This window comes from Eschrichtius robustus, chromosome 13, assembly GCF_028021215.1.
Source record: "Eschrichtius robustus isolate mEscRob2 chromosome 13, mEscRob2.pri, whole genome shotgun sequence".
Lineage (NCBI taxonomy): Eukaryota > Metazoa > Chordata > Mammalia > Artiodactyla > Eschrichtiidae > Eschrichtius > Eschrichtius robustus.
The window spans coordinates 60,283,664-60,404,955 of NC_090836.1; the positions used below are offsets into that span (position 1 = coordinate 60,283,664).

Consider the following 121,292-nt stretch of genomic DNA (forward strand, 5'->3'; position numbering starts at 1 on the left):
GCATTTAAAATTTTTACATAAATTGTGTCTTACTATGCATATGTTTTGCAACTTGCTTTTTTTCTTACCAATATGTCTAGGAGCTCTTATGTGAATATATACACTTTCATTTCTCCCAAATCTCTTTGGGTGTATTTTGCCTTTTTATGTAACTTCTGATTCTCCATAAAACCTTCCCCAGGGACTTCCCTGGCTGTCCAGTGGTTAGGACTCCATGCTCCCAAGGCAGGGGGCATGGGTTCGATCCTTGGTGGGGGAACTGGGGTCCCACATGCCACGTGGCCTAAAAGGAAAAAAAAAAAAAAAAAAAAGCTTCCCCAAAGGAATCTGGTCAATTAGGTGGAGTTCACTGGAATCATAGAATTTAAATGCCAGCCGGTGCTTACCTTAGACAGAGCCAGGGTCTCTTTTAAGCATGTGAATCAGGAAATAAGAAAGGCATCTGCCTACAATTCATTTGAAGTATTTTACTTTTGGCCCCCTGTTGACTGATTAATATATAAAATTCAGGAATTTAGCATATTTTTCTTAATTCAGAATAGGTTTTTACTTGAGGGAAGAAGGAAAAAGAGGGAAGGTATAGTTGATAGGAAAAGAGGACAGGGCAAACTAAAACGAGTCTTTATACAACTTGGAGCAGTTACATAACACAAGATTTCATGCTACCAAAAATTAAGACTTGTTTGATCTGTGCCTTTAACATATAATAAAAAGTGGAAGTCCCTCTTCAGATGTCTCCCCACCATCTCACATCCCTCTTTAGAGGGATTATTAACAATTTGGTATGTGTCTGTATCTCATATATAAATGTTTTAATTTATATTTGGCCTTTATAAAATTTCAATTCCCTGAAAGCAATTTCTACCCTATGTCAAATTCTGTCCTCAGTCAACTGACCAACTTGCCAAGAACAAACCTGAATCATACCTTTTCAAAAATTTAATTAATTTAATTAATTTATTTATTTTTGGCTGTGTTGGGTCTTCGTTGCTGCACGCGGGCTTTCTCTAGTTGTGGCGAGCGGGAGCTACTCTTCATTGAGGTGCGCAGGCTTCTCGTTGTGGTGGCTCTCTTGTTGTGGAGCATGGGCTCTAGGCGCATGGGCTTCAGTAGTTGTGGCTCGTGGGCCCTAGGGCGCAGGCTCAGTAGTTATGGCGCACGGGCTTAGTTGCTCCGGGGCATGTGGGATCTTCCCGGACCAGGGCCAGAACCCGTGTCCCCTGCATTGGCAGGCAGATTCTTAACCACTGCACCACCAGGGAAGCCCAGAATCATACCTTTTTAAAGAAAGTTAAATCAGTGGTGACATTTCTTGAACTAGAAGTTAACTATCTGACTCTTAAGATGTTTTATGTTTATCGTAAATTAAGCTTAAGGAGTAACTGTAGCATTCTGGGGAAGTCAAATCAAAATTGCGGTTTCTGCCCCCTGTGGAAATGGTGCTGGGAAAAAGGGGTGAGCAAGTCCAAAGTCCTTGATACCCATGTAATTCTGGGTTGGCTCATTTTCTTGGCATATTTTCCTGCTTGGGGAGCATTGCAGTGTCCTCAGCAATTACTTTGTGAGTACTTCTCTGCACTGTCAAGGCTATAGCTTAGCATGTGAGTGCTGTGACACAAAGTTAAATGTATGTGCTCCAGAACAACAAATTTATTCATATTTGACTTTTAATGAAAATAATTCAGAAAGCAAGTTAAGCACAGGTTTACATGATTTTGTTAATTGCTTCCATATGGTATTTTTTAAAATTTAAAAGATGTTCTGCTAATCATGACTGTTCTATCAATTTCATTCATTAATTGAGTGCCCAGAGCATACACGGGGGAACCAGACTTCCTTTACAGTGAGAGCTTGGAGATGGGGAACTGATTACCATTGCCCACAGTCTAGGATGTAGATGGTTTATCTGTGGATATGAGGTCAGCCAAACACACATGTTCACATTCTACCATTGCGCATAGTCTAGGATGTAGATAGTTTATCTGTGGGTATGAGGTCAGCCAAACACACATGTTCACATTCTGTATTTGATCACATAGATATGTACCAGTCAAACTTTTCAGGTGCAGTAATTAGAATGACAGTAGTTGAAGTTGATAGTGAATTTGACGTAAGGCTGACCAGACTGATTTTGAGTATTGCAAAATAATACATTTTCAAGCCAGATTAAAATAGAATAACTTGTTTTCTAGCCTCAAGTGGCAATTAAATGATCCTCAAGTCCAAATTGCTTTTCCAAATTTTGTTGTAGCACTGAAGAAACAGATGCCTTTTGCTTGTTTACGTGGCTGCTTTTTTTTTTAATCTAGAAAAAAATGCATTTAAAAAAGCAACTGTATTTTTTTCTTTGCCTTTGACAGATGTTGCCTTGTTGCCAGATGGTAACCCAGGACACAATCCATTTCTGAGTCATAGTAGGCTCATTTGGGGAGTGTAACATGATAAAACATGTATTTCTAAAGGCACTTTCCAATTTGAGAGTATGGGTCGCCTTTTTCCTACCTGAAATTGAAGATATAGGCCAGAAAGATAGCTTAATGAATATCAGGATTTCCTAATAATCTTTCCAGTGCCTTTTAAGAATATTTTTGATATTACAGTGTATTTTTAAAGTTAAATTATCCAGGTCCCTTCTTGGTCCCTTTGGGAAGAAAATAGAGGGAAATCATTGTTTTTTTTAAAAAAACTATTCCATGAACCAGTTATCAAGAAGTAACTTCTATTCATCTGCATTAATTCATCTGCACTAATTCACAAAAGGTGAATACTTTTAATGATCTAGTGACAGCTCTTCAAAATGTAAAAAGCCTGTAAAGGAAAAACTATATAGTAAGAACAAGATGCTTTGAGGACTTTTGGCTGTCTCCTGGGTGACAAAGTTATTCCTCTTGTCCAAAAACTATACAATGTAAGCTCCCCCCTCCCCATATTGAATCCCATATTGCTGTTTTTAAACCTGGAAATGTTCTTTAGCTGAAGAAGTGGCATTTAGTAGTTCCTCCCTGTCAAAGATCTTAAGGCCAACAGTAGTGGCACAAGAAATTTATTTATTAAGGACATAATCCTGGATGAACTTTATTGAAGATTGTCAGGTATGGCATTGTTAATTTAGTGAGAACCTATCTTTCGTATGTTGCCTTGAGGTTGACATTTGACAGTCCTAATTCCTCAACATTTGGTTCACTGCTTTGCCACAACTACAGCTGTGCTGCTGCCTCTTCCAATCAAAAATTAAAAAAATTAACTGGATGTAGAATTATTTACAAAATAATCACCATATATAAGCAGTTCTCATCTATGGAATGTTTAACAAGGTTATAATTCTAAAATAAGGGGGTGGGGGAGGGGGAATTTCCTTAAATGCAGAACTAAGAGCTAAAGTTCAAGATTTGTGGTGTTGATTGAGAGCTTCATTCAATCTGGTAAGTGATTTTTATTTGTCTTTTTCTATAAACAGTGAATGCCAGGAATATGGGTGAGTTTAATTAGAGAAATAAAATTTGGCAAGGTTTGTGATTCAGAATATTAAAAACCAAGAATGCAAAAATAGCCATTTAAAAACATACTATCAAAGAATCACAGTATTTGTAGCAGTGCTTAAAAAAGGGGGGGTAGAAAAAGCAGCTCTAAGCCAAGTTCTTTTTTTTTTTTTTTAAAGCTTGTATTTAATAATAATACCGACATGTGGGGATGTTCTTAGCCTAATAATGACTTATGCTGACAATATTTAAAGTCAGTTTTAACATTATTAGGGAAGACTGAGATTGGTTCTACGTCCTTTAGTTACCAAGACTAACTAATATCTTTTTTCAGAGTCAGGTCTTCCCTGCACCCCAATTACAGTCTTTCTCTGTGATCATTAAATTACACAGAAGCTTCCAGCTGCTTGGCATTTCTGTGATGAATTCTCAATTCTTCATATGCCACAAGTTTTGCTAATGCTGTCCTTGAATTTTCTTACCATCTTTGCCCTCCTTTTTTGTTGTTGTTGGTGTTTGTGGTGGTGGTGGGTTTTTTTTTGAAGCTGATCATGGCACTGCCTGTTATCTTTCGGAAACACTTGAACTAGAGAACTTTAGCTGTGTACTACCATTTTTGCCCTAATGTTGAAAACTGGGTAGAAGTTAGTGTCCCCAAATTCTTAATTTCTGTTAGAAAATTTTTTAATGTTTTCAGCTTCTTCAGTATTTCAAGGTAATTTAGCTGTTTTTGTTTTCTGGTTACTTTGCAATTAAAACTTGCACATGCCAGTTATTTATAATTAATTCAGTACATTTAATGGGATATTTAAAGCAAACCACTACACTTACTATATTAAGTCAAGTGAATTTTTATGCTATTTTAATGTACATACCAAGAAATGCTAAAAGGAAACTTTGCATGTGCCTGATGGGGCACCCCAACTCAGAATTAAACAGCGAATGGACAGGAAAAGAGGCAAAAGGTAAAATAAACTTGAGTCATAATCTCAGGTTGTCACTTACACTGATTAGCTTTGTAGATGGACATTTATGTACAGGCATACCTTGTTTCAGTGAGTTTTTGCTTTATTGCACTTCGAAGATTTTTTTTTTTTTTTTACAAATTGGAGTTTGTGGCAACCCTGTGATAAGCAAGTCTATCAGCGCCATTTTTCCAACAGCATTTGCTCACTTTGTGTCTGTGTGTCACATTTTGGTGATTCTCATGATATTTCAAGCTTTTTTATTATTGTATTTGTTATGGTGATCTAGGATCAGTGATCTTTGATTTTACTATTGACATTTTTTGGTGTCTTTTATTTTTGAATTTTATTTTATTTTTATACAGCAGGTTCTTATTAGTTATCCATTTAATACATATTCGTGAATATATGTCAATCCCAATCTCCCAATTCATTCCACCACCACCACCCCACGCCACTTCCCCGATTAGTGTCCACACGTTTGTTCTCTACATCTGTGTCTCTATTTCTGCCTTGCAAACCGGTTCATCTGTACCATTTTTCTAGATTCCACATGTATGTGTTTGGTGTATTTTAAAATTAAGGTGTGTACTTTTTTTTTTTTTAGACATAATGCTATTGCTCACTTCATAGACTAGAGTATGGCATAAAACATAACTTTTATATACACTGGGAAACCAAAAAATTTGTGCGACTTGCTTTATTGCCATATTTGCTTTATTTTGGTGGTCTGGAATGGAACCTGCAATATCTCCAAGGTATGCCTGTATTTAGGCAAATAAGAAATAATTAAAACTAATTGCACTTATTTTGAGTGATGTGGTCAGAATTCATATCCTGGTCTTATGAACTCACTGGTTAGACCTCCAGATCTCAGTTACCTGTCTTTAATGGTCTTTGATGGTAATCTTAAAATACTAGCATGTTTGAAAACATATGCCTTTTTTTTTTTTTACATTTTGAAAAATTAATTTATTTTTTGGTTGCACTGGGTCTTCGTTGCTGTGCGTGGGCTTTCTCTAGTTGTGTTGAGTGGGGGCTACTCTTCGTTGTGGTGCACGGGCTTCTCATTGCGGTGGCTTCTCTTGTTGCGGAGCACGGGCTTCTAGGCACGCGGGCTCAGTAGTTGTGGCTCGTGGGCTCTAGAGCGCAGGCTCAGTAGTTGTGGCGCACGGGCTTAGCTGCTCCGAAGCATGTGGGATCTTCCCAGACCAGGGATCGAACCCGTCTACCCTGCATTGGCAGGCGGATTCTCAACCACTGCGCCACCAGGGAGGTCCTTTTTAACATCTTTATTGGAGTATAATTGCTTTACAATGTTGTGTTAGTTTCTGCTGTATAACAAAGTGGATCAGCTATACATATACATATATCCCCATATCCCCTCCCTCTTGCGTCTCCCTCCCACTGTCCCTATCCCACCCCTCTAGGTGGTCACAGAGCACCAAGCTGATCTCCCTGTGCTATGTGGCTGCTTCCCACTAGCTATCTATTTTACATTTGGTAGTGTATATATGTCCATGCCACTCTCTCACTTCGCCCCAGCTTACCCTTTCCCCTTCCCGTGTCCTCAAGTCCATCCTCTACGTCTGCGTCTTTATTCTTGTCCTGCCCCTAGGTTCGTCAGAACCATTTTTTTTTTAGATTCCTTGTATATGTGTTAGCATACGGTATTTGTTTTTCTCTTTCTGACTTCACTCTGTATGACAGACTCTAGGTCCATCCACCTCACTACAGATAACTCAATTTCGTTTCTTTTTATTTATTTATTTATTTATTATTATTATTTTTTTGAATTTTATTTATTTTTTTATACATCAGGTTCTTATTAGTCATCAGTTTTATCCACATCAGTGTATACATGTCAATCCCAATCACCCAATTCATCACAGTACCACCTCCCCCGCCACTTTCCCCCCTTGGTGTCCATACATTTGTTATCTACATCTGTGTCTCAATTTCTGCCCTGCAGACCGGTTCATCTGTACCATTTTTCTAGGTTCCACATATATGCGTTAATATACGATATTTGTTTTTCTCTTTCTGACTTACTTCACTCTGTATGACTGTCTCTAGATCCATCCACGTCTCAACAAATGACCCAATTTTGTTCCTCTTTATGGCTGAATAATATTCCATTGTATATATGTACCACATCTTCTTTATCCATTCATCTGTTGATGGGCATTTAGGTTGCTTCCAGGACCTGGCTATTGTAAATAGTGCTGCAATGAGCATTGGGATGCATGTGTCTTTTTGAATTATGGTTTTCTCTGGGCATATGCCCAGTAGTGGGATTGCTGGATCATATGGTAATTCTATTTTTAGTTTTTTAAGGAACTTCCGTACTGTTCTCCATAGTGGCTGTATCAGTTTACATTCCCATCAACAGTGCAAGAGGGTTCCCTTTTCTCCACACCCTCTCCAGCATTTGTTGTTTGTAGATTTTCTGATGATGCCCATTCTAAGTGGTGTGAGGTGATACCTCATTGTAGTTTTGATTTGCATTTCTCTAATAACTAGTGATGTTGAGCAGCTTTTCATGTGCTTCTTGGCCATCTGTATGTCTTCTTTGGAGAAATGTCTGTTTAGGTCTTCTGCCCATTTTTGGATTGGGTTGTTTGTTTTTTTTAATATTGAGCTGCATGAGCTGTTTATATATTTTGGAGATTAATCCTTTGTCAGTTGATTCGTTTGCAAATATTTTCTCCCATTCTGAGGGTTGTCTTTTCGTCTTGTTTGTAGTTTCCTTTGCTGTGCAAAAGAGTTTAAGTTTCATTAAGTCCCATTTGTTTATTTTTGTTTTTTATTCCATTACTGTAGGAGGTGGATCATAAAAGATCTTGCTGTGATTTATGTCAAAGAGTATTCTTCCTATGTTTTCCTCTAAGAGTTTTATAGTGTCCGGCCTTACATTTAGGTCTCTAATCCATTTTGAGTTTATTTTTGTGTATGGTGTGAGGGAGTGTTCTAATTTCATTCTTTTACATGTAGCTGTCCAGTTTTCCCAGCACCACTTATTGAAGAGACTGTCTTTTCTCCATTGTTTATCCTTGCCTCCTTTGTCATGGATTACTTGACCATAGGTGTGTAGGTTTATCTCTGGGCTTTCTTTTTTTTTTTTTTTTACATCTTTATTGGAGTATAATTGCTTTACAATGGTGTGTTAGTTTCTGCTTTATAACAAAGTGAATCAGCTATACGTATACATATATCCCCATATCCCCTCCCTCTTGCATCTCCCTCCCTCCCACCCTCCCTGTCCCACCCCTCTAGGTGGTCACAAAGCACCGAGCTGATCTCCCTTTGCTACGTGGCTGCTTCCCACTAGCTATCGATTTTACATTTGGTAGTGTATATATGTCCATGCCACTCTCTCACTTTGTCCCAGCTTACCTTCCCCATCCCCGTGTCCTCAAGTTCTTTCTCTACATCTGTGTCTTTAATCCTGTCCTGCCCCTAGGTTCTTCATAAACTTTTTTTTTTTTTTGGATGCCGTATATGTGTGTTAGCATATGGTATTTGTTTTTCTCTTTCTGACTTACTTTACTCTGTATGACAGACTCTAGGTCCATCCACCTCACTACAAATAACTCAGTTTTGTTTCTTTCTATAGCTGAGTAATGTTCCATTGTATATATGTGCCACATCTTCTTTATCCATTCACCTGTTGATGTATGCCTTATTTTTTAGGAGTTGGGAGTGTGGTATATACACAGTCAATACAAGTTCCAAGGGATATAGGTCCAATATAAGATGCAAGGAAGAATTAGTTATTGAAGAAGTGAAAGAACCTCACCATGAGGTTTGAAGAGAACATTAGAATTAGTCTGAGGGATAGTGTCTTATGGCCCTGGGAGGAAAATCTACAAATATTTATTCATTTTGGCTGGGCAGTTTTAAAAGCTGCTTTTTGGGGGAATTCTCTGGTTAGGATTCTGGGCTTTCACTGCCGTGGCCCAAGTTCTATCCCTGGTCGGGGAACTGACATCCCGCAAGTCTCACGGCATGGCTGAAAAAACAAAACAAAAAAACCCCACTGCTTTTTGTCTGTACCTTCCTGAATTTTCAACTTATTTCGCTGTATCACACAATTGTTGCTAGCTTTACTTCACCTTATGAAAATTTAATTTGTGGAAGTTAGAATTTTTAACCACATTTGAAAACGGTCTGGGGAAGAAACATTTGCTTTATCAAGTGGAATTTCTGATTTGATGTAGTATTTTTAAGATGGACACATGACTGATTTATCCTTCCGATATCTAGGTAACTGGTGTAGTTTAGAAATATTTTAACAAGATCTCTAACTATAAGAAGACTGATTTTCTTGTGTATAGAATTTAATCTGTTTCAGGCATGTAAACATCTTTGGTTTAGATCTGATTTTAAGCTTTAATGGCCATTTCCCCCTTCACATTATACGTAATGTGTATAGTTTTTTTTTTGCTTTTTTTTTTTTAAGTGTATAGTTTTTACATGAAATCATACATAGCTTTAGGAAAACTGTTATGGACAATGAATGAATACTATCAAGAATGTTTAAGCAGACCCGAGACTAAAATTTTTATTTTTTGCCTGCAATTTCATATGTAAATCCGAGAAAAAAAACGTATAAGCTGAAAGGCTTACTTTGTTGCAAAATACGTATGTGACACTTAAAAAAAATTTATTGTGGTAGGAGAAAGGAATTATATGCTATGAATGAACAGAATTGATAAATTTCTTTTTAGAAGAAAATCAGTTTTGGTTTCATTTGTGAGTGAAACCTGAAAAAAGTGGTATGAATGAATGAATGAATCAGACAGATTCAGAATATAGCAGGCACTTCATGTTTTTATTTTCATAATAAGGGTCAGCCATAAACCATTCTATGCAGAGCATTTTACTGGTGTTCTGAAAGGTGTACAAAATGCACTACTATAATTCATGTCCTCAAGGAACTTAAAAATGTAGGGGAAAATTATGTAACAGATGTGAGGGAATTTAGAGACATTAAAAATGGAGGAGGAGGTAAAATTGTAGAAGATAGTACAAGGCTTAAGAGAGTCAACTGAAAGTAGTATCCTGAAACTAATAAAATCACTGGGTATAAAATTAGCCACAGAAATTAAAAGCTTTCATTCATACAATAGTCAGTTCAAAGATGTAATTGAAGAAAAGGCCCCTTTTAAAGAACAAAGGAGAGAAAATACCTAGAAATAAACAATATGCAAGACCACAAAAAGAAAACTTTATTTTTTTTTTTCTGAAAAGAAAGTTGAAGCACATGAAAAGGCCTATCATTCTTGGATAGGAAGACTTAACCTCATACATGCCAGTTCTTTGTAAATTATTCTATAAACTTAATGCAACCCCAAGAAAACTATCAGGATTTTCTAAAGCTAGAAAGCTGATTCCAAATTTCCTGTGAAAAAGAAGCAAGACTAACCAAGAAAACTCTGAAAAAGCAATAAGGGCAGACTAGTCTTACAAAATATTGTATTAGAGAATGCCAATAATTGAAAGAAATTGGTACTGGCATATGACTAGTCAGATCATTAGAACAGAATAGAAAGGTCAAAAATAGACCCAGATGTGGTAATTCAGCACAGAGCAAAGATGACATTTCATTTCAGAGGGGGAGAATATGGTTTAACTCATTAAAGGCAGTAAGACACCTGGTGGCTATTTGGAAGAAAAAAAGTTGGATTCATACCTCATATTATACCGGAATGAAATCCAGTTTTAAATGTGAAACTGAAATGTTTAAAGTACTTGAAGAAATCATGGGGGAATCTTTAAAGATTTTAGTGTGGTGAAGGCCTTTCTGAAGGCCTTTCTAAATTTGATATAAAATCCAGAAACAATAAAAAGGATAGATTTTCACCATAAATTTATAATAACGATAAATTATACACTGTATAAAATAAATTCTTCATGGCAAAAACCACTATAAGCAAAGTAAAGAAAAATGACAAATATAGAAAAAGTATTTGCAAATCATGTCATGCATTGCTTAAAGAACTAGAGTTCAATAAGAAAAAGTTCAACAGTCCAAAAGGAAAAAGGTAAACTAAACTGAATTTTCACAGAAAAGGATACAAATGACTTAAACTGAAAAAAAAAAAGTTCAGCTTCACTATTAAGAGAAATACAAAATAAAACTATACTGAGAAACTAGTTTTTTAACCTATTTGAACAAGATTTTTTTAATGTTTATGAAACACTGTTATATCCTAGATATCATTGGTCAGAAGTGAGGAACAAGTATTTCTGCTGGTAGAGATGTAAATTGGAACAACCACTGAGGACGGTATTCTGGATTTACTCACTCAACCACCAATTTACCTTCCTAGTCAGAGAAGCTGGGAAATAAATACATTTCCCAGATTTTTTTGTGCGCAGCTAGCATTCTGGAAGCTAATTAGGTTTGCTCAGTTAAATGTTATCTGCATGATTTGAAAAGAGAAATGAGGCAAAGGCCATCTTCTTGAGGTTTTTGTATGTTGCAGGGTTGTGGGAAACATGTTTCCATGCAGCAGTAATTAAGTGTCCATCCTCCAACTTCCTGGATATGGAGGAGTAGTGGTGGTGGCAGCAGCTTCTTAGTCTGACACTTTAGTTCCTGGATTGTGCTATTAGATCTTTTTTCTCCAGTTTCCCAGGAATGAGAGGTTGTGGGGTGACCTCTGGCTTCCGTTATGGCTCCATGTATGGCCCCAGAGACAGTAGCTCCCTTAGTGAATTGGTTCTGTATCATGGTGGGATTCATTCTGGGAGACTCAGCCTAGATTCCTAGACCTTGCTCATTCAGCCCTTCCATTGACTTTGTAAGCACCAAATTCCCTATAACAAGTGCCTTCCTGTTTAAAATATCTAGAATGGTTTCTGTTTGCTGCATTGAAAACTGACTGATCAATTTGATAGCAGCAATCAGAATTGTAAGTATACTTCCTTTTGACCTAGTCTAGGAATATATCCTATAGGTATGCTTGTATATGAAGGAAATGAGTTTGTACAAGGTTTTTCAATGCATTGTTTGTAAACTGTCATCAGTAGAGGAATTGTAAAATCAATTATATTGCATGCATATAATAGAATTTTACAGGTAGCTCTAAAAAAGAATGAGAAAGCTTTGTGTATTTGAAGGAAACAATCAACAGGGCATATTACTTGGAAAAAAAAAAAGCCAGGGGGCAGAACTGTGTATACTGTTTTAAAAAAATTAATTAGCTTTGTTGAAGTATAATAGACATAAAGTACATATTTAAAGTGTGCAATCTGATACATTTGACCCACGAAACCATCATCACAAAGATAATGAACATATCCATCACCGCCCACCCAAAGTTCACTTATGCATCTTTGTAATCCTTTTCCCCAAATCTCTGCTTTCCTTTACAACACATTAGTTTGAATTTTCTAGAATTTTATATAAATTAAATCATACAGTGTGTATACTTTTGAGTCTGGCTTCTTTCACTCTGCATAATTATGTTAAGGCTCATCCATGTTGCTGTGTTTATTCCTCTTTTTTTTTTTTGCTAAGTAATATCCTTTTGTATGCACATGCTACTTTTTGTTTATTCCTTCATTTGTGGATGGACATTCGCATTGTTTTCCGTTTGTAGCTATTAAAATAAAGCTTCTGTAAACATTAGTGTACAAGTCTTTGTAAACACAGATGCTTTTATTTCTCCTGGGAAACTACCTACGGATAAAATGGCTGGATTATTTGGTAGGTGTATATTTAACTTTTCAAGAAACTGCCAAAGTGTTTTCCAAAGTAATTGTACCATCTTACATTCCTACCAGCAGTATGAGAGTTTCAGTTCCTCCACACCTTGCCAACACTTAATATGGTCAGTCTCTTTATTATAACTTTTCTAATAGGTATGTATATCATTGTGGTTTTTTTTTATACCATCTTTATCGGAGTATAATTGCTTTACAATGGTGTGTTAGTTTCTGCTTTATAACAAAGTGAATCAGTTATACATATACATATGTCCCCATATCTCTTCCCTCTTGCATCTCCCTCCCTCCCACCCTCCCTATCCCACCCCTCTAGGTGGTCACAAAGTACTGAGCTGATCTCCCTGTGCTATGCAGCTGCTTCCCACTAGCTATCTATTTTACGTTTGGTAGTGTATATATGTCCATGCCACTCTCTCACTTTGTCCCAGCTTACCCTTCCCCCTCCCCATATCCTCAAGTCCATTCTCTGGTAGGTCTGCATCTTTATTCTCGTCTTCCCCTAGATTCTTCATGACCTTTTTTTTTTTTTTTTTAGATTCCATATACATGTGTTAGCATACGGTATTTGTTTTTCTCTTTCTGACTTACTTCACTCTGTATGACAGACTCTAGGTCCATCCACCTCACTACAAATAACTCAGTTTCGTTTCTTTTTATGGCTGAGTAATATTCCATTGTATATACGTGCCACATCTTCTTTATCCATTCATCTGTCGATGGACACTTAGGTTGCTTCCATGTCCTGGCTATTGTAAATAGAGCTGCAATGAACATTTTGGTATATGACTCTTTTTGAATTATGGTTTTCTCAGGGTATACACCCAGTAGTGGGATCGCTGGGTCGTATGGTAGTTCTATTTTTAGTTTTTTAAGGAACCTCCATACTGTTCTCCATAGTGGCTGTATCAATTTACATTCCCACCAACAGTGCAAGAGGGTTCCCTTTTCTCCACACCCTCTCCAGCATTTATTGTTTGTAGATTTTTTGATGATGGCCATTCTGCCCAGTGTGAGATGATATCTCATTGTACTTTTGATTTGCGTTTCTCTAATGATTAATGATGTTGAGCATGCTTTCATGTGTTTGTTGGCAATCTGTATATCTTCTTTGGAGAAATGTCTATTTAGGTCTTCTGCCCATTTTTGGATTGGGTTGTTTTTTTGATATTGAGCTGCATGAGCTGCTTGTAAATTTTGCAGATTAATTCTTTGTCATTTGGAGATATTTTCTCCCATTCTGAGGGCTGTCTTTTCATCTTGTTTATGGTTTCCTTTGCTGTGCAAAAGCTTTTAAGTTTCATTAGGTCCTGTTTGTTTATTTTTGTTTTTATTTCCCTTTCTCTAGGAGGTGGGTCAAAAAGGATCTTGCTGTGATTTATGTCATAGAGTGTTCTGCCTATGTTTTCCTCTAAGAGTTTGATAGTGTCTGGCCTTACATTTAGGTCTTTAATCCATTTTGAGTTTATTTTTGTGTATGGCATTAGGAAGTGTTCTAATTTCATTCTTTTACATGTAGCTGTCCAGTTTTCCCAGCATCACTTATTGAAGAGGCTGTCTTTTCTCCACTGTATATTCTTGCCTCCTTTATCAAAGATAAGGTGACCATACGTGCATGGGTTTTTCTCTGGGCTTTCTATCCTGTTCCATTGATCTATATTTCTGTTTTTCTGCCAGCACCATACTGTCTTCATTACTGTAGCTTTGTAGTATAGTCTGAAGTCAGGGAGCCAGATTCCTCCAGCTCCGTTTTTCTTTCTCAAGATTGCTTTGGCTATTCGGGGTCTTTTGTGTTTCCATACAAATTGTGAAATTTTTTGTTCTAGTTCTGTGAAAAATGCCAGTGGTAGTTTGATAGGGATTGCATTGAATCTGTAGATTGCTTTGGGTAGTAGAGTCATTTTCACAATGTTGATTCTTCCAATCCAAGAACATGGTATATCTCTCCATCTATTTGTATCATCTTTAATTTCTTTCATCAGTGTCTTATAATTTTCTGCATACAGGTCTTTTGTCTCCTTAGGTAGGTTTATTCCTAGATATTTTATTCTTTTTGTTGCAGTGGTAAATGGGAGTGTTTTCTTAATTTCACTTTCAGATGTTTCATCATTAGTGTATAGGAATGCTAGAGATTTCTGTGCATTAGTTTTGTATCCTGCTACTTTACCAAATTCATTGATTAGCTCTAGTAGTTTTCTGGTAGCATCTTTAGATTTTCTATGTATAGTATCATGTCATCTGCAAGCAGTGACAGCTTTACTTCTTTTCCTATTTGGATTCCTTTTATTGCTTTTTCTTCTCTGATTGCTGTGGCTAAAACTTCCAAAACTATGTTGAATAATAGTGGTGAGAGTGGGCAACCTTGTCTTCTTCCTGCTCTTAGTGGGAATGGTTTCAGTTTTTCACCATTGAGAACGATGTTGGCTCTGGTTTGTCATATATGACCTTTATTATGTTGAGGAAAGTTCCCTCTATGCCTACTTTCTGGAGGGTTTTTATCATAAATGGGTGTTGAATTTTGTCAAAAGCTTTCTCTGCATCTATTGAGATGATCATATGGTTTCTCTTCTTCAATTTGTTAATATGGTGTATGTATCACATTGATTGATTTGTGTATATTGAAGAATCCTTGCATTCCTGGGATAAACCCCACTTGATCATGGTGTATGATCCTTTTAATGTGCTGTTGGATTCTGTTTGCTAGTATTTTGTTGAGGATTTTTGCGTCTATGTTCATCAGTGATATTGGCCTGTAGTTTTCTTTCTTTGTGACATCTTTGTCTGGTTTTGGTATAAGGGTGATGGTGGCCTCGTAGAATGAGTTTGGGAGTGTTCCTCCCTCTGCTACATTTTGGAAGAGTTTGAGAAGGATAGGTGTTAGCTCTTCTCTAAATGTTTGATAGAATTCGCCTGTGAAGCCATCTGGTCCTGGGCTTTTGTTTGTTGGAAGATTTTTAATCACAGTTTCAATTTCAGTGCTTGTGATTGGTCTGTTCATATTTTCTATTTCTTCCTGGTTCAGTCTCGGAAGGTTGTGCATTTCTAAGAATTTGTCCATTTCTTCCAGGTTGTCCATTTTATTGGCATATAGTTGCCTGTAGTAATCTCTCGTGATCCTTTGTATTTCTGCAGTGTCAGTTGTTACTTCTTTTTCATTTCTAATTCTATTGATTTGAGTGTTCTCCCTTTTTTTCTTGATGAGTCTGGCTAATGGTTTATCAATTTTGTTTATCTTGTCAAAGAACCAGCTTTTAGTTTTATTGATCTTTGCTATCATTTCCTTCATTTCTTTTTCATTTATTTCTGATCTGATCTTTATGATTTCTTTCCTTCTGCTAACTTTGCGGTTTTTTGTTCTTCTTTCTCTAATTGCTTTAGGTGTAAGGTTAGGTTGTTTATTTGAGATGTTTCTTGTTTCTAAAGGTAGGATTGTATTGCTATAAACTTCCCTCTCAGAACTGCTTTCACTGCATCCCATAGGTTTTGGGTCGTCGTGTTTTCATTGTCACGTGTTTCTAGGTATTTTTTGATTTCCTCTTTGATTTCTTCAGTGATCTCTTGGTTATTAAGTAGTGTGTTGTTTAGCCTCCATGTGTTTGTATTTTTTACAGATTTTTTCCTGTAATTGATATCTAGTCTCATAGTGTTGTGGTTGGAAAAGATACTTGATACGATTTCAGTTTTCTTAAATTTACCCAGGCTCGATCTGTGACCCCAGATATGATCTATCCTGGAGAATGTTCCATGAGCAGTTGAGAAGAATGTGTATTTTGTTGTTTTTGGATGGAATGTCCTATACATATCAATTAAGTCCATCTTGTTTAATGTATCATGTAAAGCTTGTGTTTCCTTATTTATTTTCATTTTGGATGATCTGTCCATTGGTGAAAGTGGGGTGTTAAAGTCCCCTACTATGATTGTGTTCCTGTCGATTTCCCCTTTTATGGCTTGTTAGTATTTGCCTTATGTATTGAGGTGCTCCTATGTTGGGTGCATAAATATTTACAATTGTTATATCTTCTTCTTGGATTGATCCCTTGATCATTATGTAGTGTCCGTCTTTGTCTCTTGTAATAGTCTTTATTTTAAAGTCTATTTTGTCTGATATGAGAATTGCTACTCCAGCTTTCTTTTGATTTCCATTTGCATAGAATATCTTTTTCCATCCCCTCACTTTCAGTCTGTATGTGTCCCTAGGTCTGAAGTGGGTCTCTTGTAGACAGCATACATCCTGGTCTTGTTTTTGTATCCATTCAGCCAGTGTATGTCTTTTGGTTGGAGCATTTAATCCATTTACATTGAAGGTAATTATCGATATGTATGTTCCTATTACCATTTTCTCAATTGTTTTGGGTTTGTTATTGTAGGTTTTTTCCTTCTCTTGTGTTTCCTGCCTAGAGAAGTTCCTTTAGCATTTGTTTTAAAGCTGGTTTGGTGGTGCTGAATTCTCTTAGCTTTTGCTTGTCTGTAAAGGTTTTAATTTCTCCATCAAATCTGAATGAGACCCTTGCTGGGTAGAGTAATCTTCGTTGTAGGTTTTTCTCCTTCATCACTTTAAATATGTCCTGCCACTCCCTTCTGGCTTGCAGAGTTTCTGCTGAAAGATCAGCTGTTAACCTTTTGGGGATTCCCTTGTGTGTTATTTGTTGTTTTTCCCTTGCTGCTTTTAATATTTTTTCTTTGTATTTAATTTTTGATAGTTTGATTAATATGTGTCTTGGCGTGTTTCTCCTTGGATTTATCCTGTATGGGACTCTCTGTGCTTCCTGGACTTGATTAACTATTTCCTTTCCCATATTAGGGACATTTTCAACTATAATCTCTTCCAGTATTTTCTCAGTCCCTTTCTTTTTCTCTTCTTCTTCTGGAACCCCTATAATTCGAATGTTGGTGCGTTTAATGTTGTCCCAGAGGCCTCTGAGACTGTCCTCAATTCTTTTCATTCTTTTTTCTTTATTCTGCTCTGCAGTAGTTATTTCCACTATTTTGTCTTCCAGGTCACTTACCCGTTCTTCTGCCTCAGTTATTCTGCTATTGATCCCTTCTAGAGAATTTTTAATTTCATTTATTGTGTTGTTCATCACTGTTTGCTTGCTCTTTCGTTATTCTAGGTCCTTGTTAAACGTTTCTTGTATTTTCTCCATTCTATTTCCAAGATTTTGGATCATCTTTACTATCATTATTCTGAATTCTTTTTCAGGTAGACTGCCTATTTCCTCTTCATTTGTTAGGTCTGGTGGATTTTTGCCTTGCTCCTTCATCCGCTGTGTGTGTCTCTGTCTTCTCATTTTGCTTAACTTACTGTGCTTGGGGTCTCCTTTTCGCAGGCTGCAGGTTCTTAGTTCCCGTTGTTTTTGGCATCCGTCCCCAGTGGATAAGGTTGTTTCAGTGGGTTGTGTAGGCTTCCTGGTGGAGGGGACTAGTGCCTGTGTTCTGGTGGATGAGGCTGGATCTTGTCTTTCTGGTGGGCAGGTCCACCTCTGGTGGTGTGTTTTGGGGTGTCTGTGGCCTTATTATGATTTTAGGCAGCCTCTCTGCTAATGGATGGGGTAGTGTTCCTGTCCTGCTAGTTGTTTGGCATAGGGTGTCCAGCACTGTAGCTTGCTGGTCGTTGAGTGGAGCTGGGTCCTGGCGTTGAGATGGAGATCTCTGGGCGATTTTTGCCGTTTGATATTATGTGGAGCTGGGAGGTCTCTTGTGGACCAGTGTCCTGAACTTGGCTCTCTCACCTCAGAGGCACAGCCCTGATGCCTGGCTGGAGCACCAAGAGCCTGTCATCCACACGGCCAGGTACGTTGGGAGTTTCTTGCCTTTTGGGAGGTTTGAGGTCTTCTGCCAGGGTTCAGTAGGTGTTCTGTAGGAGTTGTTCCACATGTAGATGTATTTCTGATGTATTTGTGGGGAGGAAGGTGACCTCCATGTCTTACTCTTCCGTCATCTTGAAGCTCCTCCCTCTATCCTTCTTTACATAGAAAGTTTTTCTGTCATTGAAATGTATTTTCATAAAGAGAATACTAACAAAAACAAGGTACCTGTGACCAAAATTATATAACCTTTGATTAACCATACTTACCTGCTCATAAGTCAAATGTGGTGAATTTGTTAGCATGCCTCAGGTAGTACCTGTAGCATATATTTATCCTGAGTCCACACTGAATCACAGAATTATGGAAAGTTCCCTTGGGAATAATACTACACCAAGAAACTCATATACTCCCTTTTCAAGATACTAAGTTTCACTTTACGAATTTGACATTGCATTCCAAGAATGAATTTTCTTTTGTACTGAACTGTGCCTTTTATAAAGGTTATTATTCTACATGCAATTATCCAGAATTACTCAATATGCAAGCTTGAAACAAGGCTTAAGTTAGGTGCTTTGTGGTGAAAAATGAACAACAAGGTACCATTTAATAAGAAGAATTAATCTACAATAAGTACCATGACCCCCTAATAGAATTCATGCTCCTCTTTCTAATTTGCCATCTGAAAATAACATAAAGGTTGAAAGAACTGGTTGATAATTAACCTTTTAGAAAGCTGCAAGGAAGAAGGATTTTTTTTTTTTTAAGTTGCTATTAGTGTCCCATAAAGTAACCATTGAGTACTTGGTCTTGCTCTTATGTACCTCAGGTGTCTGGATCCAATTACTAGTCATAACCGCACACACACACACACACACACACACGCGCGCGCGCGCGCACACACACACACACACAAAACAGTGACAGGGACTGTCTATGGCTCAGTATTACTAAAGAGGACATTAAGCAACCATTGGGGACATTTTGCTTCTCTCAATAGACGTTCTTTTTCCCTGGTAGCCTTGCCCCATTTCTCAAGGATTACCTATTTCAGTGGTTCTCAACCCTGACTGTACATTAGAATCATCTGAAGAATTCAAAAATATGTCTATGCTTGGTCCCTAGCCCTGATCAACATTTCTGGGAGTGGGGTCCAGGTATCAATATAGAAACTCCCCAAGTGATCTGAATGTGGATTTAGGCTTGAGAACTATGTCCCCTGTCCTTTCTTTGTACTTCTTTCCTTCCTCTATCTTTGGTTTAAACCTACCATTTTCAAACTTCCTTTAGCAGCAGAACTACTTTCAAGGAATCTTAATAAATAATACAAATTAGGGACTTCCCTGGTGGTCTAGTGTGTAAGACTCCACTCTCCCAGTGCAGGGGGCCCAGGTTTTATCCCTGGTCGGGGAACGAGATCCTGCATGCCGCAACTAAGAGTTCATATGCTGCAACTAAGAAGCCCACGTGCTGCAACGAAGATCCTGCGTGCCACAACTAAGACCCAGTGCAGCCAAAATAAATAAATAAATAAATATTTAAAAAATAAATAATACAAATTAAAGGGATAAACAGCATGACGGTTAATTTTATTCATCAGTTACCTGGATAAAACATTGTTTCTGAGCGTGTCTGTGAGGGTGTTTCTGGATGAGATTAGCATTTGCTTTGATGGACTCAGTAAAGTAGATGGCCCTCCCCCACTGAAGCTGGGCATCATCCAAGCCATTAATTGTCTGAATGGAACAAATGGTGGAGGAAGGAAGACTTCCTCTCTTTTCTCCTGTCTTACTGCTTGAACTGGGACTTCTCATCTCATCTTCTGCCCTGGAACTGGAATTTATATAATCAGCTCCCCTGGTTGTCAGGCCTTCAGACTCAAATTGAATTACACCACTGGCTTTCCTGCGTCTCCAGGTTGCAGATGGCAGATTGTGGACCTTCTCAGCCTCCATAATCGCATGAGCCAATTCCTCACAATAAATAGATAGATAGATAGACAGATAGATAGATGATCTCCAATTGGTTCTATTTCTCTGGAGACTGCTGACTAACATAGTTTCTTTAAGCAACTTAAATTTCCATTTCCAACTTAAATTTCCATTTCCATTTACAAAATCCTAGTATCAGCTCATTGGAGGTCTAGGGTTGCAGAATTTAGAAACCACTTTCTTAGGCCATGGAATATCATCCACAGGCACTTACCAAAAATATTGGTACCACAGTGACTCCCGTACCCTCATTATACTCGCTTTTACCTATGGGTCAGTCTCTGAGCTAATAGGGCTAATAAAGAGACAAAAACAACAGTTCCAATATTCATAGTAGCTCCTGGTCTAATGTAGAAGACAGGAAAATAGATATCACAATTCAGTGTTCATTCATTCAACACATGTTTAGTGAATACCTATGATGTTCTGGCATTATTCTGGATGCTGGGTATGTAGCAGTAAACAAAGCAGACAAAATTCCTGTCCTTCCTGATTTTACAACCTAACCAAGGAAAACAGATAAAAACAAAATAAGTAAGTAAAAATTATACTATGTTAGACAGAATAAGAGGTGTTAAAGAAGTCATAATTTTCAGGTGGATGGGAAGTCATGGGGTACGATGGGAAAACGCACAAGAAGCATCTTGAAAATAACTGTACTTGATCTTGGTAAAAGTAATTTCGTGGAGTGATGGGGTCAGGTGCAAGACTGCAGTAGGTTAAGGAAAGAAGGGAGAATAGGAGAACATGGAGGCACCAGTGTGGACTTTCAGTTAATTTGATTATAAAACAGGAGAGAAGAGATGCTCACAATTATGGGTGGATTTTAGGTGGGCGGCTCTTGATCATGTTTATAATTCTAGGAAAAGGGCCAGAATGTTCAATATGCTGTGGGAAAAATGAAATCATCTATAAAAAGATCACCAGGTGGGAGGGGGTGGGATACAGTTGGTGAGAAGTATTAGCCTTGGGTGAAATGACACAAGCAAGGTATTCTGCTTGTGCTTAATAGTACATAATTGCTAATATTTATTAAAAACTTAAATGTGTCAGGAGGTTCTAGGCACTTTATAGGTAATAACTCATTTAATAGTCTCAGCAACCTTATGAGGTACATACTATTATTATCATTATTTTATGAATGAGGAAGCTGGGGCACAGAAAGTTAACGGCCCAAATCACAAAGGGAAATGCAAAGTGAATTTCAAACCCAGGCACCTGGCCTCAGAGTCTTTGGTCTCAATCCCTATCCTATACTGATAAATGTGAAAGGAGAGGAAGACTGGAGGGCAAGGGGTTTGAGTACAGTAAGTCCCCTACATACGAAACTTCAAGTTGTGAACTTTCAAAGTTGCAAACATGCATTCACATGTCCAGCCACGTAAATTAGTTCATGTGTCTGGCGTACATTGTAACATGCGTGCATCCTCTACAAGTGATTGTGCTTTTGTGTACTTTACTGTGCAGAACTGTATCGAGTACAGTAGTACGGTGTCTTTATTTCAAGCCCAGGATGTCCGGAACAAGCATAAAAGCAGCAGTGATGTAGCTGGTACTGCTAAGAAGTGCCAAGCGATAACGATGGAAACAAAAGTGAAAATAATTGTGATAGTGGAGCAAGGCGAAAAGATGGTAGACGTCACTCATTCTTATAATATGAATCTTTCAGCCATCAGCATGATTCTGAAGAACAAGGACAAGATCATGGAACATGTGACATCTGCTGTGCGGATATGTTAACAATAATATCAAAGAAGCATGGAAAAGTGATGGAGGAGATGGAGAAACTTCTCATTGTGTGGATGCAGGATCAGCATCAGGGTCTAGTTCCACTCAGCTTCATGCTGATTCAAGAGAGAGCTAAAGGCCTTTATGAAGACTTGAAGAAGAAACACAGCAAAGAATCAGAGGGCGCATCTTTTAATGCCAACCATGGCTGGTTTCATCGGTTCAAGGCTAGAGCCAACCTTCACAACGTAAAAGTGGCGAGGCAGTGAGTGCAGATACGGTAGCTGCCAAGGAATTTCCTGAAACACTTTGAGAAGTTATTGATGAAGGCACATATTTACCCAAGCAGGTTTTTAATGTGAATGAGGCAGACTGTACTGGAAGAGGATGCCAAACCGAAGTTACATCAGTAAGGAGGAAAATCTGATGCCAGGCTATAAAGCAGCAAAGGATAGGCTAACTCTGTTGTTTGGTGGCAATGCTCCCAGCAATATGAAGCCGAAACCTCTCAGTTTATCATTCAGAGAACCCAAGAGCCCTTAGAAACATAACCAAAGTTCTCTTTCTGTTGTTTGGAAGAGTAACCCCAAAGCTTGGGTTACACAGGCCATTTTCCAAGACTGGTTTTTCCATCACTTTATCCCGGAGGTAGAGAAATATTGCTTGGAGAAGAATGTCTCATTCAACATTCTTTTGCTGCTCAACAGTGCTCCGGGCCGCCCCCCATTCATGGACGACTTTCATCCCAACGTCAAAGTAAAGCATCTGCCACTGAAAACTACTTCGCTCATCCAACCTATGGACCAGGGAGTTATAGCGACTTTCCAGAAATATTATTTACGTCACACTTTTTGTCAGGCAGTAAATGTGAGTGACGAATCTGGAAAAACCTTGCAACAATCTTGGAAGGACTGTAACATCTACAAGGCCATAAAAAACATTGACTTTGCTTGGTGTGAGGTTATGGCCATCACCATGAATGGGGTTTGGAAGAAGCTTTGCCCGCAGTTTGTTCACGATTTTCGTGGATTTGGATGAGGAGTCCAAAGAGGTCTTCAGCAACTTAGTGACCCTCAGCGAGAACCTGGAGCTAGATCTGCAAGAGGACGATTTCACTGAACTCCTTGCTGTGCAACACGAGGAGCTTACTAATGAAGACTTGATGGAATTGGAGGCCCAGAGGAAGGACAAAGAGAGACAAGAAGAAGAAGTAACTAAAGAACCAAAGAAGAATTCCCTGGTGGTGTAGTGGTTAAGAATCTGCCTGCCAGTGCAGGGGACACAGGTTCGAGCTCTAGTCCAGGAAGATCCCACATGCCACAGAGCAACTAAGCCCATGTGCCACAACTACTGAGCCCTCGTGCCACAACTACTGAAGCCCGTGCGCCTAGAGCCTGTGCTCCGCAACAAGAGAAGCTACTGCAATGAGAAGCCCACGCGCACTGCAACAAATAATAGACCCCGCTCTCCGCAACTAGAGAAAGCCCGCGCGCAGCAACGAAGACCCAATGCAGCCAAAAATAAATAAATTTTAAAAAAATTTAAAAAAAAGAACTGAAGAGATTCATGACACAGGAAATGCAAGGGGATTTTCTTTATTTGAGGAGGCACTGTTAGTTTTTGAGGCACAGGACCTGAACATAGAACGGTACACGATGGTTGCAGCAGCCATTCAGAATGCAATCCAGTGTTACTGTGTCATCTATAATGAGAAAAAAAAGAGCTACTACCCAGACATCACTGGATCATTTTTTCAAGAGGGTAGATAGAATTGAATCCAGCAAGGAACCAGAACCTGTGCCATCAACGTCAGGTATGAGTGAAATTGCAGCTTGCCCTCCATCTTCTATTGCTGATGATCCTTCAGCTCTCCCATCTCCCACCTCCTCTCCCTCCTCCAGTCAGTAACTCTTCTTGCCTGTTCACTCAATGCCAGACCCTGTATGCCAGCTGTTGTACTGTACTACTGTACTTTTCAAGGTACTGTACTGTAAGATTGAAAATGTTTTATTTTTTGTGTTTGTTTTTTATGTATTATTTGTCTGAAAAGTATTATAAACCTATTACAGTAGAGTACTATATAGCCGATTGTGTTAGTTGGGTGCCTAGGCTAACTTTGCAGGACTTACGAACAAGTTGGACTTATGAACGCACTCTCAGAACAGAACTTGTTTGTATGTAGGGGACTTACTGTAATGATTTGAATTTTTAGAGACGGTGTATCTAAGGGTGGGCAAAGGGTTAGGGGTTTTCAGAGTGTCAGACTGAATCTGTAGCCAGAATTTTGAAACAAAAGGGAAAGTGGAGGTTGCTCATTTCCTTGAAGCCCAGAAGTGCCCACTAGATTAAAAGCTCTACCAGAACAGTGATCTCGTACATTTGGTTTACTGCTAGGTACACATGAAACACCTAGCACCGCACCTGGTGAAGAGCAGGCACTCACTAAAAATATCTGTCAACCGAGTTAAGATAACTGAAGGTAAATATGTGCCTTGGATTGGGTGGGTATTGGGTTGAACCATATGAAATTGCAGTTATGTTAGTCTGAATTCTTCTGCAAAGCCCTCCCTCATCTTACTTTTCCTTCTAATAAATGAGTTCAGCAAAGTTGTAGGATGCAAGTTCAATATAAAAAATCATGTGTTTCTATATGTTAGCAGTGAATAATTAGAATTAAAATTATAAATATTATTTACATCAAAGCCATGAAATACTTAGAAATACATCTGGCAAAAGACCTGTACACTAAAAATTACAAAAGGTTCCTGAAAGAAATTAAAGAACACATAAATAAATGCAGAGCTATACTATCTTTATGGGTTGAAAGACTCAAAAATTGTTGGATGTCAACTGTTCCCAAATTGATCTGTAGATTCAATGCAATCCCAATCAGAATTCTAGCAGGGTTTAAAAAATATTTTCATAGAAATTAACAAGCTAATTCTAAAATTCATATGGAAATGAACCTAGAAGAGCCAAAAACAGTTTTGTAAAAGAAGAAAGTTGGAGAACTAACACTACTTCATGTCAAGACCAACTATAAAACTACAGTAATCAGTACAGTGCGGTGCTGGCATCAAGACAGACAAATCAGTGTTCAGAAATAGAACCACCCATTTGTGGACAACTGATTTTCAACAAAGGTGTAAAGGCAATGCAGTGGAACAATGATAGTCTTTTCAACAAATGGTGCTGCAACAAACAAACAAACAAAAAACTTCAATGTTTACCTTGTACCATACACAAAAAATAACTCCAAATGAATCATAGACTAAATTAAAACCTAAACCACTAAAACTTTTGGAAGAATACAAAGGAGAACATCTTTGTGACCATAAGCTAAGAAAGAGTTCTTAGAAACACCAAAGCACAATCCAGAAAAGAGTTTAAAACTTCTGCTCTTTGAAAGACACTAAAAGAATGAAAAGGTAAGCCAAACCAGGAGGTAAAGTTTGCAAATCATATATCTGATAAACGGCTTATGTCCAAAATATGTAAAGAACTCTCAAAACTAACTAACTAAATAAAATATGGGCAAAAGATTTGAAGAGACATGTCACCCAGAAGATACACAGAACTCAAATAAGCATACGAAAGAATGCTCAACATCATTTGTCATCAGGAAAATGCAAATTAAAACCGCAATGATAGGAGCTTCAAGATGGCCGAAGAGTAAGACGTGGAGATCACCGTCCTCTCCACAAATACATCAGAAATACATCTACATGTGGAACAGCTCCTACAGAACAACTACTGAACGGTGGCAGAAGACCTCAGACCTCCCAAAAAGCAAGAAACTCCCCACGTACCTGGGTAGGGCAAAAGAAAAAAGAAAATACACAGACAAAAGAATAGGGACGGACCCGCACCAGTGGGAGGGAGCTGTGAAGGAGGAAAGGTTTCCACACACTAGGAAGCCCCTTTGCGGGCGGAGACTGCGGGTGGCGGAGGGGGGAAGCTTCGGAGCCACGGAGGAGAGCGCAGCCACAGGGGTGCGGAGGGCAAAGCGGAGAGATTCCCGCACAGAGGCTCGGCGCCGAGCAGCCCTCACCAGCCCGAGAGGCTTGTCTGCTCACCCGCCGGGGCGGGCGGGGCTGGGAGCTGAGGCTGGGGCTTTGGTCGGATGGCAGGGAGAGGACTGGGGTTGGCGGCGTGAACACAGCCTGAAGAGGGCTAGTGCACCACAGCTAGCCGGGAGGGAGTCCGGGAAAAAGTCTGCAGCTGCCGAAGAGGCAAGAAACCATGGTTTCAGGGTGCACGAGGAGAGGGGATTCAGAGCACCGCCTAAACGAGCTTCAGGGATGGGCGTGAGCCTCGGCTATCAGCGTGGACCCCAGAGATGGGCATGAGACGCTAAGGCTGCTGCTGCCGCCACCAAGAAGCCTGTGTGCAATCGCAGGTCACTATCCACACCTCCCCTCCCAGGAGCCTGTGCAGCCCGCCACTGCCAGGGTCCCATGATCCAGGGACAACTTCCCTGGGATAAGGCATGGCGCCCTCAGGCTGGTGAAATGTCATGCTGGTCTCTGCCGCCGCAGGCTCTCCCCGCCTCCTCCGTACCGCTCCCTCCCCCCCGGCCTGAGTGAGCCAGAGCCCCCGAATCAGCTGCTCCTTTAACGCCGTGCTGTCTGAGCGAAGAACAGACACCCTCAGGCGACCTACACGCAGAGGCAGGGCCAAGTCCAAAGCTGAACCCCAGGAGCTGTGTGAACAAGGAAGAAAAAGGGACATCTCTCCCAGCAGCCTCAGGAGCAACGGATTAAATCTCCACAATCAACTTGATGTACCTGCATCTGTGGAATACCTGAATAGACAACAAATCATCCCAAGTTGAGGAGGTGGACTTTGGGAGCAACGATATATATATTTTTTCCACTTTTCCTCTTTTTGTGAGTGTGTATGTGTATGCTTCTGTGTGGGATTTTGTCTGTATAGCTTTGCTTTTACCATTTGTCCTAGGGTTCTGTCTGTACGTTATTTTTTTTTTATTACTTAAAAAATTTTTTTTCTTAATAATTATTTTTTATATTAATAACTTTATTTTATTTTATTTTATCTTTTCTTTCTTTCTTTCTTTTCTTTCTCCCTTTTATTCTGAGACGTGTGGATGACAGGCTCTTGGTGCTCCAGGCAGGCATCAGGGCTGTGCCTCTGAGGTGGGAGAGCCATGTTCAGGACACTGGTCCACAAGAGACCTCCCAGCTCCACATAATATCAAACGGCAAAAATCGCCCAGAGATCTCCATCTCAACGCCAGGACCCAGCTCCACTCAACGACCAGCAAGCTACAGTGCTGGACACCCTATGCCAAACAACTAGCAGGACAGGAACACTACCCCATCCATTAGCAGAGAGGCTGCCTAAAATCATAATAAGGCCACAGACACCCCAAAACACACCACCAGACGTGGACCGGCCCACCAGAAAGACAAGATCCAGCCTCATCCACCAGAACACAGGCACTAGTCCCCTCCACCAGGAAGCCTACACAACCCACTGAAATAACCTTAGCCACTGGGGACAGACACCAAAAACAACGGGAATTAAGAACCTGCAGCCTGGGCTTCCCTCGTGGCGCAGTGGTTGAGAGTCTGCCTGCCAGTGCAGGGGACACGGGTTCGAGCCCTGGTCTGGGAGGATCCCACATGCCGCGGAGCAACTAGGCCCGTGAGCCACAACTACTGAGCCTGCGCGTCTGGAGCCTGTGCTCCGCAACAAGAGAGGCCGCGAAAGTGAGAGGCCTGTGCACCACGATGAAGAGTAGCCCCCACTTGCCGCAACTAGAGAAAGCCCTCACACAGAAACGAAGACCCAACACAGCCATAAATAAAATAAAGAAGAAAAAAAAAAGAACCTGCAGCCTGCGAAAGGAGACCCCAAACACAGTAAGTTAAGCAAAATGAGAAGACAGAGACACACAAAGTGGATGAAGGAGCAAGGCAAAAACCCACCAGATCTAACAAATGAAGAGGAAATAGGCAGTCTACCTGAAAAAGAATTCAGAATAATGATAGTAAAGATGATCCAAAATCTTGGAAATAGAATGGAGAAAATACAAGAAACGTTTAACAAGGACCTAGAATAACGAAAGAGCAAGCAAACAGTGATGAACAACACAATAAATGAAATTAAAAATTCTCTAGAAGGGATCAATAGCAGAATAACTGAGGCAGAAGAACGGATAAGTGACCTGGAAGACAAAATAGTGGAAATAACTACTGCAGAGCAGAATAAAGAAAAAAGAATGAAAAGAATTGAGGACAGTCTCAGAGGCCTCTGGGACAACATTAAACGCACCAACATTCGAATTATAGGGGTTCCAGAAGAAGAAGAGGAAAAGAAAGGGACTGAGAAAATACTGGAAGAGATTATAGTTAAAAATGTCCCTAATATGGGAAAAGAAATAGTTAATCAAGTCCAGGAAGCACAGAGAGTCCCATACAGGATAAATCCAAGGAGAAACACGCCAAGACACATATTAATCAAACTATCAAAAATTAAATACAAAGAAAAAATATTAAAAGCAGCAAGGGAAAAACAACAAATAACACACAAGGGAATCCCCAAAAGGTTAACAGCTGATCTTTCAGCAGAACCTCTGCAAGCCAGAAGGGAGTGGCAGGACATATTTAAAGTGATGAAGGAGAAAAACCTACAACGAAGATTACTCTACCCAGCAAGGGTCTCATTCAGATTTGACGGAGAAATTAAAACCTTTACAGACAAGCAAAAGCTAAGAGCATTCAGCACCACCAAACCAGCTTTAAAACAAATGCTAAAGGAACTTCTCTAGGCAGGAAACACAAGAGAAGGAAAAGACCTACAATAACAAACCCAAAACAATTGAGAAAATGGTAATAGGAACATACATATCGATAATTACCTTCAATGTAAATGGATTAAATGCTCCAACCAAAAGACATACACTGGCTGAATGGATACAGAAACCAGACCCGTATATATGCTGTCTACAAGAGACCCACTTCAGACCTAGGGACACATACAGGCTGAAAGTGAGGGGATGGAAAAAGATATTCTATGCAAATGGAAATCAAAAGAAAGCTGGAGTAGCAATTCTCATATCAGACAAAATAGACTTTAAAATAAAGACTATTACAAGAGACAAAGACGGACACTACATAATGATCAAGGGATCAATCCAAGAAGAAGATATAACAATTGTAAATATTTATGCACCCAACATAGGAGCACCTCAATACATAAGGCAAATACTAACAAGCCATAAAAGGGGAAATCGACAGGAACACAATCATAGTAGGGGACTTTAACACCCCACTTTCACCAATGGACAGATCATCCAAAATGAAAATAAATAAGGAAACACAAGCTTTACATGATACATTAAACAAGATGGACTTAATTGATATGTATAGGACATTCCATCCAAAAACAACAAAATACACATTCTTCTCAACTGCTCATGGAACATTCTCCAGGATAGATCATATCTGGGGTCACAGATCAAGCCTGGGTGAATTTAAGAAAATTGAAATCGTATCAAGTATCTTTTCCAACCACAACACTATGAGACTAGATATCAATTACAGGAAAAAATCTGTAAAAAATACAAACACATGGAGGCTAAACAACACACTACTTAATAACCAAGAGATCACTGAAGAAATCAAAGAGGAAATCAAAAAATACCTAGAAACACGTGACAATGAAAACACGACGACCCAAAACCTATGGGATGCAGTGAAAGCAGTTCTGAGAGGGAAGTTTATAGCAATACAATCCTACCTTTAGAAACAAGAAACATCTCAAATAAACAACCTAACCTTACACCTAAAGCAATTAGAGAAAGAAGAGCAAAAAACCGCAAAGTTAGCAGAAGGAAAGAAATCATAAAGATCAGATCAGAAATAAATGAAAAAGAAATGAAGGAAATGATAGCAAAGATCAATAAAACTAAAAGCTGGTTCTCTGACAAGATAAACAAAATTGATAAACCATTAGCCAGACTCATCAAGAGAAAAAGGGAGAAGACTCAAATCAATACAATTAGAAATGAAAAAGGCGAAGTAACAACTGACACTGCAGAAATACAAAGGATCACGAGAGATTACTACAAGCAACTATATGCCAATAAAATGGACAACCTGGAAGAAATGGACAAATTCTTAGAAATGCACAACCTTCCGAGACTGAACCAGGAAGAAATAGAAAATATGAACAGACCAATCACAAGCACTGAAATTGAAACTGTGATTAAAAATCTTCCAACAAACAAAAGCCCAGGACCAGATGGCTTCACAGGCGAATTCTATCAAACATTTAGAGAAGAGCTAACACCTATCCTTCTCAAACTCTTCCAAAATGTAGCAGAGGGAGGAACACTCCCAAACTCATTCTACGAGGCCACCATCACCCTGATACCAAAACCAGACAAAGATGTCACAAAGAAAGAAAACTACAGGCCAATATCACTGATGAACATAGACGCAAAAATCTTCAACAAAATACTAGCAAACAGAATCCAACAGCACATTAAAAGGATCATACACCATGATCAAGTGGGGTTTATCCAGGGATGCAAGGATTCTTCAATATACACAAATCAATCAATGTGATACATACACCATATTAACAAATTGAAGAAGAGAAACCATATGATCATCTCAATAGATGCAGAGAAAGCTTTTGACAAAATTCAACACCCATTTATGATAAAAACCCTCCAGAAAGTAGGCATAGAGGGAACTTTCCTCAACATAATAAAGGTCATATATGACAAACCCAGAGCCAACATCGTCCTCAATGGTGAAAAACTGAAACCATTTCCACTAAGATCAGGAACAAGACAAGGTTGCCCACTCTCACCACTATTATTCAACATAGTTTTGGAAGTTTTAGCCACAGCAATCAGAGAGGAAAAAGAAATAAAAGGAATCCAAATCGGAAAAGAAGAAGTAAAGCTGTCACTGTTTGCAGATGACGTGATACTATACATAGAGAATCTAAAGATGCTACCAGAAAACTATTAGAGCTAATCAATGAATTTGGTAAAGTAGCAGGATACAAAACTAATGCACAGAAATCTCTAGCATTCCTATACACTAATGATGAAACATCTGAAAGTGAAATTAAGAAAACACTCCCATTTACCACTGCAACAAAAAGAATAAAATATCTAGGAATAAACCTACCTAAGGAGACAAAAGACCTGTATGCAGAAAAATTATAAGATACTGATGAAAGAAATTAAAGATGATACAAATAGATGGAGAGATATACCATGTTCTTGGATTGGAAGAATCAACATTGTGAAAATGACTCTACTACCCAAAGCAATCTACAGATTCAATGCAATCCCTATCAAACTACCACTGGCATTTTTCACAGAACTAGAATAAAAAATTTCACAATTTGTATGGAAACACAAAAGACCCCAAATAGCCAAAGCAATCTTGAGAAAGAAAAACGGAGCTGGAGGAATCAGGCTCCCTGACTTCAGGCTATACTACAAAGCTACAGTAATCAACACAGTATGGTACTGGCAGAAAAACAGAAATATAGATCAATGGAACAGGATAGAAAGCCCAGAGATAAACCCACGCACATATGGTCACCTTATCTTTGATAAAGGAGGCAAGAATATACAGTGGAGAAAAGGTAGCCTCTTCAATAAGTGGTGCTGGGAAAACTGGACAGCTACATGTAAAAGAATGAAATTAGAACACTCCCTAACGCCATACACAAAAATAAACTCAAAATGGATTAAAGACCTAAATGTAAGGCCAGACACTATCAAACTCTTAGAGGAAAACATAGGCAGAACCCTCTATGACATAAATCACAGCAAGATCCTTTTTGACCCACCTCCTAGAGAAAGGGAAATAAAAACAAAAATAAACAAATGGGACCTAATGAAACTTAAAAGCTTTTGCACAGGGCTTCCCTGGTGGCGCAGTGGTTGAGAATCTGCCTGCTAATGCAGGGGACACGGGTTCACGCCCTGGTCTGGGAAGATCCCACATGCCGCAGAGCAACTAGGCCCGTAAGCCACAACTACTGAGCCTGCGCATCTGGAGCCTGTGCTCTGAAACAAGAGAGGCCACGATAGTGAGAGGCCCGTGCACCGCGATGAAGAGTGGCCCCCGCTTGCCGCAACTAGAGAAAGCCCTAGCACAGAAACGAAGACCCAACATAGCAATCAATCAATCAATAAATCTAAAAAAAAAAAAAAAAAAGCTTTTGCACAACAAAGAAAACCATAAACAAGACGAAATACAGCCCTCAGAATGGGAGAAAATATTTGCAAATGAAACAACTGACAAAGAATTAATCTGCAAAATTTACAAGCAGCTCATGCAGCTCAATATCAAAAAAACAACCCAATCCAAAAATGGGCAGAAGACCTAAATAGACATTTCTCCAAAGAAGATATACAGATTGCCAACAAACACATGAAAGCATGCTCAACATCATTAATCATTAGAGAAACGCAAATCAAAAGTACAATGAGATATCATCTCACACTGGGCAGAATGGCCATCATCAAAAAATCTACAAACAATAAATGCTGGAGAGGGTGTGGAGAAAAGGGAACCCTCTTGCACTGTTGGTGGGAATGTAAATTGATACAGCCACTATGGAGAACAGTATGGAGGTTCCTTAAAAAACTAAAAATAGAACTACCATACGACCCAGCGATCCCACTACTGGGTGTATACCCTGAGAAAACCATAATTCAAAAAGAGTCATATACCAAAATGTTCATTGCAGCTCTATTTACAATAGCCAGGACATGGAAGCAACCTAAGTGTCCATCGACAGATGAATGGATAAAGAAGATGTGGCACGTATATACAATGGAATATTACTCAGCCATAAAAAGAAACGAAATTGAGTTATTTGTAGTGAGGTGGATGGACCTAGAGTCTGTCATACAGAGTGAAGTAAGTCAGAAAGAGAAAAACAAATACCGTATGCTAACACATATATATGGAATCTAAAACAAAAAACAAAAAACAACAAAAAAAGTTCTGAAGAACGTAGGGGCAAGACGGGAATAAAGACACAGACCTACTAGAGAATGGACTTGAGGATACGGGGATGGGGAAGGGTAAGCTGGGAAAAAGTGAGAGAGTGGCATGGACATATATACACTACCAAACATAAAATAGATAGCTAGTGGGAAGCAGCTGCATAGCACAGGGAGATCAGCTTGGTACTTTCTGTCCACCTAGAGGGGTGGGATAGGGGGGGTGGGAGGGAGGGAGATGCAAGAGGGAAGAGATATGGGGACATATGTATATGTATAACTGATTCACTTTGTTATAAAGTGAAACTGATTCACTTTGTTATAAAGCAGTAGCCAAGCCTACTGTCCGTGTCTTGGCTTTACACAATTGTAAAGCAATTATACTCCAATAAAGATGTTAAAAAAAATAAAGAAGGATAAGTTATATCTAGTCCTTTCTAAAGAGTAAGCTATTTTCATAAAATATATTAGAAGTTTTTTTCTTTCAGATTAACTGGTTCTTGTGAGTAAATTTGATGAAATGGTTTATCACAAGAATTGCCTTTTACATTCCAAAACAAAAGCATTAAATGAAAGTTGACTTTAACAGAAATGGATATTGCATTATTTCTTTCTCAAGTGCCTGTACTTTTTATTTTGTAATGATTCGTGTTCCCTGGTATGCTTTATCTCATGCTTGACTGATTACAAGTGTGAAGGGAGGTTAAATGTATTCACTGTTGGCAATTTACCATTAATTGTAATACACTGTAATCCAAATTACAATCTGTCATTTGCAGGCGAATTGTGAAGCACTGTAATTGTATTTTAGAGTTCCACTGCCATTGATTATAGCTACCTCATTTGTGTTTTAATATACCATGACAAATTTGTGAAAGGAAATACAATCGTGTAACAAGGCAGGAAACAAGTATTGTTCTTCCTATTATAACAGCAATAAAATTATGTCTTAACAAATGAAAAGAGAAGGACATTGTAAGAAGTAAAGAGGATTCATTTAAAGATGAAAAAGAGAAAAATGACTAATTTTCAAGCAGTGCATAAAAATAAATGAGCCATGGATTTTTGGAAAACATTTTTAAACAAAACATTACAAAAATATTCTTTAAATTAACATTATTTTAAAAATAATACTAATACTCATACTAATACAAATGCTCTAGTTTATTCATTTGAATTGCCATATAGCATTCCACAGACATTCTCTCCCTGGTGATCATTCAGGTTGTTTACAGGTTTTTACTACTACAAATTATGCTGCAGTGAACATTCTTGCACATGACTCTTCATACACGTGGAGGATTCACTAGGGAATATATTTAGAAGTGGAACTGCTGGGTTGTAGAGTATGCATATCCTCTATTTTACTTTGTGTATGTGTGTGTGTGTGTGTGTGTGTGTGTGTGTGTGTGGTAACAACATTTGACATGAGATCTACCCTCCTGACAAATTTTGAAGTATACATTTTTGTTGACTATAAGTACAGTGTTGTATAGTCACATCTCTAGAGCTTATTTCTCTTGCTTGACTGAAACTTTTTGCCCATTGATTAATAACTCCCTGTTTACTCCCCACCCCACCAGTCCCTGGCAACCACTATTTTACTGTTTGATTCTATGAATTTGAGTATTTTAGATACTCATATGAGTAGAATTGTGCAGTATTTGTTTTTCTGTGAGTGGCTTACTTCACTTAGAATAATGTTCTCAAAGCTCATCCATGTTGTCACATATTTCAGATTTCCTTCTTTTTTAAGGATGACTAGTATTCATTGTATGTATATGCCACATTTTCTGTATCAACTTATCTATTGTTGGACATTTAGTTTGTGTCCGTGTCTTGGCTACTGTGAACAGCACTGCAATGAACACTGGAGTGCCAATATCTATTCAAGATGCTGACTGAACTTCTTTGGATAAATACCCAGTAGTGGGATTTCTGGATCATATGATAATTCTGTTTTGAATTTTTTGAGTACTCACCATACTGTTTCCCATAGCAGCTGCACCATTTTGCATTCCCAAAAACAGTGTGCAAGAGTTCCAATTTCTCCACCAACATTTGTTGTCTTTTGGTTTTTATTGATAATAGACATTGTGCCAGGTGTGAGGTGATACCTTATTGTGGTTTTAATTTGCATTTCCCTGATGAATAATAACAATGAGCATTTTCTCATATACCTGTTGGACTTTTGTATGCCTTCTTTGGAGGACTGTCTATTCGAGTCCATTAAAAATTTGTTGTCATTAAAAAAATAAAATTAAGTTCTAGTACGTATATATTTTGGAGATTAACCTCTTTTCAGATATATGATTCACAAATATTTTCTCCCATCCCATTGGTTGCCTTTTCACTCTGTTGTTTGCATTGCCGTTCAGAAGCTTTTTAGTTTGATGTAGTTCCACTTGTTTATTTTTGTTTGTGTTTCCATGAAAGCGTTGCCAAGACCAATGTCATGAAGCTCTTCCCCTATGCATTCTTCTAAAAATGTTAGTTTCAGGTCTATGTCTAAAGTCTTTAATCCATTTTGAGTTAATTTTTGTATATGGTGTAAGATAAGACTACAATTTTGTTTTTTTGCATGTGGATATCCAGTTTTCCCATAACCATTTGTTTAAGAAACTATGTTTTCCCCATTGCATATTTTTGGGACCTTGTTGAAGATAAGTTGATCTTATATGTGTGGATTTATTTCTGAGCTCTCTATTTTGTTCCATTTGTCTATATGTCTATCTTTTTGCCAGTACCATACTGTTTTGATTACTGTAGCATTGTATTGTAATATATTTTGAAACCGGAAAGTGTGAGCCTCCAGCTTCATTCTTCTTTCTCAGTATTGATTTGGCTATTTGAAGTCTTTTGTGGTTCCATATGAATTTTAGAATTTTTTTCTATTTCTGTAAAAAAATGCCATTGGAATTTTGATAAGGATTGCATTGAATCTACAGATGGCTTTGGGCAGTATGAACATTTTAACAATATTAAGTATTTCAGTTAATGAACATGGCATAGCTTTCCATTTATTTGTGTCTTGTTTAATTTCTTTCATCAATATTTTGTAGTTTTCAGTATGCAAATCATTCACCTCCTTAGTTTAGTTTATTCCTAGGCATTTTATTCATTTTGATGCTACTGTAAATGTGATTGTCTCCTAATTTTTTTTTCCAGACAGTTTGTTGTTAGTGTATAGAAACACAACTGATTTTTGTGTGTTCATTTTGTATCCTGTAATGTTACTTAATTCATTTAATAGTTCTAAGTTTTTTTATGGAGTGCTTAGAGTTTTCTAAATATAAGATCATATTGTTTGCAAATGGGGACAATTTTACTTTTTCCTTTCCAATTTTGACGACTTTTACTTCTTTTTCTTGCCTATTGCTCTGACTAGAACTTCCAGTACCATGTTGAATAAAAGTGGGCATCCATACCTTGAGCCTGATCTTAGAGGAAAAGCTTTCAATTTTTTACCATTGTGTATAATGTTATCTTGTGGGCTTCTAATTTATGGCTTTTATTATGTTGATGTAATTTCCTTATTTCTAGTTTGTTGAGAGATTTTATTATGAAAGTGTATTGAATTTTGTTAAATGCTTCTTATTCATCAATTGAGACAATCATGTGATTTTTATCCTTTATTCTGTTACTGTGGTGTATCACATTAACTGATTTTTGTATGTTGAGCCAGTGCTTGATCATGGTGTATGATTCTTTTCATGTACTGGATAGTATTTTGTGGAGGATTTTTGTGTCTATATTCATCAGGGATATTGGCCTGTAGTTTTCTTTTCTTGTGGTATCTTTGTCTGGCTTTGGTATCATGGCCTAATAACATGAGTTTGGAAGTGCTCCCTCTTCTTCAATTTTTTGGAATTGTTTGAGATAGATTGGCATTGTTCTCTTTAAGTATTGGTAGAATTCACCATTGAAGCCATGTGGTTCTAAGCTTTTCTTTGTTGGGAGGTTTTTGATTCAATCTTCTTACTAGTTATAGATCTGTTCAGACTTTCTATTTCTTCAAGATTTAATCTTGGTAGGTTGTATGTTTCTAGGAATTTACTGATTTCTTCTATGTTAAACAATTTTTTGGTATATAATTGTTTACAATTTTCTTATGATCTTTTTATTTCTGAAGCATCAGTTGTAATGTTTCTTCTTTCCTTTTTGATTTTATTTATTTGAGTCTTCTTTCTTTTTTTCTTAGTCTAGCTAAGGGATTGGCTATTTTGTTGGTCTTTTCAAAAAACTATCTCCTAGTTTTGCTCATTTTTTCTATTTTCTATTTTATCTATTTTTGCCCTGATACGTTGTTTCTTTCCTTCTACTAACTTTGGGCTTAATTTGTTTTTCTACAAGACTTTGATGAAGAAAATTGAAGGAGATACAAGTAAACGGAAAGACATACTGTGTTCATAGATTGAAAGAATTAACACTGTTAAAATGTCCACACTACCCAAAGCCACCTATAAACTCAATGCAATCCCTATCAAGATCCCAATAGCATTTTTCACAGAAATAGAAAAAACAATCCTAAAATTTTTATGGAACCACAAAAGATCCCAAATAGCCAAAGCAATTCTGAGAAAGAAGAACAAAGCTGGAAGCCTCACACTTCCTGATTACACACTATAGTCTATGACCATACCACCCTGAATGTACCCGATCTCGTCTGATTACAAACTATAATACAAAGCTATAGAAACCAAGATAGTGTGGTACTGGCATAAAAATCAACACATAGACGAATGGAATAGAATCAGAGAGCCCAGAAATAAACCCACACATATACGGTCAACTAATATTTGACAAGCAAGCCAAGAATACTCAACGGGCAGAGGATAGTCTTTTTAATAAGTGATGTTGGGAAAACTGGGTATTCATATGCAAAAGAATGAAATTGAGCCCCTATCTTACACCACTCACAAAAACTAACTTTAAATGGATTAAATATGTAAATATAAGACCTGAAACTATAAAACTCCTAGAAGAAAACATAGGGAAAATCTCCTTGTTATTGGTTTTGGCAAGGATTTTTTGGATATGGCTCCAAGAGTGCAAGCAACAAAAGCAAAAATAGACAAGTGGGGACTGTATCAAACTAAAAAGCTTCTGCACAGCAAAGGAAACAATCAACAAAATTCCCAACCTATGGAATGGGAGAAAATATTTGTAAATTATATATTTCATAAGGGGTTAATATCCAAAATATATAAATAACTCATACAGCTCTATAGGAAAAAAATCCAATCTGATTAAAAAATGGGCTGAGGAACTAAACGGACATTTTCCAAAGAAAACAAACAGATAGCCAACAAGTACATGAAAAGATGTACAACATCATTGATCAAAAGATGCTCCACACCACCAATCATCAGGAAAATACAAATCAAAAGCACAATGAGATATTGCCTCACAACTGTTAGAATGGCTGTCATCAAAATGTCAAGAGATAGCAAGTGTTGGCGAGGATGTGGAGAAAAGGGAACTCCTGTGCACTGCTGTTGGAATGTAAATTGGTACAGCTACTATGGAAAACAGTAGGAGGTTCCTCAAAATATTAAAAATAAACTACATTTGATCCAGCAATCCCAGTTCTGGGTATATCTCCAAAGGAAATGAAATCAGTATCTTGAAGAGATATCTGCACTTCCACGGTCAATGCAGCATTATTCACAATAGGTAAAATTTGGAAACAACCTAACTGTCTATCTAGAGATTAATGGATAGAGAAGATATGGGGATATAAATATACATCCATGAGAAAGAAGGAAATACTGCCATTTGTGACAGCATGGATGGACCTTGAAGACATTATGCCAAGTGAAGTAAGCCAGACAAAGACAAATACTATATGATATCACTTATATGTGGAAACTAAAATAGCCACACTCTTAGAAACAGAGTAGAATGGTTGTTTCTAGGGGCTGGAAGTTGGGGGAATTGGAGAGATTTTTGGTCAACAGCTACAAACTTCCAGTTAAAAGATGGATAAATTCTGGGAATCTAACATGCAATGTGGTGATTATAGTTAACAATACAGTTAACTATAGTTAACACTTCTATATAATTGAAAGTTGCTGAGAAAGTAGATCTTAAATGTTCTCACCACAAAAAAATGGCTACTACATGAGGTGATGTGAGGTATTAACTAATGCTGTCATAATCATTTTGCAATATATATGTATCAAATCAACACATACATCTTAAACTTACACAATGTTATATGTCAATTATATCTAAATAATGCTGGAAGAAAGTATGAATAAAAATAAAATACCCAACAATATGAAAATTTAAAAAACACACGTAAAATAATTATGGGTCAAAGAAGAAATCATATTGTAAACTAAAAAATACTTACAGTTGAATGATAAATGAAAATACTACATACCAAAACTCATGAAATGCAGCAGAAGTGATTCTTTTAGGAATTTATAGATTTAAGGTTTGTACTAGAAAAGAGAAAAGGCTGAATAGTAATAAGATAAAGTTTTAACTTAAGAAATTAGAAAAGGAACAATAGAATAAATCCCAAAGCGAGTAGAAGGAAGGAGATAAAAAATATAAAAGCAGAATTCAATGAAAGAGAAAACCAAGATACCATAAAGAGAAAAAACAAGTTCAGAAATTAGTTCTATGAAAATCTTAAAATAGAAAAACTTTTGGAATTTTTTTCAAGGAAAAAGGAAAGCACATATAAGTAATACAATGAATGATAAAATATAACTATATTTACATAAGAAATATAAAAGACAACAAGAAGATATTATCAATAATTTTATGCCCATAAAGTTGAAATGGATTAAGAATTCAGAATCTGTGAAAATATGACTTAGATAAGATTATAGACCACCTATGTCAAATTGACTTAGCTATTTGAGGAAATTTTGCCTGGAATGGATACTGCTGTAAACAATAAATAATTTCACTTTAGAAAACCCCACAGATCAGTTTATCTGAGACAGTAGACCGCTCACTTCTGCAATTAGCTTTCAAATATTTACAATTTATACTTATGAAAAGTGACAAGAATCACTTCAATATCCTCCCTTCTCTTTGTCCACTAAATTTTGAACAATTATATCACAAATTTGCCTGATCCTAATCAGCTCCTTGCCTTGAAAGACCCATTTTAAACCACTTGAACTCAGAATCCAAAGTCCTATAAATATTCCGTTTCTGACTTCCCCCTTCTGACACACTGCTAAGATTCTGTCAGGTAGTGGTCTCCCTTACTGAAGTAACTGCTAGTTATAGCTTTGCTTTAGTAATAGGTCTGGTGGTACTTTGAGGAGTTCAGAAGGATAGGTTTCCTCTTTTTCTGAAACCCTATATACAAAAGATAAATTTCTAGTGCTCTTCGTTCCTTGACAAAGCAAGTCACAGGGTAGCTCAGATTCAAGGCGTAAGGAAATATAGTCCACCTTTTGATTCAAGGAGCTGCAAAGACACCTTGTAAAGAGGCATACATACAGGAAGGGATAGATAATTGTGGGTATTTTTGCAATCTAACACAGGGATGGAGAAATCATCTAACTCAGTCCCTGTGTTTTACTGTAACCCCTAACTTAGAGATTGGTTGATTTGTCAAATGTTACACAACAGTTAAGTGGCGGCACTTCTCTTGAGTCTGTTCCTAAATGATCCTCTTCAGGGCTTCTCCCATGTGTTCTTGATTCCCATGGTTCCTAGCACAGCATATTAACAGAATAGGCGCTAAGAAAATATGAGTAGCGAATATCTGAAGAACTAAGTCAATTATTCGGAAATTTTTACTATGATATCCAACTCTTCAAGTAAAATATTCAAAATTTTTTTGTATAGAATAAAGGGAGTGAGTGTTTGGGGGCTTGAATTTCTTGATTCTCCTCATTTAAAAAAGATACAGACAGAATCACCAGGCATAGTGTCTTTAAAATATTCTGATTATTTGATGATTTTGAAAGTAATATAGAGCCAGTGTCGTGGAGAGGGGTGGCTTTCTCTGGATTCTCCCAATCCTGCAATGCTATGGGAGCCTGGTGGGGTTCTTACAAGAAGTCAGCAGGAAGATGGTAACCCCCGCCTATGGCTACAGCCCCCAGAAGGTTCACACTCTGGAGCTGGTCCATGCTTGGCCTCCAGCAATTCATCCAGATTTCTAGTTTGGACTTCCTACTGGTTTGTGTGGCATCTGGTGGCTCTGCTCCAGTTAAGCTGCAAGGCTTCTGATTCATAGGAACACAAGTTCAGGATCTTATATATCATTGCACTGTCAGATGAAACTACTGACAGGCTGGGGGAACAAATATCAGAAGATTAAATCACTTGCCCAGAGTCATATTGCTGGTAAGGATTTACCCGAGATTGCCTCCATATATTACACTCTTTACCAGCCTCCACTCACACCAGGGAATCCAATTTCAGTATAATACAAGAACTTTCTAACAATGAGGGGAAAAAAATAAACTGACTTTTAAAATTTCAGACAATACAAATTGCTTAAAGTAGAAAGTGGAATTCCTCTTATACTCCTAGGAGTTTGGTGGTTGGTTTAGAATCTGCACTGTAGATCTTTAGGGCTTTTTGTTTTTTCTCTTTTATCCTTTATGCCCTTAACAGGTAAGGAAACCAAATAGTTCACTTAAGTAGTTGGCTTCAAACATTCTTAAATCCCAATAACAGGATTAGAAGGCATGATTCCTGAATCTATCAGCTAATTGAATCAGGTTCCATGTATACTGTATGTCTTTTCTTAATGTTTAATATTGACTCAAGGTTGGGGCATGAGGTAAGAGAAAGTACACTAATTATGCACACACATGCTGTTTGTAGGGAACATTCACATATAATGCCTTAACACCTTTTGTAGAGAAGCATACCCCCTGGAACTTTGGATGGAATAGTAGACTGTAACAACTGTTATTTTCAAGGGCTCAATTTATGCATATATTTGAATTTGCTAGTTTTGTTTTCCATTAGCTTCATCAGAGTACAAAAGAGAAATGCTGTAGATTCACACCAATATAATTTAAATGATTATTACATTGATATTCCTTTTTCTCCCCAAATAGCTTATAAATTTCCTGTTTTCTTTCTTCATTTTTTTTTTTTTTTAAAAGCATTTAACAACATGAAGCTCCATGACACATTAAAGGAGAGAAAAATGTGAGTGGGTAAGCAATGAAGCTGAGAAGGAAACATTTGATACTGGGTAATATGTGCCTTGACAGGAGAAAACAAGAATACCTCAGGCTTCAACAATAACTCCATTTCTCAATAGTTAGCAATGTTATGATTCTGAAATAAATGGAAACATTTTATGAATAATCAGCAGTTTGGGAAGCTATATTTTATTGTTTGCCTAACAGGTCTTTCATTTCCAAAGCATCATAACATCAGAGAAAAAAATATGGTATGTACAGGTTGTCACTGAGATACAAACAATTGACACTCAGAAACTCCTTATATATAACCATGCCTCGGGTTTGAAGTTTTTGTTTATTAGTTTTTCAATTGCTCTTTATTGCTTTTCTAGCTCCCTCTTACAATTCTATTAGTGGAGACTCTTTTCTCTATCACTGCTATGATGAAGAATTGTGGAGAAGCCTTCCAGGAGAAAGATTGATATCCTGGTTGACTCTTAAAGGATGAGAAGCCATTTCCTAGTTGAAATGCATAGGTTTGGAGATGGAAAGCAAGGGCATGCCAGCCTGAAGGGGCCCCATCAGCAAAGGAAGAAATAGCATAGGGTTCAGAGAACCTAAATAGCTTGGAGTCATTAGAAGTTTAAGAAGATTAAGAAGATTGGGACTTCCCTGGTGGTACAGTGGTTAAGACTCTCCCAATGCAGTGGGCCTGGGTTCAATCCCTGATTGGGGAACTAAGATCCTACATACTGCAACTAAGCCCACGCACTGCAACTACTGAGCCCGCATGCTCTAGAGCCTGCACGCAGCAACTAGAGCCCAGGTGCTGCAACTAGAGAAGCATGCACGCTGCAACGAAGACCCAGCAGTGCAGCCAAAATAAATAAATAAATAAATAATAAAAAAAGAAGATTAAGAAGATCACTGAGCTTCATTGTGGGGAAAGGATTAGAAGGGAACAATATTTTAGGTAGGGAGTACAAGGCAGTTGTTGCAGTTATTCATGGGGGAGATGACAGTGGCCTTAGATATAATGGATAACTATAGAGCTATTACTTTTCAATTGCCTAAGGGTTAAACAAATTTTTCAACCCCAGCTGTATATATTGTGTTGCAGACATATAGGCTGTCTACCCAACAGCCATTTTTCCCTTTTTCTTTTAAAGGGAACTGCTAACTGGTTGCTAACTGCTTTCTGATATTGAGAGCCGTATATTCAGGGCCCTACTACATTTCCAGAGCCATACAATTTAGGAATGAGAATGAGACGCAATTCTGGCCAATATGGTTTGAGAGAACAATTCCTGAGATCTTTTCATTAGCCTTAAAAAAGGAATCCATGAAAGAAACTTTCTTCTGGCCTTTGCATGTTTTTGTAGAAGGATGTGATTAATGGGGCTGCTGTAGCCATTTTGAGATTCAGTGGACAGTTTTAGAACAAAAGCCAACATTCTGAAAATGAAAGAGCAGAAATACAGCAAGAGGCTGGGTCTTTGATGACCAAGTTGGGGTGGTGAGTTAATCAACCCAGATTATCTTTTGAATTTTTGCTATGTAAGACAAAACAAAATCCACTTATTTAATACATTTTTATGTGAATTGTTTGCTACTTGCAGCCAAAGGCATCCTAACTCATATACATGTGAAAATATACAACTGAATTTAAAAATATCTAATATACATATAAACTTGGGAAATTTGCAAAAAAATGTACAGGGAATTTCCATATACATTTCATCCACTTTTTCCCAATGATAATATTTTATATAACTGTAGTACAATATCAGAACTAGGAAATTGACTTTGATACAATCCACAGAATGTACTAGATTTCACCAGTTTTACATGCACATATTTGTATACATGTGTGAATAGTGACTAGAGTATGCAACTTTATCACATGTAGATTCATGTAACTATCACTATGACCAAGATACAGAACTGTTCCATTACCACAAAGCTTCCTTGTGCTATCCCTTTATAGCTACTCCCATCCCTTTTTCCTTCCTCGCTAATCACTAACCCCGGGAAATACTAATCTGTTTTCCATATCTATAATTTCGCTATTTCAAGAATATTATATAGATGGAATCATGTAGCATGTAACCACTTTGGGATTGATTTTTTTTTATTCAGCATAATTCTCTTGATCCATTCAAGTTGTTGCATATATCAATAGTTCATTCATTTTTATTGCTGTGTAGTACTCCATGGTATGGATATGCCACAGTTTGTTTAATCATTCATCTGTTAAAGGACACTTGGGATGTTTCCAGCTTTGGCTATTACAAATAAGGCTTCCATGAATATTAATGTACAAGTTTTTAGTGTTTTTTTTTAATTTTATTTTTGGCTGCGTTGGTTCTTTCTTCGTTGCTGTGCGCAGGCTTTCTCTAGTTGCGGCGAGCGGGGGCTACTCTTCATTGCGGTGCATGGGCTTCTTATTGTGGTGGCTTTTCTCGTTGCTAGCATGGGCTCTAGGCGTGTGGGCTCAGTACTTGTGGCACACAGGCTCTAGAGTGCAGGCTCAGTAGTTGTGTTGCATGGGCTTAGTTGCTCTGCGGCATGTGGGATCTTCCTGGACCAGGGATCGAACCTGTGTCCCCCGCATTGGCAGGCGAATTCTCAACCACTGCGCCACCAGGGAAGTCCAATGTACAAGTTTTCGTATGTGCATAGTTTTCATTTCCCTGGGATAAATGCCCAAGGGTACAATTGCTGGGTCATATGGTAAGTGTATGTTTAGTTTTATAAGAAACTGTCAAAGTATTTTCCAGAGTGATTGTACCATTTTATAGTCCCACCAGCAATGTATTAGTGATCCAGTTTCTCCACATCCTTATAAGGTTTGGTGTTACCACTATTTTTTATTTTAGCCATTCTAATAAGTATGTAGTGATACCTCATTATGGCTTTAGTTTGCATTTCCCTAATGATTAATGAAGTTGAAAATCTTTTAGGTGCTCATTTTGCCATCTTTGTATCTTCTTTAGTGAAATGTCTGTTGATGTGTGTGATAGGAAGAACAACTGCCTCCCAAAGATATGCCACAGTCCCCAGAACCTCAAGAATATGTTACTTTACACAGCGAGGGTACTTTGTTGATGTGATTAAAGGTATGGACCTTGAAATAAGCAAACAGGGGCTTCCCTGGTGGTGCAGTGGTTGAGTCGGCCTGCTAATGCAGGGGACACGGGTTCAAGCCCTGGTCTGGGAAGATCCCGCATGCCGCGAAGCAACTAGGCCCGTGAGCCACAGCTGCTGAGCCTGCGCGTCTGGAGCCTGTGCTCCGCAACAAGAGAGGCCGCCATAGTGAGAGGCCCGCGCACCGCGATGAAGAGTGGCCCCCGCTTGCCACAACTGGAGAGAGCCCTCGCGCAGAAACGAAGACCCAACACAGCCAAAAATAAATTAAAGGAAAAAAAAAAAAGGTATGGACCTTGAGATGGGGAGACTGTCAAGAATTATACAGGTGGGCTTAATCTAATCCCATGAGTCCTTATATGGAGAACCTTTCAGGGGGAGATGTGACTTAGGAAGAAAGATCAGAGATGCAGAGATTGCAGAGATGGAATATTGCTAGCTTTGAAGATGGAATAGGGGGCCATGAGCCAAGGAATATGGGTGACCACTAGAAGCTGGAAAGGCAAGGAAATAGATTCTCCTTTAAGAGCCTCCAGAAAGGGCTGTATTCATCCTGCTGACACCTTGATCTTAGACTAGTGAGATCTGTGATATCTAACTATAAGAAAATAAAAATGTGGTTTCTTCCAGCAACTATTGTGGTAATTTGTTACAATAGCAATAGAAAAATAATGCAATCTCTTTTACCCATTTTCTAATTAGACTGTTTAATGTCAAGTTTTGGGAGTCCTTTATATATTCTAGGTATTTGTCCTTTGGGATATGTGGTTTGCAAATGTTTTACCCTGTCTGTAGCTTGTTTCTTCATCCTTTTCACAGAGTCTTTTACAGAGCAAAAGTTTTAAATTTTGATAAAGTCCAATTTATTGACTTTTTCTTTATGGATCATGATTTTGATGTCAAGTCCAAGAATTCTGTTAACCCTATATCCTGAATTTTTTTCTCCTATTTTTTCTAATTATTTAAAAAATTGTGGTATAAAAAACATAACATAAAATTTATTATTTCAGCCATTTAAAAATGTACAATTCAGTGGCATTAAGTACATTCACACTTCTGTGCAACCATCACCACCGTCCATCTCATCATCCCAAACTGAAACACTGCACCAATTAAACAATGATTCTTATTCTCCCTCACCAGCCCCCCACCCCTAGACCACTATGCTACCTTCTGTAACTATAAATCTGACTATTCTAGGTACCGCATGTAAGTAGAATCATACAGTATTTGCCATTTTGTGGCTGGCTTGTTTCACTTAGCATAATATTTTCAAGGTTTATCCATGTTGTAGTATGTATCAGAATTTCATTCCTTTTTAAGACTAATATTCCATTGTATGTATACATGACATTTTGTTTATCCATTCACCTGTTGATGAATTTTTAGGTTGTTTCAACCTTTTGGCTATTGTGAATAATGCTGCTATGAATATTGGTGTGCAAATACCTGTCTCTGCTTTCAATTATTCTGAAAATATATCTAGAAGTGAAATTGCTGGGTCATATGGCAATTCTGCTTAATTTTTTAAGGAACTGCCAACAGTTTTCTACGGTAGCTGTACCATTTCACATTCCCAACAGAAATGTCCTCTTTTGCATTATACCCCTGTGTTTGTTTCCTGTTTTCGAGATTCCATGTTGCTCTCTTGTAATTAACTGCCTTATTTTGGTGTGACACAGCCTCCATTTGCTTTCTGAGAAAGGGTGTGTAAGAGATACAATTTTTTTGAACTTGTGTGTCTGAAAATGAACTGTTTTGCTCTCACACTTGATTATTTGGTTGAGTATAACATTCTAGGTTAAAAATATTTTCAAATCGTTTACTCCATTGTCCTACAGCTTCCAGTGCTTTTACTGGCAAGTTCAAAGATATATTTATTCTTGTCCTTTTCATGCAACATGGTTCCCCCTCTGCCCCACCCCATGCAAGTTTTTACAATCTTCTTTTGATTCCCATTGTTCTGAAATGTCACAATTATGTCCCTTGCTGTTGGTCTTTCTTTTCCACTATGCTGGGCACTTAGTGCGCTGATACAGTTTGGAAATGCACATCTGACATTTCTGAGAAAAATTTTTGATTATTTTGTTTAATATTTTCCTTTCCTCCATATTCTCTGCTCTCTTTCCTTGATTTGGATGTTAGATATTCTGTTCTAATCCACTAATTTTCTTAACTTTTCTCTCTTATTTTCATAGCTTTGTCTTTCTGTTCTACTATCTGGGACATTTCCTTGGTTTATCTTTCAATCCACTTATGGACTTTTTCATTTATGTCATCACGTTTTTAATTTCTAAGAGCACATTTTGGTCCTCTAAATATTCCTTTACATGGCCTTTTTTTTTTTTTTTTTTGGCTGAGTTGGGTCTTCGTTGCTGCGTGTGGGCTTTCTCTAGTTGCGGCGAGCAGGGGCTACTCTTCGTTGCAGTGCACGGGCTTCTCATTGCGGTGGCTTCTCTTGTTGCAGAGCAAGGGCCCTAAAGTGCATGGGCTTCAGTAGTTGCGCCACATGGGCTTAGTTGCTCTGCGGCATGTGGGATCTTCCTGGACCAGGGATCAAACCTGTGTCCTCTGCATGGGAAGGTGGATTCTTAACCACTGCGCCACCAGGGAAGTCCTGACATTTTATTGTTCCATGGATGCAAAGTTTTCTCTCATCTCTCTAAAGGAATTTATTATAATTAAAACATTTTCTTCTGTTCTCTGCATTGTTTGTTTGTCTTTAATTGCTTGCTGATGGTTTGTTCATTTTGGTCTCTGCCTTTCTGCTTAAAGATTTTCTTCAAATGTGGAGTGATCCATGGTTCTCTGTTCATATCTAAGAGACTGGAAAGAAAAGCTGATTGGAAGTTTTAGGTATATAGGTGGGGCTTGTTGATCTTTGTTCTTCGTGGTAGAATGACATGGTTGGGTCATTTCAATGGAGATTCCCAGCTGTCAATACTGCTCTGATTTCTTCAGCTGGTCAATTTATCCCGAGCGAACTCCAGCATTCTCTTGGCTGTCAGCAAAGTCTATGCTTTCCTCATGGCACTACCTTGTATAGTTAAGCGCTAAAACAAAGTTTTTAGTCTGACTGTTGTAAGGGTTCAGGCAAGGTAGGGATCAACGAGTGGCAGCAACGTTGGGGGAATCTTAATAAATGATGTGTGACGTGGGATAAGCCCTGAAAGGCAGGTCAGTCAAACTGAGGCAAGAGAGAATCTGAACAGTTAATTAAATGCTGTCGTTTAGAGAGGGGAGTGATCACTTTAAGATGATAGTGTAGCATGGCTGACTAAGACACGTATCTCTAGTGAAGTCTCTATTCAGCCATAAAGCAGCTCATGACTTTGGCAAACCATTAATCTCTAACAGCCTCAATTTCTTCAACTGAAAAACCTGGAAGACTATCTCTAAAGTCCCGCCCAGGTCCAAAGTTTCTTTAAGGTACTTCTTAAGATTCTTTTGCATCATATGACTTTTTGAGTGATAAGTTATAATTAGTGAATGGCCATATAGTTCATGGGAGTGAACTTAGAAACTATAAAATTACTCAATTCCATGAAAACAGTAATTATTTTAAGTTATAGGTAACTTGACTTTATTTACATTAGATTTATATGCATGTGGCTTTAAAAAAGCTGTCAACTTGTTATATGTAAGTGTACTATGATTTCTTTCCTTCTATTGTAGTAAAAACCTAAAACATGAAACAAATTACATTGAAATCCTGACCTTCTTCCTTCCCTTTGCCTATAGACAGAGGATATTATTGAGAAAGGAAAATGGTCTCTTTCCTCTTGAATGTAAAGTATAACTGTGCCATTTCTAAATGGGGAATTAGTTGACATTAATTTGTTAAACCAACCCTTATTTAATGTCTGCTGTGGGTCAGGCATTTGTGCCAGGTGCGGTGGTTGCACATACAAAAAGCATAGTCCCTGCTTTCCAATAATTCATAGCCTAGTAGGGAAAGGAAGGCAGTTCAGTAAACCACTAAGTATTTTACAGCGTGACACCATGAAAGTGCAGAAATGGAACCTTTGTAATTGATGTCTGCTCGCTTGCTCAGCAGCCACTCCCCCTTTTTTCTGGAATGGTTCCTGGATTTTCCCCTGAGAATTATCCTTCCTCTCATTCTGTGTACTTTGACTGCAGCTGTGGGCATATAATTCAAATCTGGCCAATCAGAACATCATATACTTTGGGCCACTGTGATTGGCTCAAGGATGGTTCCATGATCCAAGCCAAGCCAATCTGCTACAGTGAGAAGCAATCTTGGGACACAGTATGGAACAGTCAGGGAACAGCAGTTATTTGGCTATGGTTTGAGAACTGGGTCTGAGTTGGGAAGATAAAGCTAAAATGGTAGGCAGCAACAATTTATGAAGGACCTTCTATGCTACGCTGGAGAATCTGTACTCTTTCCTGAAGAGACAGGATGGATTTTAAGCAGGGAGTTCACATGATCATGTTTATGTTTTAGAAAGATTAATCTGGTAGGAATATAAATGATGGGGTAGGGGGAAGATGAAGCCGAAAGCAAGAGAATGAATTAAGATGCCACAGTAGTTGTCCAAACCAGAGGTAATGAGAGACCTGAACCATAGGAGTGGCAGTGGGGATAGGAAGGAGAGACATAATAGGGATGTTCCCCAGAAGACACATCAAAAAGGGGTAACATGAGAGCAACACTTTCCTGGAGAAATTGTGGTCTGACTGCATCTCTAGTTCAGCAAATGGTAGTAATTTTCAGAGAACAAAAGCAAAATTTAAGTTTCATTTAAGACCGTGTTTCTCAAACCTTAATGTGTACACAAATCACCCGGGGGTTTTGTTAAAATGCAGATTTTGATGCAGTAGTTCTGGGGTGGAACCTGGGATTCTACATTTCCAAGAAGCTCCCAGGTGATGATGGTGTTGCTGGTCTGCAGACTACACTTTGAGTAGTAAAGATTTAGGATTTTTTGAGGTGTGAGTGGGTCATTCAAGTAAAAAGGGGCAGTAGGTGTAGGCTCTAGATTTTAGGAAAGAAAGAGAGACTTGGGCTTGAGATATTTGGGAGCCATCAGCATTCAGGAGGTGGTGATATCAGAATATGAAGATAATAGCCCAGGAATAGCTTTTGGAAGAAAGTAAAGAAGTCTAAGGAGAGCCCATGAGTAGCACCAGAATTTAAGGGGCAGCTGCAGGATGAGGCTTAAGAATATGAAGAAGTAGCAGATGAACCTAGGGTGCCAAATTTTCAGTGAGAAACCTTTAATTCCCAAGCTTATTACACAAATAATAGCTACCATTTATTGAGTATCTTATTCCTAGTACTCTACTAAGGGCTTCAACTTTTCTCCAAAACACAGGGCATAAGAAATGTCATTAAAACTTTTCTGTAACCACACCGTTACTCTGAGCTGGCGGAAAATTTATCCTGGGTCATTATCATGGCTCTACACATCACACCTAAGATTGCATGAAAGTTCTAGGGAGTCATACTTAGTCCAGTACATTTGGGGAAGGCCCTCAAGTCTTCATTCAATGTTGGTTACCGCTAATATGCTCATTTCCCCAGCTGGTTTATCCTTTGCAGGTGAGCTGTTTTGCCAAGTGAATGCCAAGCTTGGGCATGGGGTCTGGGCTACGGTTGAAATCTCTGATGCAGCCTTCCTAGTAGTACTATACATCCATTCCCATCGAAGGTCTTGCCACCTCCTTCACCCATTAGGTCCCCAATATTCACAGAACCAGCAACTCTCCTCTTCTGTTATTCCCTTTGGTTGCCACTTACTCAACCAACCTCGAAAGCTTCTAACCTCTCTCCACTGTGTGAAGAGAGAAGTACCTCAATGGGCACAGGTGTTTTGGTACAAAGGGGCCTTTTATTCCGCCCTAGGGCAAGGGAAGTCCCAAATCTTGTGCCAGAGCTATCAGGGGAAGTATCCAGTCATTCTTTTACAGCACTAACAAAACAAATTATTATCTTAATATCTCAACAAATCATCTTACCACATATGCACTGTCCCATGAAATCTTTACAACCACTCCATGGGTAATTCTCATTTTCCATCCTGAAGCTTGGATAAATTCAGAAACCTGTTTCCAAACAGCCATTAAGCAACTGTGTAGGAACTGTGAGCTACGTGCGTTGGACTCTGGAGCAACGAGGGCGTGGTATCATCACAGTTCCTATCAAAATACCTCGCTCTTGGTCATGTGTGAGTGGCAGTTACCAGACTCAACTTCAGAAACTTCACACAGAGGCGAGAAGTCTCTGTGTGTGCGCCTCGGATAGAGGGCTGGGGCTCCTTTAATCTTCACCACAGCCCTATCTCAATTTCACAGATGAGACCCTGAGGCTGAAGGTGGAAGTGCCTTGCCCATGGCCACAAAGCCAAGAGCAGGTTTCCTGGGTCCCAGTATGCTGTCCTTTCCATCATACCAAGCTGAAAGGGCCTGCGAGTGGCTCGGAGCCTCGCCCCCAGCCAAACCCCAAAGCAAAAGCACTTCAAATTACTCTCCCTCCTAGGAAAATAAACTGGCACATGCGCAGTATGCACCACCGACTCCACCCGAGAGGCCTCCGAGGCCTACTCAGCGAACATGCGTCAGGCGGCTCCTCCCGTCCCCGCCCCTCACTCCTCGCCATTCCCGCCACTCCCCGCCCCTTTCCCGCCCGGATATCAGCCTAGTTTTGCCGGATGTTGTTGTGAGTCCGAGAGACACGTGAGGCGCTGCTACGTCATCAAAGGCACGCGCAGGAAACATGGCGGCGGCGGGGGTTGTGAGCGGGAAGGTAGGTAACGGCCCCGGGAAAAGTTCCTGTTTTTCTTCGGGATGGGGCTGTTTTTGCTGCTTGGAGCGCGGCCGGAGAGGGATGCGAGGGCCCTTCTGTATGAGGAACAGCCTGTGGAGGATGCAGGAGAAGATGACTAGGTGGTGTCCGCTGTTTTCTCGAGAATGCCGGCTCAGTCCGGGAATTAAGAGACCCGGCTCCTGCTCCAGGGCCAGCTAGGCCTCGGCCCTGTTCTGGTCTGCTGTGTCCCAGGGCGAGGGGCTTTTATTTGTATTGCCTTCTTAAGAGACAGGTGGTTGCCCCGTTCCTTTCTTTTTCTGGCTTGATTTTCTCTGACTGTAGCTCTTTCTGTCTGCTCTTCGGACTCCAGGATTTTTTCTCTTCCTAATCTAACTCGCCTCTGCCTTCCTCTGCTTCACTCTGGTGAAGGCATCTTTGTCCTCTTCGGGAAGAGCTGAAACACAGGTGCTTTGCAGCTGTGCACTTAGAAGAAGAGTGTATTGGATCCATTTTACCAGGTTCCCGAGTTGGTCGGTGATGGTGAACAGCAGGGCATGTTTCCCCTCAGGGAGCTGGAGATTTACAACATCGCACGCTTGTCTAGGAAGGCGTTAGTTACGGTATTTATTTCCTAGACAAATCTGTGATGTTCCCGTGGGAGACTCTGTGGTACCGTCTTACGGAGGTGGTCATTGACCCCCTCGTGATAGTTCGTTAGGAATTAGGATTAGGTGCGGAGGGTATTTTATCGCATAGTGCCTGTTCATGTTCCGAGGACACATCCTTAATGCCTGTTGGTTAGGACTGTCGTGGCATGCTACTGGAAGCATTTCCCGTTGCGCGAGTATTTCGAAAACAGTTGGGTCGGGTAGTGACTCATCTAACACCAAGGACTATTTACTTTTCGCAGATAGCTTTCTCTGTTCCTTGAGTTTCACTCATTTTCTTTACGCTGCCCTCTCCATCCCATTTTGAATTATTTGACAGCGTTTGTGCTTTAGTGTATGGACCACTAGCCAGAATAACACAGTACTGTTACTGTGAAGGGTGACCTTGGGAAATTGAGCAAGCATGAATTCTCCGTCCTTCATTTTCTTTATCCCCAGAATGGATGTGGTGCCAGTCATTATTTCTTGTATTGGAGTTGCTAAGATTACATGAAATAATAAAAGCTTTATAAAAAAAATTACATACTGAGTATTTTAAATGATGCGTTGGTCATCGTTTTCAGATTTTCACGGTCTTTGGTTGTCTTGTCAGTTTTGTCTTCAGGGTGGATGCTGATCTTCTGCTTGGCTCATTACATATTTTAAGGTTATCTTGTTTGAGTTTTTTATCTAGGACTTTCCAAGAAGGGATCCTTTCTGTTTGAACTACACTTCACTCTTTCAGGTGTGGATTGATTTTGATAGAACCCTTGAGATGAAGCAGAGTTGTAAAATATAAGACTTTTCCCACCCTTTCCTTCCAGCCATTGCCTTTCATAATCTGACTTATTAGTCTTTTATTTCTTAACTCTACTTCGTCACCTCATTTATTCTCACTCATTGCAAATTTATACCCATTCTCATCACTCCATTTAAATTATTTTTCCATGCCCAAAGCTGCCCTTCTCCCAAATAATTCTATGATGACCAGCAAAAGCCACTTATTCTTACCCCAGCAAGTTCAGATCTAGTTTAACGGCATCATCATTCACCTGGTTGCATGTGAAACAAACTTGGAGACGTCCATTTCTATAACAACATCTAAGCAATAACCAAGTCCTACCAGTTCTATCTTAAAGAGGTTTCTTAAATTTGCTGCATCCTCTTCATTCTCAGTGCTTAGTTCATTCAGGCATTTAGTCTTGAGCTCTTGGCTGATTTTTCTGCTTGTCTACAGTCTCTTTGCCCACCGTCCCCTCTACACAACCACTGGAGTTACTTCTAATGCACAAGTCTGATTGTTTCTTGCTTTAAAAAACAAACAAAAAATCTTAATTTTGTTATTGTCCCCATTGAAATAATACTCAAGGCTGGTTAACATGGCATAAAAAGCCATGTTGTCTTTCTGGCTTTATCTTATGCTTCCCTACTTCCCAGTCTTGTTTCTTTGGGACAGGGGAATAACAAAGAACACACACACACACACACACATTTATGAAAGAGTGTGTATATGTGTGTATGTGTCTCTCTGTATTTATTTATTCCTCACCCCCCACCCCAAAGGTTCAGCTAACACCTGTCTAATTTAGAAACCTAGGGCAGTGAATGTTAACCAAGACTCGTAAGACTCACATGTGGTACTTTTAAAAAATATAGGTGCTGGGCCACAACCCAACTCTGTTGAATTAGAACCTCTTGGTGTTGAGATCTGGGACGTAGATTAACTTTTCTACTAAGTCTACTTTGCTTGCTTTGAACTTTGAATGTAGGAAGTGATGGGGGGAGGAAGTTAATCTCTGTCATATGGAGAAGCAGTGCAAGATAACAGTTAAGAGCTTGGACTCTGGAGCCAAACAAGTTTCAAAAACTAACTTCACACTTGCTAGTGACTTCAGTCAAATTATTTAACCTCTCTATGCTTCAGTTTCCTTATCTGTAATATGGGGATGATAATAGTACCTACTTTATGGTATTTTTAAGGTTAATAAGTAAATGTATTAGAACAAAGCCTGGCATGTAGTAGATACTGTGTAGGTGTTATTCATCATCTTAATTTCCCTGCAAGTCATTGGTTGGGTATGGCAGAATTTTAAAGGTTTAGAATATGGTTTTTGGTATGGGTGTGAACTTCATTTTTGAAATTACTTCAGTTCTAACTCTCAGTGTTATTTTAGGATTTGAAAAATACCTTGTTTTAGAAGTCACATAGTTTTGATGAATGAAAAATCATCACAGTACGGCAGTGGTTAAGGAGATGGAGTCTGATTGCTTGGGTTCAGAATCTAGCTCCACTGCGTTATAGCTGTGTTACTTTGGTCACATTTCTTAACTTTCTGTGCACCAGTTTTCTGATTTGTAAAATGGGGGCTAATAATTATTTTCCATCTTGGAGTTGTAGAGAGGATTAAATGAGTTAATATTTGCAAAGCATTTAGAATAGTACCTGGCATCAGGTAAGTGCTTAAATTTTAGCTGCTATTATTACTATTATTAAGGAAGATCTTTCAGACAGTCTTAAAGTTGTAAGGTTATTATTGATTTGGAAATAGTTGAATGTTTATTTTTGCTGCCACTTTCTACAGAGAGATTAAGGCCGCTCACAAATATTAAAGCAATATAGTTATGTAAAATAAATTAGAGGGAAAAAACGCAAAAGGAAAGTGAATAAGGGTAAGAAAGGTAAATGGAACTGGAAGTACGATTATTAAATAAACTGTATGCTTTAGTGGACTACAGTTTTGCCAAAGAGGGGAACCTGATCAATAATAAGAATTACAGGATCTACAATAAAATAAAACCAGGAGCAAAACCCCAAAAAACTAGTTTCTGAAGATTAGATCCGAGGATAAAATCTTCTGTAGATTCTTTATACTATGTACTATAATGAATTTGGTTATATAGCATATTGTATCCTTATGGTAAAAAAACCCCACATCCCTATAATGCCCATTAGTATGCTGATGGTTTTATACCAATGGCTAGCTAAGTAGTTCAGTAAATACAAGGTACCGATTTGATGTATTTAGGTCTCTGATGATTTGACTGAATTCAGGGGTAGGTTGTTGTCAACATGAGTGGATGGATTCAGTGTTTCATATATGTATATTTTTATTAGCTGAGCCTGTGAAAGTGGGTTTGAGTTTGATTATCAACCCTGATTAGTTCTTGGAGTTCAGCTATTCTTTATTGCTATGTATATATAGAACCATATGTTTTAACAGTCAGCCAAATAGGGGGGAAAGATTGACATTCTGTTGTGAATATTTTTTTTTTCCTGGCTGTGATCTTTATTTCCTGCAGTTTTATTGAGAAATAATTGATGCACATCACTGTATAAGCATAACACGTACAGCCTATTGGTTTGATTTATATATATTGTGAAATGATTATCACAGTAGGTTCAGCTAACGCTCATCTTCTCATATAGATCCTCCTGTGAATTTTTAAGGGAGAAATAGGGACACTGCCTGCAAAGGCTATCCTGCTTTAGGATAATTAATGGAATGAGTTGAATTAATGGAATGAGTTGACTTATTGCAGAGAAGGCGGGAGAAAAGAGATAGTCTGAAATAGGTTTTGGCCTTATACCCAGTGCCTCTGATGGTTGCAGTTTACTTTTATTCATTTATTCAACAAATATTTATTAAGCATCTGCTTTCTTCCAGGCACTGTTTTAGGCACTGGGGTTACATCAGATAGCCCCTTACCTTGGAGATTACAGACTTCAGTTCTTCAGAAGGAAAACATTCACTAAAAACCACTCCCTTGTTTAAATAAGAAAGTAAATATGAGTTTTAGGTCCTTGAAGTGGTGCTAATTTTAGTGAATGTTTGTTTTCTTGAGACTTGTAGACTGATCCTCATGAGGGCAGGGCCTGAAATGTTTTACCTGTGTCTGGCAGACATTCTGGCATATAGTAGGTATTCAGTGAAGAGAAAAGAGCAAGAAAGTAGAAAAAAATGAAGGGGGACTAGAGGAAGAGAGGTGTGTTCACTAATAGCACTCTTGGAGTTAAAAAGTCCTGTTTTAGTATATTTGCATTTCACTCTAGGTCTGTGTTTTTACTGTGACTGTGTTAGAATTTGGTTCTATTGAAAATAACTTGAAACAATTGGGAAATCACCTGTTATTTTTTCTTTGAGATTTTTTTATGGCATTTTTAGTAAGAATTTATTTTGTAGCTTAAATTTGGTCCCTTCCAGTTCCTTTTAGATATGCTTGTAGTCCTGTGAAACCCCTTGCTTAAGAAAGATTAATATTCTTAGTATCTAGCAGATTTTCCTGGAGAATTTTCTTAGACTAGATCTTGTAACATGGTAGTAACCTTCCTCGTGTAGGATACAATATGAGTATGTCTTCTTTATTTTTCTAGCATTCTTTAACAAACATTTCAGTACCTTCTGTGTGCTGAGTTCTTTATTCTCGACACAGCACAGTAGTCTGCAACAAGTCATTTCAATTTGTGATTTAATAAAAACATGACTTTTTGGGGAAGAATTCAAATATTGTTTGCTTTGATGGGACATAATGAAAAATGCTGCTGAGACTAAATGAAAAATTGTAACCCAGCCTTTTAATTTTCACTTTTTGGTGGAAGGAAATCCTTATGAAATCTATTTACTGTTTCTTGTGCAATCTATGGTGTGTCTGTAGTCGTTGGTATAAGAGAAGTCATTCGTTTAATCCTTGTTATACCTTCCATACTGCCCTCCTGTCTGACATTGTTTGGCACACTGATGCCCATAAGATGCAGTAACAGTTCTGCTGCCTGCCCTTTATTGAGAATTGTACCATCCTCAGTATCTCAATATTTCTCTGTCTTCAGTCTCAAAATTTGTGTGGTTTGTTACCCTTAAAACCACCTGTGTTCTGCATTTCTTTGAGTTACACAGTCATTACTGATTAACGCACCCCAAATAAAACTCATTGTTTACTTTCTTCCTTCTGTATTCTGTCTCTCAGTGAATAACCGCGTACAGTTTTGTCCTTGACTCCTTTCCCTTCATCTCCCACATCTAATCAGTCACAAAGTCCTATCATTTTGACCTTCTAAATATTATAAACCATCTGCCTTTCTTCATCCCTCTGCCACTGCCTTGGCTCAAGCAACCATGAATCGCTTCCTCCCTGGATTACTGCAGCTGTTCATTCTTGGCTCTGCAGCCGGTGTGTTGGCTTAGAAAAGGCAGGTCTGACATACCATTCCCGTGCTAGAACTTTCTAATGACTTTCTAGTGACAAATAATTGTCTTCAGGGTAAATTCCAAACTCCCAAATTCCTGAGCATGCTTAAAAACCCGGTGTGATCTGATCTGGTCTCTACTCTTGTCTCTAAACTCTTAGTGCTGTCTGATCTGGGTTGCAGCCATGCACTGAACTACTGCTCTCTGTATAGAACATACAGCTTCTTCCAAGAACATATGCCCTCTTCTAGTTAAAATTGCCATTCTTCAGGTCTCAGGCTGTGTGTCACTCTAGTTAAAGCCTTCCTGATTTCTCATCCTGCCTGAGCCCCTTACATCTAGGTTAGATATAATTTATTAGGGTCTGCTGTGGCAGCCTGTTCAACCTCCGTCATATGTTGTAATTGTCTGTTTTCTTGTCCTAATCCCCAATTAGATTGCTTTGAAGGCAGTGACTGAGTCTTATTTATTTATACCTAGAAGCTTACTCTGTGCCTGGCACATTGTAGGCATTCACTGTACATCTATTGAAGAAATAACTGAAATTGACATCTCATACAGGATCCTGTGCATACTTCTATCACACTCTTCTGTGACCATTGATTTACATGACATTACTAGTTTAGTTAGACACTTTTTACGATGTATGTTTTTCCACCAGCACCTTTTACTCCCCACATCTAGTTGGTGCTTAATAAATGTGTATGAGTAAAGAAACTTCTAAATCAGATTAGGTGGAATGGGGGTGATTGGAAGTGTTTGGACGAGCTATTACTTGTGTTCTTTTGAAGGACTTCATAGAAGTTGTTTGCAGAGAGAAGGTATAAAAGCGTGTTCTAGTAGAAGGAACAGAATGCACACACACAAAAAGGCACAAGGTTTTGAGGGAACAGGTGAGTTCAGAGGAGCCCAAGACAGGAAGTATTGGGGAGTGTCAGGTGTTGCATAGCTGTAGATGTAAAGTGTGGTGTCAGAAGGATTTTAAGCTCAGGTGTGGTATGGTCAGATGTACATTTTATTAAGATCATTTTTGGCAGTGGTTATACATTTTACAGTTTACACAGATTATTGGAAGGTGATTAGATTGGGGAAGAGAGACCAGAATGTTATTTTAGTAACCCAGGCTAGACATGATGAGGGGTCAGTGTCAGAGAAGATTTGAGGGATTTAGGAGGTAGGATGGGTATGGTGAAAGAGGCATTTAGGATACTGCTTGGATGGAATGTTTTAGACAGAGTTGGGAATATCAGAAGAGCAGATTTAGGATAAAACATACTGAGTATAAGATGCCTGTGGATTATTCAAGTGGAGATATCAAGTGGCTGCTTAGATGTTTGGGTGTAGAACTCATTAGAGTTTCAGGGCTTACACTGGCATTTCCTGTTGATACTGTCTCTAACCCAAAGTTTAAATTATTTATATGCTGAATGATTTCAAAGAAACTGAATTTTTGTAACTTTCTTGTTGTTAAATTTAGCTTATAAAATTCACAGTTCCTAAAGTTCAAGACTGTATGTTGTGTATGGTAGGTGTTGGGTTTCCAGGTTTGGACAGAGATTTAGGGCAAGAATTTTATCCCTAAGCCTAAGAGTAAATTTCAAATATTTGGGTTGAATGTTTTCATTTATCTTTAGTTTTTGAAAATATTATAATAATTATAACACAAATAAAAATCCAATCCCACTTAAGTGTAGTAGCAATATAAAAAATTATCTGCTACTATATTGTGCAACTTCATTCTAACTTTTGCTAAATTAGAGGTCAGTAAGTTTATTCTAAAACATTTGCTGTGGTCCCCAGAGCACCTTTAATGAGTTATGTCGGACATGGTTCCTTTGGGAAAAAAAAATCTGCATTTTCTATTGCCATCAGCAGGCTGTCATTGGAAGTTTTATAAATATAATTACCAGCTTATGCATCTTAGCAAATATTTAAGAATAAAGGAGAACTTGAAGGGCCTGAGACAATTTTATTCCAAATGGAGAACCTTTTTCCTTTCTTTAGTACCTGTACACATTGTTCTTTTTTTTCCTCCCAAGAGGGTGGGGAGCAGTTTAGAATATTCTAGCTTGTGTAAAGATTTTATCCTTTTTCTAACATTGCCAGATACATACACGCAAGGAACTTTATCTTGTTTATTTTTCTGTTCTCCATGGTGTCTGTCACATAATAAGTGCCTAATAAAAGTTTGTCAACTCAAGTTTAGATAATTAGTTTAGCACCACCAAGTGGCAAGTGTTTGAATGTCCTTGATAGTTTTTGCTCCCTATGGACACTTAATCCACAATGAAAAACAGATAGGGTGTGATTTTTAAATTTTTTTGAGGCAGGATCAACTTCTTTTTCTTTTTTCTTTCTTTTATGCTTTTTTTTTTAAGTAAAATATCTTTACTTAACGTATTTACTTTTATACAGGGTTTTGCAGTTTAAAAAAATAGACTTTTCCTGTAAGTTATTTTTTATACAGCTTTATTGAGGTGCCACTTGACAAACAGTAAGTTGCACATAGCATGTGTAATGTGCTAACTTTTGATGTATGTATACACTATGGACCCATCAACAGAATCAAGATAATGACATGTCTACCACTCAGAGTTTCCTCCTGACTTGTTGTAATCTATCGCTACCTTCATCCTGTCCACAGACAAACACTGAGCTGCTTTTTGTCACTATAGATTAGTTTGCATTTTCTACAACTTTATATAAATGAAATTATATGGTATGTACTCTGTTTTTGGTCTGACTTTCTTCATTCAGCATAATTATTTTGAGGTTCATTCATGTTGCTGCATGTAACATTAGTTAATTCCTTTTTATTGACACGTAGTATCCTGTTGTATGGGTATACCACGATTTGCTTATCTATTCACCCATTGATAGACATTTGGGTTTTTTCCACTTTTGGCTGTTACAGATACAGGTGTTGTGAACATTGATGTATAAGTCTTTGTATGAGTATGTGCTTTCTCTTTTCTTGGGCAAATATCTAGGAGTAGAATAGCTGGATTGTAATGTTAGTTGCATGTTTAGCATTTTAAGAAACTGCCCAACTATTTTCCAAAGTAGATGTACCATTTTACATTCCCAGTGGTGGTGTATGAAAGTTCCAGTTGCTCCACATCTTTGTCAGCATTTGGCATGTTGGGGACTTCCCTGGCGGTCCAGTGGTTAAGACTCAATGCTTCCACTGCAGGGGGTGTGGGTTCGATCCCTGGTTGGGGAACTAAGATACTGTATGCCACATGGTGCTCACCCGCCCCCCCCCCCCCAAAAAAAAAAAACATTTGGCACGTTGGTTTTTAAAATTGGCTTCAATTTGCAGTTCCCTAATGACTTATGATGTTGAGCATCTTTTCATGTGATTTTATGTCATCCCTATACTTTCTTTGGTGAAGTGTCTGTTCATACCTTTTGCCCACTTTATTTTATTGAATAAATTGTTTTCTTCATTTTCTTGTCACTGAGTTTTGAGAGTTCTTTTTATCTTCTGGATACAAGTCCTTTATTACATATACAGTATGATTTGCAAATATATTTTCTCTGCCTGAGCCTTGCCTGAGCCTAAATTCACTTAGTTTTAGTAGCTTTTTTGTAGATTGCAATGGCTTTTCTACATAGACAGTGATGTCATTTGTAAGTAAGTTGTTTTACTTGTTCTTTTCTAATCTAGATGCCATTTATTTCTTCTTTTTTGTAGTGTCTGAAACCTCAGGTAAAGTGTTGAATAAGAGTGGTAAGGGTGGACATACTTTGTTCCTGATCTTAGGAGAAAGCATTCAGTCTTATATGATGTCAGCTGTACTCAGTGTTTCATAGTTGTTGTTTAGTAAGCTGAAGAAGTTTCCCTTCTATGCCTGATTTGCTGAGTGTTTGTCTGAGATAGATGTTGGATTTTGTTGGATGCCTTTTCTGCATCTTTTGAGATGATTTATATGGTTTTTCTTTTTAAAATTTTTTATTGTGGTGAATTATAGTGATTGATTTTTTAATATTAAACCAACCCTAAGAGTAAACCCCACTTGGTCATGAAGGATTTTCCTTTTTACATATCGTTGGATTCAATTTTTATTTAGAATTTTTGTATCTAAGTTCATGTGAGATATTGGTCTATAGTTTTATTTTCTTGTTTTTGTCTGATTTTAGTGTCAGGGTAGTGCTGGGCTCCTAGAATGAGTTGGGAAGTATTCCTCCTCTTCATTTTCCTGAGTTTGTATAGGATTGTATTACTTCTTTCTTAAATATTTGGCAGAGCTTACTAGTAAAACTATTTGGGCCTGGAATTTTCTTTGTGGGAAGGTTTTTAACTAAAAATTCAGGGAATTCCCTGGCGGCCCAGTGGTTAGGACTCCGTGCTCTCACAGCCAAGGGCCCAGGTTTGGTCCCTGGTCGTGGAACTAAAATCCCACAAAACCTCGCGGTGCGGCCAAAAAAAAAAGTACAGCAGAAACTAACACAACATTGTAAATCAACTATACTCCAATAAAAATTAATTAAAAAAATTGAATTTCCTTAATTTATACTGGGCTACTCAGGTTATCTTTTTCATCTGTGAGTGTTGGTAGCTGTGTCTCTTAAGGAATTTATTTGTTTTGTCTAAGTTGTCAATTTTTAAAAATAAACTTATGTATGTATGTATGTATGTATGTTTGTATGTATGGCTGCTTTGGGTCTTTGTTGCTGAGTGTGGGCTTTCTCTAGTTGCAGCGAGCAGTGGTTACTCTTTTGTTGCAGTGTGCGGGCTCCTCATTGCAGTGGCTTCTCTTGTTGTGGAGTACGGGCTCTAGGCGTGCCGGCTTCAGTAGTTGTGGCTTGTGGGCTCAGTAGTTGTGGCTCGCGGGCTCTAGAGCACGGGCTCAGTAGTTGTGGCTCGCGGGCTCTAGAGCACAGGCTCAGTAGTTGTGGCACACAGGCTTAGTTGCTCCGTGGCATGTGGGATCCTCCCGGACCAGGGCTCAAACCTGTGTCCCCTGCATTGACAGGCGGATTCTTAACCACTGCGCCACCAAGGAAGTCCGAAGTTGTCAGTTTTATTAGTCTAAATTGTTCATAAATTTCTTAGTATCTTTTTTGTGTACATTTGTAGTGATGTTAAAGTTCTAATTCCTAATATTGGTAATTTGTGTCTCTTGTTTTTTCCTCATCTGTCTGGCTAGAGTTTTACCAGTTTTATTCTCAAAGAACTAACTTTCAGTTTCATTAATCTCTTCCCACCCCCCACCCCCCATTTTTCTTTTTTCTATTTTATTGATTTCTACTCTTTTTCTTTCTGCTTACTTTGGGTTTAACTTGCATTTCTTTTTCTAGTTTCTTAAGGTAGATGCTCAGGTCATTAATTTGAGGCCTTTTTTCTTTTCTAATAAAGGCATGTAATGCCATGTTTCCCAGTAAGCACTGTTTCAGTGGCCCTACGCAGATTTTAATACGATGTGTTTGCATTTTCATTGAGTTCAAATACTTTCTAATTTCCCTTTGATTTCTTCTTGACCCTTGGGTTATTTATAAGTATGTTATTAATTTCCAGATATGTGAGAATGTTCCGAAGATATTTCTATTACTGATTTATAACTTACTTCCGTTGTGGTCACAGAATATACTTGAATTCTTTTAAGTTTATTGAGATTTGTTTTATGGCCCAAGTTTTGATCTGTCTTGGCAAATGTTTTGTGTACATTTGAAAGAATGTGTATTCTGCTGTTGTTGGGTGGAATGTTTTGAGTGTAAATTAGGTCCAGTTGGTTGATGGTGTTTTCACGTCTTCTGTGTTATTACTGATTTTCTGTATTGTTGAATCAGTTATTGAGAGAGGGGTTTGAAATCTCTGACTGTAATTGTGGACTTGTTTATTTTTTCTTGCAATTCTATCACTTTATGCTTCATGTTTTTTGAAGGTCTGGTATTAGGTGCATAAACATGTAGGATTGTTAGGTCATCTTGAGGCACTGACCATTTTATCACTATGAAAATATTTTTCTACCTGGTAACATTTCTTTTGCTCTGAAATTTATTTTTGTCTGATATTAATATAGCCATTCTAGCTTCTGATTAGTGTTGGCATATCTTTTCATCTTTTAATTTTTAACCTATTTGTGTCTTTTATATTTAAAATACTTTTCTTGTAGGTAGCATAGATTTTGGGCTTTTCTATTCAGTCTGACAATCTCTTTTTAGTTGGAGTCTTTAGGTGATTTATATTTAATGTGATTACTGATATGGTTAAGTTTAAGTCTGTCATCTTGCTATTTGTTTTTTATTTGCCCCATCTCTCTTTTGTTCCGTTTTCTTTTTTTGTCTTCTTTGTGATTAGTCCAGTAGTTTTCATTATTCTGTGTTTATTTTTTATTTCCTTTGTTGACTAATTCACTATAACTCTGCTATTTCAGTGATTGCTTTAGGGCTTACAGAGTACATCTTTAGCTTATGATATTTACATTCAAAAGTTGTTATACTACTTTACATAAGGTATAAGAACCTAGAACGGTATACTGTCACTTCTCTTCTCCTGGCTTTTGTGCTATTTTTGTTATTTTACTTTTGCACATATTACAAACCCCACAAAAACATGTAAGCATTTATCTGCTTGTTTATGCTTTGATGAAGGCGATTTGATTAACAAGAAAAATATATTTATCCACATAGTTACTCTTTTCGGTGGCATTCATTTCTGTATGTAGATCCAGATTTCCTTCTAGTGTAATTTATTCTGCCTGAAAGACTTACTTTAACATTTTTTGTAGTGTAGGTCTGATAGTGATGAATTTTTTTAGCTTTTATATGTCTAAAAACGTCTTTATTTTACCTTCTTTTTTGAATATATCTTCTTTGGGTATGGAATTGTAGGTGAACAGTATTTGTGTTTTGTTTTGTGTTCATTACTTTAAAGGTGTTGCTCCAACGAGGAAGGAGGAAACTTTGGGAGGTGATGGATATGTTTGTGGCTTGATGGTGATAGTTTCATAAGTGTATACTTACTGTCAGCTTATCAAGTTATATATATTAAATATGCATAGCTTCTTATATGTCAATCATACCTCAATAAAGTGGAAGAAAAAAAGTATTGCTCCATTGTTTTCAGCCTCCATTGTTTCTAAAAAGGAATCTGCTGTAATCATTATATTTAATGTTTATTCCTCTGGCTGATTTTCAGATTTTCTGTGTATTACTGATTTTGCATAATTTGATTACAGCGTGCCTGTATCTAGTTTTCTTTGTGATTCTTGCTTTCATTTTGGAGTTCACTGGTTCATTGGTGTTTATATCTATGGGTTTATAGTATTAATCAAATTTGGAAAAACTTCTGCAATTATTTTTTCAAAAAAGATTTTTTTTTGCTGTTTCTTTTTTCCATCAACTCTTTCAGGTACTTGAGTTATACATATACTAGACCACTTGAGATTTCCTTGCAGCTCATTGATGCTTTGTTAAATTTCTTCTCAGTCCCTTTCCCCCCTTTTTGTATTTTGTTTTATATAGTTTCTATTGCTGTAATTTCAAGTTCATTATTCCTCTGCAATGTCTAATCTGCCATCCAATTCAGTGTATATTTCATCTCAGACATTGTAGTTTTCATCTCTAGAAGTTCAGTTTGGATTTTTTTTATGTTTTTGATGTCTTCTCTTAGCAAGTTCTAACTTTAGTGTCCTGAACATATGGAATTCAGTTATAGTAATGTTTTAATGTCTTTCTCTATTAATTTTATTATTTATTTCATTTTGGGTCATATTTAATTGGCTGATTTTCCTCGTCATATGAGTCATATTTTTCTGATTGTTAGCATGTCTGTTAGGTTTGTTTTTGTTTTTGTTTTTAAGCCAGATGTCAGATATTGTGAATTTTATCTTTTCAGGTGCTAGATATTTCTGTATTCCTATAAAATGTTCTTGAGTTTTATCCTATAAGGCACTTATGTGGAAACAATTTGATACTTTTGGGTCTTGCTTTTAAACTTTGTTAGATGGGATCAACACAGCATTTATTTATTTATGTGTCTATGTTTTGATTGGCATATAGTTGATTTACAAAGTTGTATTAGTTTCTGGTGTACAGCAAAGTGATTCAGTTAATGTGTATGTGTGTGTGTGTGTGTGTGTGTGTATATATATATATATATATATGTATGTATGTATGTATGTATTTTTTCTTTTTCACATTCTTTTCCATTATGGTTTATTACAAGATATTGAATATAGTTCCCTGTGCTCTGCAGTAGGATCTTGTTTATCAGCACAGCATTTGATGTGAAACTAATTTTGCCCCGCTGCTGAGGTAAGACAATTCTGAGTACTCTACCTAGTGCTCTGTGAATTATGAGGTTTCCCACACCGACGGGAACAGCTCTGTGTAAGCTGCAGATTGTTTCTTCTAATAATTTCAGGTGGTTTTCCTCTGGCCTTAAGTAGTTTACTGACGCGCGTGCATTGATCAGTACTCTGCTGAATACTCGGGGATGTCTGCAGATCTCTTGAGTTCTATCTGTGTACTTTTCTCTTTCTGGTATTCTGTCTTGGCCTTGCCCAGTTCCCAGCTCTGTGTCCTCAACTCAGGGAGACCACTGGGCATCTTCTGGGTTTTCTCTCCTTTGTCACAGCTGGGAACTCTCTCAAGACAATAAGCTAGGGCAATAGTATGACTTAGCTCATTTGTTTCCTTTCACTCAGCAGTCACTGTCCTTCATTACCTGATGAAAACCATTGTTTCATAGATTTGGCCTTTTTATTTTCCTTGAGGGAGGGTAAATCCAGTCTCTTGTTACTCCATCTTGGCTGGAAGCGTTAGCTGTTACAGGGTTTTTTTCCGCTCTTTTTTTTTTTTTTTCTTTTCCCTTGGCCGCACTGCACTGTGCTGGATCTTAGTTCCCTGACTAGGGATCGAACCTGTGTCCCCTGCAGTGGAAGCACAGAGTCTTAACCACTGGACCGCCAGGGAAGTCCCTTTTCCTCTGTTTTTGGTGGGATTCTTGGCTGGAAGTGTAAGCTGTTACAGGGTTTTTTTCCTCTCCAGTTTTGGCGGGATTCATACCTATCTCTTCTATATGCATCTTTCCCCCCCCCACGCCCCTTCAAGATCAGGCTGACTGTTTTACTTTGTTCCAAATTTGTTTCCTTAGTTGTTACAAACTTTGAGATGGTCTTTTTTCCTCCAGAGTTTTTGTTAATAAATATTTCTTTCTCGTTGGTCTGTATTCTCTTCTGTACCTTCTGAGAGGTGATATAGTTAGCAAGACATTCAAGAATTTTATCAAATGCTAAGTATTTAGAGAATTCCAATAGATATTTGGGTAGCTGCAGGTAATCATCACATTTATAGAATGGGTTATACCAGTTTGTAATTTATATTAAAGTTTCCTTTTTCCCTGTTCCATTGGTAGTCTCTACAACAATAGCATTCCTTCCCCTGTCCCTGCCACCGCCCCCCCACCACCAATTTTTTTTTTGGGGGGGGGTGGCAGAGACACTTAATAATAGGTTGTGCTTTTCCCTCAAATCTTCTACTTGATCTATTCTTCTTCTCTTTCTTCTCCTTAAGACCTGTCCTTCCATTGTTGAATTCATGTCATGATTTCCATCTGACAGTATCCCTCTATTATTCTTGAGATATGGTTTAAATTCTGTTTAAGACTTCACATTTTGTGTTTATCACCAGTAACTTTTAGCATTTTGGTTGTGAAACAAAACTTACATACAGAAAATCACACTTACATAACTTAATGACTCATAAGGCAAACGTCCTTGTAACCACCACGGTGGTCAAGAAATAGACCTTTGCAGGTACCCCTGTTCCCCTAAGTAACTACTATCCTAACTTTTATAGTACTTACTTTCTTGCATTTCTTTATTACTATTAGCATTTTTTAAAACACTGCTCTCCTGGGTTTTTTTTGTCCTCCTTCTCTGTCCTCCACTTAGTATTACTAGGTACTTCTTCCAGTTTTGTTTTTCTCAGTCAGTTGCACCTTTGTCTTTCATAGTATTTGATATCTTATTTTTCCTTGAATCACGTTTGAATTTAAATTCCTTGTATCAAACATAGTACTTCTTTATTTCAAAAGATTGGACATACAGGAATCATCAAAAACAAAACAAAACAAAAAACACACCAAACCACCCAAATCCTGATTGTTGACAACAACTGTATGTCCTGTTGTGTACAGTTTTCATACTCAGCTTTCTCTGCCATATGAACGGGAAGATAAAATGAAAACACCATTTTTGTTTCCATTAGAGATATACTCCAGATATGTTTTTGCCATGTAATTTGTTCCCTTATAAAGTATCACAAATTAATAAGTTGTTAGGGTTGGAGAATTTGACATAGACTTTTAGTAATATCTCGGGTATATATGCTAGAGAATTGATTAGACTGTTTTATTTTTACATTTAGTGCCTTTGTATCCCTAAGGTAACAATCATGGGACGTCTTCACTGCCTATACATTGTCTTGCTATTCAGGATGTTTGGTGCTGATAACTCACAGAGTCTGGATTGTTTGCAAAAGGAGTCTCAAACAAGTTGTACATCTCTAGTGGTGCAGACTTTCATTTCAGTCTTTTTCTTCTCATAGCTTTCCATTTGCCAGCTTCCTGACATTAGTTTTCATTACCCTTGACCTCCTTGGAATATAATTTTCTTCTTCTCTGTCTTTCTGACTTACATATTATTTTCCTGTTATGCCTATGAACTCTTCGTCTCCCCTCAAATCTTAGGTAGTGGAAAGAAAGAGGCATTACTGATGCCCTTTCTTTGCTTCCTGTAGCACAGAGGACCTACTCATGTGGCTAATTGGTGACTGCTTTAGATTGGAATATGAGCACATAGGATACTGGAACAATGTTGTCAGTTCCACATATGCTAAGCCTTACCTTGATGGCCTTTTACATTATGTACTGTTTGGACAAATAAAACTTATCAGAGCAGACTTGAGTCTGAACCCCAAAGTAATGGGAGAACCTTGATCAAATCACTTAACTTCCTTGCATTTTTTCCCTCAATTACAAAGTGGGAATGATATCACATATCTAATTGAGTTGTGAGGATCAAATGGGATACTGTAGAAATGCTTTGTAGAGTAATGCATTATAGAAATATTACACGGCCAGTAATAACATTTGAACCTTTCTTTTTATTTTGCATTAGAGATTATGAACAAAACCAGAGTAAGGAAATTGGAAGCCTGTTTTACTGAAAGTATTATCTTAGATGAAATTCCTGATATCATAATTGTTCTCTGTAGCAAAATAATTTTTCATTTCAGACAAGCTTGGAGATAGCTTTTCAAGTATTAATCGTTACCATTGATAAATGTGAGAAGCAGAATGTCCTGTGGAAGAATGGTACTGCTTAGGAATCAATTTACTGTAGAGTTTAATGAAGAAATATTATCTTCATGCTATTGTTATAAGATCAAATTCTTTTTTTTTTTTTTTTTTTTTTTTGGCCTGTGGGAATAGGGATCAAACCCGGGCCCTGGCGGTGAAAGTGTGGAGTCCTAACCACTGGACTGCCAAGGAATTCCCTGAGATCAAATTTTTAATTGGACTTCTGTTTCTATATTTTGAGCTGTTTCAAGTAGTTGATACAATTGTATTTTATTATATACATGTATCCACAGACTGTGGTGATGAACATATATATGCTATGAATAAAAAAATAAGTAAACTCATTCCTTATGATATTAAAATGAATTATTCAAACCAAGGTGCTATAAAAGGGACTAAGCTTTTTCTGTGGAATGTTTAGGAGTTCAGATGGGGGAGAAATTAAGGATTTTTGTTGAAAGGCCAAATTGTTAAATGGTTAGCTGCTGTACTGATTTATAAATTAAAGGCATTTAAAAATTGTTTTTAGGGAATTCCCTGGTGGTCCAGCGGTTAGGACACCTCGCTTTCACTGCCAAAGGCCCGGGTTCAGTCCCTGGTTGGGGAACTGAGATCCTGCAAGCTGCGTGGTGCAGCCTAAAAAAAAAAAAATTGTTTTTAGTCCTTGAAGCAGCATTATTTTGTATGTCTAAGCAATTTCAGAAACCACTTTCCTCCAGGGAAGACATGTAGAATTTTTCTGGTAGTTTCTTGAGACAGTTGAGATTTAAGGGTGAAGATGCCAGGAAATATGAAATCCACTCCTTCCTTTGATGTAAAGTCACTGAACAAGTCTGTGTCTCAGTTTATTTTTCTGTAAAATGGAGATAGAGGTAATAAGATCTATTCTGACTCATTCAGTTTGGCTGTGAGGATTTATTTAATGAGATCAGAGTGCTTTGAAAACAAAGTGCTATTCAGTTAAAATTTATTATTAAGTTATCTTATATTTGAAATAAATTATGTACTAATGCCGCTAGTGTGTGTGTGTGTGTGTGTACCTGTGCGCCTTTAAGTCTTATAAGACTTCATAATGTTTAGTAGCACATGAAGATAAATTTACAGATTTTATTTCTTCTGCAGAATTAATTTGTATTGAGCGTGTAATATCTCAAGTGTGTAATATTGTAAGAGCGTGTAATATCACGCTCTTCAAATCAAAAAGCTGAACATGACTGCTTTCTAAAGACAGTACAAGTGTGGGTTTGGGATTGTGAAATTTTGGGCATGTAATTTTTCCCTCAAAAAGTGCTAAAAAGTTAAGAACACAGAACGTGAGATGAGTGCAGTTTTGACTTTTCCTGAGGTACCTGGTACTTTAATACTTTTTAAGATATTTTCCCACCTAAATTACTTTGGAAACTCAACTTTTTCTTAAATGAAAAAGAGAATAAGGCAACACTTCAATAACATATGTATGGGGAAGGAAGAGCTGCTTAATGTGCTTCAGTTAAGTGAAGTGTTTCGTTTTCTTTAGGGTTCATTTATTTCATAAAGGCTCCGGAATCTCTTTAGTATTCATAGTACCACAGAATCTTAGATTGTACTATTAATGATACCAAGCTTTTCTTGGCAAATGAGTGTCCCTTTTTCAGCTATAGAGTTCTTGATTGATAGCTAAGTATTAGGTGAAAATATGCTAAAGTGAAGTTTCTGGATATCTTTTGTCAAAAAAGCTTGAGATTTTAAGGGATTTTTTTTTTCGCATAGCCTTTTCATACTTCTGTTTTGTGGTCCGTTTTATGCATTGATAAACGAAAGTCCAGAAAGGTTATAGTTTATACTTCTGGAATTCCCTCTTTTTACTTTACTCATTAAAATTAATTTTTAATTACTGAAGCAATATATAACTATATATTTGTACTTTGAAATTTTCAAATAAGTTCAGCATTAACATAGAAAGTTACATTTCCTCTTTCAACCTTTCCCCATCCCATTGTCTTTTTCGGAAGTAACCTTTGTTAACATTAAAGTGTGTCCTTCCAGAGCTTGTTCTCTGTATTTTACACAGATATAGAGAAACTTTTAAAAGTATAAATGTCACCATATTATGTATAATTGGACCATGTATGTCTGTCTGTTTAATCTACCTCTTAACTTCTGAATAGTATTCTCCATAGAATGAATATCGCAGAATATATTTTAGAATTTTCCTCTTTGTGGTCATTTAGATTCATACCTTCCTTTTCCTCCTTTCCTACTCTACCACCCACCATGTTATAAATAATACTATTGTGAATATTCTCATGCATATCTTTGTGCACATGTATGAATAAATCTGATTTTTCATTTCTATACAAACAGTATAGAGTTGTTTCTCACCACTCCCCAACTCATACTGCCCCCAGTCTTTGCCTTCTGCTTAATGCTAGTCTTGTGTTTAACAACTATTTCATTGAAGGCCATCTTGGGTTTTTGAGACCAAAACTTCTCTGGTGATCTTGATTACTGGAAGGACTCTTTCTTGACATGATGTAAGTCTGTATTACAAGTGATTAACATAACAGGAGAGGCAGTAAAAGCAATGTGGGAGCTTTGTAGTGCAGTGGCTAAGAGAACAGTTCTCTGGTGTCAGACTGCCTGGGTTTCAAACTCCACACCACTCCTTAACCACCCCTTACTATTTGTATCATCAATCTTAGGCAAGTTATTTAACTTCTCTTTCAGTTTTCTTGTTCACACAGATGGGCACCTCATCCTAATGATGTAGTTATAATGATATAGTTATAAAACCTACGGTCTCGGGTTATTGTAAGGATTAAGCTATAACGTGGAATTCTTAGTGCATAAATGTTCCACAAATGTCAACTGGGGGGCGATAGTGATGGCCTTTGTTGCTTGTCCTGCGTTCTTGGTCCCCATGCTATTCTGAATAGAGATGTGATTGTATTAATAAAAGGTTTACATAAATAGAAAGTACACTGTATTCCAAACTTAACTTATGTCAAAATTACATAAGTGTGTAATGTCTGGAAGTGACTATTTTATTTCCCTTTTACTTATTTTCATAATGAAAAAAATTTTTTAATAGTTTGAAATTGGTCCCAGGAGTAGAATCTTTTTTTTTTTTTTAATGTTTATTATATATGTTACAAATATTTCTTCCCAATTTGTTCCATATATATATATTTGTTGTTGTTGTTGTTGTTTTATCCTTTGACCGTGCCGCACAGCATGTGGGATCCTAGTTCCCCAACCAGGGATTGAACCTGCGCCCCCTGCATTGGCAGTGTGGAGTCTTAACCACTGGACCACCAGGGAAGCCCCCTAGAATCTTAATATATAACATTATGCCTTTAGAACATAAGGCTTAACTTTATAAACGTTTCAGTTTACTCAGGAATTTACTTAAGTCGCCCGTGTATTCCCAAAGGACATTGTTCAGGGACCATGTCTTAGTCATATTCTTATACCTACAGTCTTACATGCTTTTACATATAGAAGCACTCAGTGTTTGTGAGCTTGAACTAGTTTAAACCTAGTTTTTCCAAGAAGTCCTCATCATTACTTTTTAATATTCCCATCTTATTTTCTATGCCAGTGTGCTACAAAAGCACACCAAAGTAAACTTATGTGCTGTTATGAAATAGTTAGAAATCATTAATTTTTCATTATATTTCATCTGTTCTTATTGTTGGATATTTTCAGTTTGAACCCAATACTTTGCTTAATGTTTGTTAAAAATATATGTTAAGTGGAATTTGCATATAGGGTCACATAACAATTAGCCTGACATCTTTGTTTAAGGAGAAGATCAAGATCATGATTATCACTAAACCAAAAAACTTGCATGCATATCAAAGCAAATTTCCCTCTAGTTTATCTTTGTTTGAAGTGCTTTTAAGTCTGAGTAGTATTTTTAAGATAATACATTTTTATATGAAATAACCAGAAACTTGGTTCAGGCATTATAGGAAAACATCTCTTAATTTTTTTTAAAACAAATGTTGAAATAGTATTGAATAAAAATGGTGTGATTAATCTTATTTTTCCCATTCCAGATTATATATGAACAGGAAGGGGTGTATATTCATTCATCTTTTGGAAAGACCAGTGACCAAGACAGCTTGATTTCAGGAATATTACGTGTTTTGGAAAAGGTATGTTTCTAGTAAATGACTTTATTTAATAATTGTTTATGTTTAAATAAAAAATAACTTTTATTTAATAATTGTTTAAATAATTTAATAGTAATTGGGGCATTATCAGCAGGCTTGAATTTCACATGTAAGATAAAATTATGTAATTGAGCAGTGGTTGTAAATTTAACATGGAAGTGATGTTAGAAATAAAATGCTTTAGATAAGCCAGTAAAATGGTATGGAATATTTTAAAACTTATGTAAAAGTTGCAGTAATATAATTTCTTTATAATGAAAGGCAGAGTTTACAAATCTATATATACATTGTTGTCAAATAGTGGTTTACATATGATATTCCATATTTAACGCGCTGATAAATTTAAGGGGTTAAAAATTTCATTTTCAGTTCAGGGAATTAAGTATAGGTGACTAAAAATATAAGATATTGCTGAATAGTAAATATGGTTAATAATTTCTTTCTCTAGGATGCTGAAGTAATAGTGGACTGGAGACCATTGGATGATGCATTAGATTCTTCTAGTATTCTGTATGCTGGAAAGGTATTTAAGAAAAAAATGCATGTCTGAAGGAATGCCATTTTTTAAATAAAAGCTTTATTGAGATATAATTCATATACCATAAAATTCACTCTTCTAAAGTACATAATTCAGTGTTTTTAGTATATTTACAGAGTTGTGCAACCATCACCAATATCTAACTTTTGAACATTTCCATTACTTCCAAAAAAGGAACTGTACCTCTTAGCAGTCACCCCTCATTCCCACTTAACTCCAGTCCTCTGCACCCATTAATTTACTGTCTGTCTCTGAGGATTTGTCTGTTGTGGGCATTTTATCTATGGAATCATATAATATGTAGTCTTTTGTGACTGGCTTCTTTCACTTAGCATAATGTTTTCAAGGTTCATCCATGTTATAGCACCTGCCAGTACTTTGTTTCTTTCTTTCCTTTTTTTCTTTTTTGCTGAATAATATTGCGTTTATGGATATGTACCACATTTTGTTTATTCATTCATCGGTTGATGGACATTTGGGTTGTTTTCATTTTTAGGCTAATGTAAATAATGCTGCTGTGAATGTTCATATTCAAGTTTCTGTGTGGATACATTTTTCCTTGAAAACCCAGGAATGGAATAGTTGAATTAACTTATGTTTAACGTTTGTACCATGTGTTGACTTCTCACTATGGAAGGTAGAGATTTAGCTCTATCTTATCTCTAATTCACCTTGAAACTATGGCCCAGTTGTCCACATTTCTTCTCAAAATATTTAATCACATAGATGATCTTCCAATGTCATCTTCTTAGAGACATTTCTTCCAGAGCCTTCTAACAAGTTCCTTCTGAACTGGTTGCTCTTTTGGCTTGCTGTGCAGCAGTTACCCTGGGGATTCTTTTTGCCTCTTTCCCATATTTTAATCCCCATTTCCTGTATCCTCTGCTATCTTATATTTTGGTTTACTCCCTAGTTTTGGTGCACCTCCAGTGCTTCCTGAGAAAAAGGGTGTATGAGAGCAAAAACATTTCTGTTTTCAGACTTTTCTATCCTTATTCTGAATTGATAGCCGGCTGGCATAGAATTACAGTTTGAAAATAAATTTCCCCTCATATTTTTGAAAGTTATTGTCTCAGCTTTGACTAATTTCCTTTATTGGTGTTAAGTCTGCTGCATTCTGATTCCTGATCCTTGCTATGTTTTTTTCCTCTTTAGAAGCTTTTAGAATTGCCTTTTCATTTCTAGTGTTCTAGATGTTCTGGAAATGTGCCCTTGTGGTCTTTTTTATCCAGTGTGTTGGGTGCTTGGTAGGCTTTTTTTTTAACGTGAAAACTTGTGTCCTTTAGTTTTTAGGAAATATTCTTGAATTATTTTAGTGATGATTTCTTCTTTGTCTCCATTTTCTATTTTCTTTCTTTCTGGAACTCTACATGCTTTGGACTGGTCCTGTAATATTTTAATACTTACTTTACTATTTTCTAATTCTTTGTGTATGTGTGTATTATTTTCTAGGAAATTTCTTCAGTTTTATCTTCCAGTTCTTCTATTGCCTTTTTCATTTTTGCTGTTTTTTAGATTTCTAATACATTTTGTTATGTGTCCCCTTTCCCCCCTTTTAAAAAATAGCATCCTGTTCTTCATGGATGTACTATTCTTCCTTATTTCTGAGGAGTTGAAGGATAGTTTTTCAGATGTTTTCATCTCTGTATATAGTCTGCCTCCTCTAATTGACTTTTTTTTTTTCCCTATTTCATTTGGACTTTTTCTTTTATGTAAACACTTGCCTTTGACATTTGGTGATCTTTGTATTGTGGTGCTCATATTTAACAGCAAACACAAAAAACTGATTATACTCTCTCTCTGTATGGGTAGGTTTGTTAATAGTTGGGACTCAGGGTGACTTGGCTAGGCTGTTTCCTTGGGGAATCCCCGGTATTGAAACCTGGGTCTTTTTTCTTGGGCTAGTCATTTGTCAGAGAAGAATCTACAGATTCCTACCTGGAGAGGGAAAGCTGGATTCCACTGTTCTGGGAACTGAGTGGAGGAAGAGAGCTGGGAGTCTTGCCAACTTATTATATAGATGAACTTTCAGTTAATTCTCCTGTTTTCAGTGTATTATCTCTTTGCTCAGTGTCCCTGGTTTCTCCTAATCCACAGATAATCTGTTTTACCTTTTCCAATGAATAAACCTTCAGCCTTCTAGACTTTTGTTAGTAGTCCTGTTTTCAGCTTAACCTTTATCCTAGTTTCCAGAAGTACCTGATTTACTAGTTCCAAGCCTTTGTGTGGGGTGGGGTTCTGTAAATGCTGCTTCGCTTTCCCTACTGTTGATGGGAGAGTTGGTAGTGATGGTGGTAAGGGTTGCATTTTTTTAAATTGGGCAAATGAGGAGGGCTCCTTGAGAAATGACATCAGAGGAAGGACTCGGAGGAAAAAGCACTCCACTTTATAATTTCATTCATTCAGTTTTTCCCCCTATTCTTCAGTCTGTTTCTATTTCTTATTAATTTCTTTTGTTTATAATATATTCCTGTTGCTATAAATCTTCCTTTTTCCATTTTTAAAAAGAATTACACTAGCAATACACGAATACATTCTTGTTGTAAAAATTCAAATAATAGAAAGTTGAAGTCCTCCTTGACTAGAACCCTGTCCCTAATCTGTCCCTGTTTAATGTATATCTTTCCAGACTTTTATTGGTACACATTTCCTATCATATCTATCCATCCATCCATCCATCCATTCATCCCTGGTTTTCTCTAGTGTGTTTCTAATTACATATGTTCCATGTAGTTGTTATACTGCATACATTGTTTCTTAACTTCGTTTTATTTACTATTACATATTGAACATATATACACATGAACAGATATCAGTCTTTAAACTTCTGCCTAGCATTTTATTGGCTACCCGCTAGTTTATGTACTTATTCCTTCATTGATGGATGATGAGATATATTCAGCTTTTCACTTTTGCAAACAATTCTGTGATGAAAATTCTTGTATCTGCCTCTTTGTATACATGTGTGAGTATTTCTCTAAAGCAGATGATGAGAATAGAGTTATTGTGGTGAAACACATGCATATTTTGAATTGTAATAAATATGACTCAATTGTACATTTGAGTCAGTAATTAGCACTGCCATCAACAGTGTGAGATACAGCATTTCCTCACACTGTCTTCCATATTTTTATTTTTTAGTTGAATGGGCCAGAAAAATTTAAATTCATCTTTACTTGCTTTTCTTGGATTGTTTCTGAAGTTGGACATCTTCCTTTGTTTGTCACTTCATATTTCTTCTTTGATTTGCTCGTTCATACCATTTCCTTATTTTTCTCTTTTGATGTTTGTTGATTTCTCAGTAAATTGGTAGGAGTTGTTTTTGTATTCTGGATGTTTTTCTGTCATCGTCCATATGTTTTGGAAACATTTTCACACAGTTTTGCTTATCTTTAACTTACGTGTGGTATCTTTTGTTGAACAGAAGTTAAACTTTTTGATTTAGTCAGATTATTAACATAGCATTTTAGACTTTTGGTTTTTTTCTCTTTTAAAATAGAAAGTTTTTAAAAACTGAACATGTAGATATGGTATTCGTAGCTTTTAGCTAATTTTGATTGAGACATGTGCAACCAATGGTGGTTTAAATAAGTAACCACCATTGGGTATGTTCCTCAAATAACCAGAAGCCTGGAGGTTTGGAGCTATTTGCAGTGTTTGTCTTTATGATTATAAGGTGGCTATTATGTTTTTAGGCAGCATAGCTGCATCAAAAGCAGGAAATAGGGGAAAAGGGATGAAGCTTTTATTAGGAAAGCAAAAGCATTTCCAAGGCCCTACTGTTGACTTATGCTTATATTTCATTGGCAACCCTAACTGCAGGAGAATCTGGACAAGGTTTTCTTGTCTTTTTCGTCAGCTGAGCAAGGGAGAAAAGGATAGGAAATAGGGTTCGGCTTTCCCACCAGTGATATCTGCCACAACCTACAAACTTAATTTATATAGAAGCTGAGAAGACATTATTGATTGAAATGAAATTCTAGTCTTAGTCCCTAAATATTTTATATGTTATAATTATTTTAGGACTCCAGTTCAGTCGTGGAATGGACCCAGGCCCCAAAAGAAAGAGCTCATCGAGGATTGGAACATCTGAACAGTTACGAAGCAGAGTGGGACATGGTTAATACAATTTCATTTAAAAAGAAACCACATACCAATGGAGGTATGAATTAAATCGTTTGAAATCTTAAACTGGTTTGCTACTTTAAAGTATAAACAAAAGTGCAAAGAAAATTCTTTAATGTTTCTTAGAAGAAGGATGAGTTGGTGCTTTGATTAATATGTATAATTCCCATTTTATTTATATTCCTTTTTCATCTCTTTGTTGCTTTGTTGGTTGTGACCTCATAAAAAGGCTTTAAAAATACTTGTTCTGTTTTGTAGTTATTAATGGCAGAAAATAGAAAGACTTAAAAAAATTGCTTTGGCTATCTCTTTTGCACATTTTTCTTAATCCAGTAGAATAAAAAAAAAAAAAATCATGTTATTTCATCCTAAAGCACCAGGGGGAGATGAAGTATGCCACTAAACCATGCCGTTCTAATTTCAGTATTTACTGGTATCTTCACAGCTCATTGCAGCTCCCCTTTGTATATGTTCCGCAACTGTTCTCCTTTATATATACATTAAATTTATGTTTGCTGTGTGGTGACTATCTACATGTAGATAACAAAAAAGAGCCAACCTAGCAATCTGGTAGAACACGTATACTACCCCAGATATGATCTAGCTAGCCCACGTGTGATGTGGCCAGCCTATTTGTGATATGTTTAAAAAATATTAAATACTGTATAGAGTTAAAATTTTTTTTCTATTGATTTATTTGTGTTTTATAACTAATAGGATATTTTATCTTTCAGTGATTTTTGATCTGAGTTTAGGATTTATCTGCATTTACCAGATTCAAAAAGTCTAGCCTAAATTGATTAGAATATGTATTGATACGTTTATATAACATTGTTACTAAGTAAAATTGATTTTCACGTATGGCCTGGGGAATCATTCTCATACAGTAGTTATACTTTGTACTGTATCATTTCTTGGGAACAGTGGCAATTAAGAAATAGTAAGTCACAGACTTTCGATAACAGTCAGCTCATGCATATATGTCTTTTTTTTGTTGTTTTGCATTTCCATTCTAGAGAAGGTTCTTAACCAGAACAATGCAAAAATGTTAAGGAAGGGTAAAGCCACAGGATTTTAGTATATTTAGCATGTGAGGGATTTTTAACTTCTCTAGGCTGGATCTTAAGGATTGGTTTATGTGAATTGCTATTTTTTGTTTGCCTAATATTGTTAAATCCTTGAAAATGAAAAAGGTTACAGAAATGAGCAAAAGTTGTGAGTTTTCAAAATTTCATAAAAGAAGCATTACATGTTTGAGAAAAGCATAATCTGACAATAAAGGTCTTTTTAGATTAATGGTTTTTAACTGGGTGCACATTGAAATCACATGGGGAAGTTAGGCTTTTGAAAAAAGTACCAGTGCCTGGGTTTCATCCAGCAAATTAAATCAGACTCTGGAGATGGAGCCTGGGCATCCCTATTTTTCTGTATTTTTCAAAAGCTCTCCTGGTTATTTTAGTGTGCAGAGTTGAGAACCTCTGTGTAGCTGCGTAGCTTAGCAAAAAACCCACAGATCTAAATACTGCTTATGTATCTTGGCATTGCATTATGCCTTGTAAAGAGCCTTTATTTAGTAATTATTAAAAGTTAAGGACACATTTCTTTTTCTTTCTTTTCTCCACTGTTTAAAAATTTTTATGATAGCAGTAAGAAACACATTGCACAGTATGGCCCAGTGTGCATACACATGCACATATTTAACAGAACAAGGAGTTAATGAAGTACATTTACTCTGTTTCATCCCATCCCATTCCATCCCATCATATCCTAGACTATCTACCTCATCCAATCATATTTCATCAAAACTCCTTCTTTAAAGAAGACATTTTCTAAGCTTGATGTTTCAGAATTTAAAATTCTGCCTTAATTTTTTACATTTTTGAAATGCATTTTTTCCAAATAAAATTTTTATTTTATTTATTACTATAAACTTCACATTTTTAAACTTTTTACCTTTTTTGTGATTCACAGAGGAAAATGGGGACAAACCTTTAAAAAAATTGACTATTGAAGACTTTTTAAACTTTATATTTCTTAAATATACTGCTAAGTCTTTGTTTTTATATATTAGATCAAATGTTTTGAGAATGTATCTTCCCAGAGCAACAGACTGCCGTGATGTTCTGGAAACCCATTCAGATAAAATGTCATGTCCTTGATGTTAATTCTGTTCAAGACATATGGAGACCTACTGAATTGTTTCGTTTACTTTTTTGCTATTATGGCCAGTTTTCCCACATCAGTGTGTTGGAGTTATTTTTTACATATATTGGGTAACACAGTAAGTTCATCAGAACTAATTAGCTTTATTTACCTTTCTTTAAGGAGAAAGAAGGAAATTTTGAGTTAACTGTTGGATTCTGTTAGTTTTCCTTTGTAACAATTTCTAGTTCTGGTTAGCTATTATTGGTAGACCCAATTGCAGATTACTTTTCTGTTGACTTGGTTAGTAGATTATTCATTTATTTAACACATCTTTGACTACCTACTATGTGCTAGTCACTCTTGCTGTGAACAGAATTAAGTTCTTGTTCTCATGAAGCTTATACTCCAGAAAAGGGATTTCTGGGATTGACTTGTAATGTTTGTCTCATTGTTTATCAGAGCTTTAAGTGAGGAAATGTGTGAGGAATTTTCTTTTGTATTTAATATGTAACGTGTGTCTCTTCCATTAACAAGGGAAAAAATCTGTGTAAAATTTTTACATTTGAATATGCACAAACTTCTGATATGCCTGCATATATTATTTAATAGTCTTCATATGATTTTCTTGCATTACTTTGATTAAATACTTTTTGTGGAATTTAAGATAAAAAAATTGTATCTGGTTTTTCATTGCTGTTTTGCTGTGAAAATATTTTTGGTCTTTGCAGATAATCTAGTAGTATGTATCCGTTCTAGGTAGTCCAGGTGCATTCACACTTAAGTGATTCATAAAATGTTGGAATTCTAGAATTGTTCTCACTTTGATATTAGTTTGTAATGGTGTTATGAGCTCTGTAGTATAAATTGCAGTGAAACATGATGTGTCGTAAAGTGAGCACATGGTACTTAATCTGGTACCAGCCTTAGATATGAGTTCACCATCTGAACCGGTGTGGAAGTAGGCAGGGCACTGCATAGATAAGTTACTTAGCCTTTCTGGACTTTGTTTCAAATGATAACTTGTTAAAGTGTCCATGAAAGAGTAATGGTGTCTGCATTCCTTGCAGGTAGAGGTTTCTGTAAGCTGTAGATTTCTGTGTCAGTTTAGGAGATTTTGTTGGAGGTGATGGAGCTGTAGTGTTCTGACTATATAGGAGGGTGACATACATGCAGGTCAGTACTGACTGATCTACCCTTTGAGTAAGTTCTATAAGCAGATATTATCTATGCAGTTTATCTTTGTGGAATTGATAGTGTTGGGACGGAATTTATAAAGATTTTCAGTAACAGGATAGTATGACACTTCTTAGGAAATAACATTAGAGAAAAGGTTTTTTAAAATTTCAGAGACATGACATGCTTAAGTCTGCGTTAAAATGTTCAAGTAAAATAACATTTTTAGATTAGAAATTAAATATAAGTATTAGATAACTTTTTTCCCTTGTTCTTTAAATTTTTATTTAAATAGATAATCTTTACATTGCTTGTTATCAATTGCAATATTATTCACAAACCTAGTATTTTAAGCTTCTATAAACAGCCCACACACTAGGAAATGCTTTATTTTACATAGCTATAGTTTGGTTTGAACTGAGGTCTTAACTTAGTAGAAGGTTGATTTAGCAGGAAGATTGAATGTATTCATTCTTTTTGAAGCATTCACAACTTAGTTACCTTTTCATCCTCAATTCCCCACTGCTCTTTGGGTTTTTGCAAATGTCTGTCTGTGTAGTCACTCCAATGTTACTTTTTTTTTAAATTAATTTTTATTGGAGTATAGTTGCTTTACAGTGTTGTGTTAGTTTCTACTGTACAGCAAAGTGAATCGGCTATATGTATACATATGTCCCCTTTTTTTTTTTGGATTTCTTTCCCATTTGGGTCACCACAGAGCACTGAGTAGAGTTCCCTGAGCTATACAGTAGGTTCTCATTAGTTATCTATTTTATACATAGTATCAATAGTGCATATATGTCAATCCCAATCTCCCAGTTCATCCCACACACACCCCCTTTCCCCCCTTACTTTTTATACTGGTATACTTTTACCTTCACTCAATGTAATCTAGTAAAGATAATTCCAAAAGGAAGTGAGGAATAAAGGTTGGTTTTGTTTTTGGTTTTTTTTTGTTTTTTTGTTTTAAATGACTCTCCAAGTGCATAATGCCATTTGTATATGAGGGAAGTGGAAAAGATGAATATTTATTGAATATTTACTATATACTTGGCACTGTACTCATTAGTTGACAAGTATTATCTCTTTTAATTCTTAGAATAACATTGGGAGGTAAGTATAATTATCTCCATTTTACAGATGAAGAAACTGAGGCTCAGAGAGATTCAATTATTTGCCCCAAATCATTCAGTTAGTAAGATGGTGGTGCTGCAGTTTGAATCTGGCCTGCTTGCTTCCAAAGCCGTGATCATTTTGGGGCAAAGCTGATATTTTAAATAAGGATAGTATTTTTTTCGATTTGTATGCAGTAAGATAATTATTTTAAAAACTATTCTTTTAAGAAAATGTATGTTGCCATTTCTAGTACAGGTGGAAGCCATGGTAATATCAGTGCTGTAGTTGTTCCCTAGGTTCAACAAATATGTTAGGCAGTCACGAAGAGTGCTGTCAGTACCTTTTAAAAAGGTGAACAAAAATATTTTGCCCCGCTTTCTTGTTTTTAAGATGCTCCAAGTCATAGAAATGGGAAAAGCAAATGGTCATTCCTGTTCAGTTTGACAGACCTGAAATCAATCAAGCAAAACAAAGAGGGTATGGGCTGGTCGTATTTGGTATTCTGTCTAAAGGATGACGTCGTTCTCCCTGCTCTGCACTTTCATCAAGGAGATAGCAAACTACTGATTGACTCTCTTGAAAAATATGTGGTATTGTGTGAGTAAGTATCAAATTATTTCCTACTTACCGAAACCGGATTGTTGTGTTGGTCCCAAGGCAAACTATTTTTACTTGTCATTGGGTATCAGTGACCTATGTGCATATTAAGGGACAAGCAGCTTTGTTTTTTCTGGAATATTGACTACTTTGGATGAGTGACTGAATAAAATTTTGCCATTTTAGTAATTTGGAACTGCAGCTTATCACCTTATTACTGTTTTAAAGAAAAGAATGGTTCAGTATTTTAATACACATTCAAATGAATGATGAGACATCAATAATTTATGGATTATATATTTACCAATTTTATCTTTTATTGTGTAGTTTCTGTTAAACATAGAGTTTCATTTGTAATGTTACAAATTTAAGTCAGGCAAATCTAAATAAAATTATTGTAAGTGTGGAAGTTAGGGCTTTCTCACTTTCCAGAAATCTTGTGTCTTACATTTATTTACCCATGTGCATTTGTACACGCATACTCTTTCTCGCTTTCACTCTCAACAGATACAATTGTGGTATCTATTAAGTTCTGAGCACTGTGCTGGTTGTTTGATATTTAGTAGTGAACAAAACAGGCATGTTCTTGGATATCTGAGAGTTTATGGTCTTGTGAAGGATGCTGACCAGTAAATAGCAATAAACTCAAGAAATAAGATGGAGGAAGTACAAGGAAGGGAGGAAGTGTACTTCATTCAGACAGGGGGTTGGGTAGGGGTCAGGGAAGACTTTCTGGAGGAGGTAACATCTAGGTTGAGACTTGACAAATGTGTGAACGTTAGCATGAAAGGGAAGGAGATATTTAGACGGAGAGATGTTTTAGATAGAGGGAGGTATATAAAACATGATACAATCACAGAACAGAGTAGTTCAGTATCACAGGTCTGCATAGTGGGGGAAGGGAGGGTACAGGATTTAAAGATGAAGCCGAAGAGCTGAGTAAAGGCCAGGGCATGAAGGATCTTGTAAATCATGTTAGCAGGTTGTTCCAGTCATCTAGATGAGCTTGTAGTAGCATGAACTACGGGAGTGACAAGAAAGAAGTGTTGGAGGAATATTTAGTGTTAGAGTTTGTGATTGAGTGGATATGTGGAGGAGAAAAGAAGGGAGAAGTTGAGAGTTTTAGTTTGGGGAATCGTAGGGGATGATTGTTAACTTCATTAATCATGTCCTCACTTTAATAGAGTAATGTCATGCCTAAATGTAGATTATATAAAGCTAGGAGTGATGCAAAAGTTGAAAGATATTGACTCTGTGTTTTTTGGCATGAAATTCTCTTCCCTTATCATGTTGACCTCCTCTGGCTGGCACTGGGCATGCTGATTAGTACCTGTAATCATAAGAAAGTCAGATCTGGTTGGTAGTATGTGGGTCTTGGATCTTGAAGTGAGAAGCTGCGAATAGGCTACCACCTACAGGGTTAAGTAGATTTCAGGAGGAGCATTTATCATGACTGGGGCATAAGGCTTGGCTGTTGAATAGCAGCTGTTAAAGACTTGGGGGTTTTAGCATCATAGCAAGCTCAGTATCAATCAGTGTTGTGATGTAACTGTTACAAAAGAGCTCATTCATTCTGAGACTGTTGATTAAAGCATAGTATCTAGAATGAAGTGGTAGTCCCTCTCTACTCTTTACTGGTAAGATCATACTTTGGAGAACTAGGCTTAGTTTTAAACACTGCATTTTAGATGTGTTAGACTAAGTATACTACGTGGAAAAAGATGGCTAGCGTAATGAGAGGGATCAAAATGGTATCATGAAAAACGTGGGGTTGTGGCGATTTAACTTGAAGAAGAGGAGTTGTGGTGCACCATTAAATAAAACCCGAGCTTATTACTATGGTCAGTGAGGGCCTGCTCTATCTTAGCTCTGTTTATTTCTTAAACCTCATCTCATGCCATTCTCTTCTATATTCCAACCACGTGGTTTTCTTTCAGTTCCTGAAATGCCCTAAACTCTTTCTTGTCTTAGGGTCCTATATGTATTTCTTCTGTCTAGAATATTCTTCTCCCTTTCTTATCCCTGAGGTCTCAGTTTAATGTCACTTCCTCAGAAGGACTTTTCTGGTTGCTTAGTCTCCCATTTAATGTAGGTTCCCACCCCCATTCCTTTTTGCTTTCTCATTCTCTTGTTTGCTTCCTTCATGGCCCTTAACAGAATAAAATCATTTTGTCTGTTTACTTCTGTTACGTTTTCCTCTAGAATGTAAGCCCATAAAGGCAGGGATTGCATCTGTCTTGTTTACACTTTCTCCTAAATTCCTAGCCAGAGTGCCTGGCACATAGTGTTTATTCAGTAAATCTTAGTTGAATGAATAAATGGCATGGTACTTATCAATTCTACAAATAATTTCAAAAGGATTGTTAAAAGAAATAGACTAGATTTGTTTTGTATGACTCCAGAGATAAATTAGAAGGAAATAGCTCAAGGGGTAGAAATTACAAGGAATTAGCTCAAGAGGTAGAGAGTTTTCTGTCCTGGATGGGTTCAAGGGTAGACTCAACAATTACTTAGGTGCTTATAAGAGAATATGTACCTTAAATATGTGTTGGTGATGTTTTAATGAAGGTTGTAAGTGAAACTATGTTTCCTTTTCTGTACTGGTGAGGCTTAGATATGTAGCATCATAATAATTCAGCCCAAATTAATGAAGTCATCCAGTTATCATTTTTGGACAACCACAGGTCTCCCTAGTGAGGGCAGACCACTTATGACATGAAGGAGAGCAGACTAGAAACCACCTTCTCTGTTGGCAGGCAGATCCAAGAGATAAAGAGAGCCTGGAAGGGGTTATGCCATGCATGCACCTTACTCTTTCCTGATCACAGCGGTCAGATGTGTCCCTGTGAAGATTTTCTTTAATAGGAGTGCATATTTCCACCTAGAAACAAGAAGCCATGGGAATGGTGTTCCCCTCTCTCTACTTTTTCATTCAACAAGTCTTTTTTTTTTGAGGACCCACTGTGTTCTTTCCAGCACATCATACTAAGTGCTGGAAAGGAGCACTTAGTCAAAAAAGATATGGTGTCTGTCTTCATGGAGTTTGTACTATTGCAGAAAAGAAAAAGATCGCTTATACAAATAATCATAGGTTTTCAGCTGTAGTAAGTGCTATGAATCAGGGATATAGCACGATGAGAGCATATAATAGGATAATATGTAAGTTCGTGTGTGTGTGTGTGTGTGTGTGTGTGTTAGTAGTAATTGAAGCTCTGAGAGAGAATGAGATTAACTAAGAAGAGGATAAAATGGGATAGAATGTGAGCATGTGATTAATTGTAGCCTTTAATGACGTGGTCAAAGAGAAGAGCCTAGCAGAGGAGTCTGACTTCCTACACTTTGTTTCCTCTCTTCCCACTAGGCTTAATCACATTTATGGTCAACCAAGGATGTGGCTGTTTCTGGGGGAGGAGGTAGCTGTGTAAAGTGAGCTTTAAAAGCTTCGTCCTTAGTACCAGCCACTTCTCCATTGTGTATTCTCCTGTGGCACTGAGGGGCCAGTTTATTCTTTGCCCCCTGAATAGTCTGAGATGTGTAAGAATAGTACATCAAATATTTTATCCCCAAGGCCCCTCTGTACACTAGGCAGAAAATAAGCCCCCCCCCCATTCTCTTTCCCATCATAAATTATGCCCAACTGCATTGTGTCATATATGCTGAGTCCAGGTGGTAGAATATAGATATTCCAGATAAACAGTCACCAGTATAAAAATAAATCCCATATTTGTATAAAGCATCTTTCATTATCGGATTCTTAGGGAGATGTTAAAGGTTCTTGTTTTTTATGTTCATTACTTACGATCTAAATAAATGGAATTCACAATTAAGTCCAAAGAAGTGAAAAGTCCCAAATATCCCCCATTTTTTACTTTATTAGGTATCATTTCCTGTCTCTGGAGCAGTTATCCTAAGCAAAATGGTACTTCCAGAGTCATGTTCCTATGGTCGCAGATTGTTGTGGAGACCAGAAGAAGAAGGGTAGACCAGGAAAACCTTGGTGTCAGCAGCTTCGCTGGGATCCCAGCCACTCTGTTCCTGGGTCATCCTTGTGTTTTCTTAGTTCAAAACATCAGTAGAGGGAGATTCAGACCACATTATCTTTTTTTCTCTGATTAACCTAAATTGAAGAATGTGGCTTGCATCTGTGGCCATGATGTCTTCCTAACACTCCCCGTAACGAATTAAGGGTCTTACCATACAGACGAACAGAAATTGCAGATTTGCTAGGGATGTGCAGCCTTGAAAGAGCGAGGTAAAGGTTGGGTAGCTATGCACAGTTCCTTCTTTCAATCTCATCAGCTGGATTAGTCAGTGCAAAATAGGCCAACTTCTTGAGGCTTATTATTTCTCAAATGGTTTTCTTATCTACTGGGACAAATTGTCCTATTCATTGGTATTCTTTAGTGTTCTTTGAGTTATCACCATTTAGGACATGGTATTCAGTTGGGTAAAAGAATGAGCCACACATACATTTTTGTTACATTTCTGGAACCAAGTTGGTTGCTAGGATATGAATGAAAGTTATTGGTTCTGTTAAAATTACTTTATATATTGGGCCATTTTAAAATTAATACATAAATATCCAAGCAGTAAAATATTTCCTTAAAAAGCCAAGTTGGTTGTATCATCTTATAGCACCAGTCATTTATGAGATTAGGTCCTAGACCCTTATTTATTCCCTTTGTGAGATACATATATCCACGCACACATACATATATACATACACATACACATATATATGTATGTATAAATTATACGGATGGGAATAAACTATATAGTTTTGTTGTAAATGTTCTGTACTTTTTATTTTTTATTAACCTTTTCGGCTTTATATCTTTTGCAATGATATTTTTATTTATTTCTTTAGCTTTCCATATTGGTCTTCTTAGTAGCAATATAAAATAGTTACTATTACATCTCAGTGCGCAAAAATTCTTCAACTGTTAAAATTTCTGAATTCTGAAGCTTTTGGGAGAGGCTCACTTCAAAGTACTTCTGAATTTTTAGTAGTTATGCGTCTGTAGTTGTGATATTAGACAATGGTTTTCTTTAAGCCCTTTAGTAGGATCTAATAGAATTGCTGATGTTAGCATCATTAAAAGTTCAATTTTACTGCTGCAATGAGTTTTTGAAAGCCTTGAATAATGTTGTCATGAGTGATCAACTTCCCAGAATCCATAATATCCCCAGAATATATAAATGTAATATTTAATCTTCCCAGATTAAATCAGTGTGGTAACCTGGCAGGTGGAAATGTAACAGTATTCTGGAATGCCAGCCCTCCTTTTGGTGAGCTCTGAAGTTGCTTAACAACATTATTTCCTGTCCTCTTACTGCTATACTTTAAAAAAATGTTTTGTTGATTTCTTCAGTGTCAACCAAGTCTAGTGTGACTTCCCCCAGCCCCTCATCACAGAGCATTAGGTATAAATAAAAGAAATCCTTCCTTTTTAAAAAAGTGTCTGTGGTTCTTTGTTGGTTGAGCAGTCATTTCTTCTTCCCATCTCCAGCTTTGTGACCATAGTTTTAGATCTGAAGCCATAATAATTGGCTGGGCACAGATAACTGAAGATTGCATATGTGTTCCCCTTCAGCATGCATAGCCAGTGTTTTGACTTTCGTGATCATTTTTTTATTTGTAGTTTAAAGAAAAAATTTGACTTAATCTATTTTTAGAAACAAAAAATAATAACCATAGCACCAGCAGCACTGTGTTAGGAAAAAAATGTTTCTATACTAGTTACTTTTCTTTTTCTGGTGCTATGTTTACAAGTTGACCTATCATTAAGAAATGCCTTGTGAGAACCTATAGGTCTTCATGTTAAGCATGACCCCCAGAAGATGTTCAGAAAAATGGTGATTAATGAAAATTGAACGTTTAAAAAGTTATTTTTTTCCTACTTCAAATGACTCAACCTTAGCTCTTTTAAGAAGCTAAGGGGCTTATTCAGCTACTATTGTCTCTGATGATCGAGTGCTGTTTCTAAGTAAGAATAAGATCCTGCTTTGGATTTCATATCCCCCCAGCATTGCTGTTGCATTCTGTTATGTTAGAATTGAGAAGAGATAAGTGTTATTAAAGTTCTTATCTCAAACATTTATAATAAACTAGAAGTAGATAGCAGCAAAATAATGCATTTAATTTTTGTTTTTAAACACAAAAGTTGTGGATTTATTACAGCTGACTTACTAAATTATAAAACTTTCTGAACAGAAAAAAGACTGGATAATTCATTTGATTATTTCAAATTAGATGTCCATTTGGAAAGCATTTTGTTTATTCTGTAGTTATTAGGAAGTGTGGAGAAAAACTTATATCCGGAGCTTAATAAGCAAGAACTAAAAATATACTGTACCTGAACTGTACATTACAACCATGTGTATTTATAATAATGGTTAGCATAATTAATGATCTTTAACAAATAATTAAGACATTGTATCTTGTATTTTTAACATCTTATATTGCAGTACTACCAAGCTGTGGAGTGAAGTTGGAAACCATTTCAAAATAGGACATTTTCCTGTAGTGTACATATTATATATACTGATGAATCCTAAAGTGTGTTTCAACTTTCTTTATAAGAGAAGATATATTCTTATAATGGAAGATATATTTGTAAGAATTTTCTACTATAATTCTAAACAAAAGTTTGGGTTCATTATAATTTAGTCCTCTTGGCTTTACCTAGAATAAAAATATACTTCATCCCTTTTGTATTTGTTAATTTAATATTTCATGTTCCATGTAGTTTTGGAACTCATTTAAGACAGTTACTAAGTACTTGCTAATATTGAATTAATGGGAAACAGTTCTAGAACTGGACACCTAAGGTTTTTTGTTGTTGTTGTTACGGAAAAATAACTGTGCATTAGTAATTATTTAGGTAGTCATTGACGCGGTGTGCTACTGTTTTCTACAAATCCCTTCTTTTTATTACAGATCTCCGCAAGACAAAAGAACACTTCTTGTGAACTGTCAGAATAAGAGTCTTTCACAGTCTTTTGAAAATCTTCTTGATGAACCAGCATATGGTATAATACAAGTATGTTTCTTTAGTCTATCTTATATTAATCTGTTTGTCTGACCCCATTATTTTGTATGCATCCTACCTCTCACTTTCTCAGAGATGATACAGAATGAGGCAAGTGTCTGCATGTGTAAACCTTATGGAACTATTCTCTGTAATTTTATAGAAAGAATAATATGTGTCATATTATTTGTAAGACTCAGAAGCTTCCTTGGTTCTTAATTACTCTTACAGCAATTTTCCCCTTTATCATAATTGAAATTGGACATCAGATTTTTATTATCATAGCTTGCACTGATTAGGTGAAAAGTCATTGGGTAAGCCACTTCGAATTAATCAGTGATAAGCTTATGCAAAAATCTGGTTTGAATTTTTATTTTTTGTTCAAGTTGGTTCATTTGGGGTCAGTTTAGTCTAATTCCTCTTAAAGTATTTGAGTATATTCTTGCATTTGGCTAAAAATGTGCCCTTAACACAGGCAGAAATAAAGATAATTTATTTTTCACTCAGGTTGCTGTGTAAACTAATGACATTTTTGTTTACTCATTCATTTATTCACTCATTCATTCAACAAATGTTTGAGTGCTTCTTTGTCCCACATGGTATCTCTTTTTGGTTCTGAAGATAAAGAGGGAACTTTTTAGGAAGGAGGACAAAAGAGCTAAATACTGATTAAAATAAAAAGTGAGGGAACTGTTTTTCTTATTGTGAAAATAATCATTTTAAAGATAGACCTTTAAGAAGTAACTATTTTTGCTAAATATGAATAAGCATGCAGTTTGGGATTTAGAAGTAACTCTAGCGGTAGAAAAACTTTTTTTACTGTTTTCTAGGACAGCACTGTCCAGAACAAATTACTCTTGTTGGCATGATTCACCAGTTATGTAATTAGATTAAAACGTCAGCTAATATTTAAATATTGTGAGCGTTTAAACTTAGCTATCAAATATTTTGTGTTAGACTAGTGTGGTACTACCCACTTCAAGAAATACTTTTTTCTGTGAAGGCAGGACTGTTAGAGAGAAGAAAGCTGTTGTGGGCCGTCCATCAGTGGAAAGTAAGCACTGCAGATATTTCTGGTGTGTGCAGATTGAATGAAGCCTGCAAATCATGTGTTTATCTGCAATTCAATCAGTAGCATTAGCTTGCTATTTAATGTACTATTTTAACCAAATGAAAAAATTGGCTTAGAAAATTTAAATTTTTCTTCCCAGAAAAAAATAAAATTTTAAAATAATCTTAGAATACTCTGTTTTAGTTCTGATTTTCCCCCCTTTAAAAACCTTTGCCCTTTTGCCTGTCATGAGGTATTTTTATTCTTTATCTGAATTAATTTTGCCAATATTTTTCTTTCTACTGCATAGAAGATTAAAAAGGACCCTTATACAGCCACTATGGTAGGATTTTCCAAAGTCACAAACTACATTTTTGATAGTTTAAGAGGCAGCGATCCTTCTGCACATCAACGACCACCTACAGAGATGGCAGATTTTCTTAGTGATGCTATTCCAGGTTTAAAGATAAATCAGCAAGAAGAACCAGGATTTGAAGTCATCACAAGAGTGAGTGGAGTTTATATTAATATAGCTCTTGTATTTTAGCAGGAGAAATGCTTTTTAAAGTGTACTGAATGTTATAGAAATAGTGTACTGAATGTACTGAAAAGTGTACCGAATGTTATAGAAATAGAACCTCAATTTTGGTCATACCTGCCTCTTTCTCACAGTCCTTTATAACTTTTGCTCACTAATATATCTAACAACTAATGCTTGTCCTGCCACCAAATTCCTGGTTTCTTCTTCGTCAACTACTACTTACACTTCTCTGTTCATCAGTGTTGGATCTCTTTTCTTTGATTACCTTTTGATAATAATGAACAGGTTGTTTGTTTCATTGAGTGTATAGCAGTGAGTAAATAGTAAGCCTTGCATGTTGCCCCTAGTTCTGTTCCTTATTTTTGTTTTCTTAGACACTCTGCACAGGCAGCTAGTCAGGACACTACTCGTGGGCTTTTATTCTTATGTGAATCTTTTCTTTTTTAAGTAAGATGGATTTTGGCCTTGAATTATGGCAAATCTTTATATATGCTCAACAAGACTTGAATTTGCTACAATTCTAGGCTGCACATAGTTAGAACATTATAAAATATCTAAATTGTAGTACTTAATTAAAGGGCTTATCTTGCAAATGGCATTTTAAAATCACCAACATCTGTTAATTGAATGAAAACCTGTAGAAAATGCCAAGTAGAGCTAATGGATCATGAATCAATTCTGAGAGCTACAAATTTTAGTTTGGAAGAAAAGCTAATTTTAAATATGATTAATGGAATAATACTCTTTTTTAATAATATAGCATACTATTTAGTGTGAAGGGTCTGTTTTAGAATTTACATGTTGAATGTTCTGTACTTATGTAATTGAAACCCAAAACAACAAATTTTTTTTGTTTCTGAATTTATAACCCAGTTATTTGTGTATTTAGTAGGAGGGCAAAATGTATGGAATGCTATTGCAGTTTATAAACTAAACATTGGAAACTAAGGGAAAATATTAGAAATCTTAGAACTTATGTCTGAGTAATAGTATTTTAGTTTTAGTTTCTATATACCTTGATTTCATTTCACTTGTTAAAGGTGTACTCTTTATTGCTTATCTTTTTATTTTAGATTGATTTGGGCGAACGACCTGTTGTTCAAAGGAGAGAGCCAGTATCATTGGAAGAATGGACTAAGAACATTGATTCTGAAGGAAGAATTTTAAATGTAGATAATATGAAGCAGATGATATTTAGAGGGGTAATTACTTCAGTATTTTAAACTGTTGGTATTCAAGTTGTCGTTTTCTTTTGGGAGGTGGGAGGGATGAACTCCTTTTTGATGAGTGTTGCCTTAAAATCCCTGTAGGACTGAGTGAGGTGTTTGTGATGTCCCTGAGGGTTGGGTTGGAGGGATATACCACTAAGCCTATGGAAAGGTATTCTTTCTTACTTGAAGTTCTGTGGGTTATATGAAGGGAGGCATTTGTGTTCCTCAGTGGTAGTTGCCTTATCTAGTAAGGATTGGGTTTAGAAAGACTAATCAGTTCCACTGTCTGCTATACAGTCTACTGTCCACTCTTCATTGTTTACGCTTTCTGGCAGCTGCTTCCATCTTCAGAATCTAGAAGTCAAAAACAAGGTAGTTTTTACTGAATTGAGTTATTTTTATGTACAGGCATACCTCGGAGGTATTGTGGGTTCGGTTACAGACTACTGCAGTAAAGTGAATATTGCAAATAAGCGAGTCACTCACATTTTTTGATTTCCCAGTGCATAGGAAAATTACGTTTGCACTATACTGTATTAAGTCGATTAAGTGTGCAATAGCGTCATGTCTAAGAAAACAGCATATGTATTTTAATTAAAAAAAATACAAAACCAAAAAAAATAATAACAATGACATCAAAGATCACTGATCACAGATCACCATATCAAATACGATAGTAAAGAAAAAGTTTGAAATATTGCGAGAATTACCAAACTGTGACGTGGAGACATGAAGTGATCAAACGCTGTTATAAAAGTGGCACTGGTAGACTTGTTTGGCACAGGGTTGTCACAAACCTTCAATTTAATAAAACATGCAATACCTGAGAAGTGCAGTAAAGCAAAGTGCAATAAAATGACGTATGCCTATATAAAACTATCTCTTAAATAGTAGTTTTTCTGTTTATGTGCAAGTTTTGTGAACTTAAAGTATTGCATTCATTTTTTACAAATGTGTTTAATATGCATGTTTTCTTCAGGGACTTAGTCATGTGTTGAGAAAACAAGCATGGAAATTTCTTCTGGGTTATTTTCCTTGGGACAGTACCAAAGAGGAAAGAACTCAATTACAAAAACAAAAAATGTAAGTAATGGTCTTTTGTGTGCTCATTAAAGAAATCCAAGTAACTCACCCATATAAAGTGGAATAGACTAGGGTAGGGGAGCATATTTTTATTTTCATCTTTTTAATTTAAATATTGTGAGCCCTGTAGTTAATTTCAAACCAGAAACACTTATTAGAGGGACTTCATTGCAGTTACATTGGTGAATATGTAGAATGATGGTAAAAAAATTCTAGTCCCCTTGTATAAACATTTTAAGCATACAAAGATATAGATTTTTAAATATATCTCATTTATCTTGATTCATTTTTACAATTTATTATGAAATTATAAAAATGGCTCATAAGTGTATTTGCTATTTAGGTTAATTACCTTTAAATTATTTTCCTGGTGCTCTTATAACATAAACTGGCCTTTTTTGACTTGAAAAGAAACACAGACCAACTTCCCAGGTATACTTATTCCCAGTTTGTCAGTCTAACCTTTTATTTAAAGCTCACTTTCAATCATTATGTGTATATTCAAACTCAGACAGTCCTTTCTCTTCTCAACATGTTTGCCAGTCCTTCTAAGACATTTTCACATCAACAAGTTTCTATAGTAATCTGGTTGGAAAATGGTACTCTTATGTCACATTGAAAAAAAAAAAAATCTCATAGGTTTGTATTTGTAATTATTCGGAAACTTTAGTGGCTAAAGTATTTAATGAGTGGAATAATTTTAGGTCTGATATTAAGGACTGAAGTAGATGTTTCCTTAAAATCATACCTAAATTATTCTAGTAGTTTAAATAAAGTTTATGACATGTATAAGATTTTATTTTTCCTTTGATCATAACTTTAAACATTTCACTATCATATTTATAAATTTACATCTCACTAGCACCATAAATGCTTTGATACATTAAATTTGTTTTTTAGGTGTTCAAATAACCTTTTTTGGTATAAAATTGTTTTCTATAGTGATGAATACTTCAGAATGAAACTACAGTGGAAATCTGTCAGCGAGGAACAGGAGAAGAGAAATTCGAGGTTAAGAGATTATAGAAGTCTTATTGGTAATTTTTTCTTAATTTTGAAAATGCATGCGAGGGTTGCATGGAAGTGTTGATAAGATTTAAGAAATGCAGGTATATACTACAGAGTTAGGGCCCAAATGAAAAATCAGAGGCTTGTGGCAAAGATTCTTACCGCGAAAATACCTAGAACCTCCTAGGGCAGCCTTCAGAATGTGATTTGGGCACTCTTTCTAGCTGCAAAGCCTCTATCTGGCTCTCTAGCCCTCCAAGAAAGCTGACATTGTTGTGAACTTGGGCCAGATAATAAAGGTTGTAAAACTTTCTCTCAGAGAGGAGGAGATCAGGATGGTGGAGTAGAGGGCGCAGAACTCACCTTCCCCCTCAAACACACCAGAAATCATCTACATGTGGAACAGTTCTCACTGAAAACTAACTGGAGACTGGCAAAAAGACTCCTGTACAGTAAGAAAGATAATACACGATATTGAGTAGGAAGGAAAGAGAAGTGATGAGGTTGGGACCTGTGTCCCTGGGAGGGGACTCAGAGGAAAAGGGAGATTACATGGGTGGAGAGCCTCCTTGGGGAATGAGTGGTCTGAGCCACATATTGGGCACCCCAGTCCTGGGGTCCAGCAGAGGGAAGATGAGCCCTCTTGGCTGGTTGGAGGGCTGTGAGACTAACAGGAGGGCTGTGGGAAGCCTGGACTCTGCTCTTGAGGAATGTGCGCATGCTTGCTTGCTCCTGAGGCAGGGTGGAGGGGGTGGATTGAAGACTGTACAAGTGGCTGGTTGGTTTCCTGTGACTGCCCCAATGCACACCCTGGCTTGAGCTAAGCAAACACCCCAGCCCTGCTTGGGAGATCGGCTGTGAGACACAGAAGCAGCTCAGACCTGAAGCAACATATGAGCAGGGTGGGGGCAGCCATTACTGGCACTTACACAGGCGGAACATCAGAAGCAGTGTGAATGTCTGACCCTTGCTGGACCACCGTAGCCCATGCCCCTACACACTCAGAATGCCCACACCAGCCCTTCCTGTTCCAGCACTGTCCCCGGTGGAGGAGATACATGGGAGTGCACACTCAGAGGGATGGAAGTGACCTTGGACCTGGCCCTGTCCCTGAAAGGGAGGTGACAGCCACCAAGCAGAGGGGAAGCCCCAGGTCACACCTGGCTCTGGCCCTAGGCCCTTCGTCTCCCACCACACCTCCTACCAAGGTGATAGCTACCAGCGTGCTCTCAGGAAAGATGTGACCCGTGTTCAAGTCAAATCCAGCTCTCCCTCCAAAGCCACTGGGCACATGCTAACTGTATGGGGGTTCTCCCACATATTGACACCCTTAAACGGTTTCTCTATGAAATTAGGTGAAAGTTAAGCAAAATGAGAAAACACAGGAATTTGTCTCAGTTGAAAGAGTAAGAGAAAACCCCTGAAAATACTCATGAAATAGAAATAAACAATTTACCAGGTAAAGAATTCAAAGCATTAGTAATAAGAATGCTAACGGGGGCTTCCCTGGTGGCTCACTGGTTGAGAATCTGCCTGCCAATGCAGGGGACACGGGTTCGAGCCCTGGTCTGGGAAGATCCCACATGCCGCGGAGCAACTAGGCCCGTGAGCCACAACTACTGAGCCTGCGCGTCTGGAGCCTGTGCTCTGCAACAAGAGAGGCCGCAATAGTGAGAGGCCCGCGCACCGCGATGAAGAGTGGCCCCCGCTTGCTGCAACTGGAGAAGGCCCTCGCACAGAAACGAAGACCCAACACAGCCAAAAATAAATAAATAAAATAAAGAATTATTAAAAAAAAAAAAAGTAAAGAAAAACCTCATGGTGCACTCATTTAAAAAAAATGCTAACTGAAGTAAGGAAAGTAATAGATGAACATAGTGAGAATTTTAAGACAGAAATAGAAAATATAAAAAAAGAATCAGAACTGAAGAATACAGTGACTGAGATGAAAAACACCCTAGCAGAATTAATAGCAGACTGGCTGATATAGAAGAACACATAAGTGGTCTGGAAGATAGGATAATGGAAATCATCCAATCAGAACAGCAAAAAGAAAAACAAATTTAAAAAATGAGAACAATTTAAGGGACCACTGGGACAATATGAAGTATACCAACATTTGCATTATGGGGGTCCCAGAAGGAGGAGAGAGCGAGAAGGGGTTGAAAATGTATGACATTTTTTCACAAAACTAGAACAAATAATCCTAAAATTAATGTGGAACTACAGAAGACCCCAAAATGCCAAAGCAATCTTGAGAAAAAAGAATAAAGCTGGAGGTATTATGCTCTCTGACTTCAGACTATACTGCAAAGCTACAGTTATTGAAACAGCATGGTACTGGCACAGAAACAGACACACAGATCAGTGGAACAGTATAGAGAGCCCAGAAACAAACCCATGCGCTTATGGGCAGTTAATCTACAACAAAGGAGGCAAGAATATACAATGGAGAAAAGACAGTCTCTTCAATAAATGGTGCTGGGAAAACTGGAGAGCTACATATAAGACAATGAGATTAGAACATTTCCTCACATTATATACGAAAATAAACTCAAAATGGATTAAATACCTAAATGTAAGGTGTGAAATCATCAAAATTCCTAGAAGAGAACATAGGCAGAGTACTCTTTGACATAAATTGTAGCAGTATTTTTTTGAATCTGTCTCCTAAGGCAAAGGAAACTAAAGCAAAAATAAACAAGTGGGACCTAATTAAACTTGAAAGCTTTTGCACAGCACAGGAAACCATTGACAAAATGAAAAGACAACCTACTCAGTGGGAGAAGATATTTGTAAATGATGGGATTGATAAGTGGTTAATATCCAAAATATATAAACAGCTCAAAAAAACCAGACAACCAATTAAAAAATGGGCAGAAGACCTGAGTAGACATTTTTCCAAAGGAGACATACAGATGGCCAACAGGCACGTGAGAAGATGCTCAACATTGCTAACCATTAGAGAAATGCAAATCAAAGCCACAGTGTGATACTACCTCATACCTGACAGAAAGGCTATCATCAAAAAGACTACAAATAACAAATGTTGGTGAGTATGTGGAGAAAAGGGAACCCTTGTACACTGTTGGTGGGAATGTAAATTGGTGCAGCCACTGTGGAAAACAGTATGGAGGTCCCTCAAAAAACTGAAAATAGAATTACCGTGTGATCCAGCAGTTCCACTTCTGGATATATATCTGAAGAAAATGGAAACACTAATTTGAAAAGATAGATGCACCCCAATGTTCATAGCAGCATTATTTACAATTGCCAAGATATGGAAGCAACCTAAGTGTCCATCAACAACAAATGAATTGGTAAAGATGTGGTATGCGTGTGCGCACGCACGCGCGCGCGCACACACACACACACACACACAGCGGAATATTACCCAGCTATAAAAAAGAATGAAATTCTCCCATTTGCAACAAAGTGACTGGACCTAGAGAGTATTACGCTTGGTGAAATAAGTCAGATGGAGAAAGACGAATACTCTGTTATCAATTATATATGGAATATAAAAAAATACAATGAACAAATGTGTGACAAAACAGAAACAGACTAATAGATATAGAAAACAAACTAGTGGTTATCAGTGGGGAGAAGGAAGAGAGGTGGGCCAAGATAGGGGTAGGGAATTAAGAGACACAAACTACCATGTATAAAATAGATAAGCAACAAGGATATATTGTACAGCACAGAGAAATATAGCTGTTATTTTGTAGTAACTTTAAATGGAGTGTAATATATAAAAATTTTATCACTATGTTATATACCTGAAACTAATGTGATATTGTAAATCAACTATACTTCAGTTAAAAAAAAAGAAATCAGAATGGAAAGTACATTAAAATGTGTGTTTAATATTCTTGGTCGTTCCTCTTCCAATAAGAATATGAGTTCAGTCAGTATAAATACTGATATATTTCCTCTTGAGTTCCAAAACATGAATTAAAAAAGAAGTGTTTAACTTTACTTGTTAATTTTCATTAAGAAATTATTGTTATTCCTCATTACAGAAACACCTTGTGTTTATTATAGAAAAATTAGAAACTATAGATGAGCAAAAAGAAGAAAATAAAAATTTTGTTTCTGTCATTCAAAGGTAACAACTATGGTTAAGAGGCTTTGGTTTATATCCCTCCAGACCTTCTCTTAATATGCAGATATTTAATTTTTAATTAAATAAATGACTCCAGATAGTAAATTTTTTATCAGTATTTAAGAATTGAGTAACTATTTACCTGGGAATATCTATTCTCTAAAAAAGAGATACTTGATAGAATTTTACTTTAAAAGAATTAGACTTATTTCTAAATAATTACTGGGTTGTCTGGCTCTTCTGATAAAGGCCAGGTTGGCATAAGTTACTGAAGGTATGCATAATTACTGCTGTATATGTCTACCTGATAACCTCCATTAAACAGATAAGAAAATTGAAGCATTGAGAGCATAAATGACTTGTCCAAGTCACATGGTTAATAAGGGCAGTACCCAGTATTAATGCTGTTAAGTATTTTACATAGCCTCCATATAATTTTAGGATAGTTTTTAATAGTAGTGGAACTTGTTTGTAAAATTCTTATGCTGTATTTGGTTTTGTGTATCTATAGCTTTATAAATAAAGATAGAGGGATGTTTTTATCACCACGGTCATCACCACCATCCTATGGAAGAAAAAATTCTGTAAATCGTAGTTAGAAATCCTAACATAACTGAGTGATTTGGCAGCTTTTGTGTAGACATAAAGACAAATTTCAATTTTCAGTCGAAAAATAACTTTTTTTCCTGAAAAATAAATTAGACCAGAATAAACTGTGTCCTTCCTCTGGTTAAGACAAAAGGTTGGGGATCTTGAGGCATGGGGTTATCTGAAGTTTCCAACTGAAGCCTCCTGTTATTTTCTGTTTCAGTGGGGAAAATGATAATGGACTGTTTCTTCCTGCTTGGAAGTATTGGGACTGAAAGAGATCTTAGAGATAAACTAATCCAGTATGTTAAGCCTTTTCCTTCCGCATGCCATACTCTTCCCTTTTTGTCAAGCAACAGCAGTGATGACTCTGATCTTCTCAATCTTTCTTGTGTCCTATTTTCACTGTTTCCATGAGATTGGAAGAAAAATTTAGATGTTTTATATGCCCATTATATAATTTGAATTGAGACAAAATTTAGTCCAATTTTCTCATTTTTAGCAGATAATAAACTTGAAGCTCAGAAAAGGTTAGTAAATTGTCTTAAGTCATCTATCTAGTTAGTTCCATAGCATAGACTCCTTCATAATCAGATCTAATTATTAAGTGGCCTTTCAACTTTACTGTGCTTTCTACTAATAGAAGTATATATACATTCATTTTAAAACATTTTTTTCCTGTAGTATTTTTTCCCAAAAGTATTCTTCAGGAAAAATTACCAAAAGCTTTTTGTTGCTGTTTTTTTTGTTTGTTTTGGTATAAATTCTCTGTATTGAAAAAAAATACACAGATAAGCTGTAGGCCTTGTGGATCATGCCAAGAAGTTGACTGTCAAGTATGAAGAGGAACTATTGGAGTATTTTAAATAAGATCATTATATGTTAAAGTCATTTTTTCTGCTCTGTGGAAATTGGATTGAATCAAGGTAAGAGTAGGAACAGGGAGACCAATTAGTAGGAATGACTCCAAAGCAAGAGATGGTGGTGGTGGAGATGTAGAGAAGTAGATGGATTCAAGTTATATTTTGGTGATAAAATTGATAAGACTTTCTGATGTATTAAATGTGGGTTATGAAGGGGAAAGAGAAATCAGGGATGGGACTACATTTCTTGGCTTGAGAAATTGGTCATTTGGTGGTGCTACTTACTGAGACGCCTGAGGTATAGTGAAATTGAATTAGATGTTATATATATATATATATCTTAAGGTGAGATATACAAATGGAATGTCAAGTGGCTAGTTGAATAATCTGGAGTAGTCTGGGTAGGATATATAAATTTGGGTATTATCAATATAAACATCCATGGGAATAGATGATGTCACCTAGGGAAAAAAGAGGTAGATAAGAAGGCCCAGGAATCCAAGTCTTCAGAGCACTGTTTCCTAACTTTGGCTGCATGTTAGAATCAGCAGGGGTCTTTTTGGAAATCACATTGATTATTTTAATCATATGTTCATTCATTTAATAAATACTTACTTAGTGCATATTATATACGAGGCTCTCCTTTAGGCACTGGGAATTCATCAGTGAACAGAACAGACAAAATTCTTGTGGGGAGGAGCAGACAGTAAACAAGATAAGTAAGTAACATATGTGGTATATTAGTGATAAGTGCTAAATAAGAAAAATAAGGCAGGGAGGATGGTTAGGAAATTTAATGTGTGATGTTGCAGGTTTAACTTGGGTGACGAGAGAAGGCTTTTACTGAGGATGTTATATTTGAGTAGAAACTTGAAAAGGGGAATGAGTGAGCCATGCAGATATCTAGGTGATGGGCATTCCAAGCAGAAAGGAACAACACGTGTTAGACTTGTTTACATTACATTCCAGGGTCTCTGCATGTTTGAAGTACAGCTGGGAGGTGTGGCTGGAGTGAGTTGGTGTAGAGTATAGAAACTGATGAGGTCAGAGAAGAAACAGTGGAGGAATAGGTACAGATCACATAGAGCCTTGTAGTGTATTGTAAAGACTCGAACTTTTACTATGAGAGAGATGGGAAGCCAATGGAAGATTTTGAGCAGAAGAGTAACCTAATCTGACTTGTTTTTAGCAAATCACTCTGGCTACTATATGGAGAATAGCTCTGGGGGGGCAAGGTGAACGTAGAAAGACCATTTGAGGCTATTGCTGTAATTTAGATGAGAGATGATGGTTGCTTGAGCCAGGTGGCTAGCGCTTGAGTGAAGTTTGAATAGAGACTTAAAGAAGCAGAGGGTGTATGCTCTACCACTATCTGGGTGAAGGACATTTTGGGCAGAGGGGAACAGCATGGTCTAGACTTGTTTCTGCTTTAGGACTTCCACATGTTAGAAGAAGAGCAAGGAGACCGGTGTGGCTAGAGTGGAGTGAGTCAGGGTGGGGGGGTGGAGTGAGTGGGTGGGAGATCTCAGTGTTGGTTTCTTCATGTATTTTGGAGGTTTAACAGATACATCAGTGTCAGACAAGAGAAGCAAATACTCAAGAATGACAGAGTTTTTAAGGTGAGCAACTGAAGGTATAGAGTTGCTGTTTTTTATTAAGACAGGGAAAACTATGAGAAGCAAGTTTGGAGGGGAATATTTGGAGTTTAGTTTTGGACATATTAAGTTTGAGAAAGCCTATTGAATGTCCTTAAGAGTAGGAAGTGGATATATAGGGCTGGAATTCAGAGGACAGCTAGGGGCTGGGGATAGAAATTTAGAGGTTATCAACATATAGATGGTAGGAGACTAGATGAAATTGCCAAGGGAGCGAGTGCATTTAGAAAAGAAGAGGTCTGATAACTTGAGCCCTGAGGCACTTTAACTTACAAGTAGGGACAATTAGGAAAAGAGACTGAGAAAAGAACCAGAGAAAAAGGAGAGAAAACATGAGAGTTTGTCCTGAAGTCAAGTGAGGAAAGTATTTCAAGAAGGAGTGACTGGGATGTCAAGTAAAATGAAAACTCGGATTGACTGTTGAACAGAGTAATAAGGAGATCACTGAAGATTTTGATTAAAAAAGAGTTTTGGTGGAGTGGTGGATGTGACAGCCTGACTGGAGTGAGTTCAAGAGGGAATGGGAGTAGAGGACATGGAGAAAATGTATACAGCTCTTTGAAGAAGTTTTGCTGTAAACAGTCGGGAAGAAAATGGGGCGGCAGTTAGAGGGAAAAGTGAGGTTAAGAAAGGTTTTTATGATGATGAGAGAAACAATGGTATGGTTGAATGCTGGGTGGGAATGGTCCAGTAGGAGGAAAAACTTGTGAAACTAGAAAAGGAGGCAAGAATTAACTAGAGCAGTGTCCTTGAGTAGCCAATAGGGCATGGATTTCATGCACAAGAGGAGGTATTTGATTGTAGCCACAATCGTGGAAGCTCATGTGTAATGATAGGAGAGAAGGGAGACTTTGGGTACAAGTGCAGTTATGCGGTTAAAATAGTGGGAATCTGTGGAAGTTCTCTTTGGATAACTTCTGTTTTCTCAGAAATAGGAAGCAAGATCCTCAGAGCTAAGGTGTGGGAGAAGATAACATGTTGGAGGCTTGAGGAGAGAGGAGAAGATGTAAAACAGCTATATGAAAAGAGAGAGGGAATGCTGAGGGAAATAGAGCGTGATTGCCAGGCAGCATTAAGGATCCACTTGAGGTTAGTGATAGTGAATATAAAATGGATCAGTCAGCATGGCTGTGCTTTTCTTCAGTCTTTTTTAGCTACATCAAGTTAGATAGAGAGTTGGATTTAATGAAGACCTTTTAAAAAAAATTTCAGTGCTCATTTTCTTTCTAGGAATAGTTTCTAGAAATATTACTTCCCTTATATCATTTAAAAATTTTTTAAATTTATTTTATTTATTTATTTTTGGCTGCATTGGGTCTTTGTTGCTGTGCGTGGGCTTTTCTCTGGTTGCAGCGAGCAGGGTCTACTCTTCATTGCGGTGCGCGGGCTTCTCAGTGCGGTGGCTTCTCTTGTTGCGGAGCACGGGCTCTAGGCGCACAGGCTTCAATAGTTGTGGCTCCCTGGTTCTAGGGCACAGGCTCAGTAGTTGTGGCGCACGGGCTTAGTTGCTCCACGGCATGTGGGATCTTCCTGGACCAGGGATCGAACCCGTGTCCCCTGCATTAGCAGGCGGAGTCTTAACCACTGCGCCACCAGGGAAGTCCCTTTATATCATTGTTGATACCTTTTTGTTTTCTGCCTGGCATGTCAGTACTAAATAACTATACAAGAGGAAAGAGAGGCAGATAGTTCATGAGGGCACAAATAACATTTTACTGTGTTTAAAACACCTATTAAGGAAGATATTCTATATTGGCATTATGACTATGTAAATTGTGCTTGAGTTAATGAAAAATAACTTACCATGTACCTCTATCAACTATGATATGAGAATGAAACATTTTGGTGTTTTTAAATAAAGTTTGACATTTATAGCATGATTTTTTTTGGTATTGCTTTTCCTTGTTTGAAAAATGTATTCGCAGTTCTATAGATATATGCTATATTTATATTTATTAAGCTATTTTAAGATAGCTTAACATAAAGCTAGAATATTGTCCTGCTGATTTTTAAAATGCCCGTATAGAATCTAAACTCATGTCACGTTAGATTCTGCTTTGTTGTAAAATACCTCCTCATCTCTTCACAGCAATTATTGAGAATGTTTTCAGATTATTCAACTTAATGGGGGGAGAGGACAGTTATAACTTTTAAACAAAATTGATTATAGAGTAAATTAATCACTTTAAATTTCTTTAAATTATTTTTTCGTAATTTACTGAAGGATTGAAGTTTGCGGAATGCCTTTTTAGTTGTAAGGTCTTTCACAACAAGATGCATCTAGCAGGTATCAGTGTTTGTTAATTGAATTGTCAGTACAACTTGAGATACACTCCTGGTGATGTTTCTAAAACTGTTTTTAATGTCTTAAAATCATTTCCGGAAAAATGTGGATTTTCTATTTTTTCAAAATTAAAATAGATTGCTTATTTTATATGTAAACTATTTATTTATTTATTTATTTATTTAATATGTAAACTGAATAATGTATATATGAGAATGAAGAAGTAATTTGTCCTAAAGATGATTATGGAACATGACAAAGAAGTTGACAGTACTTCTAATGAATGAAGCAATTATGAATGAAACAAATCTCTTTGATTACACTTGATTGCATTGTAACTTTTTTCATTACTGTTTTCAAATACTACTGCCTATCACATGTATTCATGACTGGCATTTTTTTTTTTTTTATAAATTTATTTTATTTATTTATTTTTGGCTGCTTTGGGTCTTCGTTGCTGTACGGGCGTTCTCTAGTTGCAGTGAGCGGGGGCTACTCTTTGATGCAGTGCGCGGGCTTCTCATTGCGGTGGCTTCTCTTGTTGCAGAGCACAGGCTCTAGGCGCTCAGGCTTCAGTAGTTGTGGCTCGCGGGCTCTAGAGTGCAGGCTCAATAGTTGTGGCGCACGGGCTTTGTTGCTGCGTGGCATGTGGGATCTTCCTGGACCAGGGCTCAAACCCATGTCTCCTGCACTGGCAGGTAGATTCCTAACCACTGTGCCACCAGGGAAGCCCATGACTGGCATTTTTATTGCTAACTAATGTGAACTATTACTTGGTGTTGGTTTTAATTAATTGAATGTATTTCCTGCTATTCAATTAAAAGATTTCTATGTTTAGATAAAAATTGAAAAATATTTTAAAATATACCCAAGAGGAGGTTGACTGGCTTTGGAAAAAAATTCCAAAATGTTACTTTATTGCATATCTGAAATGGAATTTGATGAATTTTTTCATTTTAAAAGCTTGACAAGAGAGTAAGATTAATAACAAGAAAAATAACTCTGTACTTGTAAGAGGTGAGCTTTATAAAAATCTGTTATTCTAAAGGTTTTCAAATATGTGATGATTTTCTTCCTCAGAAAAAGATGTTAACAGAACAGATCGAACAAACAAGTTTTATGAAGGCCAAGATAATCCAGGGTTGATTTTGCTTCATGACATTTTGATGACCTACTGTATGTATGATTTTGATTTAGGTAAGTTCTCCTCTAACATCCTAATTTAAAGATATTATGTACGTTTATTTTAGAATTTAAATTTATTAACTTGTTAGGCACATGTAAATAGTTCTGTGGCCTAGTTTTTATAGGGGTGTTCCACAGGGGACTGGAAACTTAAAAGGCTGTGGTTCCCAAATTGTGCACCAAGGAGCACTGGGTTGCTGCAGCAGACTCATGGGGACAATGTGGGATATTTTAAATATTTGAGGGAAATACAGTGACGTCTGTAGGACAGTGCTCTAACTACTAGCTGGAGTAGTAGTTCAGGGTTTCATCATTACATCACCAGACTCCTTCTGATGAAGTTGTATCTTTACAAAGCAGAGTTTTTGGCCTTGCTATGATAAGCAAGTACTGTGTGAAAATAGATGAGGATGGTGGTATCCAATTGGATTCCAAGGTTTGAGTAGTGTAGTGCCCAACAGGTGTTAAGTTAAATAGGATATGAATATTAAGTTGTTTGGATCTGTTTAATAAATGGAAATTGTTAGTAATATTTTTGAGCCTAGGGATGCCTGGGAAAACAGTTCCTGAGGCACTAAGGGTACTGTGAATTGAGAAAGTTGGGGAACCTTTTTTTGATAGGCTTTATCCCTTGTGAAGAAAAATGCTGATTTGATATTATAGACAAATGGTGCAGATAATTATCTAGGGCATGTGGAGCTTTACTCTCTTTTCTTGGTTAGTCTGTTTTCTACCAAGAATGGGTTGGAAAGACTGGAGTTGGTGGTGGGAGTGGGGGATTGCATGGGGAAGTGATGCTAAGGGATAGAAAGCCTAAGGAACCAATATTTTAAGGGACAAGAGAACTTGAGCTGTTTCTTTAAAGGACCAATAAATTCCCTAAGCATCAACCTTTAAATAAGTATAAAGAATGGAAAAGTTTGAGTTACCTACTGATGTTAGTGACTCCCAAGTAGAGGATAGTGAAAGTAGATGTTTCCAGATTACCTTAATAGAGCTTGAGACATCTTTTGGGGAAGGTAATTGGGTATTTGTCATATTAAACCCAAATGAAACTTGAATTATGGGTACATTTTCTTCACTGTTTGTATCTATGTGAATTCCTTTTGGATTCTTATATGTAAGTTAGGGGAAGATGTAAATTCTGTTGTGGATCTTGAAGCATCAGCCTCTGGTGACAGTAGTTGAATATCACAGATTTCTCTTTAAAATGTGAAATGTAGCCAGTCCTGTCTATCACACCTATAGTGAGTCTCAAATTGGATTGTTGAAAATATTAGTAGAGTGCTTCTCAGGTTACAGAGTGCTGTTATTACTCAATTTTGATTTCAATTTTGATTCTGTGAGAAGCCTTTTGAAGAAGTGGGGAAATAATCCCCACTTTATAAGTAAGGTTATATTGATTTAGACACTGACTCAGGGTTGTACAAGTAGTAAATATTGGACTTGGGGTAGAGACCCAGGTCTTTATTTCAGCCTGGCATTCTCACCTTTACACATTCAGCACCCTGACCCATTGCCGTCTTAGTTTCTGTTAACCACTGTGGGGAATAGGACTGTCGTCCTAGGGAACAAGAGGCATTGCCCTGTACTCTCAGTTGGTAATTTTGAGATAGGAATTAATGCATATTCTCAGAAGGAGTTCCTGAATGCTCAGATTTTTCAGGAACTGAGTCCCAGACCAGCTATTTGGATAAATTGCTATTTCCATTTGTCTGTATTAACCCCACATTCTTTCCAGTCAAATACTTTAAGTTATTTGAAACATACCCAGGGATTTTATTAAGAACTCTGGCCTTGGGAGAAGCCAGGGTAGTTTTCATAAAGCACTGGACCAAATTTCTTGCTTTTTACTCATAGCAAAGTAATCCGGGCTGTAAATTTACTCTTATAGTTGATTCTTTCCTATTGAGTTGTTTGGCTTCTTAGCCCATAGTTGAGGTGTAGGTGTATTTGTGTTGAATATAGTCTCATTAATAGTGAGGAAGAAGACAAAAGTTACCAAAAGCAGACAGGAAGAGCAATTTTTAGTTAGTGCAGACACTATCTCTAAGTTGTTTCTATGGGAGGTATCGTTTTTTGTTTTTAAAGAAATTCACGGTCATTCATTCATTCATTCATTTATTTATTTATTTATTTATTTATGACTGTGTTGAGTCTTCGTTTCTGCGCGAGGGCTTTCTCTAGCTGCGGCAAGTGGGGACCACTCTTCATCGCGGTGCGCGGGCCTCTCACCATCGCGGCCTCTCTTGTTGCGGAGCACAGGCTCAGTAATTGTGGCTCACGGGCCCAGCTGCTCCGCGGCATGTGGGATCTTCCCAGACCAGGGCTCGAACCCGTGTCCCCTGCATTGGCAGGCAGATTCTCAACCACTGCGCCACCAGGGAAGCCCTTGTTTTTTTTTTTTACAGTGTATGTTCATAATCTGATCCTGAATAAGCAGTAAAAGGTTAAATTATACTCAAAATACTGTATGTAAGAAGGCAGGAGAGTGTCTAGTTAAAAAAAAAATGATTTCCACCTCTTAAGATTTAAAAAAATAAAATTGATCTTCTCATAACCGAATAAGCTTCAGTTAACCTGGAATGTTGACCTGTATATAGATGAAATTTTTCTTTTCTCTTTAAGAATGTGTACACTAGGATGGTAAGGAGTTCATTTCTCACACCTCCACACGGAAACAACTTTGCTATGAAAATAATTTTGGGGAACTACTTCAGAAATTGTAGTAGTGCTGATTAAGATGTTCATCAGTCAGCACTAGTGCAGAATCTGAGCATCACTGAATGCTAATTTAAACAGCTTTAATCTTTCTTTAATTAAAAGGAATTTGTACATTAATTCCACACCCACAACTCATGACATACCCCAAAGAACATCATGTATAAAATAAAATGGATTAAAAGCAACAACAATATGAAGATTAATTTGACTGCTTGCTTTAACTAAAACTTTATGGTAGTGATCCCGTATGAAAGCTGAAGACTTAAAGGATTAAATTAGCTTCTTAGAAATTTTTATTCATTATAACTTTATAATAAAGCACTTTTTCCGCCCCAGAGGAAAGGTGCTTTGTAAATCTTTCGAACAGCATGCTTTGAAATATTTCTGTTACAGACTATACGTGGTCAGACCCAGGAAGGTGGTACTCTTTTCCACTTTGTTGAATTCACATAAATTTCCTTCATGCTTTAATTGGTTTAGCCTTCATATTTGTCATTGCTTTCACTGTGTCATTGCCATGTAGGAAAGTTCTGATGATAACAATCTAGTCTTCCTTCTAACCTACTTATTCTTTCTCAAAAGTGTTGTATTAGTCAGGGAAAGAAGTAAAGAAAAAGAAAGATTTCTTATAAGATACTGGCTTATGTGATTATGGAGACTGAAAAGTCCCACAGTCTGCCATCTATAAGGGGGAGACTCAAGAAAGCTGGTGGTATAGTTTAAAGACCTGAGAGCAGGAGAGCCAGTGGTGTAGGTGCCAGTCCTGAGTCTGAAGGCATGAGACACCAGGAGCACTGAGGGCAAAGCGCTGTCTCAGCTCAACCAACCAAGCAGAGAGCAAATTCAGTCTTCCGCCATCTTTTTATTCTATTCAGGTCCTCAGTGGATTGGATGATGCCTACTCACATTGCTGAGGGCCATCTGCTTTAATCAGTTCACCAATTCAAATGCTAATCTCTTCTAGAAACACCTTCACAGATACTCCCAGAAATAATGTTTAACCAGACATCTGGGCATCCTGTGGCCCACTCAAGTTGACACACAGAATTAATCATGTCGTGTGTATTATTTTAAAAAAAGCATCTGCAATAAAGTTGTATAAATGCTTACATTTAGATATCATGTCGTATGCCATTTTTTCTAGCACTTTTCTCTAAATGTCTTGGTAACTCCATTGTTTGGTACTGTAATAATTGGATACCTGCCACGGGAACCTAAGTTTGTGTGTGTGTGTGTGCTAACGTGCGTAGGGACATACTTTTCCGCAGGGTGTAGGATAGACATAGTGAGGTTGGGCGGGATTAGGCGTAGCAGTAGATGATAGTGTAACTGAAAGTGGGGTCCGGCTGCTCGTCGCTCAAAAGCCAATAAAGAGGCCAGGCTGGCGGAAAGGAAAGTTTGTTTTGTTTTGGATGCTGTCAGTGTTGGGGTCGGGGGGTGGTAAGGGTGGACGTCTGTCCAGAGGCCGATTCCCACCACTGACAGTCAGTGGGCAAGAGCTGTTATAGACAGAGGGAGGGGCTCTGTGCAGAAACAGCACAGTCAGCTCTGACCATCTTGAAATTGGTCATCAGTGGTCTGATCAACATCATCTTGATTGTTTTAAGTACAGCTAATCTTCAGCTCTAGGGTTGGTTTGTTTCCATTTCTTTGAGGCCAGTTCTCGGAATTGTGGCAGCTCATGGCTGCAGTCTGGTCATCATGTAGTTAACTTCTTCCACCTGCTGGGGGTTTCAGTATCTTTAAGACAGCTCGCAGGATATGGCTCAGAATATTATCTACAGCCCTTGAGGAGGAACTAAAGATCCTTGACTATGCTTAATGACTAAACTATTATTATTTGGTCTCCTTTGACTGTTTTCCTTTGTTTCTGCATTTTCTCACTTCTCTGGTTAAACTTATTCTTTGGCTAAAGTTTTTCCACAGACAAAAGTCAGGCGGAGGACGTGGGGGGCAACGTGACCATAGGGTCCTGCTCCTTTTCAACAGGGTAGAGGCTAAGAGCAGATAGAGCTAAACTTTTATGTGTAAGGAGATCCTGAAGTGAACTGTCTCTTTCTGCTATACTTTTAATCTGAATTTTCTCAAGAGACTTTGGCTTACATGCTTCCTGGGGTCATTTTTAAAGTTTTCTTCCAGAATAGGAAGAGTGATGTAAAATTGTGTATGACTGCAGGCAGAAATATACCCTCCCTTTTAAAAATATATACTGTTTTAAATGGCTTCATTGCACACAGATATTGGTGAATGATAAGAATGTAAGTGTTGGCTGCAAATGAAAGACTGTATGTTTTCCACAGACTTCCCAAGCTATCACTGGGAAAAAAAAACCTCTATGTAACTTTAACGAATGTACAAAAGTTACCAAAGTTGAATAATATGTATGTGAAAAGACTTAGTAAGAGCTCTTGTCCCTTTGTTGATTCAAGAATCTGTATCTTAAGTCTGAAATCTAATTGTAAAACAGTTAAGAAAATTGAGGATTTTATAAGATGGAACTAAAAAATAAGACGTTTGACATGGTCAGGTGAAAAGCAAAACTAAGATTTTTTGTTTGTGTTTTAAGTGAGGGGCCTGATTCTTTAACTTTCCAATTTTTCTTTTAATCTAGGGCTGCAAATTAGTGTCATGATGAGAAATTATAAGAGCACAAGAGAAAGGTGGTTAAAATGGTAGTTTTAGGTACAAAATATTGATTGGATTAAATAAGACCATTTGCTAGCATTGGTTGGGTCTAGAGTAACAGCAAAAGGGAAAAAAAAGAGAGAACATAAATACAACCACTTAAAAGAGGTAATTTTGTTGTGATTCCTTTTGGGTAGATTACCAATGTCTGGTTGCTAAAGCAGTTGGATCCTTTTTAGTTCCTATTTTACTGGGCTTATTCCTCGTAGTTTGGTGGTGGTTGACTACTGTGGCCTTGCAACTTTCTTCCCTTTGACTTTTTTTTTTTTTTTTTTAACATTTATTAAATTTGATATTCCTCTGGATTTCCCTTCACCCCTCTTCTTTATCATAATGCTTTTGCACATTATTTTTTAATAATATCACCCTCTCTTGATAATGATATTTACACTAAGACACATGCTAGCAGTTATGTATCTGTTGACATCTCAGTACAAAACAACTCACCTTTCTCACCTGATTGCTAGATTTCCTCCTCATTGTTTACGAACATCAGTATCTACCAGTTTCTGAAAACAAGAAAAAAGATGCAGTTTTAAGTGAAATGGTGGTGATATGCACAGATGGATACATAAAGCTTAGGTTTTTAGAGATATGATTAGTTTTTTCTGTTCTTCTTAGGATATGTGCAAGGAATGAGTGACTTACTTTCCCCTCTTTTATATGTGATGGAAAATGAAGTAGATGCCTTTTGGTGCTTTGCCTCGTACATGGACCAAATGGTAAGGTTCCATTCCAAACTAATTTTGAAAATTTTAGTTGTATAATAATCTTATTATATAAGATTGATGTTTATATTTAGCCAATTATGGTAGAACTTAAAAAAAACTGCTCTATGTTGTTTGTTCATTTGTTTCTTTTTTAAATAGCCTTTTCAAGAGGCTTGGAAATGCTGGTATTGTTTTCAATACAAAAAGTAGATAGTAAGTGCCTATAGAACAGGAATAATCAGGATTTAATATTGGTAAATGCTTATGATCTGCAGAAGAACCATGAGTCATTATAGAATATTGATGAAATAGATGATTTCAGTTCTTGTGAAGTAGTTGAACTTTCATATCATCTGTTTCAGAGATAAAGCTTAGTCATGCCAAGTAATATCCTTAGCTTTTGTGAACATTTTGTATTTTGTCATTATAGTGGCTGATTTTTCTCCAGATGTGTTTGAACTATTTGTAACGTTGACAGCTTCTTAGTTTTTTCCTAAGCATGCGATTATTAGAGTTGAACTGTGTCTATATATACATATTATTATAAGGAACATTTTATCTATTATCATTGATATATCTTGGAGACAGAGTTCTAGGACAGTAGTACAGTATTAACAGGAAGATAAAATAGCACAGTCTTCTCAAGTAATCTATTAGAAAGGGGAAAAAAAAAGGAAAGGGGCTAAGAGCATATAAAAGCATATGAAATCCAAAGACCTGACTACATAGGTCACTGTACTGTTTCAAAATAAAATAAATATACTTGATGCTGGGCCTTGATGGTTGGATATTGAAATGGCTTGCTTGCAAAGGAATAAAGATTTGAATATGTAGTCATATAAAATGTTTCCCTGTAGTGGAGAGTCTGGGATACAGATGTGAAATTTTTTGATTACTTCTATGTTTTGATTACTTCTATTTTTTGATTACTTCTATTCTTCCTCTCTTGCTTGCCTATTTGTTATTTCCCCTTCTAATTTGTCCCAATTTTATCTGTTTCCTCAAGTCTCTTATCCATGGTTCCAACTCATCCTCACTTCTCCTAGTTCTTTTCCATACTTGATAAGATTTGATAGTTTTAAAATGTTCTTTTATTATTAAAGTAATATTCAAATTATATAGTCTTTTACCATGAATTAATGTTTTTGGATTATTTGGAAAGATTATTAATTGCAGTAATATGGTAATATCATAGTTTGTATTCCTTACCTTTTTGATTGATTGATTTTACCTGCCTTCTTAGTTCCAATTACTCCCAGGTGCTCTAGAAATCTGAGGCATTTGTTATAAAGGTCTGTACAACTGATACTAATTGTGTAAGAACTGTTGTCTGCTTTCCTTGTGTTTTTGTTTATCCTCTTTTCACTAGAGCTAGTATGCACCTTGATAAAGGAGTCATGTCTTTGTTTAACTAGTTCTCTGATATGCTTCCAGAATTTTCCTAATGCCTGACATGAGGTTTTTGTTCAACAGATTTTTGTAGAATAAACACATGAATATTTCCCCAGTGCTTAGTTTAGACCTCTACTTACAGTAGGTATTCCAAGAATTAGCACAAACATACAGCATTTAGTGTTTTATAGTAATAGTTTTCATAAAACTGAGCTAATATTGGCATGTTCAAATATATTGGCTTGTGGTGCCAAATACATACATACATGCATACGTGTGCATGTATTTAGGTGTCAAATGTAAAGACTACTTTCTGAACATCTGCAGTGTACCACTTCACAGTCTATTTGTCATTTTTGTGTATGAAGGTTCAAGTTCTTTGTTCTGTCTCTTTCACAGTAAATGTTCTCTGTTTGCCTTTTCCATTGAGAATGGTCTGGGGATTTTTCTAGTCTTTATTCTAAAAAGATCTCTTAATATATTGTCTACTAACATCTTTTGCTTCATAATATTTGAATGAAAGGGCAATAAGTTACAATCAAAATAATCCGCACAATTATTTTTCACTGCATTGCTATTGTTTTGGTGTCCTTGAATCTGTGCTGCTCTTTGACTCCTTTTTGTTTTATGGATTTATTTAACATAAGTTTTAACTACTTTAGTGAGGCTGAATTCAGTGTCTGTAGATTTACTTTTGTTGATATTTACATCTAATGTAGGTCTAGGCATAGACTTTGTTTTCGAAATATAGAAATATTTGCAAAATGATCTGACGAACTTTCTTATAGCCACCATTCATTTTGCCATATAGTTTTGTCCCACCCTTCCTTCTCACCCCCATCCATATATATATATACACACACACACACACCTATCTATATGTATGCACACACATATTTATTTACAGTTACACTTGATGCCCTTTGTATATCCACTGTTGACCTCATTTCCCTTTCTCCAGGAGTAGCTACTTTTCTGAAGTCGGCTTCTGTCGTTTTGGGAGTGCTGCTTTTTATAGCAGAGTGGGTAGCAGTGGCTATGCCATGTTGGTACTTCCAAACCAATTTTAGCTTTTGGTCATGTCACAACAAAAATTATGCTGTTAATCAAAGAGTTAATTCTGCCTTTCCCTTACAGTTCCATGTGGGAAATGTGAAGAAACTATATCCCAAAGGCTTGCGTTAGTCTGTAAAACTATTTCGTTCACTAATTAAACTATTTAAATCACTGAAGAGAAGCCATTTTATTGAGAATCAGTAGCCCTTAATTTTCAAAAATTTTTTTATCAGGAATGAATGGTTTCTAATCAGATAGATACTTCTAATAAAACACTATTATTCTCTCAAAAACTAAAAAAGAAGTGTGAGGGAGGGGATGTTGTTCTTAGGCTTTTCACAAAGGTTAGGGCAGTAGTTCACCATAAAGGGGTTAGAACACTAGGGTTAAAGGGATCAGAATCATCTAAGAAGCCTTTATTTTGGTGCACTCCCCATCCCCAAACCTTGACTGAAGTGTTGGTAGGGAATCTTTTAAACGTCAAAGATTATTTAAAACATGTAACCACAGTAGTTCTCAAACTTTATGATCTCAGGACCCCTTCACACTCTTAAATATTATTGAGGATTCCAAGAGCTTTTGTTTATGTGGGTTATATCTATTGATGTTTGTCATATAAAAAATTAATGCTAGGAAATTTATAAATATTTATTCATTCATTTAAAAATGACAGTAAACCTGCTACACCTTGGTATACATACATTTTTTTTTAATGAAAAGTAACTTTTCCAAAACAGAGTTTACTGAGAAGAGGGATTATTTTCCATTTTTCATTTTCTTTAATGTTTAGTTCAGGAGTTTAGTTTAATAGAACACAGCTGACTTGCATATCCGCTCCTGTATGCAGTCTATTGCAATATCACACATCACATAGCCTTTACACTTATGGGAGAATTTAAAGTGCAAAATGCATAGATTGTTTTAGTGTTGTTATGAAAATGGTTTTGACTTCATAGATTCCCTAATGTCATCAAATCTAAGAAATAATTAGCTAATTCTTTAACATGCGATGTATGTTAAAACTAAACTTAATTTTATTTCATATGTTAATTTGAAGAAATATTTAACAGTGAAGTGATTTGATAAAAGTCTATTTTCCAACGTGTGTTCCATTCACCAAGTCTCTTATTTGATGTAAGAAATAAGTATTGATACATCAGTCAGTCTACTCCTGCTGTCTCTGCATTATTCTTTATCTAAAAAAAAACGAATAGAGGGAAAAAAATAATTCTTAGTTTGAGACCAAAGATTCTCTCTCCCTCCTTTTTTTTTTTTTTTTTTCTTTTTAAAATTTATTTATTTATTTATTTATGGCTGTGTTGGGTCTTCGTTTCTGTGTGAGGGCTTTCTCTAGTTGTGGCAAGCGGGGGCCACTCTTCATCGCAGTGCGCGGGCCTCTCACTATCGCGGCCTCTCTTGTTGCGGAGCACAGGCTCCAGACGCGCAGGCTCAGTAATCGTGGCTCACGGGCCTAGTTGCTCCGCGGCATGTGGGATCTTCCCAGACCAGGGCTCGAACCCGTGTCCCCTGCATTGGCAGGCAGATTCTCAACCACTGTGCCACCAGGGAATCCCCTCTCTCCCTCCTTTTTAATGTTGCTTTAGCATTTTAATTAGTTGTGATTTTAAAATATAACCAGTGTGGTATAAATCCAGCATTTGTCATTATATTCATGGCATAGTTATCGGTGATTATGTACTGTAAAATATTTATTAAATATAACTTATGTGATAACATTTATTTTTTTAAAGCATCAAAATTTTGAAGAACAAATGCAAGGCATGAAGACCCAGCTAATTCAGCTAAGTACCTTACTTCGATTGTTGGACAGTGGATTTTGCAGTTATTTAGGTAAGTTTGATGAAACAAAACTATACCCAGAAAATTGTAAGGTAATACTAACAGAGAAAAAATGTAAAGAGCTCTTTTTAAGATGTATATACTCTACCAACGTTGCCTGGGTTCCTCTGAGGAATAAAAGTGTGGGACCAAACTGTCCTTGTATAATTTTGCCTTAAAACAGTTTATTTTTAAAATGAATTATAGTTGTCCCTCAGTATTTGTGGGGGATTGGTTCCAGGACCCACCCGCCACCCCTATACCAAAACCTGAGGATACTCAAGTCCCTTATGTAAAATGGTGCAGTATTTGCATATAACCTATGCACATCCTCCTGTAGACTTTAGATCATCTCTAGATTATTTATTGTACCTAACACAATATAACTGCTATGTGAATAGGTGTAAATACAATGTAAAGACTATGTAAATAGTTGCTAGGCAAGGCAAATTCAAGTTTTGCTTTTTGGAACTTTCTGGAAATTTTTTTTTTTCCAAAAATTTTCCATTCATGTTTGGTTGAATCCACGGATGCAGAACCTGCAGATATGGAGGGTCAACTGTATTTGTTGTTATTTGGTGGTTTTCTTTTAAAGAAGTTAGCCTGCAAATTAAAATTGTTCCCTTGAATTAGTAGAAGGCAGTTAAATTTATAGGACTTTTAATAGCCTAAGATGAATAGAAAAATTTGAGTTTGAAGTAGGTCACTGTATTCTGAGATAATTAGCATAAGAGTAAGCCATATATATATTTTTTTCTGTGTAGAATCCCAGGACTCTGGATACCTTTATTTTTGCTTCAGATGGCTTTTAATCAGATTTAAAAGGGAATTTAGTTTTCTAGATATTCTTCGATTATGGGAGGTAAGTTCTTAAATTATTGTAAAAATTAATATTTTTTATGGAAACATTTTGTATCTATAGAGTAAATGGATTATAATATTTTGACTGAAATTTCTAAAGCAGTTATGTTCTGAAAATTCTAATGGTTTGTGGTCTCTCCTTAAAAATTAACCATCTTGAATTGAATGTGTGGTCTTTGGAGCTTTTTTCTGTAAATCAAATCCTTGTGTGATTGGGTGCCAGTGGGTTTCCCAGAACCAGTTCTCTGGACCACTTGTGCCTGTGTTCTTTCCTTGGAAGGCTTGACTTTATGTGAGGCTCTGCCACATTTGGGTGTAGATTTGAATAGAGTTAAGGAAGTTTTGGCAGCCAGTCAGTTGAGATAGTACTTTATTTGTAGTCTGAAATATTGGGGGGGAACTGACTTGTGTTTTGCTTTTTTAAAGAAATTTAAGTTGGAGCAGAATACTAAGAATAATATAACAGATATCCCACTATCCACATTTAACATATGTAAATATTTTGCCGTATTCACTTCTGGTTTTTTCTCTTTCTTTCCAAGACAAAATATATTTAAAGATATAGCTCATATCTTTAATCACCACCCCAAGCCCCATTTCCCTCTTCCCCTCTCTAGAGTATATTCATGATCATGTTTTTGGTTTATATCCTTTTATTCCCTCTTGCACCCAGGGCAACTCTTGATGAAAAACAGAAAATTATTATTTTCTTCTTATACATCTGTTAATTGTTAAGTTAACAGATGGATGTGCTTTTGAAATAGAATATTGGTATAATGACTGCTTGATGCCTAATCTTTATAAAAGTAAAGATGACAGAAATATTCCCAAGGAAAGAATGGGGGAAATAATCTGTTTGGATAATAAATAGACTTGTATACAGTGGGCACCCTGAGGCTTTTACACCTGGAAATTGACTCCTGTACTTCTGGTGACTGTGCTGCCATTAGAGAAGGTGATGCACTGATTGAAGGATCACCACTTTATGGAGGATCACTTTCTTTGTTTGAAATTAGAAGGAAAACTCACATGTTCTTGACCTAGAATCATATTTTAAAGTTAATCGATTTTATTAAATTGTTATCTCAACTTCTCTTTAAAAATTATCAACATAGCTGTAATAACTCCTTAGTCTGTGTTTACCAAATAAATTGGAACTTTTAATGAAACTTTTGAGGTTAATTGCATTGTAATTAAACTTTCAAGAATTGGATTTAGTCTGAAAATTATTCTACTTAATTTACTTCTGGTACAAGAAGTAAAAACATTTCAGGTATGCTTTAATAGTAGTGTTTACATGGCTCTTTTGATCTTTCCAAAAAATGATATTATTAGGTACATTAACCAGGGGGAAATTAAGAACTTAAGTTTTAGGGCATTAGCTATACTTAGGAAGAAGTGCAGCTATTGATCAAATGTTTTATACATTTGGGTATAAATTTTGGGTGGTCAATTCAGTTTTTGTCAGGGATATTCTGAGTTATATAATATGATGTTTAGAATGTAGAGCTACCTCTGGGTGTTTTTGATTCCATGCAGTGTATAACTGAATCTTTATTCCCGTGATTTAACTCCCCTGTACCCCTCCCCCCAGCCCCCCGCCCCACCGAGACTGAAGATGATTTAAAAGTGAAAAACTGAAGGTTCAGAAAAATACTGAAAATGCCTCTAACCCTTACACTTTAACCTCATGACTGTGGCTCCTTAGTTAATACCATTTATCATACTGGTTAGGCTCAGTGTTACTGTAGTTACCTAAAGAGCTGCATTTGGAACTCATCGTATTCATATAATAGTTAATATTATATTAACTATTAATGTAATAGTTACTTCATACGTAAAAGTAAGACTTTCCTTCCCCACACCTCATTTCTTAACTAGAAAAAGAGTGGACTACCCCATCTAGGCAACTCGTGCTTTGCACAGAAGTCATTCAGAGTTCAGCATTGTATCTGTGAGGAAAATATTTTAGAATTGATAGAGTTTATTAAATAGGTGTTCTATTTTTTATAGGTAATGTGGACTGAACTACCATGTAAAAATTTCCATCTTCTTCTCTGTTGTGCTATTCTGGAATCAGAAAAGCAGCAAATAATGGAAAAGCATTATGGCTTTAATGAAATACTTAAGGTAGTTATTACTTTAACTTAAATTTTAATATTTTGGCTCTTTCCTCTTTTTGGTGGTATTGATATACATACATTTCCTTGGAGCATTATTGAATCCCTCAAGTAACTTAAATTTTATCAATAACAGTCAGTACTATGACTGACTCTCTGAGAATGACAGTTCAGCAAGTACATATGGCCAGTTATTTTTCCTAGCTAATTAGGAAGAAAAGGAAATTCAACAAATGCTCTTTTATGTAGTTGAATTTTCTAAAAAAATTCTTTTGCTTATAACTTGAGATAGTAGACTTGGGACAACTGCTGGATTTAATGTTCCATAAGCTTATTAACTATTCTTTAGCTTTAAAACTTGAAATGATCTAATGAAAGATATATTAAATTTCCTGTTTACTTGTAGTATGAGGGTGTTGTTATTTTAAGGATTTTATCTACAGTGTAATATAACTGGTAATAAGTTGTATAGTAGAATATAATAGTGTTTCATTTTCATTGAAACTGAATTATTTTATTTATTGATTATTTTATTGATTTATTTTAGCATATCAATGAATTGTCCATGAAAATTGATGTGGAAGATGTACTATGCAAGGCAGAAGCAATTTCTCTACAGATGGTAAAATGCAAGGTATACAGTGTTTTAAGTAATTACAAGATTTTTTTGTTTGTATGTTTTTGGTGGATTGAGGTCAAGAGATAATTTTTCCTTTTAGAAGTAAAATTGGCAGCAAGTTGAAGGCAGACACAAAGCATTGGCTAGCATTTGTTTACCATTATAAATTTACAGCACTTAATTGAAAACAATTGGTTAATTATGCTAGATAGGAAACATATAATAATAAGGCAAAATGACAAAAGTAATGAAAACACTAAAGGGGCTGCAGAAGCACTGATAAATTACCTAATCAAAGAACACAGAATAGGACCTCATATTAAATATGTAGTATCTTTAAGTAAAGACAGATGCTAATCAGAAATAATTAAATGAAGAGTATTTGGTCTATGTCATTACATTTGTATCAGTCAAACTCTTAATAATCTCTAAAAACAAGGCAAAGTTGATGTGTTATATTCTGAATTTAAACCAAAGTATTATACTTTTGATGTATTTTGGTTTTTATATTTTTTATGAGAATTCTTATTTGGTCTTTGTGTCATTTGATCATGGTTCCAAATATTTATTTTGGTTCAGTTTTACACACAGTTATTTGATAGCTGTTCTGTTCAAAACCTGCCAGTGAGGGCTTCCCTGGTGGCACAGTGGTTAAGAATCCGCCTGCCAATGCAGGGGACATGGGTTCGAGCCCTGGTCCAGGAAGATCCCACACGCCGCAGAGCAACTAAGCCCGTGCACCACAACTACTGAGCCTGTGCTCTAGAGCCCACATGCCACAACTACTGAAGCCTGTGCGCCTAGAGCCCGTGCTCTGCAACAAGAGAAGCCACCGCAATGAGAAGCCCGTGCACTGCAACGAAGAGTAGCCCCTGCTCGACACAATTAGAGAAAGCCCGTGCGCAGCAATGAAGACCCAACGCAGCCAAAATAAATTTAAAAAAACAGACAAAACCTGTCAGTGAGATACTTCTTATGTTTAAGGAACTTCTGTGTATTGAGGGAGAAAGATGGTGTCAATAAGGAGAATGAAATAAATGCAGAATATTAGAAAACAATATGCTTGTGGGAGTGGTGGGATGGGGTGGAGAGTGGCTAATTCAGGATAGAAGGTCAGAGAACCACTTACTAAAAAGAGTGGTTAGGGTTTCATTTGGAGTGGAGAAGGATGGTTTGAGAGGGTGCATAACAATTACACTGTTAAAGCAAATGCTTAGATGTAGTATTAAATAGAAGTGTTAATTTGTGATTACTTTTCCTCTATGGTGAATGATGATTTTATATTTGATTTTTCTTATTCAGGAGTTGCCACAAGCAGTTTGTGAGATCCTGGGGCTTCAGGACAGTGAAGTTACAACACCAGATTCAGACAATGGTGAAGATGAAAATGTTGGCATGACTAGTTGTCCGACATCTGCATTTCAGAGTAACTCCTTGCCTGTACTTGCTGCTAGTGGAGCCAGAGATGACAACCCAACAGAGATATCCATGTCCCCAAATGTCAGCAGAGTAACACCTGCATGATCATTCTTCTTGCTTTTTGAAGAGACACTTTGTTGCAACTTCTTTTCAAGTACTGGAAAGGTGGAAATTTAAAATCTTGTTATTGATCATGCTTTAAGGTTTATGGAAAGAAAGTGTACTGATGTTCTTGCATTAAAGCTTTACGAAGATTTAAACTAATTATTTTTGTAGTTACTTCTACCAAATAGCCTTTCCTTTTCAATAACATTCCTTAGTATTTTTATAGCTAAGTACATTTTATTTTCTCGCTGATGAACTGGAATTGGATAAATATTACAAGTGGATGAGTTGGAAATTATGCACTTTGAAAACATTCACTTTGTTTACTCCGAGTTCAGTGGGTGTGGATTTGATTAAATGTTGAGCCTTTCTATAGCATTCTAAGTTGAGAAGTAGATTGTTACCCAGTGACGAAATA

At 36.9% G+C, this 121,292-nt stretch overlaps 1 protein-coding gene across 2 annotated transcripts; it reads left to right on the forward strand.

Moving 5' to 3' along the window:
* Window positions 1-51,682: 51,682 nt before the first annotated feature.
* TBC1D15 (TBC1 domain family member 15) lies at window positions 51,683-121,033 on the forward strand. Of its 2 annotated transcripts, XM_068561048.1 has the most exons (18): window positions 51,683-51,747; window positions 72,929-73,027; window positions 73,494-73,568; window positions 77,607-77,745; window positions 82,533-82,743; window positions 89,680-89,782; window positions 90,774-90,824; window positions 91,132-91,329; window positions 92,436-92,564; window positions 93,553-93,656; window positions 94,599-94,693; window positions 105,240-105,356; window positions 111,375-111,475; window positions 115,663-115,762; window positions 116,515-116,612; window positions 118,625-118,741; window positions 119,279-119,365; window positions 120,653-121,033. In XM_068561048.1, the coding sequence occupies exons 1-18, from the start codon at window positions 51,718-51,720 to the stop codon at window positions 120,872-120,874; spliced, it is 2,076 nt and encodes a 691-aa protein (XP_068417149.1). In that variant the 5' UTR covers window positions 51,683-51,717; the 3' UTR covers window positions 120,875-121,033. The 2 variants fall into 2 exon arrangements, with proteins under 2 accessions (XP_068417149.1, XP_068417150.1); XM_068561049.1 differs by lacking the exon at window positions 90,774-90,824.
* Window positions 121,034-121,292: the final 259 nt, after the last annotated feature.

What these genes read in the sequence shown, in the direction of transcription:
- TBC1D15 (XM_068561048.1), top strand. Translation starts at nt 51,718, where the DNA reads ATGGCGGCGGCGGGGGTTGTGAGCGGGAAG. An exon ending in TATTACGTGTTTTGGAAAAG is followed by an intron (nt 73,028 to 73,493) that starts GTATGTTTCTAG and finishes TTCTTTCTCTAG; the next exon opens with GATGCTGAAGTAATAGTGGA. An exon ending in TACAGATGGTAAAATGCAAG is followed by an intron (nt 119,366 to 120,652) that starts GTATACAGTGTT and finishes TTTCTTATTCAG; the next exon opens with GAGTTGCCACAAGCAGTTTG.